The sequence below is a fragment of the Osmerus eperlanus genome, chromosome 2 (genome assembly GCF_963692335.1).
Source record: "Osmerus eperlanus chromosome 2, fOsmEpe2.1, whole genome shotgun sequence".
In the NCBI taxonomy this organism is placed as follows: Eukaryota; Metazoa; Chordata; class Actinopteri; order Osmeriformes; family Osmeridae; genus Osmerus; species Osmerus eperlanus.
In genome coordinates, this window is record NC_085019.1 from 4,837,975 (window position 1) to 4,956,520 (window position 118,546).

The 118,546-nt window shown below is 44.5% G+C and overlaps 9 protein-coding genes across 16 annotated transcripts; 8 read left to right on the forward strand and 1 right to left on the reverse strand.

The window, feature by feature from the left end:
• The first annotated feature begins 21,413 nt into the window (after positions 1 to 21,413).
• On the forward strand, positions 21,414 to 30,001 carry notum1a (notum, palmitoleoyl-protein carboxylesterase a). The gene is made up of 11 exons (XM_062447787.1): positions 21,414 to 22,097; positions 25,135 to 25,187; positions 25,316 to 25,411; positions 25,841 to 25,901; positions 26,033 to 26,091; positions 26,178 to 26,280; positions 26,386 to 26,571; positions 26,918 to 27,015; positions 27,333 to 27,480; positions 27,827 to 27,874; positions 28,038 to 30,001. Exons 1-11 carry the CDS (start codon positions 21,772 to 21,774, stop codon positions 28,342 to 28,344), a joined length of 1,485 nt encoding a protein of 494 aa, XP_062303771.1. The 5' UTR covers positions 21,414 to 21,771; the 3' UTR covers positions 28,345 to 30,001.
• Positions 30,002 to 30,661: 660 nt separating this feature from the next.
• On the forward strand, positions 30,662 to 33,551 carry LOC134008322 (myeloid-associated differentiation marker-like protein 2). Its single transcript, XM_062447789.1, has one exon. The coding sequence runs from the start codon at positions 31,582 to 31,584 to the stop codon at positions 32,491 to 32,493; it is 912 nt and encodes a 303-aa protein (XP_062303773.1). The 5' UTR covers positions 30,662 to 31,581; the 3' UTR covers positions 32,494 to 33,551.
• Positions 33,552 to 33,804: 253 nt separating this feature from the next.
• On the forward strand, positions 33,805 to 37,210 carry pycr1a (pyrroline-5-carboxylate reductase 1a). Its single transcript, XM_062447790.1, has 8 exons — positions 33,805 to 33,959; positions 34,369 to 34,445; positions 34,601 to 34,671; positions 34,802 to 34,981; positions 35,389 to 35,610; positions 35,801 to 35,893; positions 36,047 to 36,210; positions 36,587 to 37,210. Exons 2-8 carry the CDS (start codon positions 34,379 to 34,381, stop codon positions 36,747 to 36,749), a joined length of 960 nt encoding a protein of 319 aa, XP_062303774.1. The 5' UTR covers positions 33,805 to 33,959; positions 34,369 to 34,378; the 3' UTR covers positions 36,750 to 37,210.
• Positions 37,211 to 37,451: 241 nt separating this feature from the next.
• Positions 37,452 to 50,064, forward strand: LOC134008355 (transcription factor MafG). 3 transcript variants are annotated; one of them, XM_062447791.1, is made up of 4 exons: positions 37,793 to 38,217; positions 39,587 to 39,711; positions 46,929 to 47,001; positions 47,238 to 50,064. In XM_062447791.1, exons 3-4 carry the CDS (start codon positions 46,966 to 46,968, stop codon positions 47,688 to 47,690), a joined length of 489 nt encoding a protein of 162 aa, XP_062303775.1. In that variant the 5' UTR covers positions 37,793 to 38,217; positions 39,587 to 39,711; positions 46,929 to 46,965; the 3' UTR covers positions 47,691 to 50,064. The 3 variants fall into 3 exon arrangements, with proteins under 3 accessions (XP_062303776.1, XP_062303775.1, XP_062303777.1); XM_062447792.1 differs by lacking the exons at positions 37,793 to 38,217; positions 39,587 to 39,711 and adding an exon at positions 37,452 to 37,592; XM_062447793.1 differs by lacking the exon at positions 39,587 to 39,711.
• Positions 50,065 to 54,258: 4,194 nt separating this feature from the next.
• Positions 54,259 to 64,452, forward strand: LOC134008391 (ethanolamine-phosphate cytidylyltransferase-like). 3 transcript variants are annotated; one of them, XM_062447795.1, is made up of 13 exons: positions 54,259 to 54,576; positions 58,382 to 58,470; positions 59,140 to 59,301; positions 59,608 to 59,674; positions 59,792 to 59,876; positions 60,645 to 60,686; positions 61,348 to 61,486; positions 61,922 to 62,004; positions 62,121 to 62,198; positions 62,315 to 62,380; positions 62,552 to 62,617; positions 62,805 to 62,893; positions 63,100 to 64,452. In XM_062447795.1, the coding sequence occupies exons 1-13, from the start codon at positions 54,455 to 54,457 to the stop codon at positions 63,218 to 63,220; spliced, it is 1,209 nt and encodes a 402-aa protein (XP_062303779.1). In that variant the 5' UTR covers positions 54,259 to 54,454; the 3' UTR covers positions 63,221 to 64,452. The 3 variants fall into 3 exon arrangements, with proteins under 3 accessions (XP_062303779.1, XP_062303778.1, XP_062303780.1); XM_062447794.1 differs by having other exon boundaries at positions 60,645 to 60,685; positions 61,338 to 61,486; XM_062447796.1 differs by lacking the exon at positions 54,259 to 54,576 and adding an exon at positions 55,539 to 55,558 and having other exon boundaries at positions 60,645 to 60,685; positions 61,338 to 61,486.
• Positions 64,453 to 65,363: 911 nt separating this feature from the next.
• Positions 65,364 to 74,584, forward strand: LOC134008427 (guanine nucleotide-binding protein G(o) subunit alpha-like). 2 transcript variants are annotated; one of them, XM_062447802.1, is made up of 10 exons: positions 65,364 to 65,513; positions 65,700 to 65,835; positions 65,956 to 66,050; positions 67,016 to 67,108; positions 67,373 to 67,533; positions 69,817 to 69,945; positions 71,780 to 71,909; positions 72,275 to 72,346; positions 73,106 to 73,193; positions 74,114 to 74,584. In XM_062447802.1, exons 1-10 carry the CDS (start codon positions 65,475 to 65,477, stop codon positions 74,302 to 74,304), a joined length of 1,134 nt encoding a protein of 377 aa, XP_062303786.1. In that variant the 5' UTR covers positions 65,364 to 65,474; the 3' UTR covers positions 74,305 to 74,584. The 2 variants fall into 2 exon arrangements, with proteins under 2 accessions (XP_062303786.1, XP_062303795.1); XM_062447811.1 differs by having other exon boundaries at positions 65,959 to 66,050.
• Positions 74,585 to 74,634: 50 nt separating this feature from the next.
• On the reverse strand, positions 74,635 to 75,741 carry LOC134008438 (neuropeptide B-like). The gene is made up of 2 exons (XM_062447824.1): positions 75,310 to 75,741; positions 74,635 to 75,000 (listed from the first exon to the last, which is right to left on the reverse strand). Exons 1-2 carry the CDS (start codon positions 75,565 to 75,567, stop codon positions 74,872 to 74,874), a joined length of 387 nt encoding a protein of 128 aa, XP_062303808.1. The 5' UTR covers positions 75,568 to 75,741; the 3' UTR covers positions 74,635 to 74,871.
• A 644-nt stretch (positions 75,742 to 76,385) lies between these two features.
• Positions 76,386 to 80,363, forward strand: LOC134037537 (B-cell receptor CD22-like). 3 transcript variants are annotated; one of them, XM_062482886.1, is made up of 10 exons: positions 76,386 to 76,693; positions 76,831 to 77,175; positions 77,285 to 77,536; positions 77,782 to 78,054; positions 78,143 to 78,224; positions 78,347 to 78,392; positions 79,308 to 79,402; positions 79,514 to 79,589; positions 79,709 to 79,767; positions 80,005 to 80,363. In XM_062482886.1, the coding sequence occupies exons 1-10, from the start codon at positions 76,639 to 76,641 to the stop codon at positions 80,012 to 80,014; spliced, it is 1,293 nt and encodes a 430-aa protein (XP_062338870.1). In that variant the 5' UTR covers positions 76,386 to 76,638; the 3' UTR covers positions 80,015 to 80,363. The 3 variants fall into 3 exon arrangements, with proteins under 3 accessions (XP_062338870.1, XP_062338862.1, XP_062338874.1); XM_062482878.1 differs by having other exon boundaries at positions 76,389 to 76,693; positions 80,002 to 80,363; XM_062482890.1 differs by lacking the exons at positions 76,386 to 76,693; positions 76,831 to 77,175 and having other exon boundaries at positions 77,214 to 77,536; positions 80,002 to 80,363.
• Positions 80,364 to 80,960: 597 nt separating this feature from the next.
• rnf213a (ring finger protein 213a) lies at positions 80,961 to 110,317 on the forward strand. The gene is made up of 67 exons (XM_062447835.1): positions 80,961 to 81,100; positions 82,184 to 82,311; positions 83,723 to 83,898; positions 84,307 to 85,017; positions 85,152 to 85,336; positions 85,459 to 85,629; positions 85,795 to 86,000; positions 86,108 to 86,394; positions 86,488 to 86,747; positions 86,945 to 87,157; positions 87,456 to 87,648; positions 87,737 to 87,792; positions 87,905 to 88,076; positions 88,530 to 88,700; positions 89,081 to 89,179; positions 89,268 to 89,390; positions 89,506 to 89,698; positions 89,797 to 89,970; positions 90,064 to 90,216; positions 90,327 to 90,943; positions 91,025 to 91,184; positions 91,294 to 91,511; positions 91,592 to 91,729; positions 91,978 to 92,142; positions 92,269 to 93,547; positions 93,642 to 93,823; positions 93,917 to 94,072; positions 94,153 to 97,761; positions 97,844 to 97,968; positions 98,073 to 98,186; positions 98,330 to 98,454; positions 98,536 to 98,658; positions 98,789 to 98,853; positions 98,943 to 99,096; positions 99,192 to 99,333; positions 99,515 to 99,706; positions 99,857 to 99,987; positions 100,111 to 100,268; positions 100,388 to 100,588; positions 100,806 to 100,993; positions 101,300 to 101,420; positions 101,526 to 101,626; positions 101,817 to 101,999; positions 102,109 to 102,275; positions 102,359 to 102,458; positions 102,544 to 102,658; positions 102,835 to 103,045; positions 103,221 to 103,420; positions 103,599 to 103,721; positions 103,855 to 103,965; positions 104,073 to 104,315; positions 104,678 to 104,753; positions 104,847 to 104,881; positions 105,051 to 105,154; positions 105,276 to 105,432; positions 105,558 to 105,732; positions 105,956 to 106,050; positions 106,189 to 106,440; positions 106,526 to 106,658; positions 106,761 to 106,844; positions 106,946 to 107,126; positions 107,262 to 107,463; positions 107,609 to 107,686; positions 107,847 to 108,044; positions 108,360 to 108,449; positions 108,690 to 108,868; positions 109,156 to 110,317. Exons 2-67 carry the CDS (start codon positions 82,209 to 82,211, stop codon positions 109,307 to 109,309), a joined length of 15,756 nt encoding a protein of 5,251 aa, XP_062303819.1. The 5' UTR covers positions 80,961 to 81,100; positions 82,184 to 82,208; the 3' UTR covers positions 109,310 to 110,317.
• The last annotated feature ends 8,229 nt before the right edge of the window (positions 110,318 to 118,546 follow it).

Below are 118,546 nucleotides of genomic sequence, written 5' to 3' on the forward strand. Positions count from 1 at the left end.
CGGACGGCTTCAAAGGGACCTGGGTGTCCTCTGCTGTGATTTCAAATTACTGATTTCTGTTATTAATTATACATCTTAAGTGCCTTTGAAGATGACTGCAGACCATCCTTCACCAGGACGACATAATGTCTGGCGCTCAAGAACTGAGAAAGGAAAGAGTTGCTGGCTCCGATAAAAGCAGAGCTTCCAGGAAAATCTGCAGGTCCCGTCCTATTGTATCATTATTATTTCTCTGCTTTGTTTTTTCGTTTTTTTTTAAGCAAAACACCAGCCTCTGACGTCAGTGTGTCATTGTCATTTCAAGCGTGGTCTTGGGAGCGTAGCAGGGGCTGTGATTGAACTCTGAGAGCTGCCCCGGAGCAATACTTTGAGGGTGAAACCACCGCGGAACCACAGATAATGCCTTGCAGTCCACTAGTCTCAACTACTGTCATCAGATTTTCACTTGGTGAAATTCTCGAGTAAGATTGTCATTCCAGTTTCCTTGTGAGCAGACGGCCCTTGCCTTGATGTCAAACTGGAGACAAGATTCTGAACGGCTCGGAGACGTGTGTTTAATGAACGTAGCCCCGTCAATACATTTGTAAACACACCCTAGAGGGTTTTTATGGCGTCTATGTCTATAGTCTAACGGGTGCCAACGGGTTATGCAAGGCTCCTCAGTGTTTCAGTGAAGTTAACATACACTGATTAAAGCGAGAGTCTCGGAGGTGAGGTCTTGCGGTCTCGAGTCAGACAGACGGCGAGGGGTGTCGACACTGTGCTTACCTCAAACAGGGTGGTGTTCGGGTCATCGCGAGCGGTTTTGGGGCCGTTTGATGTAGACAGACGAACCAGTGGGAGAGTCATCTGAGTGGCAAGAGCACCATGAAGAGTGAAACAGCTCCGTTGACTGGCTCAAGGCTGAAGAGGCACGAGACACTCAGTTCAAACACGGCTCCGCTTCGGCCTCCTCCACTTTCCACACACAGGGTAAACACTTTGCAGGAAACGTTGGGGTGGCCATGCCTTCTTTCATCCTCACCACAGACAAAATAGACATATAAAAACATCGACGCTGAAAAGTGGCAATAGTCCTTTTAATTCCAGACAAACCAAATGTGAACGACTTAATTACAGAACGGGGGCAACCCAACCCTTTTTTTAAATGACACTTACAGTAAGACCTTTGAAGCAAACGCATCCTTTATCCTATTTTTTGTTTTGTTAAAACGCTCCGGCCCTTGTAAAGAGTGTCATCAACTCCCCTGTGGTTTGCCAAATGGTGGGTCGTCTCCTGAACCTTCCAATGTCCTTCCGTCAAGAAGAGACACGACTCTAGTTCTGTGCACTAATACTGCACTCAACTAGTTCGATAGTTTGGGACAGTATGGTAGAGAAGATTGAGGCTTTATGCAGGCATGTGTATGTGTGCGTGTGTGTGTGTGTGTCGGGGGGGGGGGGTTGTGATGAAGAGAGACAGAGAGATAGAGACAGAGATACAGAGAGAGTATCAGAGAGTTCAGGATACATTACATTTACATTTAGTCATTTATCAGACACTCTTATCCAGAGCGACTTACAGTAAGTACAGGGAAATTCCCCCCGAGGCAAGTAGGGTGAAGTGCCTTGCCCAAGGACACAACGTCATTTTGCACAGCCGGGAATCGAACTGGTAACCTTCAGATTACTAGCCCGACTCCCTAACCGCTCAGCCACCTGACTCCCTAAGCCAAGTTGTTTTCACAAACTCCCTCAGGTTTCCAACTGCATATAAAAAACATCATCCACCATTTATTCAACACAAATACACCTCAATGACGTACAAGAATAACTAATTCCTGTGATATAATGCTTAACAAGAGCTGTTATGTGGTCAAATTAAACATTCTATTTGAAAGGTAAGCTGTCTTCTTTCTGTTGTACCTGTTTCCTTCAAATAATCACTCTGTGCTTAAGTTCTGACAGACTCCTGTGGCTGTGGTTGTATTAGGGGTTAGGCTCTTGGTTTGGGGCACCCGGATAACCAAACCCACACCTGCAGCGCTCTCTCTCTCTCTCTTTTTTTTAACTCTCTCTTTGTCCTCTCTGTTTCACTATCCCTCTCCACTCTTCCACTCTCTTTCTCTCCTTTTCTTTCTTTCTTTCTTTCTTTCTTTGTCTCTCTCTCTCTCTCTCTCATTCTCCTTCCTCCTCTACAGGTTCAGACAGAACTCTGCCAGCACTAACTAGAGGTGTTGGGCTCTGCAGAAAATCATCTTGGGTTCAGACGATCAAACGCTCGGGGTTAGTTCCCGCACTTTTATGTAACCTCTTAAAACTCTCAACGCCCCGACGGGCTGGACCTGCCTTCCACGCCAGCCAGGCCTCCCATGCAGTCCTGGCCTACTTGTTTGTTTGTCTCAGATTCCCGGCACAGGAACGAGCAGCCCTAGCCAAATGCCAAGCCTATATCTGACTGAACAACTGAAAAAAAACTGTTGACTCCGTAGCCCTGGTCGATTCACTTTCAGTCACTGCCACACAAACTGCCTTTTATAAAAAAGACATTGAGGACTTTGTCATTCACAACTAGTGAACAGTTTTCTCAGTTCAACTGAGGAAGAGAAGGACACATCTTACATGTATGTTGTTTATTCAGAACGCACCTGTTCATACACAAGTGTTGTGTGCTTGTTTATTGACATGGAGCTGACATGTTTTGCAATGCTAAAACACATCTGTGCCATGCTAAACAAATGCATGTCCTGCTCCAACCCAACTGACCCTGTGAACCATATGAAGAAGACCGCTGCTGTACATGTGCCCGGGTCGTGTCAGTTGCGTATTAGCGTGTGAGAGCTAGGTGGTAGGATGAGTAGCAGAAGCCTCTTGGTGGAAGATTCTAATAAAACGAAACCACCACGAGACACAACGAAGGAGACAGACATCAAAGTCTGACGGAATGACGCTGGCTGTTTGATCTCACTCACATTTTCCTCTCTTCTTAACATCTCTCCGGCTCGCTTTTACACTCTGGTCTTCATTATACTCCTCTCCCCTCCGAATCATTTGCAATCTATCAGGGTCCCACACGGCATGGGGAATACAGCATCAATGTCAGACCAGCAGAGAACAGTCACCGTCAGACGCTACGTCTCTGAACAATATTCCTTTATCCCTTCACAGTTATGTATCTGAAGTGGGCCAAGTTTTTGCAGGGTTAAGGTTATTCTCGTTTGCTACAATTCAACTTTCCTTGCTCCAGAGTTTTATGAGTCACATTTTGACAAATGAAATGTGAGAGTTAAATAGCTCACACACAAAGGCCCACTGGTGTCTCAAATCAAATCAATTGATAACCATAAAGAGAGCAGTTATAAAACCATTGCGAAGCCTTATGGTACGTTCGGGGGGAATACTACTAAGGATTTTTGGCTGCTGTGTAAAGTATTTTTGGTGTGCCACATTCTGACTCCGTTGATCAGTGTTTGCTGGGTGCTGGTGCGGTTGTTTTAACATTTTCTGGTGGGTCTTTAAACATGCTGGCAGTGTTGCGTTGACTCATTCACTAGCTTCAGAGATCCAGCCAGCAAGGACGGCATCAGTGGAGGTAGCTCTTACAGGTCTTCAGTTGAAACGTTTTCTTTGGCATACACACCAATCAGCAGAGCAGATGCAAACCTTTTAACTGTTATGGGCTGTTCTGCAACACGTCCTCTGAAGTGAAGTCCAATTTTAGTTCACATCAGTGTAAGGACCTATTTATAACGCCCCCCCCTGTGATATTCCGAGTATTAGAGGTGTGTGTGTGTGCGTGTGCGTGTGCGAGAGTGTGTCTGTGTGTATAGTGTGCGTGTGTGTGTGGGTGTGTGTACATGTGTTTGTGTGAAACCTCAGAGAGACCAGGACAGTTGTGCCCGTGGCATGTGTGAGAGCTCGTGACTGGGCCTGTTTAACTCTGCTAACAGAGCACCCTTGCCCAAATCCCATCACGCAACCCACAGATGTCCCACAGAACAAACAGGACTGCACCGAAACCAACAAGGATCCACAATAACCCCCCACCCCCAGAGCACAGGCACACACACCCACACACACACACACACACACACATATACACATACAAACAGACACATACGGTACATTCACACAGACAAACAAAAAAAAACAAGTAGAGAAATCATACATAAACACAACCTCTGAGTTTGGATTGTATCCCATTATAGGTGTTTCATAAGGTGGCCGGATGTTCACTTTTGGGTGTTGCTGTTGGATCATACAAGACTCCTGTAAAGTTGATACCAGCAGTGGATCATCCTCAAGAGCTAATCGAAATGGCAATATAGAGGGTTGCCTAGTTACCTGTAAGCTCCTAGACCTATGGCAATAACAATTTAGCCCAATGATTTTTGTTTTAAATCAAAATCATTAAACTTTCAAAGACTGGATTAATTTTAAGGTGTGGATTCCTGATAAATAGTCCTGTTTTTTGTTTAAAGTCTTAATATTTAGAGACAAACATGAAACAGAATATAATGTCCCTTGGCGAGCCAAAAGTTAAATCAAGTCCCATGGAGTCTTTACATTCACGGCTAGGCTTGAGAATTCCCTCACACCGACATGCAGCGTGGGCTCTGCACTTCAAAGAGCCTAAGGAAAATATATAAATACAAAACTATTAGCCAACTTGTTGTCTTAAGTTAACATTTCAAACACACCACGGAGTGGATCATGTTTTGAATCCTCTCTCTGTAACTCGAATGTTGATGTTGTTTTTCTAATGCTGCCGAGGCCAGCCATGGTGCCACAGCAGCTAAATCTTCAACACCCCCAGAAAAGGAGAGGCTACACAAACAAGCCAGGGTCAATCGGAACGCAAGCTCCCCCAGCCAGTGGGGCCCTCGATCACCGGCAGCCCCTCGCGAAGAGACATTTAGTGTTTGCCCCTCAACAGCGCAAACTACAAACACAGGTCTGGTGTCTGAGACGAGGTGAACATGGAAGAGCACGCAAGGAAGGAGCTTCGTGGACCCTCGAGCAAAACCCTCTCTGTTTGCTCCTCTCCGTCCAGTGCCTGAGCCGTGACCCAGACTCAGTTTTATTGGGGAGACGTTTGTAAACCGAGGCGTTTTGACACTGTGAACTTAGTCTACTACAAGGGTGATTCTCCGTGTAGACATGTTACCACTTCATTAAACAAACCAGGAGCTCCAACAATAACAGGAATCTTGAACACGCATAGCGATGAGACCAATTATCCTGGATGGAACCCTAGACCACATAACACCGCCCTGGATTGTCTGTCCCAAAGGTTATTTCAATCTCAACCATTTATTGGACGGAAATCAAAAATCGTGTGCTTTTCTTTTTTTTTCTTTTTACCCACGATATTACATGTATGAGCAATAAACATGTTTACAAGTTACATTTATAAATGTCCTGAATAACAATTTCTGCAACTATTTTTAAACACACTTGAACTGCTAACTGCATCGTAAAAAAAGCACATGAATCAGATGAACGATACTCAAAAGAAGAAAAAAACATCCTCTTCTCTGAAAAGCTGGGCCACATTATAAAAAGTACAGAAAGCTGTTAGGGGAACAGTTCGATGTGGGTGACCACAACTTCGAGGTTGACCAGAATAGGCCATAAAGGCATAATGAACCACGAGCTTCAGCGGCATCAAGGCATGCATGTCAAAATCAGCTAGGACGAGGGAAGAGGCTATTACTGTACGACGCAACTCATAACAGAGAAGCCAACTTCCGCTGAGCAATCAATCAAATACATTTGATCTGGTCATTTAGTAAATAACTCTTCTTTTTCAATGCACGGTGACAACCGCAGGCCCATAAATGTGTTGTGTTGTAGGAGATTGGCCTTGAAGCAACTGAGAACGTATTGCAGTTCTGAACACCACAACACTTTCATCCATAACCACAATCCCTTCTTCATGCAAACACAAACCACTGGGAGACACATCTCTGTAATCATCACATTAGCTCAAACACCTGTTGTTATGTGAGGGGAGGAGGGGAAGAGGAGAAGGGGGAGGGGGAGGGGGGGAGCTGTATTAAGGGCACTCGATTTGTCGAGCCTTCTGCTCTTTCACGCTCGGTGCTTGTGAAATGCAACCCGAGCGGATTGGATGTTGAGAAGGATTGGTTCCATCCGCTCCAATCAGAGACAAGAAACAGGCGAGCAGTGACATGGTGACACCGCTCCAGAGAAGAAACAGACCCTGGCTCACTTCAAAAAGCCCAAGGGGATGCTTTTAAAAAATCACACCGCCAATAAACTACAACAGAAGTTCATCGGTTTTCCACAACATGAAAGGAAGTTTTAAAGTGAAGTCTTTTCGAGCAGTCCCCCTCCCCTTGAGGACACCCTTTCAGGCTGACACATAATACACCAGTAACACTTACTTAAGAACAGTCCAGTTATTTACATTTTAAAGACAAGACGTCAGCATTCCTCCACCCTAATGTAATGGAGAAACATGTCCCTAAGTGAATGATTGGAATGAGAAGTCTTCAAATCTACAGGTAATCACATAACAGATCACCGTGAGGACAAAATGTTTTGTGGGCTAGTGATGTATTGCTGGATGACATTCAGACAGACTATTTAGTCTCCTAAGACTTCCCCCGGATGGCACAGATACAAACAGTCAGAGCCATCTATCAAGGACTGGTCACCAGCAGTGTTTCCTTTGGCATGGAAGTAGAAGACGTTCCGGAGACAGGAGCCGGAATCCTCCTCTTTTTGTACAACTGAAATAATTACAGAAGGGACATGAAAGAGGCGCCCTGCCCCAGTGACAGCCTCAGTACATTATACTCATGAACACTCCACTGGTAGCCCAGGACTCCTGGCAGCAAACAACATACACAAGACCGACCCACATCTTTTTAACTATGTGACACTCAGACGATTTGGCATTTTTGATATTTGATATGGCTTTGGCGGTTTTCTTTTGTTTGTCTTTGACGGAGCAAGTTGAAACGGTGGAAAGTTCAAATGAAGATGAGGCAGACGTGTCACTGGTCTGATACAAAGGGGAGCCTGGCACTCCAAACACCAGACAGGTGACAACAACAAGTCTTAGGTTGTGACTAAAATTAGAATTAGGTCCTCGACAGCTGTAGCTCCCTCCTGAGGTAACTCCAAGAACCACAGGAAGTGTATTACCTTCCAGGATCCAGCTCTACATATCTTGCCATCAGTCTGGTAAACTCAACACAAGATCAGTCTTAATAAGTAAACTTTTGAATCTTGGTCTGGTATGTTAAGTTACTGCAGGTGCTACAAAATAGGATTTGCAGCTTTAAGATTGCAATGGACTGTGGATTGTGACGTTTGTCAGTCGATGTGTACTCTACAGTCTGTAAAACCAGATTGGTTCGTAGTTGTATTTGACATAATACAGCAGTCCGTTTTGCTTGGCAAATGTCATGCATATTTTCTATTTTTATTTTTACATTAAGGAATTCCCTGGCCGTTCCTGTGCCCTGTTTTTCATGCTTCATGTTGGGCACTCACTTGGTGCTGAAAGAGAAATGAGAGGTAAAGATGACAAAGCATTCTGCAAATTACAAGGCCTCATGTTTACTATTCCAGGCTTTAAAAGCGACCTTCAGTCCAACATCCCAGAGAGCCTTTAAGACGTTTTCTCTCAGTTTCCTTTCTCTCTTGAGACAAAAAACACACCACAGTCTATTGAAAGTACAGGGCAAAAAAGAGAGAGCATAATTACAGCAGAGGACAGTCTCTACTGAGGGACTTCCATATTCTCATCTTCCATTGGTCTCTCACATGAGAGGGTGCTCTGCTCTGGTCTCATATAGGAAAATGTCTCATTCCAACAATGACTAAATGAGCCACTAGCGTAATGTTTGTGTATTTAGGATGCTTTCTGGACTCAAAAAGGACTCAGCCAGGCCATGTTGATTATAAAAACGACAGTAGAGTCAACAAGCACGTACAAGTTATGCCCCCGCTGATGGTACTTCCACGTACAACAACATTGTCATCTGATACACAGTGTAAGAATCCTGGTGAGGACTTTCTGGTTCCCTGATCCTGTTTTATATTATTCTTAGGACGACTGTATCTGTGGGCATGATTAGAAACCAACCTATCCATCACCTTCCCACCCATGCAGATTTGTGAGGAGAGTGAGTTGTTGTCTTGCCAAAATCCTTCCTGAAAGCCAAAGGAACATCTCCTGTGCACCAGACTAAACCTCCCTTTTCTCGTTGATAGACACTCCTGACAATGGCAGAGTTTATATTTATTTTCTTCTGCCTGCAGTCATTTCTCTCATACTGTTTCTAATAGACCACAGCAAGCGGTCCGGCCAAAAGAGCAGGGATCCTAGCAGCCTCTCTGTCTCCATCCTCAGAACTTCTCTCTCCCTGACACACTGGAACACCCATTATTGAGCTTGGACAGACTCACTGCTATTACTCAGTAGCACGACTCAGGAGGAAAAGAAAACAGATTTCACACAAATGGGTGAAAATCAGGCTTGATGTTCATGAATGTGTTCATTCAATTCCCCAAGAAATTGGAAAAACCAAACCAGCGGATCACTCAGCGTGAACATTTCGTGAACTTTCTCATTCCATTTCCTCCGATTGGGAAAGGGCAGGTCAGATATCAGCTCTAAGGCTTGAATCAAAGTGAGAGCTAAGACCATGCCTTGTCTCCTCTGCCATATAGCGACTGTATGCCTGTGCTCGTGTACGTGCGTGCCGCGGCGTGTCTGGGGGTGTGTATGTGCGTGTCAGCGAGAGTGTGTGCGCGTGCGAGAGTGTGTGTGAGCGTGTGTGCAAGCGTGCCTCCCTGAGGCTGTCCCTCCCTCCCTCTCTTCAGCGGATATCAAAGGGCTGTATTTACAGTTATCTCTGCTCGGCTGCGCCACGGAAGCAATCAGCGTGGGTCAGGGGTCAGTCCTCTGGCCTGGGACATCAACACAAGCGACTGACGAGGACTTCAAAGGGAAGAAGTGATCCTCTGGCTGGCTGTTGTTCTAGCTGGGGACCTCCGGACACAATAATCAGGAGTGTAGAGAGGACAGTGAGGAGAGAGCAGTGATATATTTGTGCGTTTGTATGTGCATGTGTGTATCATGTATGTGTGTGTGTGTGTGCGTGCATGTGTGCATGTGTGTGCGTGTGTATTGTGCTGTAGGGAGGATCACCACTCATGTCTGTGAGAGAGCGACTACCTTTGAATAATTAGAGCCACCAAGATCAAAGAACATGCGCTGGTTCGGTCTGCTTAACCTCCGTAACACAGAAACCAAGCAACAACAACCAAAAAAAGCGTCATTTTATTTTGTCCTGTTGTTGTTCCTCTGGATGGCGAAACCCGAAACCATGTCAAACATAATGGAAAATATTTGAGGTCTTCTTTTATTAACCAAGAACAGCTTTGATGTTTGACGTCTTTATTTGTTTTAGAAGAAGAAAGAGAAGGGGCTACATGGCATGCGAGCAATCTTCTTTTGCCGAGCAGAGACAAAAAGGGAGAAATGAATGATATGGGACCAAAACAGATCTTTCCCTCATTCTACTTAATCAATTAAACATCATTATTAGTCCTTTCAAGAAGGCCAAGATCAGACACCGGTGGGGAAGGATCAAAGTGACAACATCTAGTTGGAGCACAAACCCCCAACTGCTTCTGGGAGTCTAAATTGCGTCCTCTTTCACGTAAGCTCAATGATGTTTGCTGATGGGAACTCCCTGTTAAGAAAACACGATGAACAGAATGTCTTTCTGTGACACTGTCATCAGTTTCAACTCTGTTGACTTGCAGTAATGACAGCATTCCATGCATACAATCATGTTCGTAAATGTGTTGATCCTTCAGTTTTTCTTCATTGAGCTTCCCATGAGCTGCTAGAATAATGATAGAATAGTAGAATAGTAGTTAAATAGTAGTAATAATAATGAGACAAACACAAGAGGTCTGGCAAACTCTCTCAGACGACTCTCTCAATTGGACTGCCCCTCAGGAGGACTGTAAAACATCTCTGTTATTGTTCCCCATGAAATATCCACACGGCTCCAATTAGATTCTACCCAGGGCCACTAAAAACATATCTTTGTCTGGAGAAAAGTTATCTATATTAGAAGCTGTTGCCATTTTGCTGAACAAAATGGCATTGTTATGGCAATCATACTTGCTCCACTGGAACTACACAAATCATACAGACATTGTAGTTTAGAACCAGCAGTTTGGTGGCCATTTTTTTTTTTGCATTACAACTTTAAAGGTGAGAAGAATTACTTGTATACGACTCGTATTCCATGTGGATTCGAGACTGGAAAATAAATCAGCATGCATTTTGACCTGCCGCTTTGTAAGAAAGTCCAAAAGAACATTCCAGCTATCAAAGGCACAAACCACAGACCTTTTCAAGCTTATGTGTTTTGCAATTGGACACTTCAAATGCTTAGCAACAGCATGAAAAGGGCCCTCTTCAGCTTGCTGGTGCTAAGGAATGGGTGTGTGTGTGTTTTTGGGGATGGGGCGCGCGGGGAGGGGGGGGGGGCACGGGGGGGCATAGACAGGGTGAGGGTGGGGAAGCAGACGCCCAGCATCGCAGCAGTCAGCATTTCAGGGTGGCCAGGTAGAGGGTGTGGGAGGGTTAGAGAGAGGCTCCTTCAGTGGACGTAGCCCATCTGCTACACGATACGTCTTACCTTAGTATCTGCACTAGCCCTCAGTCTCTTGGCCTGTGGTGGCTTGCCAAGACTATGGACTAGGGATCTTGGAGAGCTACTGGCACGTGGTCTGGAATCAGTCACATTCTAGCTTCAGCAGATAAAGCATCTTATAGTCTCTGGCCTGGCCCAGAGAAGGCCACAAAGGTGGAGGTGGAACTCTGTCTTGGAGGAGGAGGTGGAGGCCACGTCATCTTCAGTTTTATGGGTGGAGGAAGGAGCTTCTCTATTCCTGGCTGCTACGCATCTCCTTCTAGAGCTCTCTTTTGGACCCATCCTACAGTGGGCTGTGATGTTGCCCAGAGCTGCTGCTGCAGTGTTCTTCAACTGTCCTGTCAAGGACCGTGTGTTCCTGTGTGGGACTGTCCCAGAGCCGCCATGTCTTATTTGGAACAGCAGATGCTCTGGGCTTGAATGTAGTCAGCTCAGGTCAGAGGAACAGACGGAACTACTCAACCACACACACACTTTATCAGTTTGCTCCCTTACTGCGGCCACTGTGTCAGTTTGGACACCTACTTTAGTAGCACATCCACACACACACGCCCACACACTCACACACACAGCTGTGACATGCCAAAAGGGGATATTTGAACAGTGAATAACCTGGGTGAGGAAAACGCCCCCATTCAATAAGATTCACACACTCCCCACTCTCCAGCCACAAAAGAGAGGAATAGAAAAAAGCAGAACAATAATATTATGGTGTCCACTGTGTGCCTACCCCCAGTGAAAACATTTCTTTGAGAGTGGGTCTGACCCACCTCTTCTCTCGTATAAAAACACAAAGCCAAGTGTTCTCCGACAGCTGCGGGGCGGACACCCTGTGGAGAACAGAAGGAGAGCTTTGAAGAACTTGACCTTCTGGAACAATAAAACGCCATCATCAAACGTTCTCCTGAGACAGGCCGCTGACCCTCACATCCCACTGCCTAAGATGATTCATATTCGACTTTGGGGAGCTGTGTGTGTGTTGGTGTGTGTATGTGTGTGTGTGTGTGTGTGTGTGTGTGCGTTTGATTGTGTGTTTGTCAGTTTTCTGAAATGCAAAGACCATGTGGTTTGGGGTTTTTAACCATGGTTGTACATGACAGATCTTATTGACCAGAGATTCTTTCCATGACACACTCTGTATAGCCTCATCCCTAAATCTCAACCCTTAATTGTGTTATTGGTCACACAGATTCAAGACTAGATATAAGGTCAGCAGTCCAAAGCACACACTGTCCAAGACCAGTCCAAAAAGAAATGTAATCTGTGTCACTGTACACAAAACAACATTAAAACACAGTTTACGGTTTGAAAGTCACCCATTCTTTGTGGTTTGACCCTCACGATATGTTATAGTGTAGATGTATAAATGCTGTCTAAATGTCTCCCAAAGCAATATTCACTGAGATATTTCCTTTCTCCAATTCCCTAAATAAAGGTTCCTAGCTTTTCTGTCTTTTCTGTCAGAGAGCCGAGTGCAGACGAGGAGGGAACGTGAAGGGTGGTTGCAGGTTGAACTGCAAACTCCAGACCAAGACTGACCTGCTGAGACAGGGAGCTCCTTGACTTCTAGGTCAAGGAGAGACAGCAACCCCCTCTCCCTTTGACAGCAAATGGAGGACGTCCAACCATTTACCACCTCATTCAGGCAGCGCCAAGTGGCAGTTTGTTTTTAGCTCAAGGTCAAACACACAAGTTCTGAACACTCCAGTCTAGTGGGGGGTCACATAAACATTTAAAACGAGTGACCTTTCAGTCAAAAACTCAATTTGAAGTTGATGTTAGTTTTGTATCTGAATAACAACACATATATCTGTATGGAATATATTTGTTTGAATTTTCTGATATGTCCTAGATGAAATCCTAGTTGACTTACCTGCTTGCTTACTGTATCTTTAAGCTCAGAGAGAAGGTGTTTTCAAAGCAGGTATGGCAGCTGGGTCCTTTTGCTCATCACACTGAGGTCCAGAAGCGCCCCGTCTCCTTGCACATGTTAATCTTTAGAGGGCACTCACGGAAGTGGTGTTGACAGCCTAGATTTGAGGTCGAGGGAGGGGGGGGGCAGGGGTCAAGCACTTCCTGCTGACATGAAAGCACATCCAAGCACACCTTGCTCTTGCTATCTGTCGTCTGCCCCCCCAACCATCTGTACCTACACAATCTGGGCCTCATCAGGCCCAAACAAAAGCCATGTGTTAATTACCTTTGAAGGTGTAATGACTTCAGGCCTTCAGCCGATCTTCATCTGGTTTTAAAGTGAGGGCCAGGGTACAGGTTACGCTTCAGACATCTTACAGTTGTCCTCTCCTCTCTACCTGGCTGGTGTGCTTTCAGTTTAGGTGGATAAGGAGAACTCATTTCAAATCCTGAACTCACATCGGTTCCAGGAGGACCACAACTGCTTGAGTTTAACATTTGAGCGAATGTTTTGGTCTTAAATTTATCATTTTGAGAGAAATCTTGGACTGTTGGTATCGGGTCCCCACCTGTGTCACAGATGTCTGTAGGAATCTAGTTAGACTGACACAGTTTGTCTTTCAGATAGGTGCCTGTTGCAGTGCTGAGAAACACACACATTCTTAACATTGTGTTTTACGGACAGCTTTATAATGTTGATATAATGTCAAAAGATCTACTGACACCTCTTTACCATATTCATCTTGTCCTTTTTTGTTACAGGAGTCCAGTTGTGTTGACCTACAAAAGATAAGCATGGTCTCCCAACAAACAACCATCTCATGTGGTAAAGAGGTGTTGTTTCTGAAGGAAACCCCTATTTCCTGTTCCCAGGTGCAGACAAGTTGGATCAGATTAAAGCCAGATTGTGTGCCAGATTTGTAAGATTCCTGCTGCAATCTGTTCATTAGTCATCACAAAAACAAATTGATGCGGTCTGATGTCGGCTGTTCTTCACTATGGCACGTTCATGAGCAAAGCCTGAGTAACACTCCTGTTCCCGCAACTGACTCTCTCCTTCCTGCCACAGCAAAGAAGGAAGTGGACGCTTTATTTCCACACAGATATATTACCTTGTTTTTGAATAAATGTTTCCATTAGTTAACCACAGGTGACCTCAAGAGCACAGTTGAGCTCTTTTCAGGAAGGCATGTGGACCACAGAGACTAAGGAGGCTTTGAGGATAGAGGGAGGAGATTCCCACGTTCTGCGTCTTTACTCAAGGTGCCTCTTGTCAGCCGAAGCCCGAATCCTTAAGTGTTGTTGTGCCAGTTCAGTTAGAGCTAATATACCTGCTCCTGTTAACCCTGCTCATCCTTTAAGTCAAATGAGACACAGATATACACTACCCCTCCCTCTCTTCCTGTAGCAACCCCCCCCCCCCCCCGCAACCCCCCACCCCCCCCACACACACACACACACCCTTCACTCAGGATAAGTAAACACAGTGACCTACCTTTCTAAGCAGACATCCACACTCTTTCCCTTGCATAAAATCATAAATCAACAGTCACCGATTTCAGTTTTATTGACGGACAGAGGGCCAGCCACAAACACCTCTTGATCCCCAGCTCCAGGGAAGTCCAGAGGAGAGGCTGTCAGATGTGGGCAGAGATCTGGTGGGTGTAGCTCATACCCGTTGCCCAGGCTGCCCACAAGGATCACATAGCCTAGGCCCAGGCTCCTGAGGTGAAGACAGTCGGAGACCTGTGAAGGTGAATGGAGAAAGAACACAGCAATACTGGTCTGAACAACTTGGCTATAAATATCTACCTCACATTGCAGTTTCCTATTTGGCAGCCTTTTAAGCTTCTTCCTTGCGATTTCTTACTTGAATTCAATCAAAGGAAAATGCTGTGTCCATTGAACATATGAGTTGTGTATGGGTGTACTTTTTTTCCCATGAGAAAGTCCCTGACTTGTCATTTTACAGGAACCACTGAGATGTTTTTTTTTGTGTGTTCATCTTTCAGAGGTTTTTATTTTGTGTCATTTAGATTTGTGGCTGTGTGACATTAGACACAGCCCCACTGTGGGATGATAAACTACACTAAACCTCTCTGTAAAATGTGTAAAAGTCTTTGTAAATGGTACGATCCTTTCCACTCTAACAGATGGGAATTACCTTATAAAACATGTGAATATCAACACCTAGTCCACACATGTGCTTGGTGTGTACCACTGGCAAGCACAGACCATCAAGGCAGATGAAGCAGGGCTGATCATTCCAGCATCCAGAGAGAAAGTTCCCAGGCCTGGACAAGCCTGTGGAAAGTAATCAAGTAGCAGAATGATGTCACTGTGATGAAAGGGGAGCTGTCAGACAGTTGGCCGGGATGGGTGCATTCTGGCACGAGACGGAGTCGGCCTCACCAAAATATGACATCAAGGCAGGTGCCAGGCCAGACAGAGCCTGGCACAGAGCGCTGCCGTCTCTGATTACGGTAGTCCCGTCTTCTGGTTGGCACGATGGATGAGGAACGAAGGGGATGAAGGATGAAAGAAGATTCTGGGATGGTGTGAAGTGGATGGCTCATGGGTTGTCAAGGCAATGGTGCTGATGTAAAGTGATGGTTCAATGTGTGATGTTCATTGGAAAAATGTGTGCGTGTGTGCATGTGTGCAGAGGAGTGTAAAGTACCAGAAGTGTATATAGCTATTAGCATTCAAGTGTCCATGCATTCGAAAAATACTGTCATTTTTTAAATATTGAAATATTTGAAATTGAACTTCATTTTACCATAGGAGAAGAGAACCTTTACTGAGGATGCATTCTGTCAGGTTAGGCAGGAAACAGGTCTAGTAATGATTGTCTTTTCCATGTCCTCTGGCGAAAATCTTCTGCAAAAACACAACGTCTCCAAAACAAAAGGGTCTGATTGTGCCGTCTCTATGGAGATGCCGAGCGGAGGGGAAGAATGGCTGCCTCTTTTCTGATAATCATAGTGTTGGATGATAATGGGTCTCAACTCCCTCCTGTCCCCCACCTAGGACAGGGCATCACAGAAGGTTCCGGTGATTCAGGCTGCAGGCATGAGTGGAAACACCTAGAGGAGAGGCCCTGAACTCACACGCAGGTTACAACACCCGCCTACCTCACCTTCATCACACATACACACGCATGTGCATGCGTGCACACACACACACATGCTGTCCACACACACATGCACACAGGTACAACACAGCAACATAGTAAGAGATAACAGGTCCAACATATAATCCAAGACTGTAACTTCGACAGAAGTTCTGCAACAAAACGTCCAACCTGACCTTCACCCATGAAACCACAGACCTTATCTGAACAATCGCTTGGAGACCACTAATGAAAGCTGTCCTATCTTGAAAGAGGTTTCTTTTTTATCAAACAGGGCATCATCTGCAACCAATAGAAGGTCTCCTCTCAAAGAATGAGAGCCTGCTGGACAGATGTCTCTCCTGCCTATCCTCTTACTCCCTCCATTGAAGTCCAGGTCTTAGATGGCACCTCCTTACTCAAGCCAGGATCAAGGTTGTTTTATAATGTTCTGGGTACTACAGGGATTATGTGGTGAGGGGATATGAAAGGGGCTCTACTATATGTTAACACAAGAAATCTCTGTAAATGTTTGTTTGGGGGGTTTAAACTGACGTTTAAATGTAAGATTTGAGACACTTGCTTCCGGGCTGTTCTAAAGAGGATTGTGGGTGGGAAATGTGAGAGACTAGAGTGGATAGATGTGTAAGACATGACCTTTCTCAGAAATGATGAATATATGAATTAGGCTTAATGTCAAATCTAGCATGTTCCATTATCACTTTGGCATATCATAAATCCAGTTATTTCATCATCTTGTTTAACAATAATACATGTATGACAATATAAACATTTGGTCGGCAAGTAAACTCTGTGGTAAGCTTTCTATCTAGAAACAGGGCATTGAAATTTAAACCCAAGAAGAATTTTAAAGTTAATTATCATATTACCCACAAATTCTCTGGATGTTTCAACAACTAATTCCCAACACCTGACACCCATTCATCAGATTTCCGTTTCTCTTTTGGTTCCGGGTTTTATCAGATTTCCACACTTTAACACTTTGTGCCGTAAGACCACTAAACCAAAGGTTAGGTGGAACGGTGACCCCCACAGGATTTAGTGGTGAAGCTGACCTATACAGCTCCTAACCTGTGATATCACAGAATAGTCTCTTTAGATGGTACCATATATACCCAGTAATTACAACATGGATTCAAAAGGGGTGGCATTTTCAATCTGAAGAGAGAATTCTGTGAAATACAAACGTTTTATAGATGGTGATCTCCCCTTTGTTCTTCCAATGAGGACCTCCACCTGTTTCTGATGATGGAAGCTGGAGCCTATCCCTTTCAAGAGTCTGATCCCCCCTGATCTCTTTGATGTAACCTGACCTAACAGTTCCAACTAGCAGGATTTGATGATCACGGATGGACCCTGGACAACGGCATGTGCAAATCAAAACTAACAGGCGAGGGGAGCTGGAAGACGGGGCGATGTGTCAGGAGACCTGGCAAGCTGCACAGACTGAGCGCGCTCCCATAGCTGTGAAGTGTCTAAACGCCAGGCAGGCAGTGTCACATGACCTTCGCTGCCAGCCCAGAGTTAAGCAGTAAAACCTGTGGATCTGTGAGGGCACATGCAACTGATCGGAGATGAAAGACAGGCTTTGACTTTCATAGGAGGGCTGGAGTTGTGGGGGAGGAGGCTCTGTGGGCACTTCTGAGGGACTGCCATCAGAACAGCTGGGTCATTTTCAAATGACCTAATTCTGGGATTAATCCATTCGGACTTGTGGTGTGGTTATTTCTGTGTCTGCTGCACACAGAGGGAGAGGATGAGAGAGAAAGAGAGAGAGAGAGAGAGAGAGAGAGAGAGAGAGAGAGAGAGAGAGAGAGAGAGAGAGAGAGAGAGAGAGAGAGAGAGAGAGAGAGAGAGAGAAGACTAGAGTGAGAGACAGAGCATTTGGTTTGAAGAGAGAGAAAAATAAAAATAAAAGACTGAAAGACAGAAATAGAACCAAACAAAGACAAAGGGTGAGAGTGTGAGAAAAAGAGAGAGAGAAGGAGCGAGAGGGGGAGTGTGTGAAAGAAGAGAAAGAAGGAGAGAGAGAGAGAGAGAGAGAGAGAGAGAGAGAGAGAGAGAGAGAGAGAGAGAGAGAGAGAGAGAGAGAGAGAGAGAGAGAGAGAGAGAGAGAGAGAGAGAGAGAGAGAAGACTAGAGTGAGAGACAGAGCATTTGGTTTGAAGAGAGAGAAAAATAAAAATAAAAGACTGAAAGACAGAAATAGAACCAAACAAAGACAAAGGGTGAGAGTGTGAGAAAAAGAGAGAGAGAAGGAGCGACGAGAGGGAGAGTGTGTGAAAGAAGAGAAAGAAGGAGAGAGAGAGAGAGAGAGAGAGAGAGAGAGAGAGAGAGAGAGAGAGACAGAGAGAGAGAGGGAGAAGGAGAAGGAGAAGGAGAGGGAGAGAGAATGCCACGAAAGCCAGAAAAGCTTAGCACCGTGAGTTCAAACAAGGTGCACAGAGAGAAAAAATAGCACGGTGCCATGACAGTAGCAAAGCCCCCAAAACCATTTTTAGCCTCCATTTCCCATATTTAATGTGGCATTCTCAGACCAAATTAGGGAACAGGCTAAAGGTCTACAGGAATAAAAGGGGACGATGATAAGCAACAAAGGGGGAGGGGCCATCTGAGTCAATGTGCTGAAAATATTATGGATAGGTGCAGTGCTTTTTTCCAGACAGTGTGAATCACCACCATCTGGACAAAATGTGAGCCTTCTGGACACTGGCCATTGATTTGATACTATGTCTGGACATAATGTCAGCCTTTCGGACACTGGTCATTGATTTGATACTATATCTGGACATAATGTCAGCCTTTCGGACACTGGTCATTGATTTGATACTATAGCTGGACAAAATGTTAGCCTTCTGGACATTGGACATTAATTTGATAGTATATCTGGACAAAATGTCAGCCTTCTGGACACTGGCTATTCATTGATACTATACACACAATATACACCCAGTTAAAGACACACCACGATATAACCACAAGCCCAATGAGGTGTAGGTTAAGCCAGCCTGCCAGGAGACCATGGATGCTCCATCAAGGCCCCTCTATGTATGTCAGGCCTGGGACCGTCTGCCAGTGATTTAAGGGGTTACATTTATGGGGATGACGGGTGATAAAAAGGAGAGGTATGGGTCAAAGTGACTGGGCTCAGTCAGCGACAGAGCCTCTCCTATAGGATCCAGCACATGTTTTAATCTACCCAAGCATCTGTTTGAAGTTCTCCAATGAATACCATCAGTCCTGCTAGTGTGACTTTGCATCCAGAATACCTGAGTCCCAAAGCAGATCCCATCAGTTTAGGACATCGGTAAGGATCTCTGCATTATACCAAAGGGATGTTTGTGGTCTTCTTGTTTGTTTGGTTGGTTTCATGTCAACATTGTCCTGTCTCCCCCATGCGACCCACCAGCCGAGCTCTTATCTGTCTCAGTTCTTCAGCTGCACCAACAGTTCCTGCTCTGTCTGTAAGATAGTGGATGTGAGCCTCTCTCCCTTTTACCTATTCACACATACTTCAGGGAACACTTTTTGTTATCGACAAAGCACATTTTGGACTCAACTCATGCTGTTACTCAACGAAATCAAGAGTTTTCTTTATTTCATCAATAAAATGTGAAACATCACAACTACTGTTGTGTCACCTATTCATAAAGGGAATATTTTCACATCTTTATTTGATTGCATTGATACTCCTGTATAGGCCATTGAATGGAGATTAATTCTTTTCTGAACAATTGATTGACAGACAAAACAGATGTATTTAAATTGTACATGCCCACATACCCTCTGAAGGAAATGCGAGCGTTTTCAAGTGAATTACTATTTTACATTCCAGCATCGGGCTCCTCGTGGCACGTCAATCATTGAACCGACGTCAATCAGAAGAACGCGTCCCACGTAACTGTGCAGCTATGAATGAACGTTACACTATAGTTTGAAGCAACAAGGTTCGGCAGAGTTATCTATCGCACTATCACTGGTCCCCAGGCTCTCTCTAATCTCACTGCGCTCAGGCTGAAAAAGTCAATTTAAGGGATCCCCAAAGTCTATAAAACACTAATACCTTTATGTTTTTATTGTGCGTAACGGTTAATTAGGACATCATAGCAACGCCCTCCCCCACTTCACGCATAGCAGGGATAAACCAATTACCATAGCAATTACCCTGAGATTGACAGTGTTGCAGACCGGGAGCTCTCAACAGGACTGTCTTTTAAAAGCCTCACTTCAGACCGACCTTTACAAATGCAATGTTTATTCATGTGGCTTTGGCGAAAGTAATCGGCAAATTATTTAGGGGATTCATTAGGGACGCCAATGTCAGGTTCCTTTGATGTCATTGAAGGAAACCAAATGATAATGAAATCAGTTAAATTAATCGGGATGCCCTTCTTGATTAATGTAGACAAATAGGCTACTAAATTAATTGGGAAACAAGCTCAGAAAAAATACATACAAATGTTCTTAGTACTTCGTGCCCAAGATTTTCTTTTTTTTTTCCATCAGCGGGAACTCTACTTACACAGTGACGTCTGGAATGGGCCGATTAAAGATTTGTTCCAGAGACATTGACCGACCTTTAAAGAAATACCTCAACCGCAACGGGGCATTCCTCTGTTAAGGTGCGGGCTTCCCTTCAGGATGCTAACCTCGACTTAAAATATACAGTAGAGCACGAAGGTTTTGAAGGGGTCTGAGGAGGGAGGGGAAAGAAAGAGTGATGGTTGCTTTGATCTTTAGGGGCCCCTTGTAGATAAAAAGTGTCCGCGTCCCCACTCCTCAGCTACAAACACAACCTGCTCGAGCTACACTTAGTTAACTTTGGGGATTGTTCTGCATGGGAAATTAAGTATCACACACACAAGGTATGCCTAATGTTTTCTTCTTTTGAAACAGAAACAAGTTGAGCAGTTATGAAATATTTATTGATTATAGTCCGTTTTTGGTAAATTTAAATACTATTTTGTTGTGAATAATGTGTTCACATAATGCTTTTTATCAGCCTTTAATTTGCTAACAAAAAACATCGCTGGAAGTTGACAAACCAAACTAATTGCGCTCTAGGTGTCCTCTGTGTCTAGGTGTCTTCTGGGACACCTGTGTTTTCCTGTTAAGGCCAACACATTATAACTACAGCATAGCTTAAGCGTATGGTTGCAAAGCCTATATGAATAACATCCGTTATTTATAATTAATTTGTTGTAAATTAAAGAGCGTCAGATAAACAAGACCAGGGCACAGAAGTGGGCGAGAAATTGAAACTATAGTCTGCAACTATAAAACTTTAACTCAGAGTGAGCTACTGTGTTGTTCATATTCAGATTCGCATGAGTTATGCGATGAGATCCTGTGTTTTGTATTTTTCCCCAATTGATTCTGAGACGAGGGTGTAACAAGAGGCTTATTCTCACTCTATAAATTTGCATGCAATGGGAAATAGGCATTTCAATGCCAGTAAAAACCACCACATCAAATGCAACATCGCGGATCAAAAGAGCCAAAGCATGGGCATTTTTCCCTCAATAAATTAAAAGGGGGGAAGTCTGCCACGCTTGATCATGCCCGGAGTCCTGCCCACTTCCATGATTGGCTAAAGAAAGACAGAAGGGGGGAAAGTTTAAATAAAATTCCAGAGCATGGCATGAGAATTGTCATTAACTCGAAGCGTACGCTTGCTTCAGTAGCAGTGACAGTGGTAGTTTGGAGAACATGAAACTTAGAATCCAGTGAACCATACGAAGGAAGGTGCTGCTTTCAGGACACGCGGAGAGGACACTTCAAATAAAAAAATACCATAATAGAAAATCACTGATCTGTAAATAATTTTAATCTAAAATAAACCCTGTTTAGAAGAGGCAACTGCACTTTTGAGGTAAAGGCAGAATAGACTCTTGGCGTCTCCAAACTCGTGCGTAATTGTTTGCCTTTTTCTCGTTTCATTCTCCAAACAGCGAGATCTTCCAGTGGAGAAACAAACTCGGGAGAAAATCCATCAAAGTAAGCGCTAAACTGCAGGTTGCACGCGGAAAAGATGACGGCTATGAGATTAGTTTCCTCGATTCTGCTGATAGTACTTTTGCAGTCTGGAGTTCTTGGCGCGAGAAGATTCCGAGGTGGTCGTAACCCGCAACCACGGCGGGCACCGCCTTCTCCCACATACCGGGACCGGGGTGACACCACGGAGAGCTTCCCTCTGGATTTCACAGCCGTTGAGGAGAACATGGACAATTTTATGACTCAGGTGAAGAACCTTGCGCAGTCCCTTTACCCGTGCTCGGCGCAGAAGCTCGATTATGACATGAAGTTGCACTTTTTGGAGAATACATCAGTCACGTGTAATGACGGGACACCTGCCGGGTATGTATTCGAATACACCTGTATCTTGAGAGGGGGGGGGGGGGTTGCGCGCCTACAGTTGAGATGCCCATAGCTTTGCCACAAAAGGCGTGTTTCAAACCCGATTCCGACATTCCCCCTGCATTATATGTATCAAATCCCTCAGTGTAATTCTTTGACGGCTTAAATTGACTAATTGACTTCAAGGAATAAGGGAATTTAAACAAATGAAACATCTGTAGACGTTAGGTAAGTGATGTGAGATTGACAGCTGCTTTGCGTCACAATAGTAGAGCGTGAAGTATTTGTGGAAAGCCACCGCCACGTGGGTATCCCGCTTCATTTCCTTGGTCAAAGTATTCATAGTATTCGGAATGCAGAATTGCATTCTTGAAAGAACTCCCTCCACAGCGCAAGTCTTTTACGCATTTGCCATAGCTTTGGTCTTAAGTGTTGCTTTCTGACGGATGTCACCAACCAGTACTACTGTGATTATTTATTTTTAGCCAGAAAGAAAGAAAATGTTCTTTGACAAAGTTGATTACCTTGGTGTCCTCCCTGACTTGTTTCACAATTTAACGAGTACCATTGGAAATCCTAACATACAGTATATTGCATATTAGGTACTTTTTTATTCAAGGCAGGTCATTTCAAAAACACTTCATTTAGGTGTCCATTTGTCAATGAGAGACACTGCTCTCTTTAAGCCAAGGACCTCTGCCTCTCATTCATTGTCTGACAAAGACAAACAGATGGATCAGAGTGCAGTCCCATTAGGCCCATATCATTTGAACCTAATATGTTTGACATTCAGTCTATTCCATTCCTATTCGTCAAAAACACTTTAACCAGGTAGTGTAAGCCAGAGGCTAATAATACAATATTAATTTCTAGGGAAAGAGGCCATTTTTATTATTTAGAAATGTAATATGTTCTCAGTTCATTGAGTATGACCATGTTAGCTTCAAGGAATCTTTGTGGTGACAGTTCCACTGGTTTTAGATGTCTCTCATTCATTCCTGAAGGACATTTAGCATTTATGTTAAGGACACATATGGAACATACATTTTACTTGTATTGGCATGTACAAATATGGTTACTAAGTTACCAAGGTTGAAGTACAGTAATATCTGCATCTAATTAATAAATGTTTATCAGTTTAATCCAGTCCATTGAGGAACTATTTAATTGGTGATGTTATTACCCCCTATAACAGGCTGCCCACAAGGCACAGACCATTAAAACCTATTACAAGAGAGGACCATGCAGAGTAGAGGTCTTGATACCAATGTCTCTTCATGGATTTAGTTTTCCGTTTAATTCCGGTGCTAAACCCTTGAAAGTACGCGATAAAGAGCGGTCCCTTTGACCGGTAAAGCTCTTAGCTCTTTAGGAACGCTGTGTGAGGACAGCTTAGGGGAGCCATTCGTTGGCAGATGGCTGTCTCGGCCACCTCAGTGTCTGCTGACAGGACGTTATAATCCCTCCACGGGCCGACTCCAGCTGCAGCTTTATTCAACCTGGAGAGCAGCAGCAAGAGCCTGTTACTGAAACACTGGAGCATGATGTATTAGCTCTCTGGTATCCTTAAAGACCAGGCCTCAAGAGAACACAGACTAGGATGAAACATGATGTGTTCTGGCACCAGAAATGATGTTCTGCCAACGTTCTGCAGTGTAAATCACATAATGTGTAGGGCCATTCCAAATGGATTGGCGTTCTCTACTGCTTTTATGGTTGAATCAGCAGTAGGACACAGACAGCAAGGGAGTGTGTGTGTGAGTGAGTGTTTGAGTGAGTGAGTGAGTGAGTGAGTGAATGAGTATTGTAACAAACCTCCCCCATGCTCCAATCACTCTCCCTTCTTGATGCTGTTACATCTTTGGCAGTAAAGTTGAATCTCAGAGGTGTTTATTGCTGTGCAAAAAAAACAACAACGCCATGTCAGGATCTGTGATATTGTTTTTGAATGTTATATTAACACAGGGAGAATCGTGCCTGCTTGTTGTGCCAGCAGAACCGGTGATGATGGTATGTGGCTATGGTCTCCCTACTTTGGCTATCTCCAAAGTAGGTTCTTTGGATCCTGGTGTGAGTTCTAACCACCACTGAGGGCATGTGATTTGTGAACCCATTGGACACATTGCTGTGTTGATGTCTTTCTACCAAAAGACTGATATTGTCCAGATTAGTAATCATTTTATGCTTCTGAGGCGCACAACTCTTCATGATGGCATTGCCCTCATGTGGGCAGAGGGGGACATATCTAAGATCCTATTCAACTGATATTTTACATGAGAAGCTTTAAGACTTACAGCAGCCAGGATGTATGTGAATTCTCCCCCCTTCTACAGTTTCATCATGGCAGGGAACGTCTGGACTCTGTTTTCATTTCTGCCCAGGCAGGAATGAGGGCAGCCGTGATAAGGTCCTGAGGAAAAAGTGTGTGTGTGAGGCCACTGTGTCTGAGTGGTTAGCTCAGCGTAAACACTGGGACCATGGTTGTCTTCTGCAGTGCCCACGTGCAGGACGCGTGGCTTGGCTAACCCTTAGGGATGGTGTTGTAGGGGTCTGGGGGAGTTCTGATGGATGATTCATCTCCGCATGAGTTTCCTCATAGGACAAGCATTCAAACATAACTTCCTATCTGTTTAGATCAAAGGGACATGTTAAGAGTCATTTCCACCGACACCAATGACTAGAACTACAGTATATATAAATGTGAGACCTGTTCAAACATAACAAAGGGTCGTTGTTTCCAGACCTCACAGTGTCAGTAATCTTCTGAGTGAGAAGTTTGCCCGATCGTCTGCAGTATGTTTACACATGAGGTCACAGCTAGATGGATCATGCTTATAAACAGTGACTTAATGGAGCAGTGATGTCATAATTCTGGGTTTGTATCTCCTAAATGTGTTGCGTACTTGACTTGCTATGTCATAATACATTTTTGTGGTACTGAGTCAACTTTTTGTTTTTACTATGTGCCTTATCTTTTGGTCCAATGTGTTTGGTTTCATTGTCTATTAGATATTGATGTTGTTTCTTTCACTTGAAGGTACTACATGAAGGAGTCCAGGGGAAGCAGGCGATGGTTGATATTCTTAGAGGGTGAGTGTTGTCTAGTCTATTGACTCACCTATCTATTTACTTTACATTTTATTCTATTTAGAGGTCCTTTTCATGACGGAAACAAAGGATTCTGATTGGGTGTCTGTGTCTCTTGCGTGTGTCTCCAGGTGGCTGGTACTGCTTCAACAAAGAGAACTGCGACAGCCGATACGAGACCATGAGGCGCCTGATGAGCTCATCCAAGTGGCCCCAAACCAAAACAGGTCTGACTCGCCTGGAGACAGGCATGCCTAAGTACTGCGGTCCCTCCGCTCGTACGCCCCTCGCATTGCACCTCCGCGCAGCCAGGGCCCCGACTCCATGCAGCCTCGGTGTCTGCGCTGGCTCCACACACCACAATGAACAAAGCAGCCGAGGCACAGCATGGGGCCCGTGTAATGACAAGGACGGGATCCACGTGTTCTAATCTGCAGTGTGATGCAGACCTACACCCAGTGATGAGGCACAGCTCAGGCCTACCTGGCTGGCTGGCGCCCGGCTCCCACGCGAGCCCGGCCGCCCGTGTCTCTCATTGCGGTGTAATAACTGTAATCCACACTGCGATTATGAGGATGATGGGGATATGTTTGGGAGGGGCATGATGGATAATGATACATGTTCTCTTATTGCCTTGTTGCTGTTCATCTCTGCAGGCACCGGGATCTTGTCTCCACTTCCAGAGGAAAACCCTCACTGGTGGAACGCCAACATGGTGTAAGTTCCTGTTTTATGGTGTGTGTGTGTGTGTGTGTAGATGTGTGTGTTTGTAGCTGTGTGTGTGTGTGACTTTAGGGTGTGTTTATGTCGAAGAAGGCTGTTGTTGACTTTGAATGGTTACTTTCCAGGTTAATCCCTTACTGTTCCAGTGACGTGTGGAGTGGTGCTTCTGCCAAGACAGATCAGAGTAAGAGACCACGTATTTCTCCTCGAGTGTGTGTTTATGTGTGTGTGTTGTGTTGGTCACGGTCTCTCTTGTGTTGTTGTGTACAGGTGGCTATGCCTTCATGGGGTCTCTGATAATCCAGGAGGTTGTGAAAGACCTGCTGACCAAGGGCCTCGATAATGCCAAGGTTCTGCTGCTAGCCGGGAGCAGGTGAGTCCACATGATGTCAGTCCGAGTGTGCATTCAAAACAAAATGTGTCTATCTGTGAGAACATTGGTGGGCCCGGGCTCACTTGTGTGTCCTCCTCTCCCTAGCGCGGGTGGGACCGGGGTTCTGCTGAATGTGGACCGGGTGTCTGAGCAGCTGGAGGGATACCCTGGGATCCAGGTCAGGGGCCTGTCTGACTCTGGCTGGTTCCTGGACAACAAGCAGTACCGCTGCACTGACTGTGTGGACACCATCAGCTGTGCCCCCACAGAGGCCATCAAGAGAGGCATCAAGTAAGGCCACATCAGGGCTACAACCAGGGTTGCGAGGGGGGTGGACTACTTTTCAACTTAGATTCAAGGTTGAGGTCGGAATTCCAAAAACCTGATGATTTCACAACACTTTGCATTATTCTTTTACACAGTTTTTGCATTTTAAATGTCAACTCACCTCCTAAATTGTGTAAGGTGATGGAGGGTGGAATTCACCCTGACCTTCGCTGACACTAAACCCCTCCATGTTTCTCCATGAGTTGTCTGTCTTATGAAACTACTGATAGTGAGATCACAGTGGTCAGCCTGAATGTTTTTTATGGCCTTTTTTCACTTCAAAGCCTAACCCTTGACCTTTTCCCATCAGGTACTGGGGCAGTGTGGTGCCAGAGAGGTGCAGGCAGACCCACGAGGGGGAGGAGTGGAACTGTTTCTTCGGCTACAGAGTCTTTCCTTCCATAAAGAGTGAGTGTTGTGAGAGAACATGGGTTCTCATTTCACAATGCCTGTTTTAATGTTATCCCATATTATAACAGTCTAATGCGAATGAGTGAGAATGATTGAATCAGTGTGTGTGTGTGTGTGTGTGTGTGTGCTGGGTGTAGGAAGGGTGTGTGTGTACCGGTATGTGCGTTCGTGTTAGTATTTCTGTTTGTGTGTGTGTCTGCAAACACGTAAACGTGTATGTATATGTAGTACATACTGTAAACCATGGAATATAAACATACCAGTGTGTGTTTTCCTGAAACCACCCTGCTCTGACTGTCTACCCCTGCACCCAGGCCCGGTGTTTGTGGTCCAGTGGCTGTTTGACGAGGCCCAGCTGACCGTGGACAACATCCACCTGACTGGACAGCCTGTTCAGGAGGGACAGTGGCGCTACATCCAGAACCTGGGCATAGAGCTGAGGAACACACTCAAAGACGTCCCGTAAGCTCCAGCTCAGACTTCCCAATACAAACGTACCTTTATATGTTTGTGTGGGACATATTTGTTCATTTAGCTGACACTTTTATCCAAAGCAATGTACAAATAATGTATGCAGTAAGAACAGCAGATAGTCAAGGACTATAGTGGTTTGTGCCAAGGAAGAGTCAACGTCAGATACTATGCATGTAAACCTGTAGTACTCGTATCGCCCATAGGACACAAAAATACAGGATCATAGTTTATGAAAGTTCAGAGAAAGTTATGTCAAAAAATAATATCAATTGTAATGTCAGTGCCCTTTGGATCCTTGTATGACATATTTCTCATGAACTGATGTTATTTGCAGGGCCATGTTTGCTCCAGCCTGTCTCTCCCATGAAGTAATCACAAGGAAGTGAGTATTCTGCCTCAGTGTTTGATTTTGTATGTTTTCCTCAGGCTCTATAGTACCTCAAGCACCTGCTAAATTAGTCCATGTAGCTTTAATCCAGAGTCAGCTGCCTGTGTCATGTAAGGTCTGTAAGCAAGCTGATGGCGCCCTCTTGTGTCTGGTCTAGTTACTGGATCGATATCCAAGTCAAAGGAACCTCTCTTCCCCGGGCACTTCACTGCTGGGACCGCAGTCTCCACGACAACAGCAGGAACAACAAGGCCCCCCCCAAAGGCTGTCCCGTCCATCTGATTGACAGCTGCCCCTGGCCCCACTGCAATCCCACCTGCCCCACCATCCGGGACCAGTTCACTGGCCAGGAGATGAACGTCATCCAGTTCCTCATGCACATGGGATTTGATGTGCAGAAGATGGCCCAGCAGCAGGGCATGGACCCCAGCAAGCTACTGGGCATGCTCAGCAGTGGTAGCTAAACAACCAGGGACACTGCCAGTCTAAGTCCAGGGGGTGACTGGTGTCTGTCCAGACCCCACTTCTTATACCTCCAGCTCAGCCCTGTACCCCCACCAGAGCCCTTTCCTCATCCCCATCCCCTAGCCTATCCCATCCAGACCTGACCTCAGTTAAAACCAAGGGCTACTCTCCGGTGTCCCTTAACCCCAATGACCCCTGACCCTTCACCCAGAAAAGCCTCTCACAACCCAGTACTGTAATGGGTACCAGGGCAACATCCCACCATGACAAGGCACACATCTCTGCTACTCTCATCTTAAATTATCTTTTGGTTGTAAAAGAAAAGAAAAGCACGAATGTAATCCAGTTTTAAGGATGCTCATTGTTTTGTTTTGTTTTTGCTGTTTTTTTACATTCTTTTATCTGTGTTTATAGTTTTCATTTTAGTCATTGTTAAAAAGGCAAACTACAATGACTTAACAGAGTTGTCTTTGTTAAGTAGTCTATAGAGAGTATATAAAGTTAATAATACAAAGTTTAAGTCTGTTTGCTATTGTTGGGCTCTACCCAAACAGTATTTCTTCGTCAAGTCAAGAACAGGCACACATAAATGGTGTGAAAAGCACTGGATTAAGGAAAGGAGACAGCGAGGACTTTACAACAGTAGTTACCTCTGCCTTTATCTAGCACAGTGGAGGATGGAGAAAGAGACACACACAATAGAGGAGAGAGATAACCACCAGGTCTCACTCCCGATCAACTCATGACATTATTGTCACACCAGACTGCTCTACATAAGCTGTTATTTTTACCTGAACAATGTCAAGTACAATGGTTGTCTACTCAGCGCTAACCTCATTCTTTAAACGAACAAAATACCTTTTAACAATGTAACACATTCCAAAAACAATTATTTTGTCATAGGCCTTTTAGACGACATCCTCTCGTCTAATCGTGAGTGTGAGCATCTACCACGACACAGTGTGACATGAGTCAAATCCATGTCCGCAATCGTCATGTTCAGTAGAATTGAAACAAATTCGGATATGTGGTTCTCAAGGTGAGCCTTATGCAATCCTAGGCCTGCCACTAGTTTATCCACACACCACAGTGCCAAGGCATAGTCAGCAACTCACAAACCCCATCAGTAACATCATGACCACTCACACTTAAGATGTGGATGTCACATTCTGCTTGATACTCCTCATCTGCTTTGTAGACCAGTCTTTAGATTCAATGCAATTTACATTCAAAGGGAGATGAATATCATGTATTGGATTATTTTTGAGTATTTGTATAGGTTATATTAAGTGTTCACAATTGTAACTCCCTTCTTGTATTTTTAATAGAAATCACCTTTTAATATAATGACAATGTTTTATGTTAAGGCTTATAAATAATGTTTTAAAGGACCTCTATTTCACAACACACCCGAGAAGAAAGTTATTACTAATTGTAATTTTATTCTGTAACATATTTTTTAATAGACAAAACTCAAGCTACATTGGTAATTTACATATTTATTTTGTTATGTAAATCATATTTATAAGTGCTATTTTCACAGAGAAGTGATTCTTTGTAAATTGTAAATATATTGCAGTTTTTTTCTCTTTGTGTTGATTGCATGTCTTTGTATCAGACTTCAAAGGAAAGACCCATTACAAATATTTCAAACGATACGACTTCATGTTGTCTTGTTTTTCTTCAATCCGCTTTGACACATCCTATCACACAGGATGCAGTAATAACTAGTGCTGGAACTCAGACCACCAGGCTTGCAGCTCAAACATGCCACTCACTCTTTATCACTAGATACTAAAGGTTGACACTTATATTATTAAGCTTCAACCTTTAGTGTCTATGAATTTTACTCTATAATAACATATCCATGGAAACTAAAGTACCTACACAGGATCTCCACCGCAATAACAAAGCATAAATCTGGCAGCCATTTTCCAGGAGCTATTTACATTTCTGTTTCTATCCATCTTGCACAGATATAAAAACTCAAGGCCGCAATGAGTCATGTATAATCATCCCTTAGGACTTGAGAGTAATTTCTGGCTCCAACGGGACTTTAGCGTTCCTCCCCTGTCATTACACAGGGGCTGAGCGCCAGTCTCTCTGGGAGAGGGCTCTGAGTCAGTCCTAGTCGCCCCAGAAACATGACTCCCCACTCTGCTGCCTGCACACTCCACCCATCTGTGGAATAGAGACCCCCTATTTTTAGTCCTGGTGTGGTTCACAACCCTTGGTTCAGCACTGCAGTCATTTGAACAACTTCCCTGGCAAGCAATAGAGCACATACTATCACATAAGAGAGAGAGGGAGTGTGCGCTTGTCTTAATTAAAAGTAGAGAAAGACAGTGGAGAGAGAGAAAGAGGGGAGAAAGGGGCAGATAGAGAGAGAGAAAGAGAGAGATAGAAAGACAGAGTGAGAGTGAGGACACGAGATCACATGAAAGTGAGATCAGAAGGTGGGAGTTTTCCCCCGACAGAGGACGGACTGAGCTGACCAGTATTGGACCTTGACAGAAAGGATTACAACCCATATAACCCCTGTGGGCTATATTGGGTTATTGAACACTGAATGCACTGAACGGCCCAATTGACTGGACTTTATGAGGACATGAAGTGGACTTGCTTTTCCTAAAGTCATCTCTGAGTCTTTGGAAATGTATTGAAGAGGAAGATAAATACTTTTGAGAGAGCGCAGCCATTTGATGCCTCTTCTATTTCAGACACAAGGGTAATGTGCCATTCAACAGGTGCATACACAGTACAGAAAAAGTAGAGAAGACAGTTAGTAACATGCTATGTTGAGAGCACAATACAGCTGACAAAATTAATACCAAACTAACACAGTTCCGATCACACACATTTGGATACCTGTAGGTAAACAAACACATTTGCTTCTTGAATGTGTTCTGGCAAATTTCTCTGCTTTAACTCCTTTTCATTCATGACAGTGTATTGCTATGTAACTGTAAAGAGAAATACACACTAAACGCAGTTAGACTGTAATTTGATCCCTCAACACGCTGCACTAATTACAAGGGGCAGGCAGGAAAACATAGAGAGAGATTTGTAATTAAGTCTTGTCTATAAAAAGGGTGAGGCGAAGAAGGGTGAGGTCTACGTTGCCAGGGGAAAGACACCCAGTGTGAGCAGAGGAGCAGAGACACCCAGCCTGGAGCAGCAGGCCTTGTCGGAAAGAATCTTCCAGAAGCTGTTGGACAGGGGACACGTGGGAGACCATGGACTCTCATGGAGGACACTTCCTCAACAAGGGAGCCGTGCTGTCTTTCCTGGGAGCTGCCCGCATGTGCCAACTGCTGCTCAGCTGCACCATCATGGCCCTGGTGGCCCACGGCGCGGGCTACAGCGCCTCCTACGGGACGTTTTGCATGTTCGTGTGGTGCTTCAGCTTCGCCGTCACCTTGGTGGTGTTCGTCCTGGACGTGACGCGGCTCCACGCTTGCATGCCCATCTCCTGGGACAACTTCACCGTGGCGTTCGCCATGCTGGCCACCCTCATGTACATCACCGCCTCCGTCGTCTACCCCGTCTACTTCCTCCAGACGGAGTGCCCCACCGAGGGCTGCGAGGTGAGGAACTACGGCATCGCCGTCACCGTCTGCTCCAGTGTTTGTAGCTTCGCCTATGCGGCTGAGGTATTCCTGACCCGGGCCAAGCCTGGCCACGTCGTGGGCTATATGGCCACCATGTCGGGCTTACTCAAGGTGGTCCAGGCCTTCGTGGCATGCATCATCTTTGGAGCCCTGGCCAATGACAGCGAATACACCCGCCACATCCCCACCCAGTACTGCGTGGTGGTGTACAGCCTGTGCTTCTCCGTCACCGTGGTGGTGGTTGCCGCGACCGTGTCGGGGAGGACCTCCGCCCTGCGTTTCCCTTTCGACCGCTTTGTGGTGATTTACACCTTCCTGGCCATGCTTCTGTACCTCAGCACTGCCTTGGTGTGGCCCATCTTCAGCTTCGACAAGAAGTACGGCACCACGGCCCGCCCGGAGGACTGCCCCCGGGGGAAGTGTGCCTGGGACAGCAAGCTGGTGGTGGCCGTGTTCACCAACGTCAACCTCATCCTTTACTTCACTGACCTGGTGTACTCCCAGAGGATCCGCTTTGTCTCCCAGTCTGCTGCCTAGCCCGAGGCTCCTCCACTGACCCTGGCCCACTGACACAGACATGCACTGGCAGACAGCTGGGCGGACACCATCCACTAACTCCTAATGAGGATGTAGTAGAAATCATGTATTCTGTGTTATCAGTGGCCGTTTGATCTGTCTTAGTGCAGTGGGTCATTTCCCATCATTGCTCAAGGTTTTCTGAAAGCCTCATCTGTACTACTGTCTTGTAGTGCAGTGCAGTGCCTTTGTACAGTTGCTGTGTTGCACATCTTAATCAGTGTTCTGAGTTTTACATGGCGTCATCATCTCATTTCATCAAAGAGAATATCAGAGTCAAGCTGTTAAAGGTTCACCCAGGACCGATTCCACATGGCCTCCTACTACGCCCCCCACGCCCCCCCACACCCCACCCCCTCCACATCCTTCAATGGCCCCCTGTAGGAGGCAGAAAACCAGGGGGACCAGAAAGGCTTAGCTAAGCATCTTGGGCCATAAGAGGAAACTGGGAGAGATGGCCACCTCAGCACCCAAGTGCATTTTCATCTCCTAGTATCAAGTATGAAATGTTCTGTCTCAGCATGTCTTAGGACAAGCTTGTGTGAGCAGAAACAGGGTTGAATACCTGGGCAGCATAAGCACATGTAAGGATTACCATAATAATGGTCCATATGAAGACTTTGATTTTCCCTGACAGAGTAAAAACATTGCCTTATGAAGGAGCCTTCACTTACTAATTGTAACGGTCATTTCAGAAGTTTGTTTGAATATAGGGCTTTCAACCTAGCCCTAGTATTTACGTAAGAGTACGAGATCATAGATAGTAGATCGTTTTTTCACTATGATGGACATTGTTCATTACATACCTTGATCAAATCTAATGTGCATTCATGAACAATGATGGGATAAATGATGCATTTTGATCAAATATAGGTATGTAGAAGTTAATTATATATGCTACTTGAAAACTGAATGCTGTGTTATATTAGTCTATAATTAAAATAAATGCAATGTATTAATCGTGTTTTCTATTGTGAAAGTGTCTTGAATAAATGTGGAGAGTTTACATAACTCACTCAACCTGATTTTGATTCTTCATTGGTGGAGTTTGTCCTCACAGTTTGACAGTATAATGTTAGGCTATCCTTTTCTATCATCGACCAGTAGGTGGGAGAAGTTAACCTACTTTTTCCTCCCCACGCTTAAACACTTTGCTCAAGAGCCTGATGCAACTGGTTCTTCATCTTACAGAGACTGCCCATAACAAGGAACATGGCAACAGCGATTGGCTAGTCACAGCGCAAAGATCCTATTCCATTGGCTCTGATGCGTGTCACTTTAAATACGTCAGCGTTTTGCCGCATGCATGTTACGTATTGGATAGTTGTTGAGGGCGAAGCCACGTTGACACAGTGTAACTAATTTGCTGTTCTGTCTATCAAGCGTCAACTTAAGTCAACGAAACTATTTATTTACTCGTCACATCTGTAAGTAGCTAAATTATGTAAATGTTTGTATGTGCCATGCTATTTGTTTTCGTTATTAGCGCATTGAAGCATCAACATTACCAGGAAGCGATTACTATCCTGTCAGTTCATTGGAGGTTAGCTTGCTATGGTTCCAGGGAACATGTTGTTTTTCTACTGGAAGAACATTTACCGTCTTTTTACAGTTGCAAGCCTTATTTCTCATGTATCTTATTGAATAGAACTCTGTGTAACTGTACCGTATACCTACATTTACATTTAGTCATTTAGCAGACGCTCTTATCCAGAGCGATTTACAGTAAGTACAGGGACATTCCCCCGAGGCAAGTAGAGTGAAGTGCCTTGCCCAAGGACACAACGTCAGTTGACTCCTTTATACCTATTGGAATTTTCTATTATAATTGTGCAGGTGGACTGGGATGAGTGTGGGTTTCATAGGAGCGGGCCAGTTGGCCCATGCTCTGGTTAGGGGCTTCTCAGCTGCAGGTCAGTCTTCTTGCTAAAACAAACTCACACCACTATATATACTCACACCTCCAAACACTATATACACATGTGAATATATATATATATATATATATGCATGTTCACCTGATTGTTCACCTCAGAGTGGTGATCTCTGCTTCTGTATTTCATGGCAGGTGTGATTGCTGGTAATAGAATCATAGCCAGCTCTCCAGACACAGACCTCCCCACAGTAGCCGGTCTGCGAGTGAGTGGTGATGGCATCCGTTTGTTTGCACTTGGTGCCTTATTCAACCCCCCAGAACAAGTGTACCTTTGGCAAAGCATACACTTGGAAGGATGTGTTCAAGTACCAAATCTTTTGCTTTATCGTGCAGAAATTGGGTGTCAATCTTACAATGAGCAACAAGGAAGTGGTGAACAAGAGTGATGTTCTCTTCCTTGCTGTCAAACCACACATCATTCCATTTGTGTTGGATGAGATTGGACCAGATATAGAAGACCGTCATCTCATTGTCTCCTGTGCAGCGGGTGTCACTATCAGCTCTATTGAGAAGGTACAGTGTTGTTAATATAGAAGTAGGCCCACCGAGTGGTCTTCCATAGGTGCAAACTGTTGGGTGGAATTATGTCTTTGTGAAGTGTAAGAATTATATGATTTAATGGTATGATTTTGGACAAAGTTTTACCCTTCTTCTCCACTGTGCTGTGGTCTCACGGGGACAAGTATCAGGCTGTAACATAAAACACACTGGCTTCTGCCTGAAATTTCTCCGAATTTGCACAGATACTTGGTTAGCAGTCACTTGTTGTGTAAGATCTGAAACGGTCTGGATCTAACAATACAAAATTAGATATGAGCTAATCCTAAGTTAAGTTTGCTTACAATTATTCTTGGAACTTAAATATGACCTATTATTGTTCCCTATTCTTTGCCCCCACCACCACACCCACCCCCCTGCAGAAGCTGTTTCAACACTGCCAATTTCCCAAGGTGATGCGCTGCATGACCAACACGCCCGTGGTGGTGCGCGAGGGCGCTACGGTGTACGCCACAGGCACTCACGCACAGGTGGAGGATGGGAAACTGCTGGAGCAGCTTATGTCCAGCGTGGGCTACTGCACCGAGGTGGAGGAGGACCTGATTGATGCGGTCACTGGGCTGAGTGGCAGTGGCCCTGCCTACGTGAGTGGGCTGGAATGACAACTGTGTGACCTGAGGGCCTGTGTTACATTGTTAAGTATAATCCAATGTGGACAGAACTCTAAACTCCTCGCAGACCTGCTGTTGCTTTTTACCTGTTTTTTTTCCACCGGATATGTTCTGAGGGTTTTACGTTTCTTGGTGTACATGTGTTATGGTTATGCCCCTGTAGGCGTTCACAGCCTTGGATGCTCTTGCGGATGGTGGGGTGAAGATGGGTCTACCTAGGAGACTGGCTGTAAGGCTTGGAGCTCAAGCCCTGCTGGTGAGATTCAAAACCTCCTCTCCTCTTCTTCTATGAAAATCTCAACATTTTCCATATGTTTCAGTTCAGTTGTCATGACCAGAATTCTCCAGGTAAGAGCTACAGTGCACCCTTCTCTGTCTCTCTCCCCCCACCTTTTTCTTTCTCTCCTAGGGAGCAGCCAAGATGCTGTTGGACTCAGAGCAGCACCCAGGCCAGCTGAAGGATGACGTGTGTTCTCCAGGGGGTGCCACCATCCATGCGTTGCATGTCATGGAGAGTGGAGGCTTCAGAAGTCTTCTTATCAATGCTGTGGAGGCCTCCTGTATCAGAACCAGGTAAGCTGCTAGCCCCAAATAAATGTTTTTGGTTGATTTGTGTATTTGTTTGTCTGTGATACTGACTCTCCACTTCCTTTTGTGGCATCAGTATTTCAGGACCATGTTAATGGATTGAGAGCTGTATACGGCAACATTAGTGTACGACAACATATGTCATATCTGCATTTACTAAGGGAATTCAAGTCTCTGTCCCACTGTTTTTGCAGACCTGCTGTTTGGTTATTCAGACACTAGAGGGTGCTATTTGAATACATTTGTTAATTGAAAATGCAGTTCTGTCAAATTACTTCAAGGAAGACCATAGGAAATTCCAAAATGTCAATTCTCCATGGTACAATAGCTGAACAGTGTGTTTTTTCCCCCCTCCTCGTAGGGAGCTTCAATTCTTGGCTGACCAGGAAAACATCTCCCCTGCTGCAATTAAGAAGACAACACTTGACAAGGTGCTGCAGCAGCCAGGGGTGTCCAGAGCAGAAGTGGGCGTCAGGGGTGGCATCAACCTGTTTAACAACAGCAGCCCCAGGAAGAAGTACTGAGCCTTATCCTGGACGAGTGAAAAGAGATTACCAACAGTGGTGAATGATAGATGGGAAGTTACACCATTTAAAATATATACTATAGCTTCTATTGGGGTACAGTGTCACATGACATACTCCAAACATAAGTACAAACCACCTCAAAGTAGTGACCACTTGGAACAGTTGAAGAAATAGACTTTGCAAGACCTGAGCAACAGGCCAGAATTCCATTCACTGCAGGAAAAACAACAAAGATACCCAAAATAGTATGTACCGAGTCTATGGCTCGTAAGAGTGCATTACCTCTGTCTTGCTAATGTTGTGAAAAGAACCGTTTAATTTCATTTTTATACAGTTTTGTGGGGCAAGGGTCTTCACAGGCATCATATCTGCGTTAAGCTAGAGAATCTGTTAACTGCTGTTTTGTAATTATATAAGCATCATATAAATAAATTAATGTTTTATCCAAAAACTTGTATCGAAAAACATTTGAATTGGTTTATTTGTGTCAACGAACACAAAGCATCAGTAAGAGCTACCGTGATTGCCTGTTACCGTTCTTCATTACATTAGAAACACTGTAACATTCTGCAAATTATTGTGCATCAGACACTTTTTGTCACATTTTTTTTTGCAATGTATCCCCCTAAAATGCCTTGAGTAGATCCTTCATGAATGAAGACACGTGACCAAACATCATCTGACGTCTGGCTTCTATACAAGAGAAAGGAATCAACAAGGAGGGCACGAAACCACGCTGACCTGACTGTCATATTTCGCCAGAATATTTGTACGCTTTGTCCTACTTTTCACTTATCAGTGGACAGAAAGATCTACTAAACAACAGCTTCATAGAGCTTGGTAAGTTCAAACTCGAGATGTAACACAATTGTGTTGTTATGCTGAGTGTGCACGCCTTTGCCTCCCAGCAGCCGAGACGAGAGCTTAGCTAGAGAGCCTGCCTAGCCTTCTCGCTCGAGCTAGCTCGAGCTAGCCTCTCAGGTTTCTAGCCATGCTGTCAGATGCAAACTCTCCATGCTCATACCAGGTCATACTCGCTCGTTTAAAGTCTTTGCACTCCTCACGTTACTTTCATGCTTCAGATACTTAACGACATGCTTATTAACCGGTCGAAATTCTATTTTCGGAAGTCCGAAATTGTTGAGGTAAAAAAGCTTAGCTTGCCGTTATGACAGCAAGCAGCTGAGTATGGGGATTCCCTTGTTTGCTTGTTTCGTGGGCGGGAGACAGCGAGTGTCACACGAACGGGCGGCGGTGTCAAGTGTTGTGACAGGTTGAGAATAGTCGAGAAAATGTGTGGAAGGACAAACAGCGATATGGCAGTCCTCTTCACTGCTTCTTGGCGTCTCGTAGTTTGCCAACTCATGCACATACTGTAGCTAGCTACGAGCTGTTAAAACCTGCTGCTTCATCATAACTGTGCGTAAAGGGGCAAGCCAAGCAGCGGATTCCAGAGCGAGATCAGGTTGGTGACATTTATCGAGGATGTTGGCTAAAACAGATGAATAAGTATGACTCCGTGTGTCGATTTAAATCATGCATTGGTTTGTGTGCATAATATGTAAGAATTCGTTTGGTGAGGGAGACAGTTGTATGGCATTGGTAATCGTGTCGATGGTTGCATGGTTGCAGTAGCGTATTGGTTCACCTGAAGTGAAATAATTAATCCATTGGCTAAATTGCAGCCAGCAGTCTTATCAAGCCGCTGTCATCGTTTTCGTGTCGATAATTTAGCTTTATGCCCCTTGTTCTAACTAACTATCATTAGCCTTAAATGTGCTGTGGAGATTTTTATATCATGCTGATTCATCACAACGTTGTATTTGGACGTTTAAGAATCCACCCGAAACATGGCACCACCGGACAAAGGTCTGTTCGGTGGATAAGGATCGATGATGTTTATCAGACAATTGTCGTCATCGTTGACACATAGTGAAATGGTGTTGATATAAAGTACACTTTGTACATGAATTTATGAGGAAACTGGCGCTGACTGTACATAATATAAAATGCCTGCATATAATTGCCAATTTATTTCAGTGGTGTCATTATGATATAAATTAACTACTGCGCTATCACTGTATTATCCTAGAGTCTGAATCCTCGTATGTCATAATGTCAAAATATTGCAAAAGGTGCATAATAGGCAATGCGTAGTGTAATAGGCAGATTGTATTATGTAGCCTAATAATTCATATGGTAAATGTATTATTTAACTAGGTCACAGACACATAGAAATGATAGGTTGTGTGAGAGAAGTTGGTAAGAGCAACACTCATGCTGCACGTAAGTGAGTGCTTGAAGTCCTTTTTAGGTGAAGAGCATTTTCGCCCAGTAACTAATGTTGCATGTGATGTAAATGACCAAGATCTCAGCTTTGTGAATCATTTGATTGTGTAGCTTCCAAAGGAGTCCTTTTTATAGGAAGCTATTAAGGGCTGCAAGGGGCTCAAAGAAAGCATTTTGATTCATAGTCACTGAAGTCACCTTGGAAACTGTGGAATGAATGGGCAAGGGTATCTGGTCTTGAGTGTGTGTTTGAAGTTACCCTCTCTTGCTCCAATATTCATTCTTATTTCATCACCCTTCGTCAGTGCTAGCGAACTGTATTGAAGGGTATTTGACAGACAGACAAGCAACCAAGCAGGCAGGCTGGAAGACGGGCAAAAAGACGAGAAAAGCAGACAGGCAGGCAGGCGAGCAGAGAGGGAGGGAGGCAGGCAGGCAGACGGATGGAACCTCAGACAGACAGACTGACAGACAGACCAGCTCCACATCAGAAACCCAGCCTTGCAATAAACCCCGTAATGCCTGTCTCTTTCCCCCTTCCACAGCAGGTAACAAGAACAGATGAGGGCCCAGTGAAGTGGCGCAGCGGGGTTCAGCGCTGGGGACGGTGATAGGGAAGTGGTGGAGCGGTGGAGATCCGCTCCCAAGGTTTATGGCCACTCACACAGAGGTGGGCAAGATAAGACGAGCCTGGATACAGTAGAGGTGAACTTGGCGTGTTGCAAGCCCCCATTGGCAGTTGTCAGGATTGGGCAGCCAGTGGGGGGTGGAAGAGGAAAGGGAAGGAGAAGCAGAGAGGCTGGTTGATGAAACACTGGGCAAGACTACACAGCACACTAGAATACAGCCATTAACACATCAGTATGGCCGGCACAGTTTGCTCTCTCTGAGTTATTATAAGCGCCTATTCAGGGGAATGAAACGCCCGTAGGAACACAAGCGTGGGGTTTGTCCACAAAAGTGCTGCTCGAGCTGCGTGGGGAAACGGGAAAAGCCTGAAGGAGAGGGAGGAAAAGATCAGTGGCGGTCTTTTTTTTTGTTTCATATTGGGAGGGGATGTTGGTGATGAAACTCCTTGCAAGTGTAGCTCCTCAGATTGTGGTTGCTGAGTATTGCGATATGCCCCCCCCCCTTTCCCCACTTCAGAAACTGAATGCTTTCATCCAGACAGAAAAACTTTGGGAATGTTTCTTGAACCCCAGTTGTTTGCTAATGGTGTCGTGCTCGCTCTCTCCTTCACATGACTGTAGAGGGAAAAACAGACCAAACTTGGCTTGTGCAAAGTGGCAGTTAACTGGCTGTGACATGCTGTTGAATGAGACAGCAATCATGTTAGCTTACAGGTCTAATACACCGCAATGCTAATAAGAATCATGTTCAACTTGGACTTCTATAGGCAAGATCTCACTTGATTCAGTAGGTGTCATTAACAAGAAGATACGGCCCAACAGGAAATGTCTTTTCTATGTTTTTTGGGCTTGCCTAGATATGTTGTAGGTGATTATGTTGTCAATCATCCAAGTATGCTGACAACCAGTCATTTAATTATCCGCTTCTTTTCAGATAACCTGTGTCTCTTAACTAGGGATAGAAATGTGAATGTGCGCATGTTGTGGTTCTAAGGTCAACAGTATGCTATAGCCTCCTGAATCTTAGCCACACAATTACACCCACTGTGGTGCACCAGTAGCGTAGTAGTTCATGGATATTGTGCCCGTGTGTGGGTTGGATGCAACCCTAACTTCCTCTGCCAGAGCTCAGCTGATGCATCAACAGAGCTGTTCCCTTTTAATCAAGTGCTCCAGGCAGATAGAGAGTGGGAAGACCCTTAAAGTCTCCTATCCCAACACCATGTGGAGTATCGAAAAATTGATAGTTTGTAACGAGAGAGAAACCTTTGGGAGGAAAACAAATATATTCCAGAGCAATCTTTATGGTTAAAGGGTAGTCAAATTCAGCTCATCAGGTGCAGTTTGGAACTCTGTTTGTGGGATTTCTTCCCCCTTGATCGTCAGTGCTACTTGAACATGTTGTTCTTTCCCTGACTCCGTCCATGTCGTGTTTCACTTCTTGCCTTGGACTCTGGGATCAAGCGTGTTCAATCTGAGTTTGTTCTCGTGCGGTACGCAGCAGCAGACAGAGAGAGAGCTGTCCCCTATGTTACAGGGGTAGTCCTCCATCCATTGGGATGTGGCAGCCAGCCCATAGCTAGGCCCAGGGCCTGTGCTATATCATCAGAAAAGGCTCCTCTAGGGGATTATCCTTCGTAAAGGTGGCAATCCCATTTTGGCATTGTTTCTGCCCATGTTTAGAAACGTGTCCCGATCACCTCCAGCTCTAACGAGTGAAGGTGTTCGGCTTAGTGCATTTCCGCTACTGATGGCACATCGTGCTGTCCCTCTGATAGCAGCTGAATGATTTCCTCACTCTCTTTTTGTCACTCTTATTTCACGCTCTGAATACCTAGTAGTTAATAGCTTTCTCTACTCTGACTATCTCTCTCTCTCTCTCTCTCTCTCTCTCTCTCTCTCGCCCTCTCTCTCTCTCGCCCTGCCTACTCTATAGTACATGAATTGATGCCTGCCTCCCAGCAAGTCTTACTGAGCTATCAGAGCAGGCTGATTTTTAATTTGCAGTTAAATGGCGCCCGACACATGCAGCTTGTTTGATAATTGACTTCACTCAGCTGAAGGGAGGGATGATTAGATCTGAATATCTATCTTTTTTTTGCCTGGACGGGAAGGGAGGGAGGGCGGCAAGGAGGGATCTAGGGGGAGATAGTGAATGTGGTGGCTTCCATCAGCCGTAAAATCTCTAAAGAGGCTATTACAAGTGTGTGGGAAACTGTTGATCCTGTCCTGTAGTTAGAACGGGTCCATTTTAGCTTTTTGCGGGCAGGATGTCCACAGGTTAATGAACAACGTACTAACCACACAGTTAACCACACAGTTTCCCATTATGGAGACAATGGACTAAGTAAGTAGATATCAAATGCCATGAGCTCACTGTATTCTTACCCTGCTTATCCAAATTAAGAGTTCTACAGCAATGCAGCTGAACAACATGCCAATATCTCGTATGTTGCAGGCTTAAGATTAAGGTTCATGACATGGAGGCATACGAAAAATGTTTACGTATGTTAACAGCTTCTTGTTCCTCTCTGCAATGTGGAAGCCACATTGCAGAGGGAGATGTGTTTGGCAGAGAACGCCGCAGAGATCAGTTGGAAAACAATGTTAAGATTGTAATTACTGCTCCAAATCCTCTGTCTGCTGTGTTGTTGCTCAATCAGCATCCAGGCAGGTCCAAACTGGTTTTAGTTAGGAGATGATCTCTGGAAGAAACTAAACCAGCCATGTAAGGGTGCTAGTCTAGCCTAGCGCTGCACAGTGTTCTCCCACAGGACATGATGATGAGCTATGATATTTGTTTAGCCAGCTGAATGTTTACCCCCCCCCCAGAGCTCCACTGCTGATGCTGTGAGGTCTTTCATCAGCATGCATGGCCACCGCCCGGGTCGTTCTCTTCATTAGGAACCTGCCGATGCTAGGCGCAGGGATGCATCCTTTCAGGAATCACCAATGACAAGTTATTTGGGTGATGTGTGTGTGTTTGTGTGGGCGCGCATGTGTGTCCCCTTGTCGGAGCAGAGCCTGTGCCTGTGTTTAGCCCTCGCCTTGTTTAGTATTCAGAGAGCAGGCGCCACTGTAATCTGGAGCCCCAAGCTGGTTACTGTTTTTTTTTTTTTGGGGGGGGGGGGGGTTTGCTCTTATGTTCCTGATAATCTTGTTACACTGCTGTCAAGTAGAGCTGGTCCCCCCACTGCCCCCCCCCCCCACCCCCAGAACAGCCCCCCGTGGCCCTCCCCCCGTTCACCCAGCCCACCATTTTAACACATCAGATGATGGAGGAGCTTTGGATGTATCCTTGAAGAATTACCTCCTGAGCATCTCAGTTATAGGGCCCTCCCTTCCTCCCTTTGCCACCCTGAACTGTGAGTGACAGTCATACATATTCATCAGAGGGGCACGGTGTGTGGGGGAGAGAGAGAGAGAGAGAGAGAGCGTAGGGAAGCAGGGAAGCCATACATCCCTAGAACAAAGGCTGCTCCCCCAGTTCAGTTCAGCTAGCGGAGCTCAGCCCTGGTGGACTCCTGGAGAGAGGCCGCCTGCAGAGGAAGGACACCTTTGTAGGCATGACAAAGGCTCAAGCCAAGTCCCATCCTGTTGCATCAGCATTTTATCTTCTTGGATGTATTTATTTATCTCCTCAGCCCTCACCCCAGCCCTCCAGGTTTGAGATTTTACTGTAGGTTTAGCGCAGGTGAACACACAGATGGCAGTGTTTGAAGGTTGGGCGGCTTTCTCTCGTCGTGTTAGTTCAACTTCACAACTTCCTAATTGGTGCCTTGATCCTGGTCCTTGCTGAGATCAGGGCTTTTTTTCCCCAACACACTCTTCTCAGGCTCCTCCAAATGTGTTGAGAGTGCATTTTTCACAAGGCTGTTTCTCCCCCTCACACCACATACACACACACACACACACACAACATCTCTCTTTCTTTCTTTTTCTCTCTTGCTCTCTCTCTTGCTCTCTCTCTTGCTCTCTCTCTTGCTCTCTCTTGCTCTCTCTTGCTCTCTTGCTCTCTCTCTCTCTCTCTCTCTCTCTCTCTCTCTTGCTCTCTCTCGCTCTCTCTCTCGCTCTCTCTACTGGGTGACCACACTCAGCTCTTTCTATTTCCTGTGGGTGTGATGTCTCTCCTCCACAAGCAATCAGCCCTGATTTGTCAGCGTTCTTCCAGGCAATTCATAAAAATTCAGCGTGCGCCTACAAAAGACGTGCGTGTGTGACTCGCCCTCCCCCTTAACACACACACACACACCCCTGTCTCCTTAGCCACCACTTTGCCTCCTGCTCCCCTTCACTTGGCACACACAAAAGAGGTGAAATCGTTTATGGGAGGTTACACATTTGTGAGCGGCGCAAAATGTTTGTGTCCGCTGTCCTCTGCCGTGAATGTTAAGAGGGTGAACTTGTCAGAGGCAAGGTCGTCTGGTGTGTTTTGCAAGGCTGCGCTGTGCAGTTGTTAGTCTAACCTTCCATGACTTGGTGTATTTCCTCTTTGAGTCGGATAAACTGGAGCTTGACGTCTTCCTCCGTGTTACGGTTTCTGGTGTCTGTACTGGTGTGTGTGTGTGTGTGTGTGAGACGTGTCGTGTCGTGTGATGTGTTACACCCCGATTGTGGAGTCGAGCAGCTGTGCACTGGCCCTCGTATCTGTAGTACTGCCATGCTCTGCTCTCTCTTCCTGTCTCTCTCCCTCTACCTCTCCCTCTTATTCTCTTGGCAGTGGACGGCATTGGCAATAGGCCACTTCATCTCTCTCTCTCTCTCTCTCTCGCCAGTGGGTTGCCTATGCTGATGGCTGCCTGGCCTTGCCTGGATGATGCCCACAGTATCATATGGTGACCTGCTCTGGCACTGACCAGAGCAGGCCAGGCCAGGCCAGAGTGTATTTTCCACAATGCTCTTGTGTGACCACTCAGCTGTTTGTGGTCCTGGGATGGGATGCCTAGCTATTTACTGTATGTTAAACAGAAATCCTAACAAAAATCCTTCCAAACCTATTCGGCATGCCGTTTTTGAACAGTGTATGCTTAAAGCTACTTGTGAAAATGATGCATGCATTTTGGGAGTTGGGGAGTAGATTTTTTTTTTTTTTCAAACACATTGTATTTGTCTCTTGTCACTTAACAGAGTACTTTCCATGCTATTTAAATCCATTATCTGGTCCATCATCATACAGGCCAATGAGGCCATTATTCCATTAGCGCTCCTGGCTGTGGTAGGGCTATGAAAATGCTTACTGGAAGTGAGTCAGAACCAACCAGAAATTGTGGGTAGGTGTTTTACTATCTGTTATTTATAGCCAGAACTGGAAGGCAATATCAAAGTGAAGAAATGCCTCCACTGAATATGAAATGTGGTCTTACTAGATAGCCTGGTGTCTTCTGGCAATGGAGAAATGCTGTTCTACTATGGTGAGGTGGGAGCGTGGGTGGGAGGGGTGCGTGGGGGGTGGGGAGGGGGCAGGCAACATAAAGGAAAAGCATCCAGGATGCTTGTCACAGTCTGACCCTGTGTTGTTTCCCCTGCCTGTGTGATAGTGTCGTATTCAGGTCAGTTTTAACAAGCTTCTGTCTCTCTCGGTTTGGCTCAGGTGAGACGTCCACCTGTAGTCTCCCCTCTTGTTGCCATGGTGATGGCCCGGCCATCTCGGCGGCTCATCAGAAGCTGTAGCCCCACCCATCTTCTTACACTTCCATATACAGCAGCTGGCCATGCGCCCCCACACATACAGATACCATACTGGCATGCGTGACAGTTATTTTTTTCTGGATCCACCCCCCCCCTCCTCCTCCTCCTCCTCCACACACACACACACACACACACACACACACACACACCGTACTGTGCAAATCAGCTTAGCCAGGCAATGTGTTAGCTGGGTTGGGCAAGCTGTGGTGGGAGGCTGTGTTGCTGACGCTGCTATTACTGTGTGTGTGTGTGTGTGTGTGTGTGTGTGTGTGTGTGTGTGTGTGTGTAAGCACGTGTGTGACTTCACGCACAACACTGTGTGTACGTGTGGAGAAAGGCACTTGGCGCCACCCGTGCAGAGCCAGTAGTCAGCGACTACATGAGCGACTATATGAGCAGCCAGGGGCCGGGTCAGGCCTGCAGGGAGGCAGGGAGGCAGCAGAGCACACTGGCCCCCTCAGCAGATAGACCCAGTCACATATGATGGGCACCTCACCACTGACATGGCAGAATGGCATTGACGCTTAGACTTTTCTTTTTTTTCCTATTTCAAGTGCAATTTCATCAAAGTGTCAATGCACCATGACATGATCTAGTGTTGATTCCCATTGGTTATGCTTAACACCTTGGATTATTATCTGAAGCCTGTGATTGGATTTCTTATTTAGCTTTTTTGTCTGTAATCACTCTAATGGAGGTTGGAGAGAGCTGCCTGGAGAGAGTGGTGCAGGTCACTGGGAAAATAGTGAGAGTAATATAAAGATCACATGAAAAAGAAGAAAGCATTGATGTGTTAGTATATCTTATGGCCATGTAATCAATAATCTTAAAATAACCATTGCTTTGAATGTATTGAATTGAATGTATTCTTACGGGTGCTCTACAAGTTATCATCATAAAATATTTTCTCTGTGTTTGAATCCACAAGTTCCATTTGGGAAGAATCAAGTCATTTTTTTGACTTTTCTACAGTTCTTTCCGTTGAACCATTTCCTCTTTGGTGGTTGTGTGTGGAGACTTGAATTAAAGGAAGTAGCATTTTTACCAAGACAATGTAGTAACTGTTGTCTAACCACTACTGTCGAAGCTAATTCATGTCACACATAAAGTAATGGGTGGCCTTGTCCTGTTAATTACAGTTTGACAATATTTGTCTGACATCTCCAATGCCTAAACCACGGGCAGGACTCATTCCGTAACTGAGAAGACCTCTAATTTGAATACCTTTTTTCTGTAGCGTAGCCCTGGCCAACCAGATTTGTGTTAGTCAAAATGCCACCCAGCTATTTTGGGGATCTGAAAAATGTGAGCTATTCGAGTCAGTCTGGATGACAGCTGAGCTAATGGTCCAGGTGCTGCTCGCTAACCAGACTTGGCATCTCTAACGAGAGAGTCGAAGTCCTTGACCCACTTTGTGCCATTGTACTGTCTTTTAAAGGAATAAGTCATGTTGTAGCTGGCTCGCCAGAGGGAATGTGTTCTGCTTGAATTTACCTATATTCTCAGAGCAAAACATCCCCGTTTTGTCCTGGGCTCTTTGTATTCTGATGATCTCTCCCCTCCCCTCCAGATCAGCCAGTGGTGCAGTGGGAAGCGGCTCTCGTGGCATGACTACCACAAACAAGGGAAGCAAAGCCTTGAAGGTAGGTTGCCCACATGAAGAAGGAGTTTGTCTCTGTAACATGCACACAGTTTATATCCTTTGCTCGCCGGGTGATCTGTGAAAACCTTTCTTTGTTCTTTCCTTTATTTCCTTCCCTAACCCGTCCCGCTTTCCATCCCTGTCTCTCTTCCGTCCCTAACCCCTCATCTCCTCCTGCTCTGTACTTCACCTGTTCCTCCTTTCGCCCCCCTCCGCCCTCCTCTCACCCCGCCACAGGTGAAGCGGGAGCCGGGGGAGAATGGGACCAGCCTGACGGACGACGAGCTGGTCACCATGTCCGTGCGCGAGCTGAACCAGCACCTGCGGGGGCTGACCAAGGAGGAGATCCTGCAGCTGAAGCAGCGCCGGCGCACCCTGAAGAACCGCGGCTACGCGGCCAGCTGCCGGGTGAAGCGCGTCACCCAGAAGGAGGAGCTGGAGAAGCAGAAGGCCCAGCTGCAGCAGGAGGTGGACAAGCTGGCCACGGAGAACGCCAGCATGAAGGCGGAGCTGGACGCCCTGCGCTCCAAGTACGAGGCCCTGCAGAGCTTTGCCAGGACTGTGGCGCGCAGCCCCGTCCCCTCCACCCGGGGACCCATGGCCTCCGTCATCGGGCCCCTTGTCCCGGGGCAGGTGGGGGCCACCAGCGTCATCACCATCATCAAGTCCAAAACAGAGGCCAGGTCATAGTCGCTGGAGGGGCCGTGCCGCTGAGCGGCGCCTCGTCAGGCGTGCTCTCGTCAGTGCATTCTAACGGACCGCAGGATTGGTTACGTGGCTCATTCACCTCTTCTACCTTTTTCTATTCTGGGTAGTCGTTTTCAAACTAAATGCCAGCCTCTAGAACACTGTCAGCCTCTGTACCAACCGTACCACAGCGTACTAGAGCACATGCTGAAACGTTCACCTATTTATCACCCTGGATTTCATACTAAAGATTACATGAATCCAGGACTTTATTTTAATTTATTTTTACGATTCCTGATTTGGCATTGAACTCAAGACCTTTGATTGATTTGTGTTCATTATTTTCCACATGGTGCTTATTTATGTGATTATGTTATTTATGATTGTATGTATTCCCAAGATTGGCTCTAGGGTTAGGGTTAACCCTAAAAAGATTTTGTTCTGTCCTAAAACAGGATTTCTTACGTTGAAATTTGATTTCAAATGCACTGTTTTCAAACGTCCTCAACCCTTCTAGTCACAAGGGGTTGGGATCACTTCTTTACCTTGTCACGAGTCTGAAAGAACTCCAAGGAAGCCACCTGTGTTTGTTAGCATGCACTGACTGCTGTGATGATGAGCAACTAATACTCTCCAACTCTTATGTGATGGATGTCTTGTAAGCAGCCTCACTAACCCAAGAACAAGACTAGTACTTTGGCCTAATTGAACCTAAATCATCCTAAATCTGTCCTTGTGGTTTTAAATGTCTGGGGTGAGGGACACACACACACACACACACACACACAACAAAAACAAAGAATTACTGGTGATAAGTTAAGCATTCATTTGAGTTAAATTCCATTCATTAGAGACTTCTATGAACATGTCATAGTCAGTGTGACTATTAGATGCAATAATATACGTATGCACTGAAAAATACTAAAGGTCTGTCAGCGTTTTGGTAAATGGAATCGTTCCACAAATGATTATGGTACACACTGATTCGTGTTGTTCCGCTGAAGTCTAGAGTGCCATTCCGAAATGACGCAACGGCGTTTCAGAGAGCCTGAATGTTTTTATCTCCATGGTTTGAGGATACATTTGAAACCAACTAATCAAACGAGACATGACCATCCATAGAGAAAAATCTTTTAAACTGTTATGTTCAAAAATATTTAAGAATGTGTCGTTTTTCTTTTCCAGTGTTAACATGTGGATGGACATATTTCCAAAAGAATATTCACACAAGCTTTACTGTTTAACTGTCAAATGTGTGCATTGTAGTAGTTTTTGTCGAACTACAAGTTCTTGATTTTTATGAATGCATTGAGTACCTTGCATTGTTTTTAGAAACACTCGGAAAAAAATTACAGAAAAACATGTGATCCTTTTTGCAATTGTACCAAAAGTGGCTTACTATTGAAGTCTGATAGCTTTTTCTAGTAACTAGGCGCGTGGAGTAGCGCGTTACGTGACGTGTAAGTGACAAGTTGGCAGTGTCGTTCACTGTATAGATGTCAATGCTGTACTATTTAAACAAATCTGTAGAGCTAATCTAGGTGGTGTAAACAAGGTCAGTGGTATTCTTCCCTATGGGCATATGTGATATCTCCTCCGCTCGATGTTACTTCCACTATCGTTTCATTATCGCAAGTTCCGTACGTCCAACTGTGCTCGACAGAAATGGGTTAGGTGACCTGATGACCAGTTAGCTTTTGAGGAAATGCAGTCACAGTTTTTGTTGTCCCAGAACAAACCGTTAAATGGGCGTCCATTGACAGCTGAATGCAATGTTCTGCTCGTCTTCTGAGAGGAACATATGGACTGGAGTTCTGGAGCATTCCAGGTTGTCTGGTTTCATGTATGCTAAAGGCTCTATTGTATTCCAATACCAGAGGGTCACGTATGCATTGCCTCTGTGCTTTGGGGATTAAACAGAGTCAGTCTTGTTATTTCCTACTAAACAAGACATGCTCGCAATTGGCCAAATCAGCTTGTGAAAAGGAACAAGCTTGCGTTGACCTCTAAGAGGAGACAAACGTTTAGTGATCTGTTGCATAACAAGGATCCTGGAGGCCATGGTTTGGATGGCCTTTTCCAAAAGTTGTCTCCCTCAAACTGGAGCCTCATCACCTGTCTCCCAAAATGAGGATAGCACCAAGCCAAGCATACACAAGTGACCTAGCGAACCACTTGTCTTCAGACTGTCAGGTTCTCCTCACGGTTTGTGTGAGGTCGTACAGTGAAGTACATGCACTAATCCTCTGCTTGCTTTGCTCAGGACAAAATAAGGTTGGCCTAAAAACGAACCACTTTCGAAACAAGAGTCGGAACTGGCAGCTCTGTTCATCGTTTTAACCGTGTCATAAAGGGCTTGGGTTCACACAGAGAGAGAGTAATCAGAAAGTGCTGCATTTTACGTGCCAAGTCACTGCTCTCCCCTCAAACAACGCCTCCTGTAAAAGTGCTTCACACCCCAAGGTGAAAGTCTTCTTGTGCTCGAGTGAACACAATTGTAAGTAGCCACAATGCCGTTTTATTCTAACTCCTTGTCCTGCAGGTCAAATTATGTTGAGTGGATTTGAAGATGGAGAACTAACCAGTGTGTCCCTTAGAAGGTTCCCAAATGGTGTCAGCAGTACACACCTACAAGCCCTGGTACCTTTCAGTGAAGTGTCAGGCTAGGGCTCTGACCTCCTGTGTGAGCCAGCATCCTTACACTGTCTTCTCAACATGCTTACCTATTTATAGTGACTGGTTACCTGTGGAAAATAGTACACTGTAGTAATATATCGGACTCTTGGCATCAGGGTTGTGGTCAATTGAACATTTCCATCAATTCAGAATTGCGAATTGAAAGATTCCGTCTTGTAAGTTATGGCAAATCATTCCAAAAGATGTTGTATTTGACCCACTGATCCAAAGCAGTTTTTTTCCATTCGACATGAACCATGAATTGAAGGAATTGAAATGGATTTGAGCCCACCCCTGCTTGGCATAGCCCTGTGTTGATGTTGCTGTCCGTCTATCTGTGGCAGTCTTGTGGAGTGAACTTTTCTGTAAAGAGTCTTTAGGTGTTCTACTGGCACCCTTGAACGTTCTAGAGCTTAACCTCCACTAGACATGAGTGACACAAACAAACAAAGGTGTATAGTATGTAGCTACTGTAGGTAAAAGTGTTGACCATCGTGAAAAGTGATCCTTATTATGCAACTCAGTGGACTGGTGTGAGAGAGTAGGTGTGAGAAATATCTATGTTGTCAAAGTGACTGTGGTCTATCATTTTATACCGATTGCTCCTGTGTTTTGTACATTTGTTGTTGAGTTTCTTTGTTCTGTCGGTTTTCTTCCCTCGCCCCAATAGAATGTCAGTTGGCCCTGCTGTTAACGTCAGTGAAAGGAAACAGTAGTTGCATTTTTATATGAAAGTACCGTTTTCACTTGTATTTACGTAGTATGCAAATTGTTGTAACCACGGATATACTCGTACTGTGTTCAACAAAGCGCTACCAGTGTTTGTTGTGAGGTATCCCAAAGAAACAAACATGCAGCTACTTCAATTATTGTGAAAATGGCAAGTACAATTCAATCATCCTGTTAGCTTCTTTGCTGTAGAATAAGGTGCAACTTAAACTTGTGTTCTGTACTTTTAACACCTGATATTCATGCACTATATACCCAGTTTAGAAGTATTCAAGGGGGAGTCAACATAAGGCTTTAGCTAAGCCTCCTTCAATCATTTGATATCCCCCTTGTTGAAGACTGGAAATGACCTGTCCCATCGATTTTAGACAGTTTGACTTTTATTGATTTAATCAATAGAACCTTCACAGATAGTGGAACAGGACAGGGCTGGAGTATTGGGTATTAGATTCTATGAGGGCCACTTGCAATATCTGTGTTAATTTGTGGTTTGAGTAGTTGGGTTCCTATGCTGCTACGTTAGGTATACTGTTCATTGTTTGCTAAAGCATCATACCTGGATGGCATTTCTGCTCCATGGTTCATTAGATCTGTTTGAAATTGATCTCCTCACTGTAATTAGTTATGCTGATCAATTTTCTTGGTTCTGGCTTTTTGTTTACAAGCGATATTGTGTTAGAGAGGATAAATAACTTATCTGCACTTGTGTGGCAATTTACTAGCTAGAGAAAAAAAAATTTTCATCAAATTATGCTTGGTGGACAATTGACTGTGCAGTTTATTTTTTTTCTTACTCTTTGTAAAGAATCTGTTTCAAAAGGTATAAGAGTCTGAAAATAATGTTGTTGGAAGCAAGTTAGAACAGAATTATTAATTAGTTTTGTTATTTTTCTGTATGGGTTGTAATAATATATTGCAGTACTTTGTATGAAAACAGAGAATAGTTCATTGTAACTATTTATAAATTAAATTATTGTACTTTTTCAATCTGTAGATAAGTAATATGATGTATTCATATAACTGTATAACAACTGTGGATTTACCTGTGGTTCTCTGAGGTGTCTAAGTTATTGATGTATATATTGTATGTTTGTTGATACAGCTTACTTTATTTTCTATGACTAATAAAGAGGTTTTGAAAAGGACCAGAAGCCTTTCCCTTTCTCAATATCTCTCTCCCTCTCTCTCTCTCTTTTTGGTGGCCTGTTGAAATGTATTTTTTGTCATATTCTGTGGCGTCATTGACCCACTTTGATACTTGTAAAAATAAACTGTCGGGGAAGGCTTATTGCCATCCAGGGTGGGTTTCAGGAGACGGCGATCATTTAGATGGCACGATTTCTTTTTCTATGATCCAAAAAAAGCAGTTGGGCGACCCACTTTGAGTAACCTCGGTGGACATATTTTTGGCCCGACACGGGTAAAACATTAAGAGTCATGAAGGATGTCTAGGTGTAAGCCTGTCCTAGATTAGGAAGAGTGGTGAGTTAGTCATCTCTGCTCCCTCTGTGGCGCCCAGGGTCCCTCCGTCTCAACACACATCACACATCACCCACCTTGTGATGGTTTTTTACCTCTGCTCACACAGGAAACCACATCTCAAGGGAGGCACAACTCGGAAAAAGGCCAGACAGACTTGATGCAATCTGTACCAGAAATAAGACGGCGTCTCTCCAATGAAGCTCTTTCCTCCGCCCTTACGTTATCACAGCTTTCTAGCGTAGCTCAGGACTCCGATCCAACCATTCATTCAGTCCACCTGCACTGTCAGCAAGGACAGTTTGTTTATTAAATACCACCTCCGTGTTCTCAAGATGGTCCTCTTCACAAACCCTCGCTGTGCTCTGCCACAAAAGCACACCCAGGTTCCCTGTGACCTGTTCCTCAGAAGATGCTCCACTCCGCTCGAGGAAGCCTGCCCCAGACGGCTCCATGGCCTCTGAAGAGTTGATTAAATTTGGCGGGTGGGGTTGAGGTGAACTGGTGGGCGATCTAGGACACCATTCTTCATCCGCGCCCATTTCTGCAGCAGCAGGTGCTTGCCCCAGTTCTCCGGCTGCAGCCCACTGCACAATTAATGTTACCATCCCCATTAGAAGGACCTTGTGTTCACCAGGCCTGGCCAAAGCTTAGCTCGCTGCTCCACTCAACAATTGGCAACACAGTATTAGACAGCAAGCCTATGTGTGTGAGTTGTGACGGGGTATATTACTTTAAAGACCCATATTACCCAAGTGAGAGATGTGTAGTGCCTGAGCTATTGATGCTGGGAATGATGGAATAGTTCCTTTTGAGTAATTTTATGGTTAGATCCAATCAGTTATCCTGCTGCTCTGCATGAAAGTCATTGTAGCATTAAGAAGTTTGGGATTTTCCCCAAAATATTTTTACAGGTAGACTAAGGAAAGACGTTTATTGTGTCATGTAAGAAGTACAGAATTGGAAGTATCGTTATTTTGAAGGCATTGAAAGAACAAAATATATCAGGCTTTTAATATGAATGATGTTGTCTCCCTCTGGTGCCTGTTGTGAACATAACATCTTGAATTGTGATTTTGCAGCAGTGGGCTGTACATTCCACAAGGTGACGCCCCCCCCCCCCCCCCCCCCCCCCCGCCAGGTTCAGTCAGTGTATCTACAAAGATAGACTGGTGAGGGTTTCATTATAGTCGTATGGGAACATCCACAAGTGTATGGTATATGGTTATTGCATATCTAGTGTAGTGGTAGTGCATAATAGGAGTTGAAAGGTGTTGTAAGGTCATTATTATCAGATGTTCATTGTTGAAAGGCCTTCATTTTATGCAGGTAAACGTAGAAACAAGCTGATGACCTCTATACACACATACATTTCAAGTCTACACTACAACCCAATGTCCATGTCACATTAATAGTAATAGCTTAGCCCAATAAAAACTTTTTTGTTTGACCACGCATCTCAATTTATGATCAGTTAAATCCGTATGATTAAATTATTTTACCTATAGTTATAGTTAATAATTTCACTTATTTAACCAACTTAACACACCTAACACACATTGCAGTGGTTATCTACACAGTCACATGATGGTGGAGAGTTCTGCGATTATGTAACAATATGTCGGCGATCCTCTTGCAGTCATCGTACGATTCAATGCCATATGACGCCACTTCCCCGGCAAAGGAGGCGTTGTCCCACCGGTGATACTCCTGAAGCGTCACTTCTATGCAGAAACCGGCTATCCTGCTTGGGGACACGCAAAATACATACGTATTACATTTTTTATAGTTGGAGAATTAGTGTCTCCGTCTGTGTAATTGATAGAGGTTCCCCGTCTTTATATTTATTGAAATCACACAGAAACAGTGTTATCGTGCAAAAAATGATCAAGAACGGACACCACCAGACCAACACATCGGGAAAAGACGCAGGGACGACCCTCGGTGCTACAGCTTGCAGTCCAGAGAAGAGAAGACGAATCATACGGGTGTGGTGTGATGGATGGTGAGTGATGTCATTAGTATAGAGTTAAAAAGATTATGCCAACGTTGCTACGTTGTTATCAACATAGGGCTTTTAAACCGATCGCAGTAACATTGGGTTGGATCGCCTTGTACCGTCACAGTCAACATTAGGCTATAATCCTTTTATGAAATCACAGGCCAGCTGTTTAAATTGCGTAGGAACGCAAGACAATCTAGCCGTTTATCTAACATTGTTCACCGGGCCTATGCATTTTATCACTGCCATCGTTATCACGCTACCCCGCCTGACAGCGCAGCCCTGCGCCGTCTGAATGGACTGCCACGGCGTCACATGCTGATAATGGTATGAACTCTTTACTATGCAGGACATAACTTGTATTCACTTTGCGTGAAGGCACGCATGCTTCAAAAGTTACATGACAGTCTAAGATCACTAGTATTTCTTATTTTCATTTTAAAATAGAGCAGACTAATTTACTTGTTTCCCCCCTCAGACAGACTGACCAGGCATGATGAGTGACAGGTGCATGGCCTAAAACAAATACATTTGCATTTATATAAAGATATGACTTCATATTTCCTCTTCCATGAAACAATATCGCTGTTTAATATGTGGTGGTTCAGTGTTGAATCAAACTTCCCTGACTTCCCTAAATTGGAGCTACATTATTGTCAACTGCTGTTTTCACTCTACTGTTACTATACTCTACTCTACTAAACCATCCAACAGATGCTCTGTCATAAGACACAAGTTTCAATGTGGTTTAACGTACACAGGTCAGAAAAAAAGGGTTAGGATTAGTCAAATATATCTATAGACATTTTCTTGATATTAGTCTGTTCACCATTGTCAAAGCAAAAAACTTTAAAGATTTCAAACTTAGGTTGATTTACTTTCTGATGTTTTAATAATATATCATGGGGACTCATTTGAAAGGTGCACTTGAGCACACATCCACTGATGTTCTTGGGTGAACTGAAGTTATCGCCAGGTGCACTAGGTAGATTCTCTGACAGTTACAACCTTCCACATTCCACGACACACTATTTTGCACAGTGCAGCCTATAGTGGGACCCCATCCTGTACTCTTCAACCACTGTCAAGCTCCAATATCAAAAGCTCCACACATCCCACAGATGTCCTGTAGGTGTGCGGGGGAACAGCATGCCCTTGTGTTGTGGCCTGCTTATGAGCACAGTGAGTGAATAACAAACAGACCTGCCATTGTCCAGCAGTCAGTCCACTCTGAAACACTGTTGAGTGAGTGATCTGGTAACGATACAAGTCTTTAGATACATGCTGTTCCCTGCCGTGAGAGCACCCAGAGCGTCCTGGGCCGAGTGGAGGCGGACGGAAATTCAATCATGTGTGTGAAGAACAGGATTACGCTGGCTTTCTCTGGGCGAATTCCAGCCGTTTCGGTGCGGCCGCCTAACTGTGCTTTGATGGAATGTTGCAGAATGTTTTGGATGCCAGAATATTAAACGGTGGGGTGAGTTCCCAAAGGGAGCCGGTGACAACAGAGCCCATGTCGGTAACCCCCCTAACCCCTTCAGCCCACACCTGCGATGGTCGCCCCACAAACACACGCCACCCATCTCTGCTCTCACTCAGAACATTGTTTACTGTGCGGCCTGCAGGCCATGTCCACTGTCAGCAGCAGTAAGAGAGAAACACACAGGACACATTGACAGTGACATCATCAGGGCTTTAGACAATCCAGTACAGTCCCGTTCCCCCGTTCCCCTCCCCCCTCCTGTTAAAGTTACAGACGTTCCCTGTTCTGGTTGGCTGGTTCCCCCTGACACAAGGTGACAGGGTCAAAGTTCGCCTGCCAAGCCAGTATCATCATGGCCAGGGCTAAAGTTCACCTCCAGCACTGCTGGGGTGGCGATCGGACCACCTCAGAAACGTGACCTAACCTCACTCAGGAACTGGGATTGTTGGAATGACTCATTCCCTTGTTTATTATGGTCTGCTTAAGTCCTTCATGTAGATGATCTCTTAGATATATTGCTGTGTTCTGTCTGTCAAAAACAATATGTACAGTTAGTTCTCACATATTGACAATATGAATTGATTAAATTCTCACAAAATATGTAATTTCCTGTCACTGCAAGTTATGTTTTGTAACTACACAGTAACAGGCTCCACTCAAATTGACCAGTCAGTTCTACCTGACTCAGGACTCATTGATAGACACACACACACAAAAATGGATGCATAGTCAATCATTACTAAAATCAACTTTTTTATTTTATAACATTTGGGATCCCTAAGGTCAGTGTCATGGCTACGCCTCATGAGATCATCAGTGAATGTATTTGTGTTGTCCACTCTTTGTCTCCCTATCCCAGCACTCTCCCTGGTGTTGTTCTCAGAAGGCTCATTGCTGTTTGGCTGTCTGCTGCCCGGCCCATACTAGTTAATATTTGATCATCCCCTGTGATCCTCTTGTGATCCCTCCCTGCTACAAAATACAACAGGCACACCCCTATCACCACCTCAGGCTTGGTGTTAGCTTATGTGGTGTTCCTGGGTTACAGTGTCCAAGGGCAGAGGGAGGGAGGGAGACAGATACAAGGGGCCCTCCTCCTGGTCTTGCGCAACCCGGCCTCTCTCAGCTTGTTTCCCCAGCCGTTGACCTACAACCTCCTCTACCCCCTCTCCCTCCTCCCCCACCTCGACCTACTCCCTCATGTCTTCAGCCTCCCTGGCCTGCCACACAGCCTGGTCTGCAGTCAGGAGCACATTAGGCCCCATTAACACACCCCCGTGGCTCATTACAGCTCGCATTTATGGTTCCAAGTCATCTGACACAGACGTCCTTTACTTCTGGCTGATGAGTTCCCATATCAGGCAGCCACACTCTGGTTCACTGGTAGAGAAGATAGGATATTTGGTACTGTAGATAGCGGAGCCCAATAACCCCAGTGGATCTGCTTCCAGAGCCTGCTGGAGGTCACTGTTGGAAAGCCCCAGACAAGGCTGTGTGCCTGGTGATGAGTGATACCCTGAGTGATAAGGGAAGAGCAACAAAAGTCTGTGTTTCTTCTCTGGCTATGTAAAGATCTCTGACTCTCTTTGGTTCATTGATTTTTAGAGGACGCTATTTATATCTGTGAATGTCAATGCATTTTCAAAAGCTGACAGAATGTGTTCTTTTAGTAAAGTGATGCTCCCTTCCGCAGAAGAAACAGAATGTAACTGTACTTTATGGTAACTTATTAGCTGTTATTGTAAACAAATCAAGCAGTACAGTATTCTACAGTCTCATAATAGCCATTGATCACAGCTGTTAACAAGTTTTACTCCCTGGGTATCCTGTGTATGCTCTTATCTTTATCTATATTCCGTACTTTAGACACAATCGCCCCATGTGAGGATGAGAGAGCAGAAAATGATAAGGTTGTGTCCAAGTGATGAAGGGCTAATGTCCACCTGTTCATCGTCACCTTGCTAGATTAGGCCTACCATGAAAATATCTCCGGTCCAATCTGTGCTAACCTAATTATCTACAGATGACATGGCAGGCCATCTCTGCAGGCCGTGAATAAGACATCGTCTTCTGTCCTCTGATAAGCCTCATTGTAGGGATGTGTGTCTAGCACGCCATGCTGTATCCGGGCCTTGAAGAACAGAACTAGAACTAAAGCTAGTGAATGCTTACCACATGTGGATGACATATTAGACACATGTAGGTCTTCTTCCATCTTTCGAATGCCCCACTCCCTTTTCACTGTGGAGCAGTAGTTTCCTGTCAGCAGTTGGTGTGGTGCGTCTCTCCAATAGACTGTGTTCTCTGTGTTGTCTCCCCCCCCAGCTATGACATGGTTCACTATGGACACTCTAACCAGCTGCGCCAGGCCAAGGCCATGGGGGACTACCTCATCGTTGGAGTACACACAGACGGTGAGGCCTGCCTCCTGGAGGGTCACCAAGGCTCCTTGCAAACCCCCCTGACACTTTCTCTCACACCCAAGAGCAGACACACACACACACAAACAGACACACACACACAAACAGACACACACTCACGTAGAGTGGGGCAATGCCAGGGTGTCAGCCACTGTGGGCTGTGTTTACACAGACAGCAGCTGGGCGCACAAAATTGAGGACACATACACACACACACACAGTAAGTGTGCCACAGCACAGCCAGGCTCTCCCCTGGGCCTGAGGTTCACTCTGACTCACCGTGCCCCATGGCACTGTTTATGATAACTGACAACAACACGGCTCTGGCTTAACTCAAACAATGCAGCGTTGCGGAGCGACCCAGCAGACGCAGTCTCAACCTCTCACTACCAAAGGTAATTTAATAGGGAGCTAGGCTCTGCTGCTGGGGAGGACTGACAGCATTGTTAATCCCAAAGAACGTTACACGCATTTGCATTCACACTCACTGACGCACCCACAAAAGACGTTAAGGGCATTATCCTCTGTATTTTCATATCATTTCTTATCACTGTCGTAATTTAATGTAAAGTACCTGTACATTATTGCTGATAACTTCACACCCGGCCGGCTGACCTGCCGACTATGTCTAATTTATTCCTATGTGCCCCGCCCAACCCTTAGGTGAGATCTCAAAGCACAAGGGCCCACCTGTCTTCACTCAGGCTGAGAGGTACAAGATGGTGCGGGCCATCAAGTGGGTGGATGAGATAGTGGAGGGAGCGCCGTACGTCACCACCTTGGAGACCCTAGACAAGTACAACAGTGACTTCTGTGTGCACGGAGGTCAGCTCTCTCTCTCTACCCCCCCCCCCCCCCCACACACACACACACACACACCCACACACACCCCACCTTCCACACATTCTGAAACAGACAGCAAGATTATAATTGATTCGATTATATTTTAAATACGTTTTAGAAGATATGATTGAATCATGGATGGATGGAATTGAACCCTTTTTGGTACTTGGGCTGGGCTTGAAAAGTCCACTAAATGTAGAAAAAACAGCCCCTTTCTGGAAGGATATATTTAACCATAGATATAAGCCTATCCTGGACATGATTGACATTTTGAATGTCTCATTTCAGATGACATCACACTTACAGTGGATGGGAAGGATACATATGAAGAGGTGAAGAAGTCAGGAAGATACAGGTGTGCAGCTTCACCTGAGGACAGGGTCGTTGTGATGTTGAAGAGTGGGAGCTCATGAGGGGGATCATGAGTGGGAGCTCTGTGTGTGTTGTGTCTGACCACCTGCTGTTGTTCCAGGGAGTGCAAGCGAACTCAGGGAGTCTCTACCACAGACCTGGTGGGCAGGATGCTCCTGATGACAAAAGCCCACCACAGCAACATTGTGAGTAAATGACAGTGATGAGTGAAGAGTCAAGCACATGATCTCTGTCAGGACATTCTCATACCTAAAAGTATGTAGGGAGTCAGATGGCTGAGCGGTGAGGGAGTCGGGCTAGTAATCCTTGCCCAAGTAGTCCTTGGGCAAGGCACTTCACCCTACTTGCCTCAGGGGGGAATGTCCCTGTACTTACTGTATGTCGCTCTGGATAAGAGCGTCTGCTAAATGACTAAATGTAAATGTAAATTTAATGTACATTAAAGTACAACATTTGTATTATTATAAACACTGTCCCAGTACCGTCCCGAAGTGCAAAATGGACCGTCCCAAACTGAACTTGACATGTCCCAAAATGTAAATTCTTGTGTTTGTGTATTTTTACATTCTGACATGGGTCTAGGTTATTTGCAACACTACTGGGTTATTTTAAGTTGTCAAAACAAAAGTTTCTAAAGGTTTTAAAAAAAAATGAAAAAAAGTTTAGAAAGGTTTAAAATATATTTGGTTTACATCATTGATGAGTACTTGATGAGGACTCTACTAAACTCTTACACATAATGATCACAGCAACATCACCAGCATCACTGTATTGCTTTATAAACAGCCAGACTGTAATGTACAGGGGGGAACCACTTTCATCAGGCCTCCAGGGAAATCTGTTCCCCCTGGGAAATCTGTTCCCCCAGGGAAATCTGTTCCCCCTGTGTTCTCACAGGGGGAACAGAAGAAAATTGAAAAACTCAAGCCCAACACTTTTCTGTTTCCCTCCAGGGAAGTTCAGATTATCAACAACACACAGACAACTTTGGAAAGGTAGGTGTCATGTCCACTCTGACACAGTTACAGCTTACTGGGGTCCTGTAGTCCTGTGGGTGCACTGCCCAGTCATTTGAGGAAGCCCATTATTATCTCTACTCAATCCAGGTAACTTTCTACTGACCTCATAGTCAGGTTTATTTCCATCCAAATCCATGGTCCAGCTTTCTCTGCCACGACTCGTTTGTAATCAGAGTTGCCAAAGTTGCCCTTAAGGCCAGATGCCAACTCTTCTGAAACAAAGCGTTTTATTGTGGGCCTGGCCAGTCAGCGATGAATGCCACCTCTGTTCCCCAACGAAGAGGCTGACCAGGGGATCAACTTGTTGTTGTAGTTCCAAATGGTGTTGGAGTAAAGAGATGGGTGAACTTGTTTTGGTTTGATTGCAGTTACATAACATGAGCTTTTATTTCCTAACTTAATGAGACAACTGAATGAGAATGGACTTTCTTGGCTGGTTTGAATGCAGGAACTTGAAATTCTCACAGTCCCCCCCCCCCCATATGATATTACACTCACGTGGCCACTAGGTGGTGTAATTGGACCATTCTTTCAATGATCGCAGATAAACCGTAGATAGCTCAACAGTGTCATGGGGGGAGAATATACATTTTACTTTGTATTTATTTGTTCTATTTCTGTATTATGGGGGTTGCAGGGTCCGAAGGGCCACAGTCCGTGGACTGGGGTGTCTCAGTTCCTGCAGACCTCCCAGAAGATCATCCAGTTCGCCTCGGGCCAGGAGCCTCAGCCCGGGGACACCATCATCTACGTGGCGGGAGCCTTCGACCTCTTCCGTATCCTCTCACATACCATACTGTACCAGGCCCGCTGGATCTAGGATATGGATCCAGGATATTGATACTTATTTCATGTAATTTTGCTCTCACCTGTCTGACTCACACCTGATGAACTGGGTGGACAATATGAGATATTGGGAGGGCCAGGTTCAACCCTGTAACATCCTGAAGCCCACCATGCAACAACAACAAAAAGATTCGGAATGATTCAAAATTATTCTGAATTATTCATGGTTTTTATTCAGAAAACATTCAGAATTAATGTCCATTTGAAATCATCACATGCCCCTTAGACCTTAGGTTACAGTTTTGTGTTTCAGATCAGTCTGTCTGTTTTGTTTATTGAATCAATAAGGTATTGCACTGTAAGCAACAGAGGTTGCACATTAAATAATCAATGATAGTTGTCCTCCCTGACCGGTCACCATCCAGATATCGGCCATGTGGACTTCCTGGAGGCTGTGTACAAGCTCTCAGACAAGCCATATGTTATAGTGGGGTTGCACTTTGACCAGGTCAGTCTGAAATACTCTCTTCTTTATCCTGACTTCAGTGATGCAAGTCACCATGCTGCTGTGGGTGTCGGTCTAACGCTCTCTCTGTATCTGTGATGTGATTCTGTCGTGTTCAGGAGGTGAATCGATACAAAGGGAAGAATTACCCCATCATGAACGTCCATGAGAGAACCCTCAGTGTGCTGGCCTGTCGAGTGAGTCCTCGGCCGCCCCTCCTCTCTCTCTCCCTCTCCTCTCCTCTCTTCACCCTTCAACCAGACAGTAGAAATCTACAAGGCTCAGATTTTCCTTTTTAACGTTTTTCTTCCAGTATGTTTCCGAAGTGGTGATTGGTGCACCATATGCAGTCTCAAGAGATTTGCTGGACCATTTTAAGGTGAGGAAATGTATTAGTATAATGGACTTGGCAGAGCAGAAAGATAGCAGACTTGAGGCCCTGGGCTCCCATCCACATTCATTCAAATGACTAAATGTCATACCAGGAAGGTAATGGACTGAAAACCAGAACTGAATCAGCTCTTGTGCTCACTGGCCATTGTCTGTGCAGGTGGACCTGGTCTGTCATGGGAAGACAGAAGTGTTTCCAGACAAGGATGGGTCGGACCCTTACACAGTAAGTTATAAAGCCCCTCCAAACTTTAATGCAAACTCTCACATTTGCCCATTCACCCCTTTCAATTGCATACCATCTTTGTGTTTTGATTTACTGTGTTGATGCATCTGAATTTCAATAGATTTTCATTTTGGTTTTGTTTTTGAGTGTGAAACCTGACAGTGGCCCTCATTCTTCTTGTACCTAGGAACCTAGAAGGAAAGGAATGCTGCGTACTGTAGACAGTGGCAACAGTCTCACCACGGACAACATCGTACAGAGGATAATCAAGAACAGGTAAGGCCACCAGACCGGAGAGCTAACCTGCTGTGGTGACAGGATAGACTAAGAAGATGTTAAATCTAGAACTTTAAGGTGCCACATCATAAGGACCAATTTAACATTAAGTTGAGGTATTTTGTAGTTAACCTCCACTCAGCGATTTTCATTTTTGACAAAAAGCTTCCCAGCATTTCACTGCCAACTTCCTCTTTGTGTCTCAGACTGCTTTTTGAGGCCAGGAACCAGAAAAAAGAGGCCAAAGAGATGGCTGTGATCCAGGCCATGAAGAGACGAGAGGAGGAGAAGGCCATGGAGAGAGCCCAGGCACAGGCTGTGCTGTAGAAACTCCCCCCCCCCTCCCTCCGCCTCCAAGCACACCATTAATGTCACCAGTGTCATCCAAGACTGACAAACCTAATCCATCTACCCCACATGCAGTAAACCCCCCTCCTGAGGTTTCCCACACCCTCCACAGACTGTCCTTACTTTGACGCGGCAGCACCATTTTATCATTCATAAATACTGTTATAATACAGTACTAAAGGGGAGCTCTGTAGTGGGCTTTACTGGTACATGTAGGTGCTGATGTCTTTATTTTAGTCTTACCATACCGTCTGTATGCACTTACCTGTCACTTCTTTATAATTTGACACGTCGCCCATAAAGACCTCTCACTGTCGGCCTTCAACACATTTCCAGGGAACGGTGGCTGCTTTCCGCCCGGTAACGGGCCCACCCTGTCACCACTCACATTCTATCTAATCTATCTCTGTATATATGTACTGTATGTATCTATTATACATTAATTACCAGCTCTCTGGAAGTGAGGTGTTTGGTGGTGAGAACGTCCTATCCCACTGAAGCATTCCATTGGCTGACTTACTATGGGTTAGCAAAGGGCATTAATGATTGGATACTCCAGGTTGAATTAACACCAACATGTTTATGTTTAGGATGTAACCTTACAGAATAGATAACTATGCAATTAAAAAGAGATTATAGATAGCTAGATAGAGAGATGGATAAGTAGATAGATAAAATCCATCCTAATGGTATCTATCTAAGTAATGTTGAGACATTTAACAGCCACCAATCTAAAGCATTAGGAACTATAATAGTGTTGGTTATAGCCTCAGCTTCTCAGATGTGTAAACCAGCCCTTGGAAGTAAAACTGTGTAGAATATGGGCCAAGCTATGGGACCTTATGTATATACCTGAACTGAATCTTCTCCAGAGAAAACTGACTGTAAATGGTCAGAATGGTTTTAACTAGCAAGAGCACTACCAATGCCCCAGTGCAATTCTTGTTTTTGCCACAGAGGGCCACAATTTACCTTTGAAATCACTCCTTTTATTTAATGTTTTATTTTATTTGGGTAGAGAGCACTAACGTTTTACACACTGCTTTTAATGAATCATAAATTAATTCAAGATTATGATATATGGTTGGTGCTGTTGACTTAATAAACGAATAACCTTCTACTGGCCAGAAGTCTAAATATGCCACTGTACAATTGAGATGATACTCACAATTTCAAAATTGAAATCTAATTAAATATATTTTTCATAAATGTATATTTTGCAGACCACCTCTATATGGCGTCTGGTTGGTTTCATATGTTTTCAAAGCATATAAAACGTTGTCTGTTGAAATGTACTGTGTAAGCTTTACTTATGTATGTTATTGACAATTCTGATCAGTTAAAATGACAAATGCTGTGGAATTTGGTACAGTAGCCTATATTATTGTCAATTATAACAACTACATCTGAAAATCTGTGTTGGACATTTCGACTTGTTTTTCCTCCTTTTGGTGAAACCTACTGTATTTAGAAGGCACTTCCCTGTGCTAAACTATAAAACATTTTTTCATCCACAGGCAATCAACTGCAAGGTCACGTCGTCATAGGGCATGGCCTGATCGGACCTTTGATCAGATAAAATAAGGGTTCCCTTGCACACAAATTAATCACTTCACGCTGGGAGATTGGTAAATGTCAGTTAATTAAAATAAGATCATTACCTAGGGCTTCTCAATTGAGCATAACATATATTTCAATGTGAAATATCCCATGGGCATTTCAGCAAATTGTAGACCACACCCATCCATCCAGAGGTCAATTGTGCAGCTTAGTTTCTCTGGCAAGGACTCTGGTAATGAATCTTGACGGACTGTGTGCAGACAGTGGGACGGCTATGGCCAGCCGCCCAATTTTTGCCCGATTTGGGCTAGTGATGCATTGACTTTCTCCAAGGTTATAATGTGTAAACTATTTCCGTCTCAGAAATCGTACATTTATCCACCATTATTATGACATTTTCGGACGTTTCGGAAACTACCCTGGAGTTGAAAGTGATATTGGTGATGGGCCCTATAGTTGTCCAATTCAAATTATCTCCAGCCTACCACAGATTAAGCGTGCAATTGTTCAACAGGTGTTCATGTTTTGTACAATGAGCTGCATGACGTCACCACCCTTTCTTGAGGAAGATCCTCGCTCGAACGCAAAACAAATTAAGCCAAACAGTAATTTTGTTGTTCTTGGTGGTAGATACGCCCAAAGGTCATAAGCTAGTTAACGTAGAAGCAGCAGAATGTTTCGTTGTTTCAATATTCTGTCGGTCCCTGTGCAGGTACCAATTGCAAGTTCTCAATTTCGTGTAGTCCACAATTCATAATATTTAGATTTTCAAAGTGGACACTTTCTTAACTTTGTAACAAACAGTGCTGTTTGTAAAGATACCATTAGAGTAGCGAACTGCTATATTGGAGCGACGGAAATGATTGTATAATGTTTCTGCCATTCTCAATTTGACTAGATGTGCATAGAAATTTGTCTTCACCAAGATGTGAGTGAGGAGGGGAAAAAGGCAAAAACCCTGAGCTCTAAAATCGAACAAGAGTTATCTGAGCAAGCCAAGAATGAGACGAATGTGGTCAAGATCCTGATGCTTGGTAAGCTGGTGCAAGCTAACAGTACCTAAGGAGGATACCCATTGTGGGTTTGAGTAGAGTACAGTGTTATTTGATTCCAATTTCCTTTATGCAAACTATCTGCTTACTCGCTGGGTTGAGTAGGGGCTGCGGAGAGTGGAAAGAGTACCCTGGTCAAGCAAATAAAGATCATCCACAGCCAAGGCTTCTCCAAACCAGAGCTCCTCAGCTTCAAGGTACATCAGATAGCTCACATGGGCAGCAATTGTGACCTTTTCATAGTTTTGAAAACTTGATGGAAGTTGTTGTCAGCAAGACTGGTGGGAGTGGGGGAAAATGCCTGGTCCCCAGCGTATGTCTTGGAGCAGCTCTGTAGAAATATTGACTGAATGATGAATGACGCACAGTAGCAGAAAGCAGTAGTAGGAAACCATACAGCAAGCATCCTTACCCTAATCTACCATGCTAGGGAATCCCACAACACACACACACCCACAATGTCCTGCTGTGACAGGCTACTTTCTAGCAAGCAGACCCATTGTTTAACATTTCTGCAAAACAATATTTGTAATCTAACAAAATCCCTAAGGGGTAAGAACTCCATGACTGGTGACGTACAAATAATGGTATGAATGGAAGGACCCACCGCTGCCCTGAAGAACATGGGAAAGCTCTTTGATAAATGTGCTGTTGACTTTTACAGGAACATTCCTCCACCAATGCTTTATACAGTATAAGAGGGGTATGTTTGGACAGGGGATAGATGGACTGCTCTGGGGAGCTGTTGTTGTGTCTGGGTTGCCCTAACTCTTCATACTGGGAACTTTCCTGCATGTTTCCAATGAAGTTGTTGTGGTTGAACTTTCCCAGCAGGATATCTTCTAAAAATCTTCATACTGGTCTTTATTTGAATGCCCTTTAGCTATTGTGTTGGAGCTGGACACTCTTCCTTGGGTCCTCCCAGTGCTTTTGAATGGCAGTATGCACATAGACAAATTACTTAATCTTTTTAGCATTTTCCAGTATTTAAAATAGTTTAATTTATTTTTTTTATTTGACGATCACTACTTACATTTACTTGTCCAATGGTTTTTATATCACTGGGTATTTTAAAACGGGCTTTCCCATGTGGCGTATGAGAACATTCCCTCCCCCCCATCACCACGTACGCTCATCTGGAAACACCCTTCTTTCTCCACAGCCTGCAGTGCTTGACAACCTCCTGAAGTCCATGAAGTTTGTGTTGCAAGGCATGAGGATACTCAGGATCAACCTAGCCCATAAGAACAACAAGGTGAGGAGCAGAACAAGCAGTTCACCAGCGTTCTGTTGTTTCAGTGCAACCCCACCTTCCTCTGGTCTAGCAGACCACCTGGAACCCTGAAAGTGTACGTTTGATGCCATAAACCGTAGTAACCGGAGGTCACACTAGATGTCAGCCTTTCTCGCTGGACAAAAGTCACATTCTCAATAAGAGCCAGATGCGACACAAATCTAAAGTATCATTTATTTTAACCTCTCGAATCTGTTTTTGGCTGCTGTGTCTCCCACCTCCCAGGCGCATGCCTGCTCCATCCTCTCCTGCGACCGCTGTTCAGGGGAGGACCTGGAGCTGCTTCCATTCGTGGCTCATGCGTTCTTCTCCCTGTGGGCCGACCAGGGGTTCCGAGCGACGACAGCCAGAGGCTCCGAGTTTGAGCTCAATGATTCAGCTCTCTAGTGAGTACCTTACACGGGCCCACTTAACCACGACTAGCCTGGAGCTGCCTAAGGGACAACCAGGGACAGACGTGCCACTTTCTTGTCAATACAATATGACGGTGGCAACCAGTAATGCATCGTCTACAGGAAATGATCAATTGCAACCACGTTTATGTATTCTGGGACACAGGGCCGAGGGGGTGTGATGATACAGACATGACTGTATTTGAAGCACTTTGTGTGTGTGTGTGTGTGTGTGTGTGTGTGTGTGTGTTACTGTGTAGTGAGTAAGGAGTGTACAAGATGTTGTGTAGACACCACAGGAGGTTGAGAAGGGTATAATTGGTCAAACTACCTGCACTGGTTGTGCAAATATGGGCTGTCCATCATCTTCTCCATCAAGGAAACCCATTTTAGGTTTTTCCTGTTTGCCAGTGTGTAATCCGACTTTGAATATGCTCCTGTGAATAAGACTGGCAGCCTCGCTAGTGGTGTTTCATAGCTAGTTTGATGGTTTTGTCCAAAAAAATTATGCCTATCTCAAAGCAGACCCTATTAATATATTGTCAGTTGTGTTCCAGTAATGGCTTGGCATCATTCATGCAGCCTTTGTGCCAGCATTCATGGGTTGATCAGCTGTGTTCTGAAGCATGAGATGAAGTGTCCTTGGGAGTGATGCAATTATGCCACGCATGTGAGGCGTGTCCGTTTTTTTTTTATTACACTTTGTTTAAAGTGCCATCAAAACCCAAATTTGGTCTCTCTCTGCCTCATTTCAGGGACATTACTTTTGATGAATGCTGTTGTTGAGTTATCAAGTGAACTGTGAATGCATTAGCATTTTCCTCTGTTCTTCCAAATATTGTATCAGTCAGTGGTAGAGCGTATGAATGTCATTTATCATTCCCAATAAAGCAAAAATGCTGTGAATTTTTTTAAATTTAAAATAAGAAATAGACAACATCTTGTTTACTGCTACTCTAGTCAGTCAGGGTGCTGGTTCCTCCTGTAAAACACATTCATGGGGTAAGTCACTTTGAAAGATACCTTTTGCTTTTTAGAATTCATTCACCTCAGCGATGCGTTTCCACACACCAACCCTTTCAGACAGCAGCCCAGCAGAGGACGGCGAGGGGGAGGTGTTTCATGGCCATCCTCCCTACTTGGCAGTCCCCTCTCTGTAAGAGGTTGCCAGGTTATATCAACCCCCTACTGGAGCTGAGGCTGCCTGAAGTCCCCGGGGGCCTCCTGTACTCCGGGGCAGCCTCAACCCACTGTGACTGCATGGCCGAGACGCGTTGATGCATGCCTCTCTTCTGGTGCTTAAATGTGGCACTGACTGGAAGAGACGACCTTGAGGGGGTGGACGTCTGGGCTCCCCTGGGAGGTGATGGGACCAGTCTGGAATGTCACAGACACTGTCCTGGCTGTAGGAGATGCAGAGAGGGGGTGGGGGGGGGGGCTGGTTCAGGGAGGTGTGGCACGGGGGATAAAAGCTCGACTGAGGTCGGTGGTGGTCGTCTTGCACCCTGTTGGTATCCGTTTACTTTGCCACCCGCCCTGATGTGGATGTGTGTGTCATGCCAGCTGGTGCCTGTTGGGTTAGGAAAGTGCTAATTGCTTTTAATTATAAAAGGTCAGTTCCAATATGGCTCCTGCCGTGCGACCCATGCTACTAGGTTGCTTCATTCTGAGTTGTACCTGAGCTCCTCGTAGTACAAACATTTTACCAGATGAAGTTTTCCATTTAGCTTTAGCTAAAAGTCTGCTAAAAGCAGTATTGTTCCTTTTTATAACCCTGTTGAGTAGGGCAACATTCATTTACATTTAGTCATTTAGCAGACGCTCTTATCCAGAGCGACTTACAGTAAGTACAGGGACATTCCCCCGAGGCAAGTAGGGTGAAGTGCCTTGCCCAAGGACACAACGTCAGTTGGCATGACCGGGAATCGAACTGGCAACCTTCGGATTACTAGTCCGACTCCCTCACCGCTCAGCCACCTGACACATCATTTTGGATTGTGTTGACATCGAACAGTCATAATTGCTGATTGGTTCTAACGTATACCCTTTCTAAAGTCCCTGTGGAACCTCTTGAGTTCAGCAGCAACGTGGAGGCGTTTGAGTGTATGTTTACTAAAAACTCACTCGTCTTGTAAGAAGCCACATACCCACTTCCTTCTGAGCAACTACATTTACATCCATCCTGTTCTTTTCAGATTGTACGAACGTGATTCAAATCATTGGAGTAACGTATGTAAAGTTACTTTGTTTACTTTCTGATGCTCTCTCCACCTCTAGTTTCTTTGAGAATTTGAGTCGGATTCTCGCTCCCAACTACATACCCACTGAGATGGACGTACTGAAAGTGAGAGTGCGTACCTGTGGAATCATCGAGACCCAGTTTCAGGTCAATCGAATGGTTTTTAGGTAAGACTTTCTACAAATGTTCCCATCAGTTGGTCTGTTTTACACATTTTTTATTTACAAATCTATTCTTTTTTTTTTATATGCGTACATTTAATATTGAAAGGAGTGGACGCTGTGCTTTCTACAAATCCCTCCCACATCTGCATCACATTACTTGAAATTATTAAATGTCTTTAGTTCGTGTTGTAGAAAAGACGTCCATAGAAGGTAGTAGAAAAAAGTAGTCGAAGGCAGAATATCTTTCAACGGCTCAAGGCAGCATGATGGTTTATTTCGGCAAGGCAGATGTACGTTCACAAACATACAGGAAAAGACGACCACATTTCCTTGGACATCTCATTATAAACACAGATATGGGGCACAATCCCCCTCCCTGCCTGATATAATGACATAACCTTCTAGAAGGTTCTTTAACCAGTTCCTAACCACCCGACAACTGCATGCGCCTCTTAAAATGATTGTATGAACGTGGCTCTGGCTCTTAAAATGTTGATCAACTTCTCTCTTACTGGAAAAGCCCCCTCTACTTCACTTCCCATGTCCCCGCTTCATCTCAACCCCAGTTCACCCCAACATGCTTAACCCGTTCCTACATCCTCCATCTCTCTCGGTTCTGGCCGAACCTACCACTTCGGATGCATGACTGTAGTTCCTTAAGTTCAAAGACGATTTGATCCCACCAGCTGCAACCTGTCTCGACCCCCTCCCTTTCCTTCCAGGGCCTATCCAATTGATTGAGTCTACCATACACTGTTGAGCAACAACAGCCTATTACACTCAGGATACAAATTCCCTTCCCCATACTTAGTTTGCCAAACCAATTCCCCCACCATACTTTCTCATGTTTGGGGTAAAACCAGTTTGGAGTGGAGTTTATTAACTGCGCATGGTTTCTTAACTGCGTAGATAGAAGTCAGACATTTTAGGCCCCAAAACCTGACCTGGTGTAACCCTCCCTGGTTTGCCTAGCTGTCCCATAATCAATTTCCCACAACATTCATAACACAACTCTTAACTGTTGTGTTTTCTCCTACAGCATATCAAATATTCATGTTGCCAAGTTTAAACTGAAGAACAATCACTGTCATTCTACATTGATTGAGAGCATGTAAAGGGTCCAGTATGAACATCAAATCATGTTTTCATTTGATTGATGATGTATCATATTCTGTCAATAAGCACACTTGGAGAAAGTATACAATTCATATAGTAAAATGTTGTGTGTGTGTGTGGTACTGTAACGCCAATGGAATCCATCCCCCCAAGTGTACTGTCTCTTAAGACGCTATTCGCTGGTATTGCTATACAGGGATCTCAGGGGAGGGCTCTTAGAAGCAGGTAACGGTGATGGTGCGCTTCACTTCACGTCTCAGCCAGGGTCACCTGGGGGTTACCTACACCCACTCATAGCCCCCACAGGACTGGAGGCAGCACGCAGAGGCATGACTCAAACCTATGAGATATTGATTTCCAACTCCCTTCCTGACAATTCTAGAGAAGTAAAATATGACATGTTTACGACTGCTGTGCAGCCCCCGTCGTCCTCCCTACAACCTCTGTTCCCTACCTGTTCACACGCCCATCCTCCCAAAGTACTCATTCAAAACCTACTGTAGGTTTCTCTCGCTTTATGTTGAGAGACCACTGATACCACAGAACGATGTGGTATCAAATCCTGGAGATTGTAGTATTTCCTACACTGTGATACTTAGGGGGAATATGTTAGAATCCCTCTATCATATGTACAAAGGCTAAAATTGGGTCGTGGTTATGCTGTGTTCATTTACCTCGTGGTCATCATGGCAGAGAAGGTGTGTTTGTGTGTGTATGACAGGATGTATGATTTGGGAAGCCAAACAACCCAGAGAAGGAAGTGGCTAAGCTGCTTTGACAACGTCCAGATTGTCCTGTTTGTGGTGGCGCTCAGCAGTTATGACAAAACCATGATTGAGGACCCTGCCATGGTGAGACACTTCACTCTCAGCCTTAAAGTTGAAGTGGACATTATATGTAGTCCTTTTTTACCTGCTTAAATTGAATATAAATACAGTTTGGATCCAGTTAATGTAAACAAGAAAAAAAGACTTGAGTTTCTGAGCTGATTACATCCATTTATATATTCAATAGGCCAATCGTGCTTCAGAGTATAACGTTCAGAGACACAAATTAGTCAATCTGAGCACCTCAGATTCTGAGATGTCTCATTGTTGAATATGTTTTTTTTTTACATTGACACTATTTTAGCATCTTCTTGTGTAGCACATCACCAGTGTAACTGTCTGAGCCTCTTCTCATCCTCGTCTCTTGTTTTCCCTGTCGTTCACCGTAGAACCGACTCCAAGAGAGCATCGAGCTGTTCACCTCCATCTGTGCCAACAGAGTTTTCTCAAGTACTTCACTGGTAGGTCTTATTTATATATGTTACAAGGGTCCTCTACTGTAACCCACCTGTTAAAAGGACTACCTCCCGAGCAATCTTAACTGCCAACATCTCCCAAAAGTGAAGTTAAAGGTACACAAATCCACATAGTCCGTAGGGGACTGTAAGTCCCAGTGACAGGTGGTCCTCTATAGGGACGGCTTCGTCTGGCCTTTTGACACCATGTCCTGTTGCGTTGTAGAGCCTTGTCGACCGTGGGGGTTAACGACGCAGATCTGAGTGCCTCCTGGTAATCACCTCTGCCCACCGCACTGAGCACAGCCCACCTTGATTGACTCTGACATGGTTAATTAACACCTAGGGCGTGATCGAGGTGTTTGGGAGGCAATTTCGGTCGACTAGAGTTGGCTAAGAGACGCTCTTTATTACACTGTGTAACAAGCTTGTTTAATTTCTCATTTATATTGTGCTATTCACCTGGTGGATGGGTGGAGTCACTTGCAGGTTGACTTGTTTCTGTCAGAGTTATTAGATCAGAGCAGGAGCATTGGAGTAACCTTCCAGTCCTCATCTCTCACATGTACTTACTATTGCCTTCATTATGACATCCACACAACACCATTTTACACGTTGAAAATATGCCCAAATACTTGCTTGTAATTACATCATTGCATCTGAAAGAGGTCCTTTTATAGTATAAATAAATTACATTATTCATAACTTTTTATTTAATTTTACCGACTGAACTGTACGTTTTAAAGTTGTCATTATATCTTTCAGATCCTGTTCATGAACAAAATGGACATCTTCCAAGAGAAGATTCAATACTCAGGAAGGCACTTGAGGCTATATCTTCCTAGTTATACAGGTTGGGTCACTGTGAACGCTTTTGGAATGTCAACATCTTAGCTTTGATTATCTTCTTTGTCAAATAAGTTTTTAGAAATGGTTGACTTTAATTATTCATCAGTTTTCATAATTTAAGAGCAAATAAGTTCATTTTTATTTTAAGTTGTTCAATTTCAATCAGATTGATGGATTTATTGATCAAATGTTCAGTGTTTGGACTTACTTCACCCAATCAGCCCTGTCAAACAGTGACCACTATTATATTACATTATGAATGTCCCTTGGACATTTGAAGATATATCAATATTTTAATGTGTGAATCATTTATTTTAAATATATACATTTTATTTTCATTAAGTAGTATTTCTCCACTGTGTGCCCAGGGCAAACCTAGTTACTGCTATTGGGATGTGCACTGCAGTTCTTTCAGGAGTCAATCCACAGGAGGCATACAATGTATTCAATACATAAATGCATATGTACCACCCTTTATTTAGAAGTCTCTCTGCCGGTACTGTTTGTTATGGATTAGGATGGCCCCAAGGGTATGTGTTTCTGGCCATACTTTTGTTCCGTTATGCATCTGAAGTCCCTCTGTCATCTTGCTGTAAACCATAGGCTATGCTAACACCTCACTTACATACTGTATCCATAGCCCCATGGTTGAAGAAGCACACATATTTCAGTTTTATCTGAATAGAGGGCTTTTTCAGAATCGAGTCCCTCAGGAGATGGATACTGGATTATCATTCTTTCCCTGGGGGCTGATAAGATGAAGGCCTGCCTGCTCCTTGCAGATTTTCTTAAAAAGCTGACTTGTTGACTGTTAGCAAAGTCCTGTGAACCAAATAGTGACATTTTTTTGTAGGAGTGCCGCTGTGCCAGAAGGACACCAGTCATGAAGGCGCCATCACAAGTCGGTCTGCTTTGTTCCCACAGGAGCCGACCGTGACGTAGACGCTGCTGCACGTCACATCACTGCTCTGCTCGTGGCCTGCAACACCACACTCAACAAGAGGGTGTTCCACCACTTCACTACCGCCACTGACACCAGTAACATCAGGATGGTGTTCCAGGTAGCTATGGACACTGTTGTCAAACAGAACCTAGCTTCTGTCTCTCTGTTGTAAGCCCACATAAGGTTGTCTATTTATAAATTGTTGTTGTTTTTAATATGTATAAATATTTCTTTAATGTATTTTTATTTGTGTAAACAAAATGGGTAGACCGGCTGTTTGTGGTTCTTGTGGGTCATCATGTTCTACCCATTCAGTTGACATTTTTTTAACCCTAAATGGGCTTTGTCATAAAAGTATTTTAAACTGAATGTTTGCCTGTCAAAACTAATATAGTTTGTGCTGCAGTGGTATTTTATAAATACATTTTTATTGAATAAACCTTTTATCTTTTCTTTTGCCATTTTTATTTGTCATAAGGTAAATCATCAATGCCACAGAAAATGTAGGTGCAATGTAAGTTTAATTTAATAATTACCAACGTACTCATTTCACGTATGTACAGTACATTCTTAGACATAACATGTAGATATTTGAAAGATAAGTGCAAGTAAACGTTTGGAAGAAAATGTTTGAACACTTAGTAAGAATGTAAAATGAAGACAGGAAAAAATATCAATCAAATCTTTTATACCATCAGTCAGTCCTTGGTGTTCATTTGTCAGAACTTGGCGCGTGGGTTCAGGCGTCCACACAGTCCGATGAGTCCAGAGACACGAGCACGTCTGCTTTACACTGGAAATAGCCGGTGCCGTCCAGGGCAAGCTCGCAGCTTTGCAGATTGGGTGTAATATCTTTAAGACAAATAGGCTGTGAAGGAAAAAGAAATGAGGTCAGCAACATAATGTAAATTTAATGATGGTAGAACTTAAATGTCACATGTCTACTGATACGCGTAACATTTTTAACGGTGTAATATTGCAAGTGTTAGGCTATGGACCATTAAAATGTAGGGTGCATAATTTCAGTTAGGTATTATTAAAGGAAGTATTTGGTTTTTATAGTTAAGTTACTTTTACGCACGATTTAGACTACGCCTGAATAGACCGCTATCAGAAACTTGCAGTGCCGTGCCACTCAAAATCTCATCGATAGTTTATGAAAAAGTTCATGACTTACCATAGTTTTTAGGACCGAATTTTGACGACTGCTGCTGTCTGGAAGCACGCTGTTCACTGTAGAATCTCTGTCATTCAACTCGGACTCAGCCCTTTTGATGTACGGTGATCGCCGGATACCAGACAGCAAGCCTGACGCCCTGCCAACGGAGTAGTAGCTTGGACCAGCAACTTGCTTGTACCACGCTTCCACTGGTTCATAAGACACCAGGATGGAGATAACAGCCATTACCAATGCAAGTTTAATGGACCTCTCCATATCTATCCAGTTGGCGATCACTTGCGCACTTGTATTTTTTCCTTCTGGTCTCCTAGGTTGCAGGATGTCTTTGTATTTTTTTTGCCGATGTCCTGTCTTATATAGGCACCTCGTGATCGTATTCACATTTCGTTAACTACACTGGAGTGGGTGATTCGTGTTTCTGCTTGATAGAATTTCAGTCAGGGTTGACCAGTTTACGCTTTGGAGAGCTGGGGAGTTGGCCAGTGTTGAGGGAGGGCAAGAAGACCGACAGCTTGCGTAAATATTGCGTAACGGTTATAACAGCCGATGAGTAAAATAGCTTGCGCATCTGCATCCAACACTAGCCCTACATGCACCTTTCTCCTGTTCAGTCGTTTTTTCCTGTTCATTCGTTTTTTTTCTCAAACCTTACTTTACTTTATTTTTGCAACATTTTTGGTAGATTAATTTAATTCATGCTCATATATATTGACACCACCCCATTGGCAAGGCCTTTGGCAGTTACATGGCATTAACATGCTGTAGGTAACTGTACTGTTCTATGCATCTCAACATGCAGGCACATAGCTCTAACTATGCAGGACTCACTGTACTGAGATGCTGGGCTCAAACAAGACATCACTAAAGAATAAAGTACTGGCAGAATAGTGTGCATGCATTATGCCTGCGAATTGTGTTGTCTGCACACAGTATGCATCAATTATTTTTTCACTACAGTAATAATAATAAAAAAATTATAAAAATGCTTTGCTCATAATGGGTAATGCCCTGACCCCTGACCACACTATAGCAGTTATGAACGTGTGCTTAGTTGGTAGAGTGGGTGTAAAGTGGGTCACACAGTTTCCTCACCTCCTGCCATGCTCGGTTTCCTTGCTCTGAGATAGAAAGCTTTGAGGCTCTATGTTCAGTCTGTGGTGACAGTGACCTAAATAGGTGACAACCTTACATCATCAGGGGACCACAGACTGGTGTCTGTTTCTCTGGGGGTATGAAGCTTAACAGAGGTTCTCATTTTATCTACCACTTTGTGCTTGTGGGAGTGTGAGTTTTCTGTCCCAGCAGTGTGCTGTTGTGACTTCAGAGATGTGTATTGGACACGCACAACGCCATTGGTCGCTGGCCCTTCTCTTTTTGTCTGGTAAGAAAACTGAACTAATTAGATAAGATGAAAGCCTAGAAATCTTAATCCATATGTGGTGTTTTGAGCTTGTGAATAGCTTTGGGAATACTGGATTGGATGCTACCTAATGACCACATTAATGAATGTTGTTCCAGGTGTTGTGTGTACCTTGCCTGGGTGGAATGTGGAGTATCAGCCTGAACCAATTTATGCCGTTAAAGGTTGTTCCGTTGTCATCCCTTGTTTATTTTCCTATCCTGTGAACCAAGTAGTGAAAAGGGTGATGTGGGGTCACAACGTTTCAGATCCCTCTAAAAAAAGCATATATGATAGTGTTAGGAAACACCCCACCAAATTTGTTTACCTTGGTAATAGAGTTAACAATTGTTCATTTCAAATAAACCAACTAGAACATAGAGATTCTGGGATATATAAATTCAGATTTAAGACTGACAAAAACCAATGGACTGGTGTTGTTGGCTCAACACTGAAAGTGGTTGGTAAGTCTTTCAATATGCATTCTGTGAAATAGTTTAAAGTATTTCAATACATTTTGATGTGTCATATTCTAAAGACTTTCAGTCAGACTTACTGTGTTTTCTATTTAAGATTTAATTTCCGTCACAACATCCAGAAATGGGACAATAATAGAAGGAGATTTTGTAAATATGACCTGTAAGAACATCTATGATGGTCCGCATAGATCATCTATTGAGTGGTCGAAGAATGGAGTACCTTTCTACAATGGATCAACACTGTACATTAATAATATATCCCTTCAAAACTCTGGAAGCTATGCTTGTATGCTGAACTATAATAGCCGTCGAACACTTTCAGAAGTCTTCCGTGTCAATGTTGAATGTGAGTAGCTTATTGAAGGTTTATAAATCTTAATCTAATGCAAATGACCATACACACAAATATTTGAAAGGTGTACAGTATAATAAATTAAATTATTAATACCATAACCATTTTCACTTTGCTGTAAAACAATTTGACAATGTTTTAATAATTAATTATCCTAAAGTCTTAAAATGAAATACTGGAATTTATATTTGTGACTTGTATTATTTAAAATAATATCTTCTGACTGGGATATTTTTCAGATGGGCCAAAAAACACATCAGTGTCAATCAGTCCGTGTTCAGAGGTAGAGAAGGGTAGTAATGTTACCCTGACCTGCAGCAGTGAAGCAAATCCACCAGTCCAGAGATATGCTTGGTTTCTAATCGATGGCAGCGTTCACCACAAACTCACATCTCACTTTGAGCTTTATTTTTGGGATGTTCAGTCTTATTCTAGTGGACAATACTACTGTGTAGTTAACAACAAACATGGGAGTCAGAATTCATCAATAGTAACTCTGGAAGTAAAAGACGGTACGTTTTGCAAACTGTCATTTCACATACAAAAAAAACTCTAAACTGTACAAAGACCCTAAACTGCAAATTTTAAAATGTTTTGCAGAGGAACTCAAACTCATATGGATTATTATTACGTATATGCTACTGACTGTCACACTACTCATGATCATTGTTTATATGAAAAGGTAGGTATACTGTACAACATTGTCAAGTTACATCCAACACACAATTACGGTTAGTCATTTGTTTTTCTTGTTTACTTTCAAGATATAATTGTTTGCAAAATATTCTTGGTTTGTCTCCTCAGAAGGATGATATTGTCTACTACTCCTGACAAAGAAGAGACTACTGAGGTGTCCAAACTACATTCACATTTTAATCACCCAGTTTTAGACTATACTGTAGTCACAAATAGAGCGCAGACCTGGTGATTTACATGCTTCGGTTATTGTCACACTCCTTCAGGTGGAACGTTAGTCTAGGGATAAGTTACTACAAAATGTATTTAGTAGTAACTTTAATAGTAACTTACTTTTTTTTCTTAGAAAGTATAATTGACAATGTGTTTTCTTACAATTATGTCACTTTTATATGAACAGTAAATAATACTAATTGATATTGTAGCTATTCAGGTAGGGATGTGAATAGAGCTATGGTATTGCAGTTTATTGGCTTTACAGTGGAAGAGGGTATACAAAAAGGGGATTGTCTAGGGGGGGATTGTCTAGGGGTAAATACATGTTAACATTGATATTGGTTTGATAACACAGCCCTCTGCTGACATCCAACTACCCTTGCAAAAAAACCTGCATACCCTTGTCTGCTTGTGTACGGAAGAACTTATACAATATAATATCTACTTGCACAAATAGTTTTGAAGCATGACTTTGAAGTGATGGGGAAAATTAAAAATCCTCCTAAAATGTACTATCAGGTCATGCACAGAAGCTTTATGTGCTCATTCTAGCACTAGATAGTCATCAGTCACTAAACCAAAGCTAGGGTGATACATGAAAGCACTTGTGCCAAAACCTATGTAAGCGGAAAACTGCAACTGCAGAAACTTGAAGCATTGATTTTGTATTATCTGTGTGGTTGTTATAATGAGGGCAAGGCTATTAACCGCCTGAGAAAGGAAATAAACATTGATTTGACATTTTTGGATGAGAAGGATGTACTACATTTTTGCATAGCTTTGTCGGTGCTACTGCTTTCAGACTCATTTGCCTACATTACAGAATGTGGTCTTTCCGTATGACTGTACATAGAGATATATGCACGCTGAGTGCCCTGTTGAGGAGAGCGAGGAGGACCCAAACCAAATCATCTACACAACAGTGTACATGACCACAAAACCACAAACGTGAATAATAGTCTTGCATTTTTTCACTACCAGTAATTGCTACCAATGTTGAAGGATATATGACATGATGACCCTCTTTCTAATCAACTTCCTTTGTTCATGTCCTGTCAGTCTGCTGCACAGTGAGGAACACCCTACGATATACAGCCCTGTGGAACAACTCAACTTCAGTTTAAGCCCTGCTGAGGTTCCCTTGTCTGATATTTATTAAGATGATTGCAATTATATGAAGTTACAAGCTTGCTCTAAGTTTAACAATGAATAATAATAATATAATCGACTCCTGTATTGTTTGTTTTGATTCAGGATCCCTCTGAGGAGCAGCGGACCTGTGAAAGTGTATCCATCTACGATGCTGTATTCAGGTAACACTTTCCAACACATTACACAGGGCCTGCTCTCTGGTCCAAAACCTCCAAGTGCTGTAGACCTTTCCAACATCACAGAACTCGAAATACTCGTTTGTATAAATGGAAAATGTTTTGCATATTGTTTAATACTTATGCAGTCAGTCTTCGTTTGGTGTTTTTCATTTGGTAATGTCTCAAAATGGACTTGGGTCTACTGTTTGACCAATTTTCATTGTTTCTTATCTCCAGTAGTGGTCAGTGATGACCCAGTGACAAACACCTGGAGCTGAACAACAAGCGTGGATGTGTTCAGAGAAAGTACAATTGACAAATAAGTGTTACCATGTGTTGCTTTTTTCCAAATCTATTGCATTATGTATTATACCAAACGTTCTAAAGCTGGCTTGAGATTGTTTAATACTGGAAATAAACACATTTGATTGTCCAGTGAGTTGTTGCAATCGACTACCTACCAACACATAGCCTAACTAAACTCCTTGAGTGTCTTGTGATGTGACCGCCCACACATCAATCTCTATACAATAGAAACCAAACCATTACACAGTAAACTTTTCATCCAGTTCCACCACCAACACCAGAACTCCTTCTTCCTGCCCAGAACCCTGTGGCACTTCCCAGAACTGCTGATTATGCCGATGGCCCAGCTACTGTGCCTTTCCCCTGGAGCGCTAGCCTCAGTAGTGCTGCCCTCTAGTGAAGGTTTGGGAGCATAGCATCCTGATGGTCATGTCTGACAATTCCCTTTGAGTCTGCAGGCCATCATCAGGGCCCATCATATCATCAGGGCTCTCATGTCTCACGCATTTCAGCCATTTCTCATGCAACACCTTGTGTTTATCACGCATTGTAACCATTTCTCACGAGGAAAAGTAAGGGATAACTTGTCCCGCTATATACATTTAATGGACGAGGCGCAGGCTGAGATGATAATTGTCTCGAGTTATACAGAGTTACATGCCAATCAGAAAATATCACCAGCAGTGATGTTTTCAGGTATGGAAATCACGCCAAACTTTTAATAAAGCACATGACCATATACAATGTTTCTCTTTGCTCACTCGTTTCTAGATCTCACAAAGTCGTACTTTTCAAACAAGTGGAATGTAACGCTATAACTTTCAGGATGCACGCACCGATGGCATGGTCTGGGTGACGGGTCGTTTACGCCCACTTTTGTAAAGCGAAAATTAAAAACGAAACTTATGTTATAGCTACTTGAAACTTACGACTGCGGCCCAGCCCAAGAGTAGTTTGCCAGCTCTTCAAAGTTCAACAAAGACACTGAAGAGGTGTCATGCCATGGTTTCGAGGATTTCCGTAAACTGCAGTGAGTATGTCTGCGCAATGTTATGTTTAATATAAAGCGAGCCTGCTAACTTAATACCACTAGACGTAGGCTGGTGATTACCTTACCACTTGGAAGGGAAACACAACAGCTCGCTTAATAAAAACTAACGTAGCTAGGCTAGTTCATCTGCTGCGCCGAATTTGACAGTGACCTGAGCGGATTATAGAGAGCGAGCTCTCCAGTCAGAAAGCGATGATAGGGTACTGATAGTCAGCGTACCTTAAATTCGTGAAATACATATTGCATTGCTAGATATTCCTTAGTAAACTGGAAGTCGAAAGACAAACGGAATTTAAGACAGGCAGGTGGTTGAAGTTAGCAGTGTGTGTATAGCTAGGCAGGAACGTAGCCACTGTTCTTGACATTTGGTGATGTTAGCCCATTATTTAGCTTTGTGGAGCTAAATGTAGGCCTTCTGGTTCGTTGTGATATGGCATGATTTAACAAAGTGTATTCCATTCAACTATGTACAATATTTAGTAATGTCAAGTGCGCACATCATCTTTTAACGACGCATGCATGGGCCAGTGTCTGGAGGAGCAGTCGACATTTCAAGCGCGTGACACGTTTAGAAATTTACATTACTATCGAGCAGAACAAACTGAGATTTTCATGCCAGTGTATAATACATGTATACAACTCCTCTTCTACAACCTCAGCTCAGGGATATTGTTTTAAGGAAATTATTTTCGTGCTTTGGTTGATTCCCGGACCTTCTTTTTGTTGAAGCTGGGAATGCGATTGGATAAACGATTGAGTATTCCTTTGCCATTGGACAGACAAACGGTGGGAGGGCCGGGCATAGAAGGAAGAAGCTTGAGTTTACTTTTGAGAGGATTGATTCTGTTGTTGTATATTGTATTATTCTTGCTTTGTCTACATTTCAGCAATTTATGGTTCACTCATGATTTGCTTACCCTGAGGAAATGTTATGACTGTCTCTGAGCACTACCTCTACCAAAAGAGGGTTTGGCTAACAGTGGACTTTTCCCCAAATACACTGAATCAAAAGTGAAAGGGAATGTTTCAGGGAAATGCTCAGTTGCTTGTGTAAAAATGCAGATACATCGACTGCTGAAACATCACGATGAAGTGCTCCAGTTGTGACCATATTGCATCCGAAAAGACAGCCAAGTTCTGCAGTGAGTGTGGCTTGAAGCTATCTGCACAACCTTCAATCCAGGCACCTGGTCAGTTTTGCTTTTTTGTCTCAAAATGACCATATTTGAATAGTGTGTTTGATGAATGTGATTGGAGTATGTCAACTTATTGTTACTTGTGTTACCGTTGAAGAGGTCTGTCCTTAAACCACAGATCAGTTAACAATAATTAAAGATAATGATTACTTAATTACTTTTATACTGTTTGGAATGCTCTGAATATAATAAACAATGTTTGATCTATACCCTGCTATATTAAGCTAATGAGCACACAACCCTTGGTTATGTCCAGGAGATAAATATGCCTATTATCTATTAATATCTACTAATATCTATTAATTATGTTTCTTGTATCATTGATAAACTGTCATTATGCTGTTTTCTTATGCCTGCATAGCCATAAGTTAGTTCATCGTAAGGTGCGACTAGAAAAGGCATGCGACACTAGTGTCGGTCAGAGGTCACAATATTACCAAATCCCATGCAACTTTGAATGAGGAAAATAGAAGGAACGTCAAGGCCATTTCTAGGAGCCCTATCTAAAGACCCAAACAAACGCTATCTAGCTTGCAGTGTCCTATTTCTGTGCTTACGAAGGCTATGCTAATCGTCTCGTATCCTCCCATATTGTGATACTGTTTAACTCCCTTGATCTCCTGTATTCTTTGTCCATTCTTCTGAGATACTCAACTTGAGTCACCTGCATCTTACATATGTAATAAATACTTAGATTTTGTCTTAAGCGTACATGCGATTTGAAGTAGTGTAGGGGTTAAATATTGGCCAAACAACCAAAACGAATTCCCCTATGGTTTAAAGGAAGATGGGAAACTGAACAGTGTATTAGCATGAACCAAATAATGCCAATACGCATTTAATAAAATTGCAAATGAATGAAATCAATTACAAGGCAAACATGTTACAAAATGAAAGCTTTAAATCTTACCTACTCTACCATGATCATTGTAAATCAGAGAGAGAGAAAGAGGTGAGCAAGGAGTAGGACAAGCCAGAACTGAGAAGGTCTCAGGAGATGAAGAATCCACAGAACAATGCATTACAATTCCCTTTATACACAAGGACAACCAATCAGACCAAATCTTGAATGGGGTGTGAGACCCATTAAGTTGAGACCGTCCAGAAACTCCAGATTTTAGCATATGAGAGGTGGGGGCAGGTTTGACACCCAGCCTTACAGTAGCATTGATTTACATTTACATTTAGACATTTAGCAGACGCTCTTATCCAGAGTGACTTACAGTAAGTACAGGGACATTCCCCCGAGGCAAGTAGGGTGAAGTGCCTTGCCCAAGGACACAACGTCAGTTTGCACGGCCGGGAATCGAACTGGCAACCTTCGGATTACTAGCCCGACTCCCTCACCGCTCAGCCAACTGACTCCCTTCATTTGTGCTCCCTTCATTTGTGCTCCCCATTCCAGATAAAGATGCTGCCCTTGTCCCAGATACTGGCCTTGTTCCAAATGCTTCAGAACAATCTTTGAATGAAGGGGCTCAGAAGACAGGCTCGCAGAATGACTCTTCATCCCTGGACAATCAAGATAACAGATCCCCCAAAAGGTCTAACGAAGAGATCAACTCCAAACCTAAGAAAAAGGTGGATATCAGCCATGCCATCATAATTATCGTTTCATTGGTTTAGTTAGTACAGTTAAGCGGTATTCTAACAGTGTTTCCCCTAGGTTTACAACTTTGTCTCTACATGTAGAGACAGAAATGACATGCCGTCGTGTAAATAAGATAAAAATAAGATTAGACCATTTAGTTTGTTTAATAAAAGAGCAAGCTATAGACTTGTTTTATAGGAAAGGTAACCTTAAATGACTTATTTTGTGGTCTGGCGCTATATATATATTTAAAAAAAGGGGGGGCGGGGGCACCCCCCTAATATAATGGTAGGGGAAACACTGTCTATTTCAGACGTGTTACAAACGTAATTTGTAATACAACTATGTCGACTCTCACAAGAGGGAATGAATATCAGTTGTTTTTTTGTGTCCGACAGCGGAAAAAAAAGAAAACAAAAAAGAAGAAAGATGGGAAAGAAGACCCTTCGTCGTTGTCATCAGATCAGATGACCTCTGACCCTTCCGACATCTCCCTAGCGACGAAGAGTGAGGAAGCAACAGAGTCGTCTGATAGTGACAGCTCGGTCAGTGTCATGGGCGAGACTCCAGACCCACTTTGTGTCACTCCTGACCCCCTGGCTAATAAGCAAGCTAGTCCAATGGGAGCACCCGATACCACCAGACCATCAGAGAGTCCACCTGACAATCACAGCCTTCAAGGTAGTACTCCTTCAGAGGGCAGTGCAGAGAGCACGTCTGCTACAGAGCCAGGGGTCCAGCATAAAGGAGAGGGCGATGCACCTTCATCACTTGTAAAGGGCACATCCGAATCAACTCCAACAGGCACTACTACCTCTCTTCCAGAGTCTGAGGGCAAGTCCTCCACTAACACTCCACAGTCAGGCTCAGTCGAAGTCAGTAAGATCTCCGACGAGACGGGTCCAAAGCCGCCGACCAATAGCACAAAGAACAAGAAAGATGCTGCCAACTCCAAGAAAACGAATGCGGACCAAACTGCTAAAGTAGGCCAGAATGCCAACCAGAGTAAGCAGGGCAAACAGAAAGGGAAAGCAGATGCAAAAGAGCAGCAACAGAAGCAAAGCCCTGCCGCCCAAGGGCAGATGGTTTTTGGGACACAAAAACCACAGGTAATTATGTGACCCGGCTTTTGGAGAATAAAATTGCTTACCGTTACAATTACAATTGGGTTAAGAGAGATCTAGTTATTATTTAGGGTGTTTATTGGGGTGATTTACAGTGGGCTGTGACATTTATGCATTAGACGGAGAGCAAAGGCTCCAGTGTTGACCCAGATCGGAAGGTGGAGGAGATGGAGGTCCAGCAGTCTGGCCAAGGGAAAGGAGACACCTCCTCAGCAACACAGAGTCCAGACACCAAGACAAACCAGACAGACAAGTCAAGCAAAGAGTCTGACAGCAAGACTCAGGATCCTCCACCACCTAAAAGGTATCCTCATCATTTGCCAACTGATTTGGTCTGTCAGAAGTTCTTGTTTTGGATAACTATACCAGTGGCAATTCTCTTTATACAGCATCTATCTGATTGTCCTTTGCTTTATTCCATTTCAGGATAACATCAGGGAAGAAGCAGATACCTGCCTGTGACAGACTCACAATTTATTTCCATGCAGTCCTATCAAAGGATTTCAAGTTTAACCCAGATGAGGACCGCATATTCATCAGGGCTGGAGAGCGCATTGGGAAATGGGATGATAATACTGCTGAGCTCACTGTGACTAGGTAGGTGATGCTTGGTGTCTTTACAGTGTTCAAAATAGATTAGGTCAGTCATACAGTTAATATACATTTTCAATACACCATAATGTGATATATGTTGTTATAAATTGTATTTAATGTACAAATTGATATGCAACATTTTTGTGATACTGGTTTACTTGTATACAGGGACCTTGGAGTGCATGGATTCTTAGTGGAAGGCACCCATGTCACAACCAAAGAGAAAGCAGGATCTGTGTCTATACCATACAAGTATGTCATCTACAAGAGCAAAAAAAATAAATACGAGTTTGAGTATATCTACAAACCGGATTCTTCAAACGTGACCACCAATAGGTGTCTTTTTGTGAAGTCCCATCTGCTCAATGCAGAAGGTGGGTGCAATTCTATACCGCAGCTTAAGAAAACCAAATAATTTAACATCTTGTGAATATCAGTGTTAGAATGTATTTTATGTTAAACTGGTGTGTTTTGATTTCAGGGGACTGGCATCAGTATGATGACATCATCTGCGTAGAGCCATCCACGGGTGTGCTAAAACGATTCAAAGCTTTATGGTCTGATCAAAGGAAAAGTGTCATAGAGGGCAGGGAAATCGCAGGGAACATAATGCTAGAGACGATATTTGATCTTCTTAGGAGTTGGAGTGACATCAACCTCAGGAGTTTCATCAAACAACTGAATCAGTTTTATGAGATCTATGGAAACCCCTATGTGTATGAAGATACACACAGGAAATGGCACTCATTGGACTACAGTGAAAACGACGTAAGTGTGATTTGAATGTCAGTTCTACCAACCGCTTTGAAAGATAAGCACCATTGAACCAGTTTTTAAAAAGTACTGTTTCCTCTTTCACAGGTCAAAAAGCTGCTGAAACAGTTCATGTTGAAGAGTGTGATTCCTCAACTGCAGACAGAAGGGGACCTTAAGAGTGACTACGTTAAGGATCCTCTGAGAGCGGCATTGATAATGCTTTATGTGTGGAAAAAGTATACCCTCAAAATGGACAACGGAGAACTCTCTCGTCTCTGCACAGCCCTCTGTCTGCCTAAATTGCCGAAAGAGGAATTCTTACAGTACTGGACAGACTTTGCACAATCTGTCTCAGAACTCAAAACGTGGGTAGTATTTGTTACTAGAATTTAAAATGTTTTGACTGAGAGTATTCTACATACTGACATAGGCTGACCCAAATGGTATCAGTAACTTAATTCTGGACCAAGAAGAAAGCAGTAAACCAATGTTGGCTGTTTGTTGTCTTATTTGGAAGGCTATTAGTGTGTGATCCTCTGATTTCTATATTTCTCCAAAACAGTGTGACAGAGACATTGTTGATTCTTATCAACCATGTGAAAGATTTAGGAATGCCCCGGTGGATTCTGCCCATCCCCCTTCTCCACCTTCTGAAGGGCACCTCCAAACCCTTCCAGCCAGTCTCTTTCACCACGAGCCCCAGATATGAACATTCTTGGGCAGGCCTGCAGGGCATCAAAATGACCACCTTGACACTAAACAGTCAAGAAAGGAAGTAAGTCTGTCCAATATTATACACTAAAAGATAACCTGGGGAGTCAGGTGGCTGAGCGGTGAGGGAATCGGGCTAGTAATCCGAAGGTTGCCAGTTCGATTCCCGGTCATGCCAACTGACGTTGTGTCCTTGGGCAAGGCACTTCACCCTACTTGCCTCGGGGGAATGTCCCTGTACTTACTGTAAGTCGCTCTGGATAAGAGCATCTGCTAAATGACTAAATGTAAATGTAAAATGTAAACCTGGTCCATTATCTTATGTGGTATCATTATTATGATTTATTTGTCCTCTGTTGTAGAGCAGTGTTCAATCTCATGAAAAACTATAGCCACATGGTGGAGGTGGACAGACTGGTGGTTCGGTCCTGGATGTTTCTGATGACCATAGATGAACTGATACCATGTAGCATCGCCATCAACACTGACCTCTTGGACATGCTTAACATCTTCATCCTAAAGGCCCCTGTGGACATATCCTACAGCAATAATGAAGTATGTTGTCCATTTGATGAAATTGTTCTAAAGCTTTTAACATTATACAACTGTTATCATTCATTCCGTGTTCTTCCTTGGCTTGCAGAAAGTTTCCGAGGCACTTTCACATGTTCAAAGTAATCTCATTGAGCATAGATACAGGTCAGTGAAATTAACTATAAAATAATGTAAAAAAAACAAAAAAAAAACGTATCATGTATGTATTCTGTCAGTTTTATTACAATGAAAATATTCACTTTTGATGTATTTGCAGTTGTCACAATCACAGTTATGGGAGAGACTGTCTGGCAACTGCAGTAAAACTGCTTGACAAGATCTGCAAAGGGGTTCGGTCCACATACATACAGAACTTCTCAGATGTCCCTGTTGCTTTCATGAATCTTGTAGTCTTAGTCTCAGACTTTGCCCAGTCTTCTGAGACAAAGGTATGTGAATATTAAGTTGGCCAGTATTTGCATGGAAATATGGCCAAGTAGACAGTGTGACAATGTTACTGTGTAGATAGTGGGGAGTCAGGTGTCTGAGCGGTTAGGGAATTGGGCTAGTAATCAGAATGTTGCGTGCAAAATTACGTTGTGTCCTTGGGCAAGGCACTTCACCCTACTTGCCTCGTGGGAATGTCCTTGTACTTACTGTAAGTCGCTCTGGATAAGAGCGTCTGCTAAAACTGACTGAATGTAAAAAAGATACGATTTTGTTGTGTTTGTTATGCTGTTATGTTAGTAAGAAGGGATTAATATAATGTATTTCTGAAAAACTTCATGCAGTTTTATTGCTTTACTACTATGTAATTTGAAACGAAAACATTATTGCCTTTTCAGAAATGTTTTTATATTTGAATAACTACTGTGCTAAATGAAAAGCTTACTCTGTTATAGGTGACTCAAGAAGAAGAGCAGGATCATACACAAGCTAAACGTCTTGAGCTGCTGGATGAGACGATGGGAATCATGAGAGCCTGGATCAACCAAACCTTTAGAGAGAAGCTGCTGAAAAGGGGTCTGACATCCATGTACCTCAGTGTACAAGTCTCCTCAACAGAAATTGAGGTGAGATGAAGATGTATATTGCAAGAAAACTGTTGTTAAATGAACACAGAATCAACTACAGTAACCATCATCTTAATCACCACAGCATCACAGGCATGGGCACTGCACTAGTGTAGTCAATTCTTACTTGACCTAGTTGACTCAGGACCCATAATTTAACCAAAAATGTGCGTGGGGATATTCTTCTTCTTCAATAAGTGTGGGGATGTTGATGTGACAATATGTTACATGGTTATAATACAAATTTAACCTGCCAATTGATAATACATATATTCTTTCTCAGGACAATACGGTTTCATAGAGTCACAATAGTAAAAAGTTTCAATACAATGAAGAAATGCCATATCTGTGCATTTTTTGTCTTTTTTTTTTCATCATAGATGTGGAACAACATCCTCTCTCTAAACTTCAAGAATGAGGATTTCACAAATGAATGGAAACAAACCTTCACAAAGGATTTAGAGGGTAAACTTCAGCAGGTATGAATTTGGTTTACAAACTCGAATAAGCATATTGTATCCCAGTTCTTCATCAAATATCTAACTAAAACATCTGAACACGTTTTAGGAGTCCCATCTGGATCAAATTGAGGTTTACTGCTCAAAGATCGAAGAGATGAATGAATCTTACCCACATGTAGCTAGGAGTATTGAGAAGTGTGCCCTTGAAGCTGTCACTACATTGTGTCAGGTATGGGAATTTGAATAAACCTAAAACATTTGACCCATGTTTCCTCAATCACATTGGAATGTGAGTAGTAAAGATGTTATTTTGTGTGGATATGGTTTCTTCAATAATTATACAGAGTAAGTCTGAAGGCAAGCTGTTTGAGAGGATAAACTTCATGAAATGGAACTATAAATTTGGAAAACTCATCTCTGCCATAATCGAGAAATCTTGGCCAAAAGATAGCCGTGGGCGTTACCAGGAAGAAGAGGAGGTGGTCCTTCGACACCTCTTGTCCTGGACTGCTGCCAAGAACATCTTCCAGCTACATGGTAAATGCATAAGATCAATTGACTCGGACTGTAGTAGCTTTATCACTCCCTTCAATCAGGGGCAGTTTCCCCCACTAAATGACATGCTGTTTTTTTAGGTGCTGATGAAAAGCTTGTAGAGCATCTTTCTGACCTGGCCAGGGAGAGAATTTCAGTAGCAATTTCCTTCTTCACGGCCATCTCCAAACAGCTGATTCAAGGAAACATCAAGATGAACCTGCTGAACTACATTCTGGAGAAGAAGGATACTTTTACAGAGCTCCTAAAAATAGGTATGTCTACCTGTTGGGTCCTTATTCAATTGTCATCCATGTTAATACTGATATGACCATGAAATGGCTGTAATAATACATTTCTTTCTGCAGACTGTCTCTCTGAGAATGAGCGTTACAAAGATGGCACCCCTGTGAAGAGGCTGCTGCAGTGGAGACAGGAGGAGGTTAAAGCTGTGTATCATGCGAAGGAGCTCGTGAAAATCCTGCTGTCAATGAGCCGCAAACTTGAGGAACACATCACGGGTGAGCGAAGGGAAAGTTAAGAAATTAATGAACCTTTACAGTTTCAAAGAATTTCTTGGTCTCTCATGACATTTTTCCTAGTTAGTTAAAATGTTAAATCTGTGTTGCAGTCGATTTAGATGAGTTGGAAGAAAGGCAAAGCACCAACATTGAATTGATGACCTTGGACCAGTTTATGGAAGTTCATTCATTTGAACAGCTGTCCTCGCCAGTGGCTGGTGTGGTCACATACTTTGACCTTGATGAAACCATAAAAGAGATGGCAGAGGTTCTTCTTACTTTTGAAAAAAGCTTCATATTCAAAATGTGCTGGGTGGAGGAGGCTAGATTATATGCTAGTGGAAATGCAAATGGTGAACTTGAAGAAGCTGGAGTGGTTGACATTATGGCGACACCAGATATGATATACGACAACTTTTTTCGGCCTTGTTTTGCCAAGTATGAAGAGATTTACAAATGTCTGAAGAATGGATCTCTTAGGCTTGGGGAGGTCGATGCCCTCTTTAAAGCCTACAAAGGAAAGTATGAGGGGCTAGCAGAAGAGCTGGAAATCATGTGCAAAATCGACAAGTCCAGTGACAAACAGTGGATCCAGAGAAGAGCCCAGCAGATCGAGCAGTACCATGAGCTTCACCTTGCTGTCACGTCAGCTCATGTCATTATGGTGGTCCAGGAGACCCTTGGCCTTCAAGGCGACTTCCAGGTTCTACAGACTTTGTTAGAAGTTGTAAGTACCTTCTGCCCGTTCAATGATTTTCATAATGCATTTATTGTGCTCCTCATCCTAATGATGTTCAACTGTTCTCAGACACACGCTGACTTCAAGAATGAACATCTGGATCGTATCGACAATGACCTGATGCAGGCTAAAATGGTTCTGGTGGATATCACAGAACCTCGCAGACTGTGTCTTCAGGAGCTTGGTCTCCGGAGAAACTTTGTCAACTGGGTGAAAGATGCCCTTGAAGGTAAAGCAATTACATTTATTTAACATGGGTAATCATGTGAATACAGGATGGAGTTGATATTTTCAGTTGAATGCATTTTTAAAACACTCCATACCTTCCGTCATTCCAGATATCAATGAGCTGAAAGTGTTTGTCGACTTGGCCTCCATCTCTGCTGGAGAGAATGACCTAGATGTGGACCGTGTCGCCTGCTTCCATGACGCTGTCCTTGGATACTCCTCAATGCTCTATGAACTGAAGCCTGACTCTGGCTTCGTAGCCCTCAAAGAGATGCTGAAGAAGCTTTGGAGGGCATTGGAGAATGACACCCACCTCCCTAAGAAGCTGGTGAGATTAATGTTTCAAATGGGGGAAACGGTTTTGAATTAGGTGCGTACGAAACTGACTTGCCATTGATCTTTTTCCAGCAAGACACTGCTCGCCACCTTGAGTGGTTGAAGACTGTTAAGGACAGCCATGGGTCTGTAGAGTTGTCCTCTCTCTCTTTAGCATCATCCATCAACAACAAGGGTATCTATGTCATCAGTGCACAGAATGTAAAAAAGGTAAACAGCTTGACTATTAACAGAATGCTCTTTCCAAACCATAAAAATTTTTTGTCCCTCCACTAGAATGGTTCGACTTTGAGATGAGGTTCTGTGTTTATCTAATCAGCTAGCTATAAGGCAACAGCGGATGTACTGATTGTGATTGACACAGCTGATGTACTGATTGTGATTGACATAAGCAAAATAAACTACATGTTATTGAGAATGCGATTTCACAGCTTTTTTGTTTGATTGATCAAATCTAGTTGAGCATGGACACAGCTGTGAAGCTGCTGATCCCAGAGGACCACGACGAGGACAGGGAAATGCGTTCCTACTCTTTGGAGGACCTGAGGGAGCTGCAGAACAAACTGATGCTCATGTCTGGGAAGGGAGACCAGGGTCAGTGTGAGGTAGAGCAATTTGCAGAGGTATGTTGAGCATCTCATTCTGCTTTGAATATTGTATGTATCATTTGTCTGTAATGACTGTAAATTGATTTTAGTCATTGACAGCCAATAGTAATAACAATTGCACCTTCTGCATTCTACTTTTAGGTCTTTGCTAGTGTTCAAAGATTAGCCGTGGCATTCATTGCTCTATATACAGCTGGAAATCCCCTGTTCAGATACTGGGAGGCCCACATCAACTGCAACTCAGGCATCGACGAATCAGGGATTGTCATGGACTTCCATTTGGGCAGTGTTGTCAGTTTCATTATGGTGGAGGGAAGAATGGTGGAGCAACTGCCTGAATTGTGCAAGAAAATGGAGACTTGTTTGAAATACTGGGAAGACTTCATAGATAAACAGAGATCTGATCATTACTACCTTAATTACTACACGGCTGAGCAGATTGTCTACCTGTGCAGTAAGCTCACTCAGGAAAAAGTGACTGGCTTGGATGACCAAGTTATCATGATGCTGTCCTTTGTGAAACCCAACTGCAATGCCTCAGATCTAAGGCATGTTTGGCATGAACTCCAGTATGAAATCCTCACCAAACCAACTGAGCAAAATAAGGACATTGACTTTCAAACCTTTGTTGATGTCTCTTGTGGTGCAGAGCAAATACCTGAGTTGATAGAAGAGCTAGATCTCCCCGATAATTTGGCAAGTCTTGTTGAACAAGCTAGTGGCACACAGAAGCTGAATTTGATGTGGAATGCTTACATGAAAGACATGAAGAACTTCCTCCCCGACACTCTGGATGTCAGAAGTCTAGGAAGACTTCTGGAAATATTGGCCAACAAAGAAGATGAGACCGAGGATGACACTGAAGAAAAGAAGGAAAGCATCCTCTTTAGACAGATGCCACATGGCCTTGCCACAGGGAGCCCAAACCTCATTGTTTGTCCGCACGAAGATGTCTTGACATCTTGCATATCCATTTACATGAGAAGTGAACAGGAGCCATTGCCGACTTACGACGAGGTCCTGTTGTGCAGCTCATCTACACCTTTTGACCAGGTGGAACTTTTTCTCAGGCGCTGCCTCACTGCTGGTTACCGAGGAGACAAGATCCACACCATGCTGTATGGGGATCAGCTGACTTACGACGTGAGCTCCAAAGTTGAGAACTTCTTCCAGCGAATACAGGGGCAAAGCAGGAAGGACTACAGGCTTGTGTTGATCTGCAGTTCAGACGGAGAGGATGCCTACCTTCCCTCAGCCTTCAGCAAACACAGACTGCACATGGTACCTCAGGAGCCCTTGGCTAGGATTCAGAAGTACCTCAACAGACACTACACTGTCCCAGCAGATGAATGCAGTGCTGCTGCCGTGTTCAAAGATAGACTGTGTGTTGGAGTTGTGTCATCTGAAAGAGCTGGGGTTGGTGAGTGGTATTCCTTTGGTTATTTGGTCATTTCTTATTAAGGTATGAGTTGTCTTTAAAATCATTGGTTTGTTTACCTATTTTTGTAATGAAGGTAAATCACTTTACATCAAGAGGATGTACGAGAAACTGAAGGCCAGCACAAAGATGTCTTCACTGCTGAAATGTATCCGCTTGATTGACCCAAGGGTTGATGAAAATATCCTTGTCCACTCTCTGCTCAACACACCACAGAAAGCAGAACTGATCATCTTCCATTTTGATGTCACAACATCGGTAAATACAAAGCACAAATGTGATATTCATTTTTTTTAAATACATTCCATGGTATTCCATATATGTTAATTGTTGATGATGAATATTCAACAGGTGCAGAAGGGCCTCAATCAGTTTCTGTTTAAACTGCTGGTGCTACGTTATTTAATGGATTCTGAGGGACGAATGTGGAAATGCAGCAGTCAGCAGCTTTATGCAATTGAGATCCTAAGGTCAACTGTAAAGTTGCCTAGAAATATCTCAAGAAAGGTATGTTTTTTTAAAGACTTTGTTGAAGGCATTTACATGTTTTGATGATTGAGGACTTCATCTTTGCCCTGTTTTCACAGAGTCAGAGTGCAAACACCACATTCCTGGATGTTTTCCCAAACATAATGTGCCGCCCTCCGAAAGAGGTTTTGGAGATGGAAATGAAAATGCAAGAAGAGACTTGCACTGTGAAGCCAGAGGACCCTCTAATGGATCATCAAGAGTTCAGAAGCGAAGCCTTTCAGAGGCCATACCAGTATCTGACGCGATTCCATAATCACGTGGATCTCAATGCCTACATGTATGGAGGAGTTGAGGGGTCGCATGGAGAATGCCTGCAAATGCTCCTCATGCACTGTGGCATCATGGATCCATCTTGGGCTGAGTTGAGGAACTTTGCGTGGTTCCTAAACCTCCAGCTAAGAGACTGTGAGACGTCTGTTTTCTGTGATGCCTCTTTCACAGGCGACACTCTTCAGGGATTCAAGACCTTTGTGGTGGACTTCATGATTCTAATGGCCAAAGACTTTGCCACTCCATCACTCAGCATTTCAGACCAGAGTCCTGGGAGGCAGCAGATTGACCTCACTGGGGTGACCGATGAAGACTTGGCCCCCTTCCGGATTAGGAAGAGATGGGAGTCAGAGCCACACCCATACATCTTCTTTAATGACGACCATGTTTCCATGACCTTTATTGGTTTCCACCTTCAACCTAATGACCAGAACTTTGTTGATGCCATTGATCCATCTACGAGACAGGTAATCAAAAAAAACATCATGACAAAGGAGCTGTACGAAGGCCTAAAGCTACAGAGAGTCCCTTTCAACATGGACTTTGATCAACTGCCCAGAGGAGAGAAAATTGAACGCATCTGCAATGTTCTGGGAATCCAGTGGCCTCTTGATCCTGATGAAACATATGAGCTCACCACCGACAACATCTTGAAGATGCTGGCAATCCACATGCGGTTCAGGTGTGGCATTCCTGTCATAATCATGGGAGAGACCGGATGTGGAAAGACAAGGCTCATAAAATTCCTCTGTGAACTGCGAAGGTCTGGAGTGGCCACTGACAACTTGAAACTGGTCAAAGTGCATGGAGGAACAAGTTCCGACATGATCTACACCAAAGTCAGAGAGGCAGAAGCCATTGCATCTATCAACCTAGAACACTACAACTTTGATTCTGTTCTTTTCTTTGATGAGGCCAACACCACAGAAGCCATCAGCAGTATTAAGGAGGTCCTCTGTGACAAAACTGTTGAAGGAGAACATTTGAATGCCAACTCCGGCTTGCAAATCGTTGCTGCATGCAACCCCTACAGGAAGCACACAGATGAAATGATTCAGAGGTTGGAATCAGCTGGCCTTGGATATAGAGTTCGAGCTGAAGAGACAGATGAAAAGCTGGGGTCCATTCCGCTCCGCCAGTTGGTGTACAGAGTACAGTCGCTACCGCCAAGCATGATCCCCCTGGTGTGGGACTTTGGTCAGCTCAACGATCAAACTGAAAAGATGTACATCCAACAAATTGTCCAGAGGGTGGTTGCAACCAACATGGTTGATGCAGACTACATTACACTGATAACAGATGTCCTGTCTGCCTCACAGAAATACATGCGGACAAGGAAAGACGAATGCAGCTTTGTAAGCCTGAGGGATGTGGAACGTTGCATGCAAGCTTTTGTGTGGTTCTACAAAAGCCATGAGATGCTACTTGCAGAGCTTCAGAAGTTTGTGAAGAACCAAAGCACAGAGAGGGGTGAGAAGAATCCAAAGGGCCTGCATGAGAGGGACCCAGTCTTGTGGTCTCTTGTGATGGCAGTGGGAGTCTGCTATCATGCCTGCTTGGAATACAAAGAGAAATACCGAAAAAGAATCTGCAAGTGTCTTCCAGAAGCTTACACCCCAGTGAAAGTAATGCAGGAAATTTCCCTCATGCAGGATCTCCTTCTGAGTGGAGTCCCCTTGGGGGAAACCATTGCAAGAAACAACGCTCTTAAGGAGAATGTCTTCATGATGGTGATCTGCATTGAGCTGAGAATCCCCCTCTTCTTGGTAGGAAAACCTGGAAGCTCAAAATCTCTGTCTAAAACCTTGGTTGCTGATGCCATGCAAGGCCAAGCGTCCCACTCAGAACTCTACAAAAGACTGAAACAGATTCACTTGGTGTCTTTCCAGTGCAGCCCCCACTCCACACCAGAAGGCATCATAAATACGTTCAAGCAATGCGGACGTTTCCAGGAGGGAAAGAATCTGAGAGAGTACATTTCTGTGGTGGTGCTGGATGAAATTGGCCTGGCTGAGGATTCACCCAAAATGCCACTGAAAACCCTCCACCCTCTGTTAGAAGAAGGATGCATCGATGATGAGCCCCTACCGCACAAAAAGGTTGGATTCATCGGTATATCTAACTGGGCATTGGACCCTGCCAAGATGAACAGAGGAATCTTTGTGTCCCGCGGTGACCCCGATGAGAAGGAGCTGATCGAGAGTGCTAAAGGCATATGCTCGTCCGACACAATGATCCTTGAAAAGGTCCGAGATTTCTTTCAGCCCTTTGCTAGAGCCTACCTAACCATCTGCCGTAAACAGGGCAAAGGCTTCTTTGGCTTGCGTGACTACTATAGCTTGATCAAGATGGTTTTTGCCATCACCAAGGCTACAGAGCAGACTCCAAGTGCGGAGAAGATTGTGGAGGCTGTGCTGAGGAACTTCAGTGGCAGAGATGATGTGGATGCTGTCACAGTGTTCTCCAACAGGCTGCAGATCAAACCAAATCTGGAGAGCATTAGTGCTATTGAGCTGGTGAGGGAAAACATCAGAGCGATTGGCCAGGAGGAAGAATGCCGCTATTTGCTGGTTCTGACAAAAAACTATGCAGCTCTACAGATCCTTCAGCAGACCTTTTTCTCAGAGACCTGCCAGCCTGAGATCATCTTTGGCTCCAGCTTCCCCAAGGACCAGGAGTACACCCAGATTTGCAGAAACATCAATCGAGTAAAGATCTGCATGGAAACCGGTCGAACCATTGTGCTCCTGAACTTGCAGAATCTTTATGAAAGCCTCTACGATGCTCTGAACCAATACTATGTCTGCCTGGGAGGACAGAAGTATGTGGATTTGGGCTTGGGAACCCATCGTGTGAAATGTAGAGTGCACAAAGACTTCAGGCTCATTGTCATTGAAGAAAAAGAAGTGGTCTACAGGCAATTCCCAATCCCGCTCATCAACAGGCTGGAGAAACATTACCTGGACATTAACACTGTCCTCAAGAGTGAGCAAAAGAGAATTGTTGAAGAACTGGAGAAATGGGTGGGACAGTTTGTTGCCCTTCACAATCAACACAGCATGGCACCACAGGCCCACAAGTATCAGCCTCCTGATGTCTTCATAGGCTACCATTCTGACACATGTGCTTCCGTGGTCCTCCAAGTCACAGAGAGAGAGAAGGGAGAGATGGACGACTCAGATCCCCAAAGAAAAGTGCTGGATGAGGCTAAACTCATCATGCTCAACTGTGCCACCCCTGACTCTGTTGTGCGGCTAGACTGTACAAGTCTCTCCAAGGTGGAAATCGAAGGTTTGGCCAGAGTCTACTTTGAGGAGCAGAAGCATAGTTCTCTGGCTGACTTCATGGTCTCCCACACACAACAGGACGACCAGTGTCTTTCCTCTTTCACAGAGGTAAATTGTTCTTGTCTATATACAGAATTCTAGTATTATTTAATTAGCATCGTCACTCATTAATCTTGATTGACTTTCTTAGGTGACAACATTCTCCCGACTTCTGACAACATGTGACATTGGACCATTGGAGGAGATGGTGCAGAGTGTAGAACTGCTCTCTCTACAGCAATTTGACACAGAATATTCCTTCCTCAAAAAGATCAGGTTTGTTTATTGAAAACAGGTGTGATGTATGAGTATTGAATGATTTTAATAATAAAAAATATTGTACAGTTAGGGTCAAATCAAAAATAAACTTCTCTCCTTAGGCATTTTCTCACAAGAGAAACCAAAAGAAAGAATGCAACGAGCAACAAGATCCTTATCATTCAGTCTGACTTTGTGGAAGCATCCCACGGCGCAAATCTGATTGCATCTGCAAAGTAAGTCAAGTCCAAATATTTTGACTTGTGAGTCAGAGGTAAATGAGTTACGGCCCTGCTGTTATGCGTTTTACCATGGTCCTTTGTCTTCTGCTCCTGCTCTCAGGTTTGTGTGTTAAGAGTATTTCTGTTTGTTTTTTAAGATATTCGGCCATTAACGAAATCAACAAGTCAAGACGTGAGGAGATGGATGGGAAGGTTTTCATTTACTTTATCACCAAACTGCCGAGGATGGAAGGAGGGACTTGTTATGTTGGATTTCATGGAGGTAAGGTCATTTGGAGATAGACTTTTGAGTAACTTTTTAACAATTTAGGATGAAATATTCAAAAACATTTTTCCCCTAAAGGTCCATGGAGGTCAGTCCATATAGATGACCTGAGAAGATCAAAAGACATTGTGTCAGACATCAAAGCCTTGCGCAATCTGACAATAAGCCAACTCTTTGAGGAAAAGCAAGATCAAACTGAACGTAAATATACAGATAACATTCAAAAACAGAATAGAGTTGTTCTTGTATCTGTTTTCAATAGATTATGAAATGTAGTACACACATATATAAAATAATTGACAACGACCAATAACTTTGTGTGTTTGCGTAGCTATGGAGGTTGATGACATGTACTCTGAGACAGAGCAACATGAGACGGAACAGGGGGACCAGTCTGTGAGTTCAGTTAAAAAAAGTTAATCGCCATTTGTCATTGTTGTGTCGAGGCTGCTGCTTATTTTCCTTTTCTTTATGACATGCCACAGGGCTGGGAGAGTTTTGTAGACACAACAGCACTGGTGCGTAGCTGTGTCCAGAGTGCGGTGGGCATGCTCAGAGACCAAGTAGAGGGTGGCAGCCGCAGCACCAGACGAGTTGAGATCCTGCTGACTCTTCTGTCCGACAACGAAGAAATAAGAGGTGTGCAAACCGTGACCTGTTTTCTACTCATTCTCTTGATACGATCTTGTCGCACTGCTAAAACATAATTTCTTTCAAATGTTTCATGTCTGAAGGAGAATTCTTGAGAACTGTGAAAAGACGCCTTCATTCTCTGCTGGTCACCTACGATAGCAGTACCCTCTCTTCAAATAAAAACAACTGGGTCATCAAGGAGGCGTCCAACATTGATGCTTTGCAAGAGGGAGGCACCTTCAGGTAACAAAACAATTGTCTGTTATATTTTAGGTCTCGGTGCTTGTAATAAGTTAAAAAGCAATTAGGCCGTAGTAAGGTAGTAAGTCTTAACACATTTTCATGTTGATAAGCATCCTTAAAAGGCATATATTACCTATTAAGGAATACTAAACTCAACATACAATACCACTAACCCTAACAGACACACCCTGTGGAAGCGTGTCCAAGCTGTGGTCGTACCCTTTCTGGCTCAGCTGATCTCTGTCGTCGACCGCGACCAAAACCTGGACATCCTTCTGGACACCAACTCTAGTGAGCCTGTCAAGAAGCTGTGGTTGGACATCTTTGGGAATGAAAAACTACTGGATGTCCCCTATGCAAGAGTGGACCACAAGTAAGTAACAACTGCGGTGTAACACTTTTAATTCATCATTGCAAGTCGAATAAATAGTGCACTATTTTGCACTATTTATTTTCCAGTCTAGATGCAGGTTATATCCTTGTTTTAATGATCATTCTCTAAAAATGCCTTTCCTTCTCACAGCGCTGAGTCCCATACTATCCTGGTCCAGAACTACATTTCTCCAGATAAGAACGTCAGCTGCAGCATGCCTTTCAGCTGGAGGATCAAGGACTACCTGGATGAACTCTGGGTTCATGCTCTTCATCGTGAAGGTAACTGCATGCAACTACTGTACCGTACCTATATTTATCAAATAAATAAGTTGCTGCTCTGTGCCAGTCTCTTGTTTGAGTGCACTGAGGGGGAATGAAATACCATTTCCTATCACCTGACAGGCCACACTCAAAGTCAGTTTGAGGAGTTCTTTGGGAAGACTCCACTGGGCAGATGCATCTTGAAAGCAGAGAAGGAGATGCAGGCAGAGTTTTTCCATAGATACCTGCAGGATTTCATCTCCATGACAATGAACCTTGCCTCTGAGGATGATCTACAGGTTGGATCATTCACTCTTAAAATGTTTATGATTTTCACTTTGGTGGATCTTGTTGATTTTCTTGTTTTCTATTGTATTGAGTGTTTGTGTTCATGCTCTCAAACCGTCTAATCCCCCAGCTCCTCTGTGGTGCCCTGAATTGCTGTGTTAACGAGATGCGAGTCCATTCTGAAAATGAAGTGCTATCACTACCTTGGGTCCATGCGGCCTACCACAAATTTAAGAACCGTTTGCAAAACCTCTCCAGGATGATCCACATTGAGCCCCAGGTGCCCGCTGCTCTCCAGGGTAACATCCACGCCAGGGAGGGCGCCGAGCTGGTAAGACAATACCCTGGTTTACGATTGTCATGAAAACCTCACGTTCAATTAATTGGGGAACACCACAAATGGTCATGCAAAAAACAGAGGCAGAGACCCATTGTTGCCCACAGCATGGCTTGTTAACAGCTCTTACTCGTTGTGAGCTTGAATGGGTTCTACCTAATATCATTTCAGCTCAAACACTATCTCCCCCCTTTCGGCCCACCCCTCTAAGGTCCTGGATGTGTACGCAGCATTGGCCTCCGTGGAGGTCCTGGAGCCCCAGGCTCTGGACACAGACCCCCAGAGACGGGCCTGGCTCAGGCAGGTCAAGAGGCTGCAGGTCCCCATAGAGCTGGTCTGCTCCGAGGAGAGTGTGAGGCATTATGGAGAGAGGAGCAAGACCATGGCTTGCAGGGTCCAGTAAGTTCCATGTAGATCTAATGAAATGGGTGGTTCTTACCATGCATCATCATACTAGGTGTGCAGTACTGTAAATCCAACCTGATTCTGAGCTGTACGACCAGGGCACACAACAAGGTCACAGAGCTACAATCAATCCATTCGATTGTATTCTAAATGCAACGTTTCTTAGATCAGCACTCTTAGAAATAAAACTATCACAGACTATAGCAGTGTGTTAAGTTTTGCGTATATTGACATCATTGGTATAATTGACGTCACTATATGGTACGTCCATGTGAGCTGACTTTGTGTGGTACCTTCTAGAACTGGGTGGAACCGCATCTTCTCCCTGTCTTTGTTCGTGGAGCACATGTTGCTGGGCATCGAGGGAGAGGAGGTGAAACTGAAAACACTAGTCTTGGAGCACATGCGAGGACTTGGCAAAGTAAGTGTAGTTCATCATCGTCATGAGTCTTGTTCAACCCCCTAGCCATGACAGGGACAAGGACGTATTGTCTACAAGTGCATTCTTTCTGTTAACCCTGTCAAGGTACTGGAAAAGAGTTCTGACCTAAAAATTCAGAAGCCGTTTGAAGATGTGATCGGTATATTGAAGGCCTGCAAAGATGGAGCAGTGGAATGTTTCTTCAGGTGTGGATGGTTTTTCTATGTGCTGCTGTGTTTTTTAAGTGTACGCTCAAAAAAACATTATCATTTCCAATTAGATACATTGCTATCAACAAGGCAATGACAAGACAAAGATTTGCTAGAATATTTCAACTTAAATCCAAGTTTCAAATCCAAGACAATAATAGGTGGATGCCCTCTTTTGTCCAATCAGGTTTGGCCTCCAGCCATGCCCAGTGTGTTTGGGCGACCCTCAGGACCCCCTCAGTCTGCCCTGCAAACACATCTACTGCTTGGGCTGCATCAAACAGTGGCTGATCCCAGGCCAAATGTACTGTCCTCTGTGTATGGACGCTGTTCCCGAAGATCTCTCCTTCCAACCCTCAGAGGACATACGGTATGGAAATACTCACCTGCCCACCTCAAAAGAAAAACCATTTAAAACAATGAAATTATGATTTTTCCTTTTTTTTATTTTTATGGATTGATGGTATTTTTATTTGCAGTCAACTCATCAACCAGAACGCCCAGTTCAGGAAACGGTGCAATGCCTTCTTCATAGACATTGTCTCTACCGTGTGCTTCAAGGACAACACCCCCCCCTGCCAGAAAATTATTCACCACCTTCTGTCATTCCTCATGGTGGAGGTCCAAGCTGTACCCATCATCAGAAGTATGTTGGAACAGCTCTTCATGTTTGTTTGGGTGTATGTATGAGTCTGTGGTATTCTGATGATGTGTTTTTTTCCTGGTTAGGCAAGCAGATTCTGACCAAGGCGCTTTCTCCCTTTGATGACTCTGTGGATAAAAACCCAGTGGTGCGGTCTGTAGTGCTCAAACTTCTGCTCAAGTACAGGTAAGGAGCAAATGGTTGCTTTTCACGTTCAGGATTTTTTGTAAATCGTAGGCCACACTTGGTAATTCAATGGATTTTCTTCAAGCTTTGATGACATCAAAGGCTACCTGCAACATCACCTGACTGCAGTGGAGCAATCCAACATCTTGGAGGAGTCAGACAAAACAAATCTCTACTCCCTTTACATAAACTGCTTGGAGGTATGTCTAAATAACCAGAGCATTGCCCGTACCTCATACAAGAATGATTGTTAAAACATTTTTTATTGAATTTAAATTAATCAACAATGTGACACAAATTAAAAGTGTTGCTGCCAAAAAGTTTCTAAATTGTGAGTTCCAGAGTGATTGCAGTTGCTTCCTGTGGTTGTTTCCAGGACTCGATGTTTGAGAGGACGCAGTGGCACACAGTGGCAGAGCAGCAGGCGTGTCTGAGGGAGGAGAGAGCCTTCCTGGGGGACTTCCTGCAGTCGCACGCTGCCTCGGGGGCCCAGGGCGCCACCGTGGAGTACCTGCAGCAGATAGCCAGGACGCGCTTGTGTCTGGATCTGGCTGCGAGCCTGCTGGTGGACTCCCTGGATGTCACAGGTACCTCGTCATCTGGTATTTGGGATCATATGTCGAGTATCCCGTAGCGATGACAGCCTGACAGCGATTCCATCCACTTGGAACAGTCTGGTTAGACGGTTTTTGAACAATATATTTCTTGTTTAATATTCATTGCTGTTGTCATGTTGCTCGGCCCTCTCTCTCCCTCGCCTAGAAGAATCCCAGCGCGGACCCCGGAATGGTTCTGCTGCGTTCCTGGCCAGTGTGATGGAGCTGTGTGAACACAGCAGGAACGACTGGTACAGGGTCTACCTGATCCGCAAGATCTGCAGCCAGCATGGAGTTGAGTTTGTCCAGAAGCTCCAGAAAGAGGCCAGCATCCGCTGGCTGTTCCCCGAAGAAGTTCTTCAGCAGGTAACTCCTGGCTATATTCTTGTCTATGGCATTCTTGAAATGAATACTGGATCTTCTCATTTGATTCGCTACAGTATAGGCATGCACTCTGATTATAGCTTATTCTGGTTCTGTATTTGTTGGGCATACATTGAGCTGTAGCACCGTGTGTGGATTCCCTCTGTTCTCCACCTGTCAGAGTCAAGATGACAGCCTCATAGATCAGTACCTCGTGTGTGGAGAGGATTACAAGGCAGTTCGAGATGCTGTCGCCAAGGTCATGATGGAGGGCAAAGCGAAGCGATTGGATGCGGCTTGCGAGGTCATTCTGTTCTGTTTAACCTCAAAACTGACACACCATTACTTGCCGAATAATCCGAGTACATACTAGTGTAGGCTACATTGTTAAAAGAAAAGACTTGCTCATAAGAGTGTGTGTGGTTGTGTGTGTGTAGGGTTGTGCGTGTCCGCCACACAGAAGGACAGTTTACCTTTTTCTGGCTCTGTTCAGAGAAGTCACCTCTCTCTACAGGGCAGCTAACCCCACCTTCCACCCCAAACCTCAGGTCAGTCTCTCCACATCAAATCCTCATAACATAAACCGAATTGGAAGACTTGTCTTTACAACACGTGACCAAGTATGAGTGACTCTTTCTGTCCTCACTTCTCCTAGCAATGTGAGGCACTGGTAGCTTTCATTGAGACCTCTAAAGTCCTGGCCACCCCACAAGTGAAGGCTTTTGCCCGGGCTCTGGTGGGCAACCAGCTGGGGGCCATGGGAGTCCGACAGGGGGCCTCCACAGCAGAGAGTGTGGTGGTGGAGCTCACCGTCCACCTGGCTGCTGTCTTGCTCTGTGGGAACCCGGGCGTGATGACGCCCCTTCAGCAGCTGGCACTGGTGCCCGCCAACATGCAGGTGGGCACACTGTCCCCTCAAGCCTGTCTCGCTCGGTGTCGTCTGTCTCCTTCAGGAATGCTGTGTTGGTTAGAGCTGTTGCATTGTAGCACCTGGATTTTTCTCGGGGCACGTTTGAAAGTGGGGAAGATGGTGTGCTGTATAATCTTGCGAGTAACAAAAAAGAATTTAGTTCCGGTGCATATTTGAATGGTTTTCCCCCCCAGCATCCACCAACTTTAATAAAGAAAATAAAAGAAAAAATATTACATGTGATGCTAGTGATGCACCGAAATGAAAATTCTGGTATTTTTGGGAATTCAGACATTTCAAAGCATCCCATTAATCAACACATTCATTAAGAAGTAATGGTGTTTCCACAGAGAGCCTTCTTACCCACAATGCCAGAGGACATGCTAGCAGTAGCTCGCCAGGCCATGGGACCATTGCAGTGGTACTGTGAGTACTGACTTAGGCAACTGCATATCAGAGGACATTCAAAAGATCCGATCAAACAGCCTTTGTCATAATCATAATCCTTATCTTCCACAGTGTGTCCAAATGGTCACCCTTGTACCATTGGAGAGGTATGTAGCATGAGGCTAATTGAAGCACAGTGACACATTTGCTTTGTGTCAATTTAACAACAATGTCTTTTTCTTCTTTTTTTTGTATGCTTTCTGTATCTACTTTTTAACTTTTAATTCATGAAACATGTAAAAGACTTTTATTCAGCCAACCCCATCATTTATACAGTGTGGCCAACCTATGGAGAGAAGCAAGTGTCTGGACTGTGGAGCGGTGATTGGAGGAGACGACCACAGACCGGTCCAAGGCTTCAATGTTGTAACTGAGAACCAGTGAGTACGGTCCCTCTCACTAACATCCATGTGCCTGAATCCGTGTGGTTCCAGGTTCATAATTCCGTTCAATATGGTCTCGTCCTGGTTAGTGAGGAAGTGTTTGGGTGTGTCTCCTCAGGGGTGACCGCACCCAGACTGGCCACGTGCTGGGAGACCCCAGACGCAGGGCCCAGCCTGACATGATGGACACCAAGAACATGTCCCCCGTGCCCTTCAACCTGGTCCGCCTGCTCACCCACATGGCCATGCTACTGGGCTCCACCAATCACCGTCAGGTAAACACACACACAGGTACAGGTGTAACTACAATGCTAGTCCGATGAGCATTTGACTAATTGGACTCTAAACGTCACTCTTCCCCCCCCCCCCCCCCCCCTGTCTTTCTCTCTTTGGACTCCAGTCCATTGCTGCCCTCATCAAGCCTCCAGTGGCAGACCCAGAGATGTTCCTCATGGCCCACCTGCAGAAGGACGTGGAGCAGCTCACCAGGTCCCTGGGGAAAGGAGCCGACGACACGGTCAGCACCGTCCACCTGGTGATCAGCAGCCTGCTGGAGCCACCTCGGCCTGGACAGTGTAAGAGGCCCTCACCCCTGCTTTTCCTCTCTGCTACTCCAAACTCCATCTTTCCCCCTGTGTGTGACACTAGTCACTGTTTCAAGGTCATTTCATGATCACCACTGACCTTTTGTTCTCGACAGACAAATTGGCGCGAAGTGTAATGAAAGAGCTTTTGATGGACTTTATCTGTGTCCTCGTCTTGAGTTCAGTTGAAGACTGTGAGGTGTTTGCGTTCCAGGGCCTGTTCAGTACGATGACTTGCTCTCCACCAAAGACGCCAGAAACGCCTGGGAGACCACTGTCGGCAATGACGTCATCGCTCCTAAGCTCAAGGTAAGATTCACAATTCCTGAAACATCGCAACATGTTTTTGGTGGGAAAAAATTGTTCAAAAAAGTCGTTCCAATGTCTGTACTCTCCCTTCTTTGGTCTCCTTCTCATTATCCTCCTCTACCTCCTCCACGTCTCCAGGACCTGGACAGACACCTCAACAAGGTCAACGGCTTCATCCGGACTGACACTCGGGTCTCCTCCAACCCCATCATGAATCTGGTGTTTGGGGACCCTGCCCTGTTCATGTCCTCGCTGCCCCAGGCCTCCCTCATCCACGGTTCTGCCGTGTGGAGCTGCAGGGAGAGGGTGTCCCTGCTCAGCCTCGGCCACATCGTGGAGCAGAACGACGGCAAGGACGCCCTCCCTGTCCTCTGGAGGTTCCTGCAGAAGGTACGGGACAGGAAAAGACACTCTGGTAAAAGTGATTGAGCTTGTGTTCAGTGGGTGATGAGTGTCTTCCCGGCTGTGGCTGTAGGAGGCAGAGGTGCGTCTGGTGCGCTTCCTGCCTGACCTGCTGGGCCTGCAGAGGGACCTGGTGAAGAGGCTGCAGAACATCTCAGACCTGCCCTGCAACACCATTGGCGAGTTCCTCAACAACCAGAAAGCAGGTACTAGAGCGCCGGGTTCAGATACCAGAGCAAAGACGGGGGGGGGGGGGGGGGGGGGGGTGTCTACAACATGGATTAACAAATGGGTTATTTTGATCGTAGCCACTCTGAAATCCTGGTATGAGAAACGCATCAAAATCTTCCTGACAACTTGGAATCAGCTCAGGGTGTCTCTGGAAACGAACGGTAAGATAACAAACCAACCAAAACACCACGCTCGTGTGGCTCAATCCCACCTCTCAGTCTTGGCCACACGGATTATACCAGAGTCTGTGTTTTGGGTACAGGTGAGATTAAGATCCCTGCTGAGTTCTGCCAAGAGGACCTGGACCTGAACAGCGACTTTCAAGTGCTGTTGCCACGGCGTCAGGGTCCGGGCCTGTGCTCCACAGCGTTGGTCAGCTACCTCATCGCTCTGCACAACGACATGGTCTACTGTGTGGACAAACACACCGGGGAGCAGACCAGGTATGGGCGCTGTCAGGCCACTTTGGTTTCTTGACCTTCTTTACATTCACGAAGACCCTCGAGGGAGAACGTATCTCCAGTACAGTCTTACAGCCGCCCCCAAACACATGCCTCTCCCTCCTCTCTCTCCTCCAGCTACACTGTGAGCCCGGCAGACCTGACAGACCTCCACGTGGTCCGCTATGAGCTGGAGAGAGACCTGCTGGCCCTGGTCCTGTCCAACTGCCAGTACAGCATGGAGCGAGGCCAGGAGACCCTGCATGAGTACGACCTGCCCAAGATCCAGCAGCAGATCCTCACGCGCTTCCTGCAGGGCAAACCCCGCATCACCCTCAATGTGAGCGCGTGCATGCCGTACTGGGCAAACACGCATGCGTGCCCGCTTCCAGTTCACACACACGCACGGATGGGAACACGCGTCTGAGTTTTTGTCACTGTTAGCCATCTTCTATGTTTTTTTTCCCCCCATGTCTTCAAAACAGGGCATTCCCACACTGGTGAACAGACATGACCGCAATTATGAGAATATCCTCAAGGATGTGAAAGAAAAAGTCGGACAAGTGAGTTTGCGTTGCTTGTACGTTTGATGTACACGGTTGTATAGCATGTGTGCCCTGTCTGTGTGTGTGTGTGTGTGTGTGTGTGTGTGTGTGTGTGTGTGTAAGAGACACGTGTGTGTGACCTGTGTGTTACTGGTCACACCCCTCCCCTCTCCTCTAGGAGTCACTGGCAGCCCTGGCCCTGTCAGGCCTGGCGGGGGAGCTGCAGTCCTACAGCGAGGTGTGTGAGGCCCTGGCCACGGTGGAGGTGGCCCTGGGCTTCCTGGCCATGACCGGGGGAGAGGCCTCCATGCAGCTGGACTGCTACCTGACGGATGTGCTGCAGATGGGAGACCAGACGGACCCACACATCCTCAAGGTTAGAGGCCTCTCTCTCTTTGTGTGTCTCTCTCTCTCTCTTTCTCTGTGTCTCTCTCTTTCTCTCTCTGTGTGTCTCTCTCTCTCTCTCTCTCTCTCTCTCTCTCTCTCTCTCTCTCTCTCTCTCTCTCTCTCTCTCTCTCTCTCTCTCTCTCTCTCTCTCTCTCTCTCTAGCTTGAGCACACAGCTACCCGTGTGCCTCCTCCTCTACCATGGTGAAGGCCAGCTCTGTTTTTGGAACACTAACTGGTTGTTGACGTGAGACCTCTCCATTCGTTTTGTCCCCTCCTCTCCCGTTGTGTCCTGTCCTCCCCAGACCCTGAGCAGGTGCAGTCTGAAGCACTGTGTCGCCCTGTGGCAGCTCCTCACATCCCTCAAGTCAGAGAACATGCTGCGTCTCAAGAGGGTAAGACCCTCTCGCCGCAGCACTGCTCAGCAGCCCTGAGACTCAGGCCCGTATACGAATACGGTCGGATACCTGGGTGCGCGTGATTGGTCCGACCCAACAAAGAAAGGGGCCGTTCATTGCATCCTTCACGGAGTTGGGATTCAGCACCCTTTGTACTCGGAGCGCACACGCAAGTCACCACGAGTGTTCGTTAACACGTGCCCTTGTCTCCCCTGCCCCCCCCACCCCCCCTTCCAGGACCCGTTTGTGGGCTTGTCGGAGGAGTACAGGACAGCGCTGGGAGAGGAGGAGCGTCGGGCACTGACGGGCTTCTTCTCCAAGGGCTGCGCTGACCCCTTCCTGCTGGAGATGCACGAGTTCCTGCTGCTGGTTCTCAGGGACCCCCAGGCCCCAGACACCTACAGAGCCGACTGGGGGTGAGAGGCTACACACCAGCTACAGTAGCAGGCCTAACATACCACAGGGTGATAGAGTGGACAGCCGTGGATCTTGATAGTGTACCGAAGCCATCTCCTGAAATGTCCCTGTTTTAACCCCAATGCCGTGTTTTTCAGTTTGGAGTATAGTAGATTGGAAACGTTTACTTTCGTTTTAAGAATTGGAATATCAATGTGGAGCTTAGACCTGTGCATGGAGCTAACATGTAGACTGATTCTTCCCCCCCCCCCTCCTTCTCTCCCCCCCCCCCCCCCCCCCCCCCCAGTCTGAAAGACACGCTGGTCTCCTACATAGAGCGTAAAGACCTGGACGTCCCACCCGAGGTGGAGGAGTTCTTCCCTGGGGAGATCCTCTTGTCCCATTACCTGGAGGTCTGGAAGCTGACTGTGGTCTTCAAGCAGGAGCGTAGCCAGAGATAGATCCAAACCAAGCACTTCTGCTCTGCCCTAACTGCCCTGTTAGACTGAGTTTACCTACAACAGCAATGTTAGTTGGCTTATTTTTCCACTGTGGCTCTTACTGTGTTTGTTGCTCGGGTAAATCTCAAAATGTGAGTTACATGATACTTAAATGATAAATAAGTGTTAAAGAAGCAATCAGATTAAATGCCTTTGACTTGGCTGTTGTATGTGAACCTTTCTCTCTTGGCTGGAAGTTTACAATCTTGTGTATTATTTGTAAACCACTTTGTACCTGTATAATTAGGGGTATGCTGTCTGTTTTACACAGCATAACCCATGCAAGCAATGCAATTTGTGTTGAAAAGCACTCCTATTTAGCTTCAAAGTGCCAAAACGGAAAACAAATGTGTGCAATAACGTACATAAACTTATTACTCATGTCTGATGAGTAACTGACTTTTATTGATCAACAATGTACCTTAATCAAAAACCATAGCCGGTAAAATATATCTTTTTTCATTTTTTCTTTCAGCTAATTGTTTTGTTGAAATGTTCTAATTTGCACTTCTTTTAATGTGAATCTATGAGGTTGAGTTGTAAGAGTTTAAGAGAGAAGGAAGATGTTTGATTCTAATATAGTTAAATTATGTGTTTAACTCAGGTACACATCTGTGTAAATGAATAATGCATCAGGTCTGATGAAGAAAAAGAAACCACTTAGCAAACCAATCAAATACTCCATGTACTATGGCAGTGTATGTCTTCAGCCACCTCCATAACAAAGTTTCTTTGTGATAGATGTTTCTTTCTGCCACTGACGGTTACCTCAACCCATATTGTTGTGTCACAGTACACCTCTGTCACAATACATGTGACACTGCGTTCTGCCTCTGCTCTCTGAAGCCTTAGGGAATAATCAAACTCATTATGTGACTCGTTTGATTTAATGTAGGACCATGTCTTTCTGTACTCAATTGTTCAAAAGAGCATCATTCTGCTGTGACAAAATAAATGTTTTGCCTACTTTTTTGTCTGTTTGCTACTTTTTTGTTTTGTTTGAAGTTGATATACAAGCTATTTTCCGACAAGCAACGAAGTTTACACTATTGTATGCTAGTCATCTTGGTGGGTAGGTGTCATCTGTCTGCTTTACCCATCACCTGACCTTGGCCAGCCAATGGGATCCCACCTTACATCCTACTCAGAGGCCAGAGACACGATACTAGTTAGACAGGAAATGGTTACCTGACCCCTTGACCCTGCTCTGTTGGGAGGGCAATGTGTTTCTGATCAGCGTGATGGACATGATCAGGCCTGAGAGCTGAGACACGGGTTGGGGACGCCTTCTTAACTTAATTTCCTCTTTACCAAAGCAACTTTCAGCATTACAGTGTTTATGAAAGACCTTTGCAGAACTTAACCACGACCACCGTGTGGGCTGGCTTCTAGTCTGGAGGACATCTCACGAGTTTAGGTGATTTCCTGCAATAAAGCAATGAATTCAGATGTATATTCTTCCCCATAAAATATCTTGACACATGCATTAGAAGCATAATGCTGGGTTTATTACACCACTGTCACAGAACAGAAGAGGGCCCCTGGGCCTCTAACTAGGCTAGCTGTCGGTCAGACCTTTAAAGTGACCATTTCATATTACAGGAGAGTATTCCAGACTATCCTACGTATGATCCGGTTTGAACTTACTGCTGTGCTGTGACGGGATGTCTTGTCTATAGGCAAGTTCTGTCTGTCTGAGGGGGGGACACCTGACCCCTGCGGGGCCTCGCCCCTACTGACCCCAGTCTGCCTCGTGTTCATTAACAAGGCCTGTTGTGGGGAAACGATCAACACGACCACAATGGGGGTGCGAGGCGTGATTTACGGTGCCCAGGCAAGGGGGTAGGGGACAAGCCTCAGTGAGCAAGCTCAATCACGCTCCATTCCACTGTTCTGAGCTTTCTGAGCCTACATGCTGGCAGCACAAAGGATGGGACACAAAGGGGACAAATGAGCCACTGCCCCAGCATTGTCTCTGTCCTTTTGACGAGGAGAAATTTGGGACATCGAGCACATCCAAGTTCATGGATTGGGGACGATTGGTGTCGGGTGATCGGTGGATGAAGATGCCCCCGGAGGGTGACCAGGCTGGAGCTGTCCACCAGGCAGGGCATGCAGGCAGGGTATCACCCTGGGAAAACTACCACCACATGACCTCTGACCTATGACAAAGGGAGATCTTTGGAGAAGCAGCTGCCTTTCTGGGAGGGTACTCTCCTCATACAAACTGTCAGAGCAGATATTCTGATGGCAGTGTCTCTGTTGTACAGCAAAGTGAGTGTGACCACTAGATGGCACTAGCTGCCTTCTCCGAGCATTAGGCTTGAGGGTTTCAGCTTGTTCAATGACGTGGGAGGACTGTTGGAGAGAAAGAGAAACAGCACACATCCTGAATAGAATTAGAGATTTCACCCATAATCTAAAAGAGCTGTGATGACTGTGTCTGTTATTATTAATGTATACACTTATGGTTGGCGACCGCTCAAGACTAAGCCTATGTCTGACCACTTTTTGCACTGCCATCTTTCAGGATGAAAAAAAAAAGGTGCTTGTTATTTCACGGGGTCAACACAAACTCAGCAGGGTTTGGTTCATGCAAGGTCACAAGCCTGAGCCAGTGTGTTCATGTCTGTGGGAGGTTGCCCTTGAATAAGGGCTACCACCACCACCACCATCCTGGTTTCTATTGCAATGCGCTGCCCTCTGGACTTCCTCCGCTGCAGGAGCCAGGGAAAACAAAGACCGGCTCGCCCGTCAACTGTCAGCGTTCCCTCATTCAGGGCAAGCTTCCGACTTAACCCTTTGATACCCCCATCAGATATTCATCAGGTTTGCACCTTGGGGATCCGATGTCCTCTGGCGGGGCTGACGCCAGACTGGCGCTCCCTGCCAAAAGGGGAACCTAGATGTTAATGATTGCGCTATGAAATCAGTAGCCTGGAATACCCCAGAGATCCGCAAAAACACACCAACATCGGCTACTGTATCTCCTATGGGGAATTACATGCGCTTTACTGCTAGGTTGGGTAAATGTTTTCTTTAAATTAGCCCTCCAGGGTGCTGCTGTTATTGCATTATTATCAAATTAGTGTTTTTTAATTACTACGTCATCAGAACTGTATGTGGTGGTGGGTCGGGGTGGGGTGAGAGCTGGGACTTTGGCCCAGTTTCTCTAGTTGCCCAGTCTGCTCTGTCAAAAACTTCATCATACAGTAATATAACACATCTGTGAATTATATTAGCTAATTGTATGCATTTCTCCCCATACTCAACACATAGGTTGCTGTCCAAGCACAAGGAAGAAATTAAGAGTTCAGCTGCCATGTTGTTCAATTTTTTATGTGAAGAGAAAATACAATTACAAGTTAAGTGGGAACATACCACAAGGGATTATGGGAGGCACTGTGTTTTTACGTTGGAAAATGAATGTTTTTCACCACACAAATCAAGGAAGAAATATGATTAGATTTCCCCATGGGAACTGTAATGATTGCTTTCGAAAATAATAATTTCGATCAAAGAGAGTCAAAACACTATCAAACATTTCTGAAGTTGTGTGGTTTACCCATAAAGTGCAGACACAGCACATATATTCTGGAATATAAAAACGCATAATTCAACGTTTTAACATTACAGTGAAAACTAAGATGACAAAGCCATGCTCCCCTCATTAAGATGAGTAGGACGTTTGAAACTCTGCAGTTGCTTGACTTGACCTTTTCTGCTTAGTCTTATATTAACCGGTCAGCAACACATTCAATGCTTGTAGCTGGCCACTAATAAGACAGCTTGGCATGTACTGCTTGGCATCGAAACGATACCCTTCAAAACCAAGGACTTGATGACACTTTCCGATTGGCTGCACTTGTGTGATCAAACAACAGGCCAAGTAGTGTCTGACACATGAACCCAGGACCAGGTCATGAAATCTTACCCAGACTTTACACCAGTTTCATTATGAGGGCTTGAATTTCAATACCAAAGTGTCTGCAGCAGGTAGACAGCTCTGCCTTTGCACTCTGCAGCAATAATACCTCATATTGAATTAGCTTGTTATGGTAAGATGAGAGGGTGTTTGAGAGGCCCAGAAATATGTCTAGCATTTCCCAAATAACAATAGGGAGCAGGGCAGGCGGAGGTTGCGGTGTCCGGTGCTGTGTTACACTTACAAAGTGAGAAGCCCCTGCCGTTCTCCCTGTCTTGTTTTGGGAAAGCTACAGTCACTGGATACAATTATTAGAGCCAAGATCACTCCCCCCCCCCCCCCCTAACCCCCAACACACACATATAGCACATTCATCAGGATTGTATTTTGTTTGAGGGGGGAACGGTTTGGAACACTATGTCTCAAGGCCGAAGAAGAGTATTTTTATAAGGTGCTGAAACAGAAATGGTTTCTGCTGTGCAGCAGGTTCTGAGCTCCAGGGGACATTTCGAATGGGCTCTGGTATTTGATACGGCTCACGACTGCCAGGATTGATTTAATGGCTCTAGATACTACAAATCGTTGTTCAAGTCCCAATACGTTTAATTCAATTTAGTGCGATTCTCGGTTTGCTTCAATCCCGTCCTTGTGCATATCCCCGTCTGACAGGCACTTGACTGGGATCAGAACAAATGACCCCTAGAGGTTTTTCATTCTATCATCATCTCCACCTATCCTCTCCTCCATCCCTTCGAGGCCTCTTGTCTCTTCTACACTCCCCCCCCCCCCCCCCCATCGTGCCTGCACCCTGGGCTCTGGTGGCTGAGCCAGGGCGGGAAGGCAGGCCCGCAGCTGCTCCTCATTCCCCAGGCCTCCAGCAGATCCTCAGCTGTTCCCACTTTCCCAGCAGTTCCTGTGTGAGGGATTAGCACTTTGGTTCTGCTGGATTTGGGCTCCTAATGGCTCCCAGCACCGTGGGCCACACAGAGGAAAGGGTTAAGGGCAGGCTGCCGGGGGGCAGCTGAGTAACACCAGCCCGGCCTACCTCAACCACCTGTGGAAGGCCTGTCCAGAGATGACTGAGGAGGAGCTGGGAGACATTTTAAAGCACTCAGGGGCCTCTTTCACCTCTGTAGATGTGGTGACTCCAAAAGCCTTTTCAGCTCTCAGATGAGAAGCTTCAAAACCAGTGAAACGCCAGTCATCTGTGAAATCTTACCGGCAATGGGAAACAATGAGATTTTCACAAAGTAGAAGGACTTTTTGTTAAATAAATCAAACAACAGAAAAACATGAGTATCATTTTTCATGAGAATGGAAAATGTCAGAAGCAAGTGGCACTGTGAGACTTGCACCAGAGAAAACTCTCATAGAGAACACAGATGCTGCCTGGCATACAGAGGACAAGGTTACATAATACAATTAAAGTCTCAAAACCAGTCCCAAAGCTCACCCTCTCTGTACTCTATATCTCTCTCTGACTTTCTTTCTTGTTTTCTTGCTCCATTCCTTTCATTCATTCCCTCCTATCGGAGTTCTAGTTCTTGACAGGCTATTGGCTGTGACTAGATAATATGTGTGTGATAGTTTCTGTTTACCATGGAGACCAGGGGATTAGAGTGATTATCAGTGGAGCCAGAGTCAGAACTAGCCTGGTGACTCTGCCACGGTCTATGGAAGTGCGGATGGATCTCCTGTACAAGATTAGACAACCTGGATTATAGCTTGTGTGTGTCCCGACTGCAATGAAAGACTAATTACAATGAATGGGGTGCGTTTCCCAAGGCAGAGAAATACACAGACCTCCTGATCTTGTCATGAGATTCACATTATATGAAATATTTTGATGCATATTTTGTTGCCATTTTCCCTAGGTATAATAAGTGCTACTTATGATGATCATTCAACTTGATATAATAAGTACTACTTATTATCTACAAAGGGCCTTTCATTCAAAATCCATAACAAAGTATGGATAATGGCTAAGAGTTTGAGAAGCCACACCCCCACGCACATGACTTGTTTTATACACCTACACAGACATTGCTGCTCTACTTCCAGTGGGCTTATTCATTCTTATTTATTCAGCCATCTTTTTTTATGAGCTAACCCACGCATGGTAAACAGCTTGAGGTGTGGGACTCCCATGAGAGCCTACCTTGACTCCCTGACCTCTGTTTCCCCATGACACCCTTGGAGACACCCTTGGAGACACCCATGGAGACACCCATGGAGACACCCATGGAGACACCCATGGAGACACCCTTGGAGACACCCATGGAGACACCCATGGAGACACCCATGGAGACACCCATGGAGACACCCTTGGAGACACCCATGGAGACACCCATGGAGACACCCTTGGAGACACCCATGGAGACACCCATGGAGACACCCATGGAGACACCCAGTGAGATGGTTCAGTCCCAGCCTCCTCCTGGCCTCCCTGTTGTCACGGCCCCCAGGCAGCATTAGGTTTCACAGTCCTCTGGCCTCCCGGCTCCAGCACAAATACACAACGCCCTCTCGGGTTGCACTTAATAATATTTACTCTCAATTATAATTCTGCAGATACGGATTCTTGACTGGAGGTACAGTGGCAGAAGGAGAGGGAGAGTGACCTTGAGCCCCCACCTAGGCCTTGTTGAGCTAGGCTTCTGCTCCCTTGAGGCCTCCCTGACTGCACTCTCCAGCACCAGGGCAAAATAAGCAGTCCGGCCATTAAGGGCCCCCAATGCAATGTAGGAACACTTTGGTGTATATTTGTCCATGCGATGAGAGTCTTTGTTTGGGGTTGGTGAAACAAGAAACCAGGCAAATTATACACTAAGTATTGCATGTGTGGTAGCCACAGATTCAACAAATGAGCCTCGGCCAGACCCTCTGGTCTCTGTTAACCCGGTAAGAGTGAGGTGTCAGAGATAAGTGTATTAATGACTGCAGTTGAACACAAAGCCATAAACTGTGAAGTCATAAATCGGTCAAACACATGTCTTCGGGTGTGAGGAATGGCGGTGTGTGTCGGCAGAGAGACCTTGGTGCAGACTCCCCTGGCTAAACACTTGTGAATGGAGTTGCTCACCTCAGGCTCAACCATAATACAGATGAATAACGGCTGGTGCAGAACTAACACTGTCAGATTGTCATTTTTCGCGTGCGGATGAGTAGGCAAAGACTGCAGTGGGCTTGACAGGAATCTCTGTAGAGTTGTACTGCTGGAAAAACAAGTTTTCAGCACTTATTCCTTGGCTGGCTGCAGGGAAAGCTGCTTTCGAGTGGAGAGAGTGGGGAGAAGGTGAACTGGTGGGGACTACACAAGGGTGCCCATGCGGACAAGTCTGGCCAGGCCCTGCCCCTATGTCCTCATCTCCTCCAAGTGGCCAATCACAGACCCTACTGGCGAGTGGGGTTAAAGATTACTGTATGAAAGATGGATGGCTTTCCTGTGGCTAATGAATGCTATGCATTTGTCTGTACTCCCTTTGCGTGCAATACTGAACTGAATGGCCCAGCGTGCACTGGTAATAGCTAATAGTGCTACTCTGTACGATGTGTCCAGGAGGCTTATTTGACTCTGTGGAGAATACCCAGGTCCTTTCTATACATACAGTCTCATGTTGAGCTTGGACCATCACAAGTCACCAGGGCCCCATTACCTGTAGCCCCTCACCCCAACAGCACCCCCCCTTCCCCCCCCCCCCTCCCGGTCATCCATCTCTCTGAATCTGCTGCTCTGCCATCTTAACCCTGGGTGCAGATCCATGGAGCTCATGTCCAGGTACAGTCAGTGATTTGTTGGTTGTCTTGGCTATTAGAGATGGTTCCTCAGGGCTGAGGGTTCTCTAACAGGAGAACATAATGAGAGCAGGAAACCTCTGCCAGGCTCTGCTGATCTAACCTGTAACACACATAAGGAGATTTGTGTGCAATTGTTGTTCCTGGCAGACTCATTTTTGGGCAAGTCAGCACCGCCCCGCGATGCCCAGGAACGACACGCGTGTCATTTCCTGCCAGGGGCAATCATTTGGTTATTACTGCCTCTTGCTGGCAGCAGCTTCATGTTCTGTCTCTGATTTCCAAAATGAAACATGTATATTTTTCTTTTGTCGACAGAGGCAATATTTCCAGGCAAATCAAGATTGCGGTCCAGAAGGTTTCTGGTTCTTGGTTTAAAACTTTGCAGTTTATAATGAACTGTATGAAATGTCTGAATCAGGCCATTTATAAATACACTCAAGAAGTACCCGTGGCTTTGAGAAATAGAATATTTATATACTGTAACTTTTAATGCTCTAAATGATGGATTTCCAAACTGTATATATATAAAGCTTAGAAAAACAATAGTGACTAATTGCAAAGTCTCTTGAATTACATGATGTTTAGCTTGTTTTAGAGGCAGTGATAACAGGAAGGTCACATGCAATTAAATGTAATTTATGAGCTGACCAACTACATGGATGCTGTTAGTGGCTCACTATCTTCGACCTGCGTTCCCCCCCTCACCCCCACCCCGTACACTGTCGGTCAGGGTTATCAGAGTGGCTGGAGCGTCTCTGGTCAGATGTCCTGCAATTGCTCTGTTTGGCCCATAGACTGCAGTCTTGTACTCTCAGAAACCTCCCATTTGTAGGTTTCTCATCTGTCTCCAGTAAAGAGACAGATGAGAAAAAGATAAGTCCTTTCTTTTCCAAAAACAAGAATGTATTGTGATGATTAACAGAGAAAGAACCCAGAATAAACTGATATTTTGTAAGTTTGATGCCATTTAGAATACACAATTGTTGGACAATTTGAGTGGAGCAATCAGTTCTCACCGGTCAACACCAAATTCGTATGTGTCATTGTACAACAAAGTAGAGTCTAAACAAACCTGGAATCCAACCGAAAAGACCATAGTAAAGCACAGTTTCCAAACTTCCCACACAAAACATTAATTCAGTTCTAATTTTATTGCCAAGTCATTTCATTAGCCTAAACCCCCTTTCCAAAAGCAACAAGAGAGAAACAAAACAGGAAAACAATGAGGATGGAAGAATTGAAATGGCCTTGATGTTTTGGAAAGGACGGCCGCCTCACACAGGCCCCCACAGCTGAGCACCAGTATTCCTCAGCCATCAGATAGTTGGCCACGATGTCGGCACAGCCGGTGGTGTGGGCCCTGTGCCAGGAGAGCACTAATGGCTGAATTATGGGCCACAAGCAGCTGGGCCCTATCAGCCAGCGGGCCAGATCTTTGAGAGGCATTCGTCTTTTCAGTCTCCAGACTTTTGATA

Excerpts from the sequence above, each read along its gene's own strand:
- LOC134008355 (XM_062447792.1), top strand. The coding sequence starts at position 46,966 with ATGACTACCACAAACAAGGGAAGCAAAGCCTTGAAG. Across the intron at positions 47,002-47,237 it reads AGGGAAGCAAAGCCTTGAAG|GTGAAGCGGGAGCCGGGGGA; the intron begins GTAGGTTGCCCA and ends ACCCCGCCACAG.
- notum1a (XM_062447787.1), top strand. The coding sequence starts at position 21,772 with ATGACGGCTATGAGATTAGTTTCCTCGATTCTGCTGATAGTACTTTTG. Across the intron at positions 26,281-26,385 it reads CTGCTGCTAGCCGGGAGCAG|CGCGGGTGGGACCGGGGTTC; the intron begins GTGAGTCCACAT and ends TCCTCTCCCTAG. Across the intron at positions 27,016-27,332 it reads AGTCTTTCCTTCCATAAAGA|GCCCGGTGTTTGTGGTCCAG; the intron begins GTGAGTGTTGTG and ends CCCTGCACCCAG.
- LOC134008427 (XM_062447802.1), top strand. The coding sequence starts at position 65,475 with ATGTTTCGTTGTTTCAATATTCTGTCGGTCCCTGTGCAG. Across the intron at positions 66,051-67,015 it reads CAGAGCTCCTCAGCTTCAAG|CCTGCAGTGCTTGACAACCT; the intron begins GTACATCAGATA and ends CTTTCTCCACAG. Across the intron at positions 72,347-73,105 it reads TTTTCTCAAGTACTTCACTG|ATCCTGTTCATGAACAAAAT; the intron begins GTAGGTCTTATT and ends TATATCTTTCAG.
- rnf213a (XM_062447835.1), top strand. The coding sequence starts at position 82,209 with ATGAAGTGCTCCAGTTGTGACCATATTGCATCCGAAAAGACAGCCAAG. Across the intron at positions 90,944-91,024 it reads TACAGACTTTGTTAGAAGTT|ACACACGCTGACTTCAAGAA; the intron begins GTAAGTACCTTC and ends AACTGTTCTCAG. Across the intron at positions 100,994-101,299 it reads ACCATGGCTTGCAGGGTCCA|AACTGGGTGGAACCGCATCT; the intron begins GTAAGTTCCATG and ends GGTACCTTCTAG.
- pycr1a (XM_062447790.1), top strand. The coding sequence starts at position 34,379 with ATGAGTGTGGGTTTCATAGGAGCGGGCCAGTTGGCCCATGCTCTGGTT. Across the intron at positions 35,611-35,800 it reads GTGGCAGTGGCCCTGCCTAC|GCGTTCACAGCCTTGGATGC; the intron begins GTGAGTGGGCTG and ends ATGCCCCTGTAG. Across the intron at positions 36,211-36,586 it reads GCCTCCTGTATCAGAACCAG|GGAGCTTCAATTCTTGGCTG; the intron begins GTAAGCTGCTAG and ends CCCTCCTCGTAG.
- LOC134008322 (XM_062447789.1), top strand. The coding sequence starts at position 31,582 with ATGGACTCTCATGGAGGACACTTCCTCAACAAGGGAGCCGTGCTGTCT.
- LOC134008438 (XM_062447824.1), bottom strand. The coding sequence starts at position 75,567 with ATGGAGAGGTCCATTAAACTTGCATTGGTAATGGCTGTTATCTCCATC. Across the intron at positions 75,001-75,309 it reads ATTCGGTCCTAAAAACTATG|CCTATTTGTCTTAAAGATAT; the intron begins GTAAGTCATGAA and ends TTTCCTTCACAG.
- LOC134037537 (XM_062482878.1), top strand. The coding sequence starts at position 76,639 with ATGTGTATTGGACACGCACAACGCCATTGGTCGCTGGCCCTTCTCTTT. Across the intron at positions 77,537-77,781 it reads CTTCCGTGTCAATGTTGAAT|ATGGGCCAAAAAACACATCA; the intron begins GTGAGTAGCTTA and ends GATATTTTTCAG. Across the intron at positions 79,590-79,708 it reads TCAGTTTAAGCCCTGCTGAG|GATCCCTCTGAGGAGCAGCG; the intron begins GTTCCCTTGTCT and ends GTTTTGATTCAG.
- LOC134008391 (XM_062447794.1), top strand. The coding sequence starts at position 54,455 with ATGATCAAGAACGGACACCACCAGACCAACACATCGGGAAAAGACGCA. Across the intron at positions 59,302-59,607 it reads TGACTTCTGTGTGCACGGAG|ATGACATCACACTTACAGTG; the intron begins GTCAGCTCTCTC and ends GTCTCATTTCAG. Across the intron at positions 60,686-61,337 it reads CACACAGACAACTTTGGAAA|GGGGTTGCAGGGTCCGAAGG; the intron begins GGTAGGTGTCAT and ends TTCTGTATTATG.